Consider the following 144,179-nt stretch of genomic DNA (forward strand, 5'->3'; position numbering starts at 1 on the left):
GAAGACTGCTTAGGATAGAAATACCAACGTGGAGAAGAACGTGATCAACAAGAGGGACCTGAGTCTCCGGCGGCAATCTTTCAGAGGCTACAATGCATTGGCTGTGCAGCAGGTCTGATGGAGTGATAGTGGCTTCCCCTCATGAAGCCTGTCAGGCAAAGTCTTTTTAATTGCCTGCAATCAGGCTTGAAAATAACACATAGATTTTTAACCAGGAATCAACTCCTCTGCTGCCTGTGCTGTTGTGCCGCTCAGCCCTTGTTCGCCACCTCAACCACCAGCCTGTACAAAGCATTGGAACAGCCTGAAAAATTGCAATCCTCTCCTCTCTCAATTTGGAGAAATCCAATGTAAGACAGATGTTTGTCTGATCTAGCATTTTGTCCATAGGCTCTATTCCTCCATGGCAACACTGTCTGTTGGTGAAAATACAAGACCAGTGGTTGTAGATTTCTCAGTATCTGTTTAGGTGTTTTAAAACTAGATTGGAAGTTGCCCTCCTCAGCAGTAAATGGCCTGGTCTAATGTGTAACCAAGTGTCCCCTACCCAAGAAGATTCTGATTATTGCTGACCCTCAAGTTTCAGTATAATAACAATCACATCCTATAAGGAAACACCAAAATGAGACCATAAAGTCAACAGAGTCAAGAAAGAATGGTTCTCTAGAAAACATTTCATTTCTCCTCAATGAAATCCCACCAATAAAGCAAACCCTCAGTTACAGTCATTAAATTGCACTTGCATTATTTTTCTGAACTGGTGGAGAGCTCCAGAGGTCAAAGGCTTGCAATGATGCGCTACTTAATGAAGCCTTCTTTATGGCATTTCTCATGAGTAAATTTTTACAGAAAGTTGAGTCACCGTGAATTGAAGTGCTCTCACTGAGCGGTGGAATTGTATGGAAGTGGAATTGAGTGTGTGTATATCTATCTGCTTACCTATCTATCATCTCCTTATCATTTTCATCATCATCATCTATAGTGTGCTTAAAAAAGAAGTTAACTCAAAAATTTTAGTCAGCTCTTCTTAAACAAGTCCATGGCACTAATTTGTACATAGGAAGAATAGTAAGAAATTGTTTTATTGCCTTATTTGATAGGCAAAACCTGAACTTCAGATAGTTTACCTGTCTCATCAAACATCATTATTATTTTAATGATAGAACAAATCCAGCAGTGATAGAAACTACAAGTTTCGTCTCATTAACTTTTATAAATCCCTTCAAGATCCAAGTGTATTCAATCAAGGTTGAACAGACAATTCATACTTACCATCAGGGCTATTTCCTTTTGTTCAAATTTCTCACATCTTTAGGAGAAAATCATAGAATATTTCTAGTTTGGTGTTTCCATGTCTAACTAGACCCTGACCAACAAGATGACTGGCTTCAAAACAATGTATATTGAAGAGTCGTATTTCAAACAGGAGCAAACCCTGAGGAAACTGCTAGTGGTAATGAGAATTCTGGCAGAAGAGGATCCTGAAATGGGGAAGTTGGCAATGTCATGAAAAGGTCATGATTTGTTTACAGTTAAAAATCTTCCAGGGGAAACCTGTGTCCTCAGCAGGCAATTAGCTAAGGAACTGACTAACTTCTGGGGATCATCCAGGGAAAATGAATACACGTATTTCCCAAGTGTGAAGTTCTCCTTTCTTCCTTTAATATTATTTTGAGACCTTATATTTTCTTAATGAAATAGGAGCCATCGAACTTTCCCAACATAAAATAAATGAACAGATAAAAACAGCCTACTTCTTTTTATTTTTTTAATTGAGGTATAGTCAGTTTACAATGTCATGTCAATTTCTGGTGTACCGCACAATGTCATACATGGATATACATATATTCATTTTCATATTCTTTTTCAGTGTAAGCTACTACAAGATACTGGATATATTCCCCTGTGCTTTATAGTATAAACTAGTTTATCTATTTTATATATACCAGTCAGTATCTGCAAATCTCTAACTTCCAGTTTATCCCTTCCCACCTCCCTCCCCACTGGCAGCCACAAGTCTGTATTCTATGTCTGTGAGTCAAAAACAGCCTACTTCTGTTGGACCCTTCCTCCTTCATTCCAGTTACAAGAGAGAAGACCACCCTTATTCTCTTTAAAGCTAATCCTTCCTTCTATATGTTGGATTCCATGCACCATTAACTTGCTCTATGAGCATCCTCCCCTGATAGTGGAAAGTAACTTTAAAATTAAAGTGATCTGAAGAAGTATCTGGATTTACTGTTTTCTTTGCAATCTCACTTTTTTCTCTTAATATTTTTAAAAATTTATTTTTACCTGGAGTATAGTAATTACAGTATCATGTTAGTTTCAGGTATACAACAGAGTGATTCAGAGTTTTTATAGATTGTACTCCATTTAAAGTTACTATAAAATATTGTCTATATTCTTTGTGCTATACAAAATATACTTGTAGTTTATTTATTTTATACATAGTAGTTTGTAGCTCATAAAAACATAACCCTATCTTGCCACTCCCTCTTTCTGTCTCTCCACTGGTAGCCACTATTTAACCACTCACTCTGTATCTGTGACCCTCTTCCTCTTTTGTTATGTTCATTTTTATTTTTTAGACTCCACATATAAGTGATAACATACAGTATTTGTCTGAAATATTTCACAAGCATAATACGCTCCAGGTCCATCTGTGTTGTTGCAATTGGCAAAATTTCATTTTTTTCCTAAGGTTAAGTAGTATTCCATTGTATATATTGCCACATCCTTGTTGTCTATTCATCTGTTGATGGCACCTTGGATTACTTCTGTCTTAGCTACTGTAAATAGTCCTGCTGTAAACATTGGGGAACATGTATCTTTTCAAATGAGTTCTTCTTCCCAGATTATATGCAGGAGTGGAATTGCTGAATCATATGGTAGCTCCATTTTTAGTTTTTGTGGAAACTCCATACTGTTTCCATAATGGTTGCACCAACATTCCCACTAACAGTGTACTAGGGTTTCCCTTCTCCACATCCTTTCCAACTGTCTTTATTTGGAGACTTCTTGATGATAGCCATTTCGATAGGTATGAGGAGATACCTCATTGTATTTTTGATCTGCATTTCTCTAATAATCAGCAGTGTTGAGCATCTTTTCATGCATATGTTAACCATGTGTATGTCTCCTTTGTAAAAATTTCTATTCAGATATTCTGCCCATTTATTGATTGGGTTATCTAGGTCTTTTTTCTTTGATATCAAGTTGTATAAGCTGTTTATATATTTTGGATATTAACTTCTTGTTGATCACACCATTGCAAATTTTTTTCTCCCATTCCGTAAGTTCTCTTTTCATTTTGTTGATGGCTTCCTTTGCTGTGGAAAAGCTTTTAAGTTAAATTTAGCCCCATTTGTTTATTTTTGCTTTTATTTCATTTTCCTTAGGAGACAGATCCAGAAAAATACTGCTACAGTTTACATCAATGAGTGTTCTGGCTATGTTCTCTTCTAAGAGTTTTATGGTTTTCAGAGTTACATTTAGGTCTTCAAACCATTTTGCATTTCTTTTTGTTTACAGTGTGAGGGAATGTTCTAATTTCACTGCTTTACACATACCTGTCCAGTTCTCCCAGCACCACTTGTTCAAGAGACTGTCATTTCAACATTATATATTCTTGCCTAATTTGTCTTTTACTAATTGACCATAGGTGCATGGATTTATTTCTGAACTCTATTCTGTTCTTTGATCTGTGTGTCTGTTTTTGTGCCAGTACCATGCTGTTTTGATTATAGTAGCTTTGCCATACAGTCTGAAGTCTGGGGAGGTTGTACTTCCAACTTTCCTTTTTTCTTAAGATAGCTTTGCAATTCAGGGTCTTGTGTGGTTCTGTACAAATTTTAGGGTTATCTGTGAAAAATGTCATGGTTATTTTGATAGGAATTGTATTGAAACTGTAGATTGCTTTGGGTAGTAGGACCATTTTAACAATATTGATTCTTCCAATCCAAGAACATGGGATATCTTTCCATTTCTTTGTATCATCTTAAATTTCTTCATCAATGTTTCATAGTTTTCAGAGCATAGGTCTTTTACCTTCATATTACATTTTATTTTTAGATATTTTATTATTTTTGATGCAATATTAAATAGGATTGTCTTTAACTTTCTTTTTCTAATGTTTTTTCTGAAATTTTATTATTAGTGTATAGAAATGGAACAGATTTCTGAATGTTCATCTTGTGCCCTGCAAACTTGCTGACTTCATTTATTAGTTCTAACAGGTTTGTGGTGAAGGCTTTAGGGTTTTCTTTATAAAGTACTATGTCATCTGCAAAGAGTCACAATTTACCTCTTCCTTTCCAATTTGGACACCTTTTATTTATTTTTCTTTTTTGACTGCTATGGCTAGGACTTCCAACGCTATGTTAAATAGAATGGCAAGAATGGACATACTTGTCTTGTTCCTGAATTTATGGGAAGGCCTTCGGCTTTTAACCATTGAGTCTGATGCTGGCTGCGAGTTTGTCATAAATGGCCTTTGTTATGTTGAGATATGCTCCCTCTGTACACACTTAGATGAGAGGTTTTCTCATGGAGGATGTTGAAATTTGTCAAATGCTGTTTCTGCATCTATTGACATGATCATGTAATTTTTATCCTTTCTTTTGTTAATGTGATATACCACGCTGATTGATTAGCAAACCATTCTCATGACCCTGGAGTTTTAATGATTTCTTGAGGAAGGCCTGTATCACTATGAACTCCCTCTTAAAACTGTTCTATTGCATCCCATAGATTTGGGAAAGTTATGTTTCCATTTTCATTTCTTTTGCAGTATTTTCTGATATTCTCTTTGATTTCATCATTGACCCATTAGTTTTTTTTTTTAATAGCATGTTGTTTTGTCTCCATGCATTTGTATTTTTCCCATTTTTTTCTGTAGCTGATTTCTAGTTTCATAGCATTGTAGTCAGATAAAGTGCTTTCATAATTTCTATCCTTTAAATTTGCTGAGGATTGTTTTGTGATTGTATGTGATCTATCCTGGAGATTGTTCCCTTTGCATTTAAAAAGAATGTGTGAATACCACAAAAAGAGGCAGACTCACAGATACAGAGAAGAAATTAGTGTTTACCAATGGGGACAGGGAAGGGGGCAGGGCAATATAGGGATAGAGGGTGAAAATGGGTTATTATGGGGTTTTACGAAATCATGTTTGTGAAACTTTTGACAACTTAAAGCACTAAAGAATTTAATGAATATTTCATTCAATAAATATTAAAAAAAAAAAACTTAAAACAAGCACACACAGAAGACAAGTAACAAAATGGCAGAAAGACCATACTTATCAATACTCACTTTAAATGTAAATGGAGTAAATGTTCCAATTAAAAGACACAGGGCGGCTAAATGGATTTGAAAAGAATACAAGACCCATCTATATAGGCAGTCTATTGGAGACTCACTTCAAATCTAAAGACACACACAGATTGAAAGAGGAAGAACATAAAACATTTTTCCATGCAAATGCAAATGAAAAGAAAGCCTGGTTAGCAATGCTCATATCAGAAAAAGTAGACTTTAAAATAGACCGTAGCAAAAGACAAAGAAGGGCATTGCATAATGATAAAGAGTTCAAACTGAAAAAAAAAAAATCATAAATATTTATGTTGCCAACATAGGAGCACTTAAACACATAAAGTAATACTAACAAACATAAAGGGAGAAATTAACATTTTTGGACAATCATGTAAGGTTTACCAGCAGAATCTTCCATAGAAACTTCCTTAGTGCCCCCTTAATGTCTTTGTTCCACAGAGTATAGATAAGAGGGCTGAGCATGGGAATCACCACAGTGTAAAAGAGGGAGACAAACTTCCCCTGGTCCTTATATGTACTCTTGGCTGACTGAAGGTGCATGAACATTATGGTTCCATAGAAAATGATGACAACCATCACATGGGAGGAGCAGGTTCCAAACACTTTCTTTCTTCCAGTAGCTGACCTGATCTTCAAAACTGCCTGGGCAATGTAGCCATAAGAGACCAGGATCAAGGAGACAGGCACTATAAGGAAAAGGATACTGGCCACAAAGAGCTCAGCTTCATTGAAAGTTGTGTCCACACAAGCCAACTTAATAAGTACAGGAACCTCACAGATAAAATGATCCACTTGGTGATGCCCACAGAAAGGTAGCTGCAGGGGAAGTGTGGACTGGACCACGGTGGTGGCTACCCTGCTAAGCCATGACAAAGACGTCAGGGCCATGCAGAGATGGGGATGCATTAAGAGAGTGTAGTGAAGGGGGCGGCAGATGGCCACGTAGCGATCATAGGACATCACAGCCAGGAGGACACACTCAGTAGATCCAAGGGCAAGAGAAACGTAGAGCTGAACCACACAGCTGACATAGGTGATGGTTTTCATGGGATCCCACAAGTTTACCAGGAGCTGTGGAATAACGCTGCTGGTAAAGCAGAGGTCCAGGAAGGAGAGGTGAGAAAGAAATACATTGGTGTATGAAGCTTGGGTTCTAGATGAGATATCAGAATGATGGTGGTGTTCCCCAAAATGGTTAGTAAATACAAGATCAAGATGACCACAAATAGAACCTTCTGTAACTGAGGATAATCAGAAAACCCCAACAGGATAAAAGCTGTTACGTTGCCCTCGTTGGTACTCCTTGCCATCCCCACATGCAGAGTACGTTCCAGAAAGCCGAGTCACAGCTGAGAAAGATGATGTATTACATAAGGCCAAGTGAGTGACAATGTCATCTCCCCCAAAAGTATTATATGTTAAATGATTCGAAGCTATGTCGTTACATCTAGTGAACTCAATCTGTCTATTTTACTATTGTGTACATTCTAAATAAATGCAGTGCATGCTCCCTTAATGTCTTAGCTGTTTTCTGATGCTGTGCAAAGCACAGGAGAACAGACATTATTTTAAAAATCATCAAGCTATAGTAATCAAAGCAGTACGATACTGGCATAAAGAGACATCTAGATCAATGGAGCAGAATAGAGCGCCCAGAGATGAACACACACATACAGCCAGCTGATCTTGAAATAACAAAAAGCCCTGAGAAAACACAATGGGAGAAAGAAGTCTCCTCAATAAACAGTGTTGGGAAAACTGAATATCCACCTGGAAAAGAATAAAATCGGACCCCTAACTTACACCATACACACAAATCAACTAAAAACGGATTAAAGACTTCAATGTATAATCTGAAACTAAAAACTTTCAGAAAAAAATTGAAGGAAAAGCTTCCTGGCATTGGTCTTGGCAATGATTTCATGGATATAACACCAAACCACATGCAACGAAAGCAAACATCTGGGGAATGGGAGAAAATATATAAAATCATATATCCAATAAGGGGTTAATATCCAGAATACGTAAGGGATTTAAATAAGTCAACAACAACAACAACAACAAAAGAGATAACCCAGTTAAAAAGTGGGCAAAGGACTTGCGTAGACATTTCTCCAAACAAGACATACAAATGTCCAACAGGCTTATGAAAAAGTGCTCAACATCAGTAATCAACGGGGTAATACAAACAAAAACCACAATGAGGTATCACCTCATACCTGTTAGGATGACTTATCGAAAACCAAAAAATAACATATGTTGGAGAAGTTGTGGAGAGATTAGAACACTTATACAGCGTTGATGGGGATGTAAAAGTGTGCAGCCATTATAAAAAACAGAATAATAGTTCTATAGAACTATCATATGACCCAACAATTCCACTTTTGGGGAAACATCCGAAAGAACTGAAATCAGGATCTTGAAGTGATGTCTTCATTCCTGTGTTCACTGCAGCATTATTCACAATAGCCAACTTAAGTGTCCATCTAAGGATGAATAAATAAAGATGTGGTATATTATTCAATCTTAATTGATGAACTATTATTAGACTATTGATTAAAAAATTATTCAGCCTTAAAAAGGAAATGAATCCTGCAATGCACAACACCATGGATGTACCTTGAGGACATTACACTAAGTGAAATAGGCCAGACACAAAAAGGACAAAATCTTCTAAGAGGTATGTAAAATAGTTAAACATAGAAACAGAAAATAAAACAGCCAGGGGGCAGGAAGAGGGAGAAATAGGGAGTCGTTCAATGGTTCTAAAATTGCAGCTATACAAGGTGATTAAGTTTGAGCGAGCTGCTGTCCAGCATACTGCTTATAGTTAACAGATATTGTATTGTGAACTTAACATTTGTTAAAAGAGTGCATATCATGTTAACTTTTCTTAGCCACACATTCACACAAAAAGCAAACGAACACAAAGAAGCTTTTGGACCTGAGGAATAAATTTATTACCTAGATTGTGATGGCAGTTATCACGGCTGCATACATATGTCCAAACTCATTGCATTGCATACATTAAAGAAACTGTGCATTTTTATATATCGGTTATACCTCAATAAAGCTGTTAAAAAATAGGCACTATAATCTGTTGTAGGAAATAAATTATACCAACATTTCCATCCAACTACATTTTCCCCCTTTATGTTGATGTCCTTCTGGTCAGAGGAAGGGAGAAACTTAGTTAATTTTAGAGAAAAAAAACCCTGAGGTTTATTTAAGCAATTTTCAGTAACAGGGTTTCAGTAAAACCATTCATCACACCAAAAGAGTGGAAATTAGTTTTAAGTTTACATTTTTGAAATATGCCAGATGCAATTGGTATTCATTAAAAATCAACTCCTCAGAGCTTATATGACTCAAAAGCATATGCGTATTTAGTAAGTGTTTAAGGCAACACTTGGATCTGTTTCTTATGACCAATCTCATGCTCCAGTTAATTCTATACTCTTTCTTCTTCCTTCCCTCAGTGTTTGTGTGCTTTTTAAAAGTTTCTGCATGTTCCTTTTTTCCAGAGACCCAGGGTCATGCAGGCTCCTAAAGCAGTTTTTAGAAGTGAAGTGCGACCCATGCAATTTTAGATTTCTTTTTTCTGTAATCATTTGCATTTTCATCATCAGCTCAAAGTTCGGGTACAAAATGTGATTCCTGTTTTGGAAGCAAGTCATTAAGGGGTTGTTTTATTTCCAGTGAGGGCATTGTATCTGATTTATGAAACAATACTTCTCAGGATGCTAGTAAGCACGGCTTCGTTATTTTTTAAAAAACCAGCTATTCCTTTATCCCCACAATTACCAAAGAAACCTCCTTCAGAAAAATATTACTTTACTACTGTACAAACTACAAAAATCTTTGTTCTTAATTATATAGGAACCTTGCTAGGGGATTCATGTATTTTTGAATTTGACGAAGTAGTGTATGTGTCTATTCACAACAGCTTGTGATATTCATGAAGTCAGGAGTCATATAAGATATTATTTTGCAGCCTCTAGCCATTAGTGTATTCAGCACAAATTAGCGTCTCAAAAATTATTCAGCAGACCACTCATATTATATGCATCATATTACACCACTTTCATTTTCCCTGGAGAAACTAACACAGTCGCTAGTGAATTAGTAGATTGTAGGTATCTTATCAAATAAATGAGTGATCAGACCTTACCAACCTTCCCCAAAATTGGAAATGTCTCAAACGTGTATAATTCTGCCGTCTATTTGAATGTGGCTTTATCAAAAGCATTCATGTGAGGAGGAGGGCCTGTGGTAACCAGGAGTCATGGCCACACAGGGCTCTCTTCTTGATTTTGATGTACTTCACCTCAGTCTTGTAATTACAAAATGGAAACAATCTTCAATATCCTCATTATTAGTCTGTCCATTCCCCCCTATTCTTTCCCAGTAAGAAATATCACGTATTTTATGTTTATTATTCAAATAAATGTGTATCTTTTACTAAAGCAAATGTTTCCTTTTCAAAAAAAAAATTTAGTAAATACTATGCAGTATTAACTATTAGTAGTTCTGTCTTTGTCACTGCAGGTCAGTACCCTGCAAAATGTCCACCCGCCTCTTCACTGGTGAACTCCCAAATCACTGACTTTTTATTTGCATGGTAAACAATTGCTGTTTCAGTTTACCATCCATCCCCCTCATTCTGAACCTTGAAATCCTTCAGAGTAAACATGGATGAGTGAACTTACAGAGAAGAGCAGCAGTTCCAGGCACCTTCCAAAGGCGCACTGCAGAGTTCACAGTAATTAATTCCACTGATAGGTAACCACTGATCTTGGACCTACTTAGTAACAGCAAATTTTCTGAGCAAGCAAAACATCCTCATTGCTCATTAAGAATACCACACATTACTAAACATAGAAGGTTTGAAATAAGTTCTAAAAAAATATTTTTTAGGATATAAATATTGACATTGAATGCAGTATGCCTACTTCTCCCTTTAAAACTATTAGTTTAAGCACAAATATCAGAAAACTTGAAGTGAATACTATTCTAAACAAGAATAGTTCTAAAACTGTGGAATGCTTATAAGCAGACATTGCATATTCCTCATATCATGTGCTTGGTATGTTGAAATTTGACAAAATCACATGAACAGAGAGTGAAAGTCTCTTCTCTAAGCACCATTCTATACATGACTCATCTTGGAAAAACAGTGTAAAATGTAGCCAGCCATACAAACTAAAATATCCTGCTGGGGATGCAGTCCATATAGAAGATGTCTCCATAGCTGGGAAGATTAGCTAGTTTCATAAATGAGTGACAAGGCTAAATGCCAAGTTAAGCTGGGCATGGTCCAGAGCAGAGATATCTTTCACTAGGGGAAGAAATGAATAGAAAGACTATATGGGAGTGAATATTCCAAATGTCCTCTATACCTTCCCACCAAATGATTACAGGATGAACACAAATTTTAAATTACCAACTTTGAATTCTCCATCTTACATTCTAAAAACCCAACTAAAACAGCACCCACATGGAAAAAAGAGATAATAAAATACAAAATGACTCTATTATATTCGGGAAAAGACAAGCCTAGATCACTCTCTACATCAAAAGATGATGGATAGATAAGAAACATAAAGTACTGAACCTGGGGTTTATGCATTTCAAAATCTATAATAAAAAAAATCAAAGGCAAAGAAAAATAAGAAAAGGAAAGGTCTCAAAGAAACAAAGTTAGATGAAGAACATACACTTGAAGGAGAATTTCTCCAAGAAACAGCGTAAATATGTAGAAAGTAAAAAGTATTTCTCCACACTCTCAAAGAATTTAAGACAACCTGCAGCTACTAAAACAAATGATTTAAATCAACAGCAGATTTTAAAAGAGAGGATGGCTGAACTATGTGAAAAACATTAAGGAAATCTGTAATGGTTACTTTCTAAGTTATATTTAGAAAGTAAGTGAAAAAAAGGTGATTAAGGAATATGCTTGAGTAACTTGCATAGAAAGCAATCAAAAGGGAAAAAAATAGTTATTAAGAAAGACAAAGGACATGAAAAAATCAGAAACACAATATCCTAAAGTTCTCACAATAAATTTTCTTAACATCAAAAGCTCACAGTTTAACACTATGAAAGCTAATATTTAAGCTAAAGTAATCATTCTTACAGTTGCCTTATGAATATATATAACATAATCCACAATGAAGATATGTCACTGTTAGATTTTCAGACTCAAGTAAAATAAACACAGAAAAAGCAAACATGTTGGTAATACAAAGTTTATTTCATTGACCAGCTATTAAGCTTTAATGAAAACTTTGATTATGTATAGAATAGAAACCTTACGCATTATATCCTCTAACTTACTGCTGTAAAACTGCCATCAGTAAGTAGGAAATTAGGTGAAACAAGATGTCAAAATTTCAATTGGAGATTATTAAATGTATCATTTTTTTAATCCTAAGCATCAAAATATGAGAATTTTATAGTTAAATACTCTTTTTAAACAAGAAAAATAAGAAAAGAACAGGTAAGTAAGTTAGAAAAATACCAGAATATAAAACTTGAAAAAAGTAACATTTTACATAAATTAACAAAATTAATTCTGAATAGTAATAAAACATCCATTTAAAAACATAGAAAAGACTCTAATAGCATAATAAAGATAAAAATACAAAACTAACAAGTAGATAATTTTGGAAATATTTCAGAAACATCTTAATCAAGTTTACTTCACAAAGAAATTTTCAAAAAAACCCCAGCAAATTAACAAGTTATATTGTAAGTAATGTCTCCTTTATTACAAAACTGTAAAACATCTGTACTGCAAAATACCATCATTAAAGTTTTTAACTAAAGTAGAAATATATTTGTAAACAAAGACACATTTCTTCAAATACACAGACACATCATGGAAAGAATCAGGTTGTCTAGTTGGGATTCAATGACACATGCTAATAATTGTTCCTTCCACCAATACCTAACGAGTGTCTTCCAAGGTTCAACCAACCTTCCCTTCTAGATCCCTGACAAATGCTGACTGTGCTCCCTTGCAATTCTATTTCTTCTTTCTGTGCCCCCAGCACACTATGGTATATGGTCCACTGTACGAAGCTAGTTTTTGGATTTGGCAGCTGAAAAGATCTCCTGACATGGGCACTTTTGGTCCCTTTGTTTTGAGCCAATCCACCATGATGACATGGGACATCCCACTGGATAGGGTCCTCTACATCCTCGAAGGTAATGCTGTGTCCCTACAGCTACCTACCACCTTTAAAAACCATTGATTACCTGTACTACCCACCAAAAAATAAGGTACTCATAGTCGATGGTGTCTTGGCTTGTCACCCAGTCAGTGTTGTCACTTGCAGTCCAATCATCTATCCAAACAGCCATCTTCTGGGTGGTCTCATATTATACTGATTATTCGTGCCACCCTCAGAGAACAAGATGCATCTCCAGCCCGTCTATCTTAAAGTATGGAAAACTCCTGGGTGTTGTCATATCACACTGTGTCCAGCCTGACTGTAATAAAAAAAAACTTTGATGAAACCCCTCCCCCTGCTTTTGCTGAACATTCCCCTCAGCACCTCACACCCACCTGTTCATGGAATTCCAGCTCCAGTGTCACATCTCCAGTTTCCTCTCCTCAGCTGGCCCCATCAGGAACACCACCTGTATCAACAAATGTTGTAACTCTCATATTGTGCCTTCTTCTCTAACACTCACATTTTTTTCCCTCTTTGAAAATATCTGGCATCTATTATTTCACTGTGTGATTATAGGGCGGGAGTTCAAAGTGCTATCATAGTGTTGAGCCCATGAATTATTATTCTCCTTAAAATACCTTCTGGTATACTAATGTTGCTATACACCATTCAACTTTCTACTCTATTTTGGTAGATTCTTTTTTTTTTTTTTTCATTTGTAACATCCAATAACAAAACACAAAAATTAGTTTATTTTTAAATAAAGGAAACACAACTTTCTTACAGAAATAGAAAAGAAACAACTCTAGGCTAAAGGTCACAAATATTGTCAGCCAACTACCTGTACCTTTAAAAAACAACAAAAATTGCACTCAAAGAAAATTTTAAATTGAGCTCAAATGTCCTTTCAGAATAAGGAGATTACAGGATGTACCATGAGAGGAAGTAGCATGCCGTTATGAAAAACAAGCACTTTAATTGTCTATGGGGTCAATCAGCTCCAGAGCAGATCAGAAAACTGAGACTGCTATTAAATAAAGGGGTAGCAGAGTGGTAAGTGGAGAAGCGAGGCATATGCTAATCTTTTAGAAATGAATTTCTGGAAATTTATTTGTAGTCAAAAGTAAGACCAGTTGGTTGAGCAGATAATGTATATCTTGATATTATTCCCTTTTAAGTCAGTAAGATGGTCTCTAGACCTTGGCAAGATGTTTCAGAAATGTGTGTCACTGCAAAAATATTTGGGTCAGGGGACTGGTTTTTTTTTTCCATTTTGAAGAATATAGAAAGCTTGCATTAAACCCATTTGTTGCTGCCTTTGAACAGGGAAGATATTAAGCATCAAAAAGGAAAAAGAAAGAAAGAAGGAAGGAAGGAAGAAAAAAAGGAGCCAAGGCAATTTTATGAGAAAGAAAATTTTGTGGAATAATCAGAGACAACATGAAAAGATTAATTTGAAATCCAGTCTTCACAAGTCTGTTTCTTTAATTTCATAGTTTGCTCTATCTGCAATAAAACATACAATCTAGTCAGACGAGATGAGATGCTGGTCTAATGACAGCAGCTGGTGCCTCCTGTCAATGTACCTGTTTCAGGACAAGAACATGAATTCTAGCCTCCGGAATTACTTCCTTGTCCACACTATCTCCAGCAGCCTGTGTCTTGAGAATAAATAAATAAGTGTTCAGTTTATGCTCCCAGAAGCACAGGAGCTATTCAAGAAAAAGCAAATGGGAACCAAATGAGAGGTTCCAAGAAAAGGAAGTATTCAGGATGTTGTAAAGTCCGACTTCACACTGACTACCACCCAAACCAATGTCATTATGCCCAGAAAAATAATACCTTATCTTCTTCCCCTACCTGAAAGAGGATGCAACAATGTTGAAACTATCTTTGGAAGTTTGGTGCACAAATGAAGTTTGATCTTCAGTTATGACTAAAAAGTTATCACAATGGCTACAAAGCTGCTTCTCTGGAAGATGAATCTCTCTGCAACAGCTCTAAAACATGTTGCTCCTGGTCCATGCAGTTTGTGGTACAACATGAAAATATCCATTCTGAATAGTGGAAAAATTAAATGTTTTCTAAACCAGGTCCTGGGGCTTGCACAGTAATGTATCAGAAGAAAGTGAGCTACCCCCAGTGACCCCACTTCTTAAAAAAATTAACTTGAAAGAGAGAAACCTCATTGACTTACTTCCTCCATAACGAGATGGTTTATGCTAGGAAACAAACAACAGACTTTGTTAATGTGGCATCATCATGTCCCCAGAAGGGTACAAGAATTACATTTCCTCTATGGAAAACATGGGTCTCATTAAAATGTCCATAAGATCCCGGACCATGATCACGAAAAAATGCCTTGCAATCTTTCTTTCTCTTACTTTATGGATTTATGTAGTAAGATATCAGGAGCTTACCTTGGCACTTTCCAAAACATTTGCCAATTAAAATTCATCCTGATTACCCCTTTATAATTCTTGCATAAGGCAACAGAAAAATACTATCATTCAGTAATTACAGAGAATTCAGAGAAATTACAGTAATTCAGAAAAATAACCTCATGAGTAAATTTCTTGAATAATTGGCCCAGAATATCAAGGTGGCTGAAGACTGAGTTGCAATCGAACAACAAATATCAGGCATTGTTGTACTGCTCTGTTCTCACTATAGTAAAATGCCACTTTGAATTTTTGAGCAAATTAATCATGTTCTTATTTCTCTTTTCTACCCTTAGAGTACTTCACATGTTCTATAGAAGAAAAAAATTAATTCCTGCTTTATTGTCATTCAGAATTGGAGAGCCCCCATTTTTCCTTGATTATCTAAGTCTGATCCTGCTTACCAAAAATTTCCAGATTCCACATCCTGCATATTAAGTTGTTTTATACTGGTCTCAGCCTATCAACAGTTAACACTGTGACTGGACCAGAGATTATAGTAGTTACAATGCTTACAAAACACCCTTCAGTGGGGTGGGGAGGATATAGCTCAGTGATAGAGTGCATGCTTAGCATGCATGAGGTCCTGGGTTCAATTCCAAGTACCTCCATAAATAAACAAATTAAAAAAAAAAACCCTAATAGCTTCCCCCTCAAAAGAAATAAAAATAAGTAAAAATTAAAAACAAATTAAAACCTTCAGCAATCATCAGTAAACTTTGGGGAAAAAAAGCTTTATTACTGACAAGACCTGAAAATTACACAACACACCCGGGGCCACATGATGCGGTGGGGGGAGGGGACAGCAGTGGGCCTGAGGTTCTACTCTTGTTAGGCGCAAGGTTGGAGACCTAGGATTTCTTGGATTCACACTTTTTTTAATTGAGGTATAGTCAGCTTGTAAGTTGTGTCAATTTCTGATGTACAGCAGAATTCTTCAGTCATACATGAACATACATATATTCATTTTCACATTTCTTTTCTCCATAAGTTACAAGATACTGAATATATTTCCCTGTGCTATACAGTATACGCTTGTTTATCTATTTTATATACACCAGTCAGCATCTGCAAATCTCAAACTCCCAATTTATCCCTTCCCACACTCCTCCCCTCTGGCAACCACAAGTCTGTATTCTACGTTTGTGAGTCTGTTTCTGTTTTATATATGTTCATTTGCCATTTTTTTTTTTTTAGATTCCATGTATGAGTGACATCATATGGTATTTTTCTTTCTCTTTCTGGCTTACTTCACTTAGAATGACATTCTCCAGGGACATCCATGTTGCTGCAAATGGCATTATTTTATCATTTTTCCTGGCTAAGTAGTATTCCATTGTATAAATATACCACACCTTCTTTATCCAGTCATCTGTTGATGGACATTCAGGTTGTTTCCATGTCTTGGCTATTGTAAATAGTGCTGCTATGAACATTGGGGTGCAGGTGTCTTTTTGAATTAGGATTCCCTCTGGATATCTGTGGATTTTTGAAGGACAGCCATTCTGATTGGCGTGAGATGATACTTCATTGTAGTTTTGATTTGCGCTTCTCTGATAATTAGTGATACTGAACATTTTTTCATGTGCCTATTAGTCATTTATATGTCTTCATTGGAGAATTGCTTCTTGTTTAGGTCTTCTGTCCATTTTTGGATTGGGTTGTTTGTTCAGTTCACTCTTTGTTGGTGAATTTAAAACATTAGAGCCAGAATTTGAAGTGCCAGAAGATTTGGGGAAAAAAATCCAACCAGGAGCCCAAAATGTCAGTTACTGAAATGAACTAAAATCTCTAAAACAAAGGCGCCTCAGTGGGAGAAGGTGGCCTGATTCATTACCTTGTCAAGTGGCTGGCAACGTGTCTGTTGAAGAGAGCCATCTTTGAGGTGGATTCCCCATTGAAATGGATCCTCCACTTGAATCAAACCGCAAATCAGGCACTCACATTACAAAAGAGAAAAAGGAAAAACCTGTCAGTGCGTGTGCTCCATAAACTGATTTTCCTTTCCTACATATTTTTCTAGATTATTAAGCCCCAGTTTACTTGGAGTTCAGAGATGTTTGTGCTCTCCTCAGCATGAGGGAGAACATTCTATTTCCAACCATATCCTGCTATGTGTATATATATAAATCTTCTAATAATTTTTTTTTTAAATGTCCTCCCTGTCACTTAAAATATATCACTTGAAAACTATTTGGCTTCTGTTATAAGCTGTCAGCCCCTTTAAAACTCACTCATGGATTCTTTCCTTTCTTATACACATATTAACATATTTGTGATTTAGCAAGTAACAATATAAACTCTTTCCTCTTTCTTCAGGGTGGGGTGCTACTGCCTAGATGATGTTGTTTAGCAACCACATCAGTTTAATATCAAAAATCCAAATATAATAAAAACACATAACCATTAATATTATCACTTCTTGGAGACAGATTTGATTCTACAGTCAATATGCTGAAAGTGAGGGTTTTTCCCCCTAATGTCTTCTATTGTTTGCCAATAGATACCATCACAGAGGGAAAATCTCCCAATCGACTGAGTTGGACCATTAGCATACAAAAGTGTGGGTGCTGTTTTGTTCACATCTGCATCTTCAATGCCTCAGTAAGTTGTTAATAAACAAATGCATTTCATAAAGGAGATAAGACAAACATAAGATCCATGATGCACTAAAAATTGCATGTACCTAGCAACATCCAAAATGATAAAAGGTATAAGGGAAGACGTATTTAATTCACTTAAATAAATATCTTCTGTCTAGTAAGGAGATCATCTTAGAAGTGCACTGGTGGTAGAAAATTAAAATGGAAAGAAATGGTTAGACTAGAGAGATAGCTAAAAGGTAAAATCCACAGGATTGTGTCTAGGTTACGTACAGCAGGCGAAATAGGAGACAGGAGTTGGGATGATGTATGTTCCATTTTGTGATACTGGGAATAGCGGGGGGAAAAAAAACAAAATCGGGGAGCTTTTGATTTAGTTTGGATGTGGTGATTTGAGGTTGTTTTAATACACCCAGGTGGAGAAGTGAAATACATAGTTGAACATAGACTATGAAATATCCGTGTTGGAACAGAAATCTGGGAGTCATCTGTGTAAAGACTTTAAACTGTGATGACTCCAAAAACCTACTAAGGAAAGAAATGCAAAAAATCAGAAACTTGCAAGCAGGAGGGAAAACGCAGCAATAGAGGTGAGCTCAGTGTATAATGGGACTCACTCAGGGGAACTTCCCACAAGCTGAGGGGTCCTGGAATCCATGGCTAGTTGAAAGAATAATGCCACTGACATTTATGTTTTGCTCTTTCTTTTATGAGCAACAGGTCAAAATATCTCTATCTCTGCAAAAGAAAAATTACAATTATACCCATATAGCATATGGTTATGCCTATTAAATAAATTGATTTTATGAATAAACTTTATACACAATAAAACGTCTAGAATAATCTAATTTTAGTTTGGGTTGCTCAATATTATGCAGCCCAGTTTATAGATAACATACAGGTTATGCAAATTGTACAGGTCACACAGATGTTATGTGGTGGAATGGGTATTCAAACTCAGGTCCGTCCAACTGGAAAATTCAAACTCTGTTTACAATTTTTTCTACTAAAACTCACTTATAAAATTATGAACATGAGCAAATCATTTACTGAGTCATTATCCATTAATCAGTCTAAATAACTCTCTTCTAAATGTCTTTTAATAATCATGTCCCACTGAATCATAAAGTTATCCTCAGAATTTTTTTTCCTTTTTTAAAATATTTCGGAGGGAGGGAAGTAATTAGGCTTATTCATTTGTGTGTTTGTTTAATAGAGGTACTGGGGATTGAACCCAGGACCTCGGGCATGCTAGGCATGCACTTTACCACTGAGCTATACCCTCCCCCTCCTCAGAATTTTTTTCAGTGCTGCCTTCACTTCCTTATTTCTCAGAGTATAGATAAGGGGGTTAAGTATGGGGGTCACCACAGTGTAGAAGAGGGACACAGACTTACCCTGGTCCTTGGATCTCCTCTTGACTGGCTGCAGATACATGAAGATAATGGTTCCATAGAAGACGATCACAACCGTCAGGTGGGAGGAGCAGGTTCCAAATGCTTTACGTCGTCCAATGGCTGACTTTATCTTTAGAACTGCTTGGGTGATGTGCCCGTAGGATATCAGGATGAGTGACAAGGGCACCACCAGGAATAAGACGCTAGCCACAAAGAGCTCTGCCTGGTTGAAGGTGGTGTCCACACAAGCCAACTTGATGAGCACAGGAACCTCACAGAAGAAATGATCCACATGGCGATGCCCACAGAAGGGCAGCTGCAGGGTGAGAGTGGACTGTATGAGGGTGGTTGCCAGACCACTGAGCCACGCCATAGATGCCAGGATGTGACAGAGCCGAGGGTGCATGACAAAGGCGTAATGCAGAGGACGACAGACTGCGACATAGCGATCGTAGGACATCACAGCCAAAAGGACACACTCTGTGGATCCCAGGGCAAGGGAGACATAGAGCTGAACCACACAGCCTCCATACGTGATAGACTTATCTGGACCCCCCAGGTTGACTAGAAGCTGAGGAATAATACTGCTGGTGAAGCAAAGGTCCAGTAATGAGAGATGGGAGAGGAAAAAGTACATGGGATTGTGGAGTTTAGAGTCCAAGAGGGATACTAGGATGATGGCAGCATTGCCGAGGAGTGTCATGAGGTAAAGGGACATGATTACCCCAAAGAGAACCAGCTCCAACTGAGGTCAGTCAGAAAAACCTACCAGAATGAACCCAGAGAAGGTGCTGTCATTAGTCCATGGCATTACTCTTACTTTGATTACTCACTCCAGAGTGATTAAATCACATTAAACAGAAACTGCAAGGATTTTATGTCAACTCCCTGGCAGTTAAGATCTGGATGTTGAGAAGTAAGTTTGTAAACAGTTAAAGAGAAAAGGTCAAAGCAGAGAACACTGGTGTGCGATATCGTTGATTATCTCATGAAGTGGCATTCCTGGTCTCATTGATCACAGGTTTTCCATCTACCTTGGGGATGAAATAAAAGTTAAAATGCATTAACGCTGAGATTTTTCACACCTTTTCCTCAATATAATTTTTTATATAAAGGTAATGGAATTTCACAGGAAATACAGGAATTACAAACACCATAGTACATTCTCACAGTCTACCAAATGGATACATAAATAAGGCAGGAATGTGATAAAACATGTGCGAATATGCATCTTATGATCAGTGTAAGCGGTTCACTGTGAGGATGCAGAGTTGGGAGAGGAATCTGTAGAGGAGAAGGTTTGGACTGTATTCACCTTGCTCTTAAAGAGATGAGAAGGAGAGCAATCCAAGACCAAAGAATTTCTTGATAGTAAGAAACAAATATAGAAATGGAGAGTACATGGTAGGGTTTTATTTAAAAAAGGAAAAAGAAACTAAATTGGAAGCATGATTATTTCATATATTAACTACGCCACATAACAAGATACGATACTTACAAGGTAAATTTGAGTCACTTCTTTAAGGAACACAAACATCAGTAGATATCATTTGGATAGCATAGGCCTTGTAGGAGGGTTTTGGTTTTGTTTGAATTTTCCTTTTCAAGATAAATATGCCTGCACAGTATCGAATAACTTAAAACCAAAGAAACTCCAGTCCAGAAACTCTGTACACAGCCAATGTAAAGTGGACAATCACAATTAGAGACTGAATGTCATATCAATAGAATGCAAGAAATGCTGCAGAGGGCTCAGTGAAAACCATTAACATTTAACTCCCAACAGGATATTGAGACAACAAACAGGAAGAAGCTAAGATTACTGAAGTTTTACATATGATGAAATAAGGAGATTAAGTAGTTAAAAACCATGTGCATCCATTTAGTTCCAAGTCAGCTGAAGCCGGGAAGAATCAGACTGATCATTTCTACAATTGAGAACCATTGTTTCGACATTCTTCTTGTCTTTAAGACTTTAACCCAGAGTCCCACTCAATCTGTGACACATTAACACTAGCTACTCATTTGACACCATACACAATTTACAGTATCTAATGTCCCACGTGCATGTGCCAAAAAGAAGAGTTGCCCAGCTTAGATTTACGTTCCTTCCACTGCAGGAGACTGCATGGGTATCACTGCGCCCACCTAAGACTAACTGTACGATTAATACTGTCACATATAGTCCCTGAGTTAACGAGTTCCCTTGTGATGTGATTAACTCCAGGGATTCTGGGCAACAGGAGCCAGCGACAAAGGGCAAACAAATTAACACTGGAGGACAAAAATGAGGCCAGGGGAGGTCAAGCAGCTGGCCTGCTGGCCACAGAGCCAAGTGCAATGAAAATTAAAGTTCCACTAATGGGGACCTCTTCCAATTGAATTTTGTGATTTTCTTTCCACTTCTCCTGTCCTTTTCTCTTGACTTTATGTATATGGAGTGGTTGCGGGGGTAGGAAAGAGAGAAATTGTTATAATTACGCAAACACAAAAATACACTAAGTGAGAATAAAAATATTTTGCAACTTAGAGTAGAGGACACTGTTCAGCAGGTAGATGCCTGAATACCTGGAGGGACCCTCAACAGGAGGAAACCACATGTTCTCAATGAATCTTTTTTTCCTCAGTTATAGGGAGCACAGAGGATATGGGCCCAAGGGTAAAGAAACTGCTTTTCTGACAATGTTGCCATCCATCCCTAATATATGACACAAAGAAAGATTAAACAGAAAAACATCTACAACAAAAATGAAATAAAAATAGCTGATAAAAAATAATGATGCCAGTCCTACAGTTTATGGAACTAAGTTAAGAAAAAGACTTTCCTAGAATCAATAAATGATACCTCAAAATTCTCCTCCTGAAAACTACCATAGGCAATCTGGAAAAAAAAAATGCTCCTTGACTTTTTTATAGCTTTATATTGATGTAAATGATTACTAAATGGCAAAAACACTATAGAGTATAGCCCCCTGGATGTGTTCTAGAAATTTAAAATATATGCTGATATTTCAGTACAACGTTCCATATTAAGGATAAATGCTAATGATTTTTACAGACTAGTGAGAAAAGTCAGTAGGACACATGGAATATACTGCTTCTTCCATTTGGGAGAGCAAATGCAGAGACACTGAGGAAGGCAGACGATCCCCACCCCCATTATATAGTTTAGGACACACTGATCCAAAGAAATGGTGGTAGCAGTTTGCGGAAAAGGCTCCCAAGTAATTCAGCGTCTTTGAACCACATTGTAAACTGTATGTCACAAAACGTAGTAGTTAAAGCTCTTGGATAACTGACATCCAAAATAAACCCACTTTGACCACCTAACGATCTTGGAAACAGCTGACGGTAGCAATTAGAAACCTTACAGCACACACAAGTGGCATGCAGCCCTTTTGCAGATTCACAACAAACATTATCATATTATACAATGTGGGAAACTAGGGAGTGGGGGGAAAAATTCCTCTCGTACTTTGTGAAAACCACAACTCCCTGCTCTTCCTTTAATCCACGGGAGAAATATTTTAAGATGTGTTGGTTTATGGTGTGCATATTTAGAGCACCCGTTTACTGAAACACTCTGGTGTGAGTGGACCCGCACACCTCACGCCCGTGTTGCTCAAGGACCTACTGTCCCTACTGACAACCATGTGGAGGCCGCGCGGAGGGAGGGGACACAGGTTACCTTTGGCCTTTTGGTGCGGTCGCCCCTCAGGCTGCAGCTCGGAGGCCTCTCGTCCACGAAGAGGAAGACGAGGCTCCTGGCTCTGTGGCCTCCCCTGTGTGTCGCAGGTGAGGCCGCTGAAGAACTCCTCCTGCACCGGTCACCTCCGTGGGAGCCAGGGGCGGGAGCGGCCGGGCCACCAGAGCCAGGCAGTAGAGGTGGCCCCTCGTGGCAGCCACAGGAGCGGGGCCCATACTAACACCTCTAAGCCGTAAACCCCCAAAGCCGTAAAGCCCCCCAAGTCGTAAAGCCCCCCCCAAGTCGTAAAGCCCCCCAAGTCGTAAACTCCTCCAAGTCGTAAACCACCCCCAAGTCATAAACCCCTGCCGTAAACCCCACAGACGTAAACCCCACACACGTAAACCCGTGACCCAGACGTTCCCAAGATGCATTGAGGGCCTCAGACGCCAGTCCAGTCGCTGGAAGCTGCGGTCTGGAGCGGAGACCGAGGTGGCCAGGCCCAGCGCTGCTGGTGTCAGACCTGCCGCCTCCCTTCCCCCCGGGGCCTCTGACAGGACGTCGGCCCCTCAGGAGACGGTTCCCCCGAGGAGCCTCTGACACGACAGCCTCCACAGAGGGTGAGTCTGCAGTTCTCTGAGCTTCTCAGAGCTGCACGTGGTGGGGGCGCGGGCCTCGGGTGCGGGGTGTGCCGGCGACCCTCGGTCCTGGGGGTGAGGTCCCTCTCGACTGGGCTGGGGTTGCGGGGCGGGACCACCCGCCCTCTGGCCTGCAGGCCTCTGGGAGCCCTCGGCCTGGTCGCGCTTCTCCAAGGAACCAGGTGCACGGAGGTCGGAGGTCTGGTCCTCCTGCGGCACCGTCTGGACCGGAGCCCCGACGACCATGCGTGGTGTTCCTGGTTTTCTTGTGTTGCGGTTTCGGTCGTGAAGGTTGTGTGCAAATGTGTGTATCCCGCGTCTCGCCTGTATTTTTCCACTTAGGACATCTGCTTGAGGAGTTAGTCTTTGGTTTGAGATTGCGTCACATCTTCTGCTAGTTTTCTTATAATTTTATTTACCTCCTACCTTGTTTCTCAACTCAGAATTAATTTCACTTAAAGTATGAGTTATCCAAAGTTAATATTTTTTCCCGTTGGCTCTACAGCAGTAGTTACTGGATTACTGATCCTTTCTCGCTGATGTATCTGTTTGGGTCTCTGGGGACAGTGTGTTCAGTAAACTGTTGGGCTGGTTGTAATTCTGTGCTTTTTGGAAGAGGCACCACGCTGTTCCCCACAGTGGCCACAGTAGTTTACATTCCTGCCCCATCGTCAGGAACACATTATTTTACACTTTTCTCCGTAGACTTTTTAATATGTTTTTGTTGTTCTCGCTCTCTCAGTGAGTGTGAAGTGATGTATCATTGTGACTTTGAATTGCATTCCTCTAATGACCAGTTATACAGAGCATCTTTTCAGATGGCCATTTGTATAACTTTGGACTTCAATAAGTCCTTTTCCCGTATTTTAAGTGGGACATTTCTCTTTTCGTTCTTGAGGTGTAAACATTCTTTGTATATTTTGAAGACAAATCCCCTTTACATTTGCTATTTGTCTTTTCACTTTTCTGATCATGTTCTTTAAAGCACAGAGGTTTTCCGTTTTAAAGTCCAATTTATCTGTTTTTTCTTTTGTTGCTCATGTTTTGGTTTTCGTATCTAAGTCTTCATTGCCAAATACAAGGTCATGAAAATTTACTCTTAAGTTTCTTCCAAAGAAGGTCAGTCATGTTAGCCTTCATATTTAGGTTACTGATCCATTTTGAGGTAATTTTTGTATATGGTTGTTGTAGGCAGCCCACCGCCGTTCTTTTATGAGTGGATATCCTAGCGTCTGAGCGCTATTTATTAAAGAGACTATTTGAACCCATTGACTGGTTTTGCCATCCTTGTCAAAAATCAGTTGGCCATGGATGTATGAGTTTATTTTCGAATTCTCAACTCTGTTTCACTGGACTAGACTGTCTATTCTTAGGGCGAAACTATACCATTTTTGATTATCTTTCATTATTTTCCAGAATTCTGAAAGTGTTGATTATGATAATTTTTGCCAGGTGTTTGTTGCTTTTGTGGAGTTGCCAATTTCAGAGGTGGTTTATACTGCCGTCTTCATGGTTGACCAGTTTGTACATTTGCCAAATTGTTAGATATACATTATGGATTTCCAGTTTCATCATTTCATGTCTCTCTCTCATTTTCTTTTTCTGTCTCTCAAATAAAAGTTTGTCTGATTTTCAAGGTGTTACTCGGGCTTTTTTTTTTTTTTTCTTGATTGAAATGTTTTGTGATGTCTTTTATCATTCTTTTTAACTTGGAAATTAACTGCAATTAAAGACATCCTATCCTATTTGTAAAAAACTTTTAGTTTGCCTTATAATTATACATAGAAGTACAAATATCTTAGAAGTGTGCCTTCTGAAAAACTTTCACAATCTTTACACATTTATGGAAACAGCATCCAGCTCAAGGGAGTAATACTACCCAAACCTCAAATATCTGCTCACATATCCCTTCAAGTGTCTTCACTCATTAAGAGGAAACTTAATCTTGACTTCTAACAGTATAGATTCGTTTTGCCGGGGTTTTTTTTAATACTGTATATAAATTGTATAATCATTGTGTTTTGTGTGAGTTAACTTTGCTAAACTTTATGTTTGGATGTTTATCTCAAAGGTGTGTGTTTTTGTAGAACATTCATTTGTGTTCTGAATATTATTCTGTTACGTGAATATATCATGATTCTTCCACTATTGTATTGAAGGGCATTGTGGAGTTGACATTTTATAGATATGAGGATTAGTTCTGCTGGGAGCATGCTGATCTGTCTCATGGTGCATATATGTTTGGGTATGTATTTATTAGGTGTAATCTAGGAGTGTGATTGCTGTATATGAGTATAGGTATGTTCAGTTTTAGTAGGCACAAAGAGTTTTCCAGCAGTTTCCAGTTTATTCATATGCCCTGTAATACTTAGCATTTTAATCTTTTATAAATTTTAGCTGCTCTCGTAAGTGTTGGTATGTTTCACTGTGTTTTTCATTTGCATTCCTCTGACTATTAATCAAGTTGAGTGTCTTTCATGTGCTTTTTTGCTATTGGCACATATTTTTTCAACTGCCTTCACAGGTCTTTTGCCCACTGTACCACTGAATTTTCTGTGTTTCTCATAGTGATTTGTAGGAATTCTTTACATGTGGTGGATAGACTCTTACTGGTTGTATATATAATTACAAATGTCTTCTCACAACTTAGATTTTTATCATGTTTTTAATAAACAAGAGTTCTTAACTTTGAAATAGTCCAATTTATTATTTTCCTTTGTTAGTATTATTTTACCATTTTAGGAGATACTTGTCAAAACCAAGATCACTAACATAACATATTGTCCTACATTTTTGTTAAATCATTTTTTTTGACACTTAAATCTGCAATCCATTCATTTTTGTTATAAGGTAAGATGAGAATTGGGTTTTCTTTATAGTGTGAGGAAGGCGTTTAGCTTCTTCTTCTTCTGTTTTCTTTTCCTTTCTTTCTTTTTTTTTCTTTCTTTTTTTTTTTTAATCTCTATGGGTATCTGACTGTGGTGAGAAAATTCTGAGATGTCCTGTAAGTTTCCTGCCCTTGGTATTCAGTATAATCTCGCCCCCGAGAGTATGTAAAGAATGATTGTCATGATGGATTTTACTTTTGATTAGGTTATGTTATAGACAAAAGTAAAGTGATTTTTCCAATGTCGTTAAGGCCTCAAGTCAGCCGACTTTGATTTAATTAAAAGGGAGACTATTTTAACTGGATCTGATCTACTCAGATGAGTCCTTCAGAGGGACTTGGCCCTTTTTGAAGGGAGAGCTTCAAAGCATGAGAGAAGTTCTCCTGTTGGCTTTGAAGGAGCGAACTTCGATTTTGGAGAGGGACCCATATGTGAGGGAATAGCAGATGGTCTCTATCAGCTGAGGGCTTGAGCTCAGCAACCAAAAGAAAATGAATTCCAGCAACAACCAGGTATGTACAAGAGGACACAGAAACTTAAATGAGTCTCCAGCCCTGACAGCAAGCACCTCCTATGCAGCCTTTTGAGTTCCTGAGCAGAAGATCCAGTTCACCTATACCAGTACCCAGAGAAATGGTGGGTAGTAACTTTGGATTGTTTTAAGCCAGCACATATGTGATAATTTTTCATGGTACCATAGAACACTAATTAATGCCTGGTTAATACAAAACTACTTATTGAAAAATGTACCATTGTCCCCACTGCATTATGTGGCCACCTTGGCCATCAGCCACATACACTTCTGTCTATTTCACGATTCCCTATTGACTTTCATTGACTACGTAGTCAATGCTTGTGCTGATGCCACATTATCTTTTTATAATAAGTCTTGGTATCTGGTCGTGTTCAGTCTTTGAGGTTTGTTACTTTGCTTTCAGGTGCCCTTGGCAGTTCTGGGTCCTTTGAGTTTCTGTATGAATTCTAGAATAAGACTGGAATTTTTGAAAAATAAGTGCAGGGATTTTGATTGGGATTGCATTGAATCTACAGAGCTAGCTTTAATTCTGTGTTTTACTTACAGTTCCTTATTTAATGTAGTAAAAATTGATTCACGCTATGAGCAAGTAGTAAATATATTTCTTTTCCCTTTGTATTCCTGTCTTAATTTCACTACCAAATTTCAGTATATGAAAACCTTTTCCTTACTCTATCTTTATACTAGTATTTACTTATAATCTTTCTAATTTATCATTATTGATTAATACCATTCATTTCCTTGCTGTAAAAGATGATGAAATTGGTATGTTTACACCATCTTCCACTTTCCTTAGTTTTTTCCTCAAAACTTTTGTTTTATTTCTGCATTATTATGGCTTGTGACACAAATATTATGTTCTTTACCCATAAATATTTGTTTTTAGTTGGCCCTAAAATGAAATAAATTCCATGATATTGCCTTTTTTCTTTCTTGTTTTTTATTGAGTTATAGTCAGTTTACAATGTTGTGTCAATTTCTGGTGTACAGCACAATTTTTCAGTCATACATGAATATACAGATACTCATTTTCGTATTCTTTTTCACTGTGAGCTACTACAAGATCTTATATATATTTCCCTGTGCTATGCAGTATAAACTTGTTTATCTGTTTTATATCTACCTGTCAGTATCTGCAAATCTCAAACTCCCAGTCTGTCCCTTCCCAACCCCCTCCCTCCTCGCAACCACAAGTTTGTATTCTATGTCTGTGAGTCTGTTTCTGTTTTATATTTAAGTTCATTTGTTTTCTTTCTTTTTTTTTTTTTTCAGATTTCCCAAATGAGTGATATCATATGGTATTTTTCTTTTTCTTTCTGGCTTTCTTCACTTAGAATGACATTCTCCAGGGAGATCCATGTTGCTGCAAATGGCATTATGTTGCCATTTTTATGGTTGAATAGTATTCCATTATATAAATGTACATCTTTATCCAGTTATCTGTCGATGGACATTTAGCCTGTTTCCATGTCTTGGCTATTGTAAATAATGCTGCTATGAACATTGAAGTGAAGGTGTCTTTTTGAATTAGGGTTCCTTCTGGATATATGCCCAGGAGTGGGATTGCTAGGTCATATGGTAAGTCTATTCCTAGTCTTTTGAGGAATCTCCATACTGTTTTCCACAATGGCTGCGCTAAACTGCATTCCCACCAGCAGTGTGAGAGGGTTCCGTTTTCTCCACAGCCTCTCCAGCGTTTGTCATTTGTGGACTTTTGAATGATGGCCATTCTGACTGGTGTGAGGTGATACCTCATTGTAGTTTTGATTTTCACTTCTCTGATAATTAGTGATATTGAGCATTTTTTCATATGTCTATTGGCCATGTGTATGTCTTCATTGGAGAATTGCTTGTTTAGGTCTTCTGCCCATTTTTCAACTTGTTTGTTTGTTTTTTTCTTATTAAGTCATATGAGCTGTTTATATATTCTGGAAATCAAGCCTTTGTCGGTTTCATTTACAAAAATTTTCTCCCATTCCATAGGCTGTTGCTTTGTTTTGCTTGTGGTTTCCTTTGTTGTGCAAAAGCATGTAAGTTTAATTAGGTCCCATTTGTTTATTTTTGCTTTTATTTCTATTTCTTGGGTAGGCTGCCCTAGGAGAACATTTTTGAGATATATGTGAGATAATGTTTTGCTATATTTTCTTCTAGGAGGTTTATTGTGTCTTGCCTTAAGTTTAAGTCTTTAATTCATTTTAAGTTTATTTTTGTGTATGGTGTAAGGGAGTGTTCTAGCTTCATTGATTTACGTGCAGCTGTCCAGTTTTCCCAACACCATTTGCTGAAGAGATTGTCTTTATTCCATTGTATGCTCTTGCCTCCTTTGTTAAAGTTAATTGACCAAAAGTTTATGGGCTCATTTCTGGGCTCTCTATTCTGTTCCATTGATCCATATGTCTGTTTTTATGCCAATACCATGCTGTTTTGATCACTGTAGCTCTGTAGTATTGTCTAAAGTCTGGGAGGATTATTCATCCAGCCTTTTTCTTTTTCTTAAGTAATGCTTTGGCAATTCTAGGTCTTTTGTGATTCCATATAAATTTTATTACGATTTGTTCTAGTTCTGTGAAATATGTCCTGGATAGTTTGATAGGGATTGCTTTAAATCTGTAGATTTCCTTGGGCAGTGTGACCATTTTAACAATATTGATTCTTCCAATCCAGGAGCATGGAATATCTTTCCATTTTTAAAGTCTTTAATTTCCTTAATCAATGTTTTGTAATTCTCCATGTATAAGTCTTCACCTCCTTGATTAGATGTATTCCTAGTTGTTTTATTACTTTGGGTGCTATTTTAAAAGGAATTATTTCTTTACTTTCTTTTCCTGTTGATTCATCATTAGTGTAAAGAAATGAAACTGATTTTTGTACATTAATCTTGTATCCTGCTACCTTGCTGAATTGTTTTATTAGTTCTAGTAGTTTTTGTGTGGAGCTTTTAGGGTTTTCCATATATAGTATCATGTCATCTTCATATAGTGACAGTTTTACCTCTTCGTTTCCAATTTGGATCCATTTTATTTCTTTTTCTTGCCTGATAGTTGTGGCTAGGACTTCCAAGACTATGTTGAATAGGAGTGGTGAGAGTGGACAACCTTGTCTTGTCCTAGATTTTAGTGGGAAGGTTTTCAGGTTTTCATTGTTGAGTCCTGTGCTGGCTGTAGGTTTGTCATAAATAGCTTTTATTATGTTGAGATATGTTCCCTCTATACCCACTTTGGTAAAAAACTAATCATAAATGTTTTGTCACTTACGGCCTTTGTGTCCTAGTTGAGAAGCTGGCATATCATTTGGAATATCCTTGGGAATGAAAGTAAAATAGATGGATTACTTATGAATTTACCTAAATTTTAAAACCAGACACTATTCATCCTTCCTCATTTGAGATAACTAGTCATAGGTTAAATGAAGTAGTATGTTGTGAACAAAACTATAAAAGCATGTATACTTTCATTTTCTTAGTAATCTTCAAGCAGAATTCTGTGATTTACTATTGGAAAGAAAGACCCTAACCCTTATTCATTTATTCCTCTTTTTTGTCTTAATGACACTCCCAGTTTCTCCTTTCAGAAAGGCCAGTTATCAAAATGTATTAGTTTTTGAACTACTACCTCAAATTTATGGCAAGAATCTCTAATACATGGAAAAGACAAGATTGAAGTAAATATCAGGTTAGCAAATGGTCTAGTCACTCGTCTTAGATTTTAAGAGTTTATTTCATATATTAAACCTCAAAAATTGAAATAGATGATTAGGAGTATGAATGTTGGCTTTTGAAATGTGGAAAGCAGGATTGAAACTGGATATTCTAAGTTGTATATCTGTGGGTGTTTATTGTCTTAGGAAGGTTTTCCCACCACCTCCATGTCCTCAAACCTTACAAACAAGAGGATGCAGAATACTCTATCTCATTATGTCAATCTATATGGCTTTACCCAAACCACAGAAATGCCGTATTTCAGAGTTTCTCGATGCAAATATAGTAAAAGGACATAATTTCTAAGATTTGGCCAGAAATGAATGTTTCATGAACTGCTGAAAGCGAAGCTCCCCTGGAGGCCACTATGCTGTATCATCTTTGTTACTGGAAGACGGTGAGGAATGAAGGTTCTAGTGAGGAAGTACAAATTCATAATCATTCTCAGGGGTACAGGAAGAAGGCCTACTAACAGAAGTTGTCCTGAGACGGGCATATTCTGTTTCTGACCCTTCTCTTAATGGTCTCCCTCTTCCTGTGGTAGACAGAACGTTCTCATAACCGTCATCATTGGAGCTCAGAGAGGGTCTCCGATAGGGCAGGTGATTAATGACAGTGTAGCTCACTTCTTCAGAACCACTGCCATTCTCATTTTCCTGCCAAGAAAAAAAAGAAATCAAGGATCGAATCATCCATCAGGTTTTAACTCAGTGACCCACGCCTCCTTTCTGCTTGTCTGATGGTGATCTTACACCTCAAGTGTTCAAAGCCCTTTCTCCAAGCCTCTTAAAGACCTTATTTTAGCAACATGAACTGTGCTCCAAACTATTACGCATTCTGCTTTCATTTCACCTCAGGATAATAAAAGAGGAAAAAAAGTCACTGTTGTCTCCCTGAATACCTAGAGAAAAGCAGTCGTATATTTTAGGTCACACGTATTGAGATGCAATATATGCAGCAATCAGATCTCAATAAGTAAGTATTCAAGTTACATAGTGATACATTTTCATAGGATAAAATGCAATTAATAAAATTTACAGTTTAAATACATTGTCAGTTGCATAGACCCATGAAAGAAAATTTAAAACATGAATACTACATGTTAATTAAATCAGTATAATGCTTATGTATTAAAAATAATAGACATTTTAATATGTTTATTGATATTCACAATGTCTATAAATATAAACGCTAATTCCTGGACATACGGATTAAAGAGGAATGTGAAAAGATAAAAAGAATTGATGCTCTCACATTACAGCTGTGAATTTGATTTCATTTATTTTTGTTACAAGGTTTTTGAAAATGAAAATAATAGATTTCAGTAGACTTGGGACAAGAATAAGAATTTACAGATTACCTAAATCTGTTAAAATATTTCAATATTTTAATTTCCTTTTATGTCTGCATTAAAATGAACAAGAATATTATTTAAAATATGAAAAATTTGACAAATCCATTCAGAAGTCACAAGTAAAGGAAGAGCTACAACTAGGCTTATATGAAGTTGTATTTTGACATTTCTCAGACAAATGTAATAATTTTTCTATTACCTGATTAGAAGTGGATGGGACATCTTTACCTGGAGGATAAAAAATAAAAAGGATAAATTGGGAGTTCAAGATTTGCAGATACTAACTATAGATAAACAGTAAGTTTATATTGTATATCACAGGGAACTACATTTAATATCTTATAGTAACTTATGGTAAAAGAGAATATGAAAATTAATACATGTATGTTCCTATATGACTGAAGTACTGTGCTGTACACCAGAAATTGACACAACATTGTAAACTGAGTATACGTCAATAAAAATATATGTATACATATAAAAAAAGAAAGCAACCTAAGAGTTTTAGAACTTCACAGGCTGGTGGTAAGGAGATGGTGAAAGAATAAAATACAGTGATAAAACTTCATCTAAACATCAGACATGATTCCATATTATTACTACGTTCTCAAGGCTATATGACAAAATCAAGGAAGAACAAATGTTCTGAGGCAGTGTCAATACTGTTCCTATGTAAGCAACACACACCAAAGCTGGTGAATAAAAGTGGATTTTGGAACTGAGTAACACAACTTTGTCCAGAAACATGCTATGACAATAGAGTTTGGCGAATATTTTTTTAAAGAGTAATTATGGCTGTGATATTTAAAATATAAATTGTATAAAATTATCACAGGAAAAGCACATGATTTTTAAGATGAACAATTATTATAGAGATAAGTATTAAGTAGCAATCATTATAGAGAAAAGTACATTACAAAGAAAGTACTAAAGTAACAACAGTATCTCCAGTTAAATCCAGATTCAGGTTGATTATACCTATGAATACTGGAGCAACTTATACATGTGTTAATCTGAGATCCACTACTAGTATTTTAAAAAAGAAGTTATTAGAGAGGTCACAGAATACTAAATATATCAAAATCCCAATTTATTAAAGGAACATTGACTAATTCTTAAGTCTACAGCCTACTAAACTTGGTAGTGATTCTTAGCAAAATCTTAGAATATATTAAATAAACTAAACATACTTTGTATAACAAAGTTTGTTAGTAATTTCTAATAGCTCACTGTTCTTCACAAAAAAAAAATCATGTCCAATGCATTGATTTCAAATATTTGCAGCAACATGGATGTTCCTGGAGAATGTCATTCTAAGTGAAGTAAGCCAGAAAGAGAAAGAAAAATACCATATGAGATCGCTCATATGTGGAATCTAAAAATACAAAACAAAACAAACAAAACATAAATACAAGTCAGAAACAGACTCATAGACATAGAATACAAACTTGTGGTTGCCAAGGGGGTGGGGGGTGGGAAGGAACAGATTGGGATTTCAAAATGTAGAATAGATAAAACAAGATTATACTGTAACGCACAGGGAAATTTATACAAGATCTTATGTTAGCTCACAGAAAAAAAGTGTGACAATGACTATATGTATGTTCATGTATAACTGAAAAATTGTGATCTACACTGGAATTTGACACAACATTGTAAAATGATTATAACTCAATAAAAAATGTTTAAAAAATTTTAAAATATGAAATCCATATAATCACATATCTTTATAAATATAATCATACATAATTTAATTAACAAATGTTTTTAATTAATATCATCTTATAAACTGAGGGAATTATGTAGCCTGAATACAATTCAATTAAAGCATTAGAGGCAAGAATCTGGGGAACTAAGCATCAATATGAAGGGCATGAAGAAATCAAACGCTGTTGGGTGAAGTGGTTGCAGCTTTTGGTGCTGAAGGTGTTAAAAGAAGTATCATATTTATTCTCAGAGTAAAGATGTGAAACATGCCATCACTATGCTAAAGGTCAGCTGAATTAACATCCTTAGTAGATTTCCTATTTGAGGTTAAGGCATTGATTGGAAAAGAATATGAACCTTAGAATTAGAACAGGAATATCAGAAAATTTCTGATGACTGCAATTAACCTGAATTCCAAAACCAGCAAGTAAGACTATGTTGTTAGATGAAGGGCTGCCTCTCATCCTGAATAAATAGTGAGACTCTTCCTTCCTTGATTAAAAACCCTGCGGAAAGTCATCTTGCAGAGGAAAGCCAGCCAGTGTCCCTCAACAAAACACATCATTGTATTCAGACTGAAAATAAAAATCAGATCCAAGCATGCCCTTGAAATGGAAGAGATTAGAACAGAAAGAGAATATATGCCTTTTTATTCTTTAATATTTATTAACTACCTGCCCAAATCAAATAAACAACAGGGTGAATTCAACAACATGGTAGTTTATTGAATTGATTCCATGAGTCTTAAATTATGAAGGAAAACACACACGTTATGGGACTGAATGAGTATCTAGATATTGGTGCACGTACCAGAAGATCTGGACTCAGTATTTTAGCTCAGAGTTGAAGTTATTAACTAGAGCGGCTGCCTAGGAACTGACCTCAGTAATGACCCTTATAAAATAGCATTACTATTTCAGGTTGTAATTGTCTCCTATTAATGCTGTAATAAATTACCATAAACCTGATGGCTTAAAACAACACAGATTTATTATCTTACAGTTCTACAGATCAGAATTCTTAAAAGACACTCACTGGGCTAAAACCAAGGTATTGACATGGTTGCATTCCTTTCTGGAGGCTTTAGGGGAGACTCCATTTCTTTACCTTTTCCAGTTTCTATAGACTGCCCTTATTCCTTGGATCATGGACATCTGCATTGCTTCAAACCAACTATGGCTATTTGAGTTTTTCTCATGCTGCATCACTCTGACATTGTCTTTTCTGCTTCTCTCTTCTACCTTTTAAGAACCTTTGTGTTTATATTGTGTTAACCTGGATAATCCTGAATACTCTCCCCACCTCAAGATTTTTTTTTACTGTCATATAGTCAGTTACAGTGTGTCAGTTTCTGATGTACAGCATATGTTCCAGTCATGCATATACGTATATATATTCATTTTCATATCCTTTTTAATTAAAGCTTATTACAAGATATTGAATATAGTTCCCTGTGCTATACAGAAGAATTTTTTTGTCTATTTTTATATACAGTGGTTAACATTTGCAAATTTCAAACTCCTCAATTTTTCCCTTCCCACTCCCTTTCCCTCACTAACTATAAGATTGTTTACTATGTTTACGAGTTTGTTTCTGTTTTGTAGATGAGTTCATTTGTGTCCTCTTTCTCCTTTTTTTTTTTTTTTAAGTTCCACGTATAAGTGATATCATACGGTATTTTTCTTTTTCTTCCTAGCTTACTTCACTTAGAATAACATTCTCCAGGGACATCCATGTTGCTACAGATGGCATCATTTTATTCTTTTTTATGGCTGAGTAGTATTCTCTTCTATAAATATACCATAAATTCTTTATCCAGTCATCTGTTGATGGACATTTAGGTTGCTTCCATGTCTTGGCTACTGTATATAGTGCTGCTATGAACACTGGGGAGCATGTGTCTTAAAATTAGAGTTCCCTCCAGATATATGTCCCAGAGTGGGTTTGCTGGGTCATATGTTAAGTCCATTTTTAGTTTTTTGAGGCATCTCCATACTGTTTTCCATAATGGCTGTTTTCCACCAAACTGCGTTCCTACCAGCAGTGTAGGAGGATTCCCTTTTCTCCACAGCCTCTCCAGAATTTGTCATTTGTGGACTTTTGAATGATGGCCATTCTGAATGGTGTGAGGTGATACTTCATTGTAGTTTTGATTTGCATTTCTCTGCTAATTAGCAATATTGAATATCTTTTCATGTGCCTATTGGCCATTTTTATGTCTTCTTTGGAGAATTGCTTGTTTAGGTCTTCTGTCCATTTTTGAACTGGGTTGTTTGACTTTTTTTTATTAACTTGTGTGAGCTGTGTATATATTCTGGAAATTAAACCTTTGTCAGTCACATCATTTACAAGTATTTTCTCCCATTCCATAAGCTGTTTTTTGTTTTGCTTATGGTTTCCTTTGCTGTGCAAAAGCTTATAAATTTAATTAGGTCCCATTTGTTTATTTTTGCTTTTATTTCTATTGCCTGGGTAGACTGCCCTAGGAGATCATTGCTAAGATGTATGTCAGAAAATGCTTTGCTATGTTTTCTTCTAGTAGGTTTATAGTGTCTTGTCTTATATTTAAGTCTTTAAGACATTTTGAGTGTATTTTTGTGTATGATGTGAAGGAGTCTTCTAACTTCATTGATTTACATGCTGCTGTCTAGTTTTCCCAACACCATTTGCTGAAGAGACTGTCTTTTCTCCATTGTATATTCTTGGCTCCTTTGTCGAAGATTAATTGACCATAAGTCTCTGGGTTCATTTCTAGGCTCTCGATTCTCTTCCATTGATCCATGTCTGTTTTTGTGCCAATACCGTGCTGTTTGAATTCCTGTACCTCTGTAGTATTGTCTGAAGTCTGGGAGGGTTATTCCTCCAGCTTAATTCTTTTTCTTCAATATTGCTTTGGCAATTCTAGGTCTTTTGTGATTCCATGTAAATTTTAGGGTGATTTGTGAAATTGTCATTATATGGGGGTGACATGGTACTATACTCTAAAGGCTGTACACAAAAACTACTAGAGCTGAAAAAAGAACTTGGCAAGGTAGAGTACAAGATCAACATACAGAAATCAGTGGCACTTCTTTACACTAACAGTGAAATATCAGAAAAGGAAAGTAAAGAAATAATCCCTTTTAAAATTGTATCAAAAAAAAAAAAAACAAAAACTTAGGAATAAATCTGACCAAGGAAGTGAAATATTTATATGTGGAGAACTACAAAATGCTGACTAAGGAAATTAAAGATGACTTAAAGAAATGGAACGATGTCCCATGTTCTTGGATTGGAAGAATTAATATTGTTAAAATGGCCATACTACCCAAAGCAATCTATAGATTTAATGCAATCCCTATCAGATTACCCAGGACATTTTTCACAGAACTAGAACAAATCATCCAAAACTTTATATGGAATCACAGAAGACCCATAATTGTCATTGTGGTTTTGATTTGCATTTCCCTGATGTTTAGCAACATTGAGCATATTTTCATGTGCTTGTTGGCTATCTGTATGTCCTCTTTGGAAAAATATCTATTCAGTTCTTCTGCCCATTTTTAAATTGGGTTGTTTGTTTGTTTCTTTGATGTTGAATTGTATGAGCTGTTTATATAGTTTGAATATTAACCTCTTGTCAGCCATATGATTTGCAAACATCTTCTCCCATCCAGTAGGTTGTTTTTTGTTTTGTCAGTGGTTTCCTTTGCTGTGTAAAAGCTTTTAAGTTTAATTTGGTCCTATTTGTTTATTTTTGCTTTTATTTCCTTTGCTCTAAGAGATAGATTCAAAAAATACATTGCTGCGATTTATGTCAAAGAGTTTTTTGCCCACATTTTCCCCTAGAAGTTTTATAGTTTCTGGTCTTACATTTAGGTCTCTCATCCATTTTGAGTTTATTTTCGTATGTAGTATTAGAGAATGCTCTGATTTCATTTTTTTACATGAAGCTGCCCAGTTTTTCCAGCACCACTCATTGAAGAGACTATCTTTTCTCCTTTGTGCTTTCTTACCTCCTTTGTCATAGATTAATTGATCGTAAGTGTATAGGTTTATTTCTGGGATGTCTATTCTGTTCCATTGATCTGTGTCTGTTTTTATGTCAGTACTATGTGGTTTTGATTATTGTAGCTTATTGTCTGAAGTCAAGGTGCATGATTCCTCCTGCTCTGTTCTTCTCAAGATTGCTGTGGCTATTTGGGGTCTTTTGTGTTTCCATACAAATTTTTATTTGTTTTAGTTCTGTGAAAAATACCAAAATTAGTATTTGAATAGGGGTTGCTTTCAATCTGTAGATTGCCTTGGGTAGTATCATCATTTTAACATTATTTCTTCCAACCCAAGAACGCTGGTATATTTTTCCATCTGTTTGTGTCATGTTCAAATTCTTTAGTCAGTGTCTTTAAATTTGTGGTTCAAGAACTGATTAAGGGACCAAGGAGACTGCCCTGAAAGAATCTTCTTTATATTTTGGCCTTAGTAAAGGATGGCTAGGTCTTGGACAGTTTCTCAGATTTAATTCGGTGGCAACTTTGATTGCATTTACTGTTGGGATAAGGTCTGTTTACTTCACTAAAGCAACAGAATGACAGATATCTAGATACATTTGCTTTCATGTGGAGGGACACCAGTGCTGCTTCATTGGTGTGTCTCAGAGCTTCATCAGTTTCTGTCTCTCTGTCAAAATCTGAGTTGCACAAACATTGATCATTTCATATATCCACAGGACATACTAATGGTCTACTACATGGAGAACATAAGGCTGATAGGTCCTAGTGAACGGAAAGGAGCAGGTACCTCAGGCCACTTTAAACACATAGGTTGCCAAAGGAAAATGAAAGAATCTGCACCTTACGGAAGTTTGAGGGGGGTTAGTAGCCTGAATTATTTCAGGATAACCACATTGGATTCAACTTGCATCTCCTCTTCTTATAAATCAAAATAGCACAATATTTGATGAGCCTCTTAGAATTTCGGTAAGCTATATACCAGTTGGAATTAGGCCCAGAAAGAGAGCATCTCTTGTGATAAATGATTAATTAGTTACAAAATTTGATTCCATAAAATATTAATGAAATAAAGGAACTCTAGTAAAACTGATTAATCAAATAATAGAAAATCTGCATGTGCACACGTGCACACACACACACACACACACACACACACACAGAAACAATGTTAGAAGTCAGAGGGCATCACTATAGATCCTGCAAACATTAAATACATACAAAGATATGATGAACAATTTTAAGCTAAGGGCTTCTGAATTTTAATTGAAAAGGACAAATTTGATAAGAAATGTAACTTTCAAATCTGACAAGATGAATTAGAAAATGGAGATAGTCTATAACTGCAAAAGCATTTACATCTATATGTTAAAAAATTATTCACAATAAATATGACCTCCCCTAGATGATTTTTACAAGAAAGTTATACCAAAGAGTAGAAGAAGTAAAATCATTCATACACAAATTCCTCAAGAGAGTAGAAAGATTCTAAATCTGGGTCACCTAAGAAGCACTGGCATCTTAGATGTACCCAAGAAAGGGTAGCACTGGATCGTAGAGAAGTGGCCAGCAATTGAGAACCCAAACAGTGGAATGTGGTGTCAAAACAAATGGAGGAAGGAAGAATTTCAAGAGGGAGATGTTGAGCAACATTTGTAAGTGCTAGAAATAGAGAGATTTACAGCATCCCTAGTATGAGAAATATTCTGAAGCAATGACTTACTTTTCTTATCTTGACCTTGATTTTCTCTCTCAAGTGTAGTCATTTCCTGCCTACAAATGAAAGAGATAATAACATGAGACACTCCAGTTCTCAAAGCTAAAATTGCACTTGAAAGGAATGTTTCTTTGCTCTTAACCTAAGGTCATTGCTAGATTACATTTCAAAGGTTAAGTAAAATTAAAAGCCTGCTTACTTTGTCTCTTTCTGAAAAAGTATGAAATATAGTTAAGAACACCGTATTATATAATTGAAATGGCTAGAGTAAACCTTAAACGCTCTCACATAAAACAAGGCAAATATGTGAAGTGATGGATGTGTGAATTACTTCAGTCGAAAAATACTTTCCAAATGTGTACATATATCAAATCATCAAATACTCTAAATATCTTAAAATTTTATATGACAAGGTACTTCGGTAAAGCTGAAAAAAGAAAAACCACAAAAATCTAGGATAAGAATGATAAATGTGAAGAACAGACTCCATAATTTATGAAACTTTAGGAATTACTAAATTCTTAGACCATGCATATTGTATATTATCATAGTACAGAGAACATATGTGCAGTATGGTGAAATCAGGAATGATTCAATGAAGAGTATTAAAATGCAATTTGTTTCTCTGCTATTCTTCATGAGAGAGTACATATCTTCAAAGACAAATGAGAAGTCTTAGAAATTCTAACTGCCAACTTGCAGTGACAGACATTATGTGGGCTAATGATGAGAGAAATAGAGATTATTTCCATAGGGACACAATTCTTTACCAAACAAGAGAAGAGACAAAGGGGCTGGGGTTGCCAACACAGTCACCTTTTGTTTGCTTCCCGGACTGCTAAACTTGAGAGGAAATATGGAGATAACAAAGGATACAACCTGAAATGACCTGTCCACCGCAAAGAAGGTAATACACACAGAACAGAGATGTGCCCAGGGCAGAGGGAGAATACTTGGTGAGGAGGCAGTCTGAGATTCATACTAAAATCAAAGCCTGAATCTTAAGTTACTTCTCCTCTGCACCCTCCCCAAGCAAATGCCCAGGTGGACACATACATATCACTTTATCTCAAAAATGACCTGCATAACAAACATAACACAAAAATAGCAGAAACAGTGTATTAAAGGCAGATAAAGAGTGATTGCCTGTTATTAAATATTAAGAATAGTAAGACATGGAGAGGGAAAGTGGGCCAGCATAAATCAGGAAAACAACTGAAAGAAATGACAACATTTTAGAGAAATTAAAACAGCATTAAAAACATGGAAAAGTAAAATCAGTTCCTCTAAAAACAAAGCAGGAGCATGTAAAGCACACTGGAAAATTAAATGGTATAAAATGAGGAGGTCAGGTCGTTAATTATGAAAAAAGAAGGCCTAATATAAGCATAGTTGTTATTTCTGGAGGTGAGAACCAAACAAATAAAACAAAAGTGTTCAAATATATAAAAATAAAACTTAAAGACTTGGAGCTGAATATTGATTTTATAGGGAAAAATGCACAAATCATATGGAACATTGTTATGTAATGCCTTCTGAACTTCAAGAATAAATAATGAATCCCAGAACATCCGTGGGGAAAACACTGCAGATAAGAATCAGAAAGTTGGTTCTATAACATCACCAGATACTTGCTATCTCCTTTCCAACCACAAAATGTAAAGGAGAGTTGCAAAGAGTCACAGGGCAGGCATAGTCACTCTACTGTTTCTACTTTTTCCTTTGTGCAGAGAAAGCAGATACGAAACACGTAGGAAATTACTGATTCCTGCAAACATTGTTTCACATCACCAGCAAACACCTAGGCCTTCCTCTCAATCCCTCATCCTTTTATGCTTTGTAGCTGCAGGAGGGGCCATCTCAGAGGTAGAAACGCAGACCTTGAAATGAAATGATTAGGAAAGAGGTTGAGTGCAAAGATATGAAAAGCCCATGACCGATAAGCAAGTCAGGGTGTTTCTGTTCATCTAAGCCAAGGCAAGATACCGGTGTCCAGATATAGATTGTTTTTTTCACTGCTTCTTTTTTTTTTTTTTTTTTCCTTTTTTTCCATTGAGTGTCTTGTGAGGGTTGGGCAACAGATAGGCACTTACGAGTCAAACAGTGGTTAGTGCTTTGACAAACACATGGCCTGTAGAGGAAGATGGACTATAAAAAGCTAAATTAACAAATATAAAGTTACGAGGGAGGAGTAAATAGATGGAGCACAAGAGATTTTTAGGGCAATGAAAGTATTCTATATGCTACTATAGTGGTGGCTACATGTCATTATGCATTTGTCAAAACCCATAGAATGTACAACATCAAGAGTGAACCTTAATGTAAACTATGGACTTTGGTTGATAATAATGTGCCCATGTTGGTTCATCAGTTGTACCAAATATGCCACACTGATGAGGGATACTGAGGGTAGGGGAGTATATGTGTGTGGGTGGGGAGGGCTATGTGCCAACTCTATTTTCTGCTCAATTCTGCTGTGAACCTGAAACTGCTCAAAATAGTCTATTAATAAATAAATTATATGTATGTGTGTGTGTGTGTGTGTATATCTAAGGTCTAAGGTCTAAGATATATATATGCATGTATGTATGTAAAGTTACAAGTTAAGATAAAGGCATGGCAAATATAAGTGGGGGAGGTGGGGTGGGCAGTGCAGGAAATCCACCAGGTGTGGAAAAAGCATTACCGCATAGTCTAGTCAGGGAGATTTTTCAGAGAAATCACAAGAGCCAGCATCTCCAGTAGAGATGACATCAAGCCCAAGCAAGGAAAACAAAAACCATGAGCCCTAACAGAGCTGTATGTACCAGGGTCCTGAGGTGAAAATGATTGATGGCTTGAGGAGTGTGACTCCCTGGGGGATAATGGGTGAGCGTGCAGGGTGAGAAAGGAGATTGGAGAGGTACACAGGAGTCAATCCTCATTGAAGCCCCAGGTGAAGAATTTGGATTTTATTCTGGATGTAATAGAGAACCATTAAAGAGTCTTAAGGGAAAGTCATAATTAGACATATATTTCCCAAAGACTATTCTGGCTAAGCATAAAGAATATGGTAAAAGTGTGGTCATTGCAAATAGCCAACCAAAGCCAAACATCTTTTATTTCAGCTATACATTCATGCATTTGCTTTATATAGCTATTAAAAAACAAAATATGTACACCCACTAATACCCCATCTTTCGTGTTTAGATAGAGTCCCCATCCAACATTCTGCGAAGGTCTTAGAAGCAATCACCAAAGAATTGGATCATTGTGGTTCTAAGAGGTCTAAGATAAGGTGTTAGCTCTCTTGGGACAGAGATTCTGGAAGTTAATCTTTGGGAGAGGGAAATGCTCTGATATGCTGTGTTCTTACCGTTTACTTTTCACATCTGGGTTCTCCTTCCCGAGCTGCTTTTGATTGTCTTTCAGGCAACTATAGGAGAACACAAAGAAAGAGACTGTTACCGTCCCTCCAAATATTTTCATCTCCTTTTCTAGCTTTCCTTGCCATGAAAACCAAGCCTGCCTTTCCATTTTGTCAAACTTCTCTTTTCCTTTGAAATTGGCAGTCGTAGTTACAGAATGCAATTTGGAAATTGACCACAGGGGCCAGGCTGATGATGGGGCAAAATGTCTGTAGTGTGATCTTTGATCTCAACGTCTCATTTTTAATAATCAGGAAAGTTCCAAGGTTGTAACTGATCATAATTGGGAATGCAAGTTTCCTGAGTCACCAGAAGAGGTAGGAGGGGACAAAAAGGTAGAAGGACCTTAATAATGGGGAGGTGCAGACTCTCCATTGAGCCCAAGTAGCATCAGCAGCTTATGAACATCCATGTGTAGTAGTAGGACTATCGACCCTGGTCCTGAGCCAGACCAAGGTCCTCCAAACCCTGCTGTCTTGCCATCCATGTACATATAGGGCAATGTAATCTTCACCAGTATTCAAGAAAGTTTGGGGGGAGGGGATAGCTCAAGTGATAGAGCACTTGCTTAGCATGCGCAAGGTCCTGGTTTCAATCCCCAGTACCTCCTCCAAAAATAAAAGTAAATGAATAAACCTAATTACCTTCCCTCAACAAAATAAATAAAAAAGGAAAAATTTAAGAAAGAAAGAAAGGAATTTTTGTTGTACATACTACTCTTAGGGTTTTCCCAAAAATTAAAAATCATTCTTATGAGAATCAAACACAGACTGAATGATGAAGTTGTGACCAGAGTGACAACGTGATTACACTGTGGTTATGCAACAGTTAGCAATAGAGCCAGGCTCATAATTCAGTTAATCAAATCTTTCACTACACCTGTTGTACAACAAGCATAGCATTACTTTGGTCTTTTTCCGCTGTCATCAAATCCCCAACGTTGGTCTCTTGTCCTGTTTCTATATAGGGCTGCATATAAAATATCTCAGACTATGAGCTTCACACTTGTTTACTGGCTTTATTCAGAGAAGTCATTTCCTCAGTGTTGGTGTTTACAGTTAAAGAAACATTGTTAGATATTGACATATAGGACCACTAAGCAGGGAATAGAATTTGTTAAATACAAAGTAAATCAGATTTGCAGAGGAAGGGACCCTTTTCTTTTACAGAATATATTCTGTTATAGAGATTTCTGGATAATACTCAAAAGTGGTCAGATTTTGATACAATGATTATTAGTAGGATAGATTGTAAAATCAGGTAAAATTTAATTTCAGCATCGCCGTCTTCTGTTCTTTTTCTGCCTTCCTAGAGTCCAGTTTTCTCATGATTTCATTTTCCTAAATTGGTCAATGAAGAAAGAATCTACTAAAGTAATTGTCCTTGAGGTTATTAATGATTCACAGATTTAACCTTCCAAGGGATGTTTGTATTTTAAAGTTTAAAAAAAGTAGGAGCATAAACTTCTTAACTTAGTAGGAACCTAGTTAGAGTTTGATGTCATTAATATTACTGAACATAACTGGGCATTAAATTCTGCTGTACATGAAGTAAAAGATTTTTTTAAATCAAGCAGAATTCAGGTAACATCAGACATTGGTGATATACAAAGATTTGTTGACTGAATTAATAAATTATCAATATTCTATCATTAAAATAGCAGATACTAAGTTAAGCCTAGAAATGTATGTTTGCCAGAGTACTGAGATAATGGCTGATTTTTCCATATTTTAAGACCTACATGTAAGATCCATAACCAAAAAATTCCTAGAAGGGAATATAAGCAGAATACTCTTTGACATAAATTGTAGTAATATTTTTTGGATCAGTTTCCAAAGGCAAAAGCAATAAAAGCAAAAGCAAACAAAATGGACCTTATTAAACCTGAACATTTTGCACAGCAAAGGAAATCACTGACAAAATGGAAAGACAACCTACAGAATGGGAGAAAACATTTCCAAATGATGTGGCCGACCAGTGGTTAATACGCAAACTATATAAAAAGCTCATACAATTCAGTATCAAACAAACAACCCATCAAGAAATGGGCAGAAGTTCTGAATAGATTTTTTTCAAAGAAAACGTACAGAGGGCTAACAGACACATGAAAAGTTGCTTGACATCACTAATTAGTAGAGAAATGCCAATCAAAGCAGCAATAAAATATCACCTCACACCTGTCAGAATGGCTATCATCAAAAAAACTACAAATAACAAACGTTGGAGAGGATGTGGAGAAAAGGAAACCGTTATACACTGTTGGTGGAAACATAAATTGCTGCAGCCACCATGAAAACCAGTATGGAGATTCCTCAAAAAGCTGAAAATAGAACTACATATGATCCAGCAATCCCACTCCTAGGTATATATTTGGAAAAAAACAAAAACACAAACACTAATTCAAAAAGACACACATATTGCAGTGTTTATACAACATCGCTATTCACAATAGCCAAGAAATAGAAACAGCCTAAGTGCCCTCAACAGATGAAAGGATATAGAAGCTGTGAGACATACATATTTATACTATATCTACTCTGTCTATCTATCATCTAGATAAAATGGAATATTACTCAGTCATAAAAAAGGATGGATTTCTACCATTTGCAACAAGATGGATGGACCTAGAGAAAATTATGTTTAGTGAAATGTCAGACAGAGAAAGAGTCATACTGTTTATATCACTTATATATGAAATCTAAAAAATAATACAAATGAATATATAGACAAAACAGAAACCAATTCACATATACAGAAAACATTCTAGTGGTTACCAAAAGGGAGAGAAAAGGGGGAGGGACATGTTAAGGGTATGGGATTAAGAGAGATAAACTACTATGTATAAAACAGATAAGCAACAAGGAGATAGCACCGGAAATTATAGATACTTTCTTGTAATAACTTTGAATAGAGCATGATCTATAAAAATACTGACTCACTATCCTGTACACTTGAAACTAATATAATGTTGTAAATCAGCTATACTTCAATAAAAAGGAAATCAAAACAACAACAAAAAGCACATGACAATCAATAAGGTTTTATACCAAACAGGGTAGATCATCAGTACAAAGTCTATTAACATAATTTACCACCTTAGAATCTAAGAAAAAAAATTACACGATTTTCTCAATAGTTTCAAAAAATCCATTTGCTAATATTGAGCCCCATTAACAATAAAAGTCCTCATAAAATGTAAGTTGGAACTTCCTTATTTTGATAAAAGCAATCTATCAAAAACATACAGCAAGGTTAATAAAAACGAAAGAAGAAACAGGTAGGCTTTGCAAGAAATGAAAAGGAAGAGAAAAATCTTTAACTTTATAGTTGATGTGTTAACTATGTAGAAAACCCAGTAACATTAACAAACCTTTAAAATAAATGAGAAAGTCAGCAAGGCTGGTGGACACAAAATGACCTTACAAAATTCAGTAGCACTTCAACAATACCAGGCTAGAGAATAATGTACTTCATAGATTTGCTGTTTTAAATGGTATCTCGAAATCAACCTAACAAAAGAATGCAAGAAAAAAACAAAAATTACAACTCTATTAAAACACATTAAAGAGTTGAATAAATACAGTTACAAACAATTTTTGATTGGAATAGTGTATTTGCATTAACATCGCATTTTTTGCCCTCTAGGTAGTCAACGTTATCCCAATCAGAATTCAAAATGGCACTTCTGATAAAATTAACAAATTAAGTTTTTAATGAGTATGGGAGGGAAAAGTCCTCAAAGAGCTAAATCAATTTTGAAACGAAGAGTGATGAAGAGAGCAGGTTCTGGACACAGTTGATGGGCAATGTCAACATCTATTCTACCTTCTTTTCAGAGAAAGGAAAGCAATTACCATCTTCCTCTGACTCACTTGCCACCAATATTCAAGCTGCAAATTAGGTGCTGCCCAGAGTGAGAAGAGGCCTTTTTATGGCTCTTCCTCTGAAAATCAGGCTCACAGAGAGGAATTTTCTCCACATAAACATTCTGGTGTCCATTCTCCAGCCTCATAGACATTGTTGGTAGGGGGTGCAGAATTCTTAAGTGGACAGTCCTTCTAGAAGCCTCCTGGGCAGGAGGAGCTCCCCTCAGTCAGTTCTGTAGGGTGAGAGTATCTTTATAAGAGGCCCAGCCTCAAACCTACAACTTGAGTCATTCCAATGATTTTGTAAGAACCAAATTCTTTATATTAAAACCCATCTGACTGGGGGAAAAAAGCTGCTCTGTCTTGTATTTCTTATGTCAAACCTCTATGATGTCATTGAGGATAACATCACACCAGATACCAAGTCATACTACAAAGTCATAATAATAAAAACTGTGTGCTGCCAATAAAGATATAGGCCAATTTTTTTTAAATTGAGTACAAAGAAACAGAACCATCTATATGTAGAAACTTGAATATAATAAAGAAGGAACTACAGTTCAAAGAGAAAAGAGTGGCTCTACTAGTAGATGAAATCGCAAAATGTGGCTTAGTATGAGAGAGAGAAAAAAGCAAAATTCCTAATTTAAGCTATATACTAATAGGGATTGATGATGTAAATAACAAAGTCAATCAAAGAAATGTCAGAATAATAGCTTTGTCATATAAGAATGGGGAAAAACTTCTTCAGTTCCACTCCTAGGAAATTACTCAAAACACATATCCACAAAAGCATTTGTACGTGAGTATTTTTAGTAGCTTGATTCATTATAGCCAAAAATCAGAAGCAACTCAAATGCTATGAATGGAAGAATGTATAATCATAATCTTGTATCTTTGCACATAAATAAACTCTGGAACATTAAAGAATAAAAAAAGAATGAACTTTGGTACATGCAATGTGGATGAATCTCTTCATTAATGTTAAGTAAAAGATAAATGCAAGAGTATGTTCTTTTGTATGGGACCATTTACAAAATGGCAAACATGGGAATAGAAATCGGAACAGTGTTTGGAGGTGACTGACTGACAAGAGGCATGGAAACTTTCTGGGATAATGAAAAAATTATATATATTATATATATATATATATCATGATTGGGGTACCAGTTATATAGGTATCCACATTTGTAAAACTCAAGTCTTACACTTAACATTTGCTTGTTTCACTATATGCAAATTTTGCTTTAATATAGAAATCAATGAAAGGAAATTTAATTATTTTGAAAGCACCAAATCACGAACCATGAGGCAAAAAGATGACAAATTCTATAATATCAACATTTAGGATTTCCAGTAAATAAAAAATGTAACTAATATATAGATGCTCAGTAAGAACAGGTATTTGTAATAGCTAACAGAAATTCTTTGTGTGAGCCAACATTAGTCAGTCTCCTGAACCTCCTCCTAGTCCCATCTATGCACTTCCTTGTAAAATCCAGTTTTAACAAGAATCTTGCTATGAAACTTTTACTAGAAACCTCGCCCCTGATAGCTCAAATTCTTCATCCTCCACCATCCCCCAAGTAATATCTGATCATCCCGGCCTGTCTTCAGCAAGAATTCACTCACGTTGGTTTAGCCGAATCACCTTTATCCCTATTTCTTCTTAGCAATTTTTCACCCACTGACCACCCCCCCAACTCTGTTCCATAGTTATAAATCCCCACTTGCCCATGCCATTCTTGGGGTTGAGCCCCATCTCTCTCCTAGACTGTAAAATCAGGTCTTCTTTGCCATCTTTCACATGTGTCATTGAGTATTTTTTATTTTAACTTGGTTAACACTCAAGAGGTGAGTCTGCAGTATTCAAAAGGTGCTTGCTAATCCACAAGAATGCAAGAAACCAAATTAAAAAAAAAAAGATGAGTAAAGGATTTGAACAGTAAAGATTTGAAAGAAGCTTTGGTGCCTAACGAGCATATGAATAAATACAGAAAATCACCAACAAACAACCAGAAAAATGAAAATTAAAATAGCACTTGGATACAAATTTATATTAAAATGAATGAATGGCAAAATTAGGAAACATGCATATTCCAAGTGTAGGAATGGATGTGGAGATTCAGAAGCTATCCAGAAAGGGGGAGTAGAAGGTGCAGCCTCTTCTTAGAAAAGAAACAGGGTGTATTCCAGGTCACTCCTTCCAAAGGGATATAAGAGGTGTGTTCTCAATGTCCACAGAAAGACTTTGGTGTGAGGGTTGGCAGTGAATGAATGGTATGAAGTGAGTGCAGATAATGAACACGCAGAAGCAGCTACATAGCAGATGCACTTACTCTAACAATTATAGATCTCAAAGATATTGATGAGTAAAGAAAGTAAATAATAGACTCATCTGACATCATATTATCATTTGTATGTATTCAAATTTTAGATAAATAGATCCATTCTCCCTAAGGTTACAGGTGAAATATGCTAAAATTGATACTTATGGGAACAGGAGTGAGATTGAGAATCAGGGAGGAAGGAGAAAAAATAGTGAGAATGGTCTTCCATAGGTGAAAGTTGATAATAGGTTAAGAACTGCGGAGTATGCAATGGACCTTTAGGGCATTATGCTAAATAAAAAAATCAGACAGAGAAAGACAAATACTATATATGTGATCGCACTTCTATGTGGTATCTTAAAGTCACCAGCACATAGATACAGAGAAGAGATTGATGGTTGCCAGAAGTGAGGGGTGGCAGGGAGTGAGAGAAATATGTGAAGGTGGTCAAAAGGCACAAAATTCCAGTTATAAAATAAGTAAGTCTTGGGGATGTAACGTACAGCATGGTGGCTACAGTTAATAACACTTTATTATAGATTTGAAAGTTGCTAATAGAGAAGATCTTAAAAGTTCTCATCACACACAGAAAACTGCAACTGTGTGAGGTGATCAATGTTAACTAAACTTACTGTAGCAATTATTTTGCAGTATAAACAAATGTTAAATTATTAGGCTGTACGCCTGAAACCAATACACTGTTATATGTCAATTACATCTCAATAAAACTGGGGAAAATAATAACAAATAATAAAATAATAAAGAATATAATATATAATAAACATTACATATTATATAATATACATTATAAAATATATAAAACAAATATATCATAATAACATAATAAATTAAATAAATAAGAACTAGGGAGTATGGTTAATTTTAAAAATAGGCAAAAGAATCTCATGACAGGGGCTTAAACTAAGGACATCTTACACTTTCTACCACGCCTCAGTTTCTCTCTTTGTGGTGATTTCCTTATTCTTTTCTCCACTTTTAAAGCACCTACAACTTTATTAAAAATTGAATGAAAATGGCAATACAAAATACTTCTCAGTGGTCTCAAGGACGAGTTAGTTTTGAAAATCTCTAGCCCATTCTTTATTTTTTTTTTTGGAAAACATAACAGCATCACCAAAATTCATTACATTCTACCGTTGCTTAAATATTAGCTAATGAGAATAAAGAGGGGAAGTCTACGTGATCGCCTACATGAGGAAAATTCACCTGCTTCAGCCTTGGAACTTTGCCTCAGATGCTCCAGTCTCTAATGTCTGGCCAAGCACTTGGTGCATTTAAAATGTAATGGCAGAATTCATCTTCATTTGTAAACTAACTATACTTCAAGTAAAAAATAAATTAATTTTTAAAAAAGTAATGGCAGAATTGATGAGACGATGAATCAAGTTTGTCTTAAGGCCGATTTTCCTATATTTTGTTTACTGTCTCTGCTTTCTAAAGTCAGGGGCACACTAAAGCTTTATTCTCTGGGAAATATCCAAGGTTTTAATTTGATTATTTTAGTCCTGAGCAGGAATGCATGGCTTCTTTATGAACAGTTATAGAGATTCAGTTATGAAGATTTCTCCAAAAAACTTCTACAAGTTCTAAATCCATCTTGTCTGAGGAAATTAAGACTGTGTCTAATTCCACCAGAGGTAGTATAGATTTTCTGTTATTGAATCTTCCTTTAAACTATCACCTTTGAAATTCTGGGTCATAGAGAGATCATAAGATATTCAAGATGATCAAGAATAATAAAACTATCAATCTATAGTTCTGAAGTTTTTTTGTGCCATTATTAAGAAATTGTCCTATTATTTTTCATCAATTAGGGCCCGTTTGCATGATGTGTTCATAGGTACACACAAACTTCAGATAGATAGATGATGTAAAGGAGGAAAACTTATCCTCTGCTTTCTTTAGGTCTCTGGCTGGGCCTAAAATTAAATTGACATAAGACAGATTAACAGGAGAAAAGCATACAGATTTTATTTAATTTTTGCATATACATGGGAGCCTTCACAAGAGAATGAAGACCAGAAGAAACAAGCAGAACAGGAAGCTTTGATACCTTTTAGACAAAGAAACAAAACATCTGTGAAGAATTGACAAGGCAAAGGGGTTTGGGCTAAGGGAAATAAATGGTGACGATGTAACACGGTTTATTTATATAGCTTTCTTGGTCCTCAGTTCCTTGTCTCTGGTGATAAGAATTTCTCCCTTCCTCCTGGTACAGGAGAGCATGTTTCAAGTGAGCGATTTAGTTCATGCTTTCAGGGAAGAACGGAAAGGGTGAGGAGGTCAGAATAACTGTCCTGCTTCTGCTGTTTCCTCAAACTCCTTCAGCTTAAAATAGTCAATATACCAAGATGCTGCATTTGGAGGTAGGACATTGTGAACTCCATCACTGAGTAGATGGAGAGAAGATTCATACATTCTAAACGTAATGTGTGTGTCAGGTACAGATTTCCAGAAGAAGGAAACATTCCTGATTATCCATTTAATATTGAATCCTTTAGATGAGCAGCAGGCAGAAGGCTAACCCTGCATCCCCTCGGTCCCCTCAGAGAACCATCATCAGGCTTCACACCCTCCCATGTTCCAGAAGGCCTAGAGCACAGCCTGGATATACCTTCTTCTTGAAAAGAAGTCTTACATAAGTCCTCTCTCAAGTAAGCAGACAAGGCTTGCAAGCTTTGGCGTCTTGCTGATTTTGTGTCTAATGACTTAAACTGCCTCTGCTAACTGTGAGTCTGAAACCTTTGTGCTCTAAATTTCAAAACTTGTACAAATGGGGATAACAATGTCTCCTTCATTGTATTATTAGGAGGATTTAACCCAACCGTACAATATGTTTGGCACTCTTCAGCTGCTTGATAAATATCATTTCCTTTTCCCCTCAGTACCATTGGAGTAGAGTGGCTGAGAATAGATCTGGAAAACCCTTGGTGCAAGACTCATAGCTCTTTCATTGGGTGAATGACCACACAGAGGCACGGGGTCACGGTTGCGTCTGGAGAAAGTAAAGAACGTTATCATAGGAAAAGGAAAGGGAGTGGGTTGAGTCTGATTCTTATCATTTCTGTTTCCTCCATCTGGCAGATTTGATAGGGATTTGTTTGACAGCTGTAAGAGGAGGCTGGGACTCTCCAGTTCCATCTCACCTAAGATCTATCACTGCCTCTCTGTTTCTGTGTTTCCTCCATCTCCAAATATATACAGCATCTGCCAAGATTCTCTAATTACGGAAAGGTCCCCTGGAAACACCAGGAATAATCTTAAATTTCATTTGGGGGAATAATTTTATCCTTCTCTCACATCACATCTGTGATCTAAATGACTGCCAAGCGTTGGAAATGCAGTTACTTTCACCAAACGTCTTTTTTTCATTTTGGTTGTTCCTGCTGAATTTTAGCTCTTCACCATCTGTTGACTGGTGTATTTTAAGAGTTCCTTAACTTTGTCCATTTTTTCTCTTTCATTTCACCTTACACACTGAGGACATACAATTCTCTTTAAAATATAAGCCACATTACATCTTTCTCCAACTCATAAATTTTCACTACATTATCATTTCCCAAGTGCTTTTGAAGACTTTTTATATTTTGTTGTCTAATGAAATGTATTTTTTACACAAGAATGTTTCTTTTTTTTTAATTTTCGTGAGCTATGTTTTATTGTGTTTGGTTTTTTATTGAAGTATAGTCAGTTTGCAATGTTGTGTCAATTTCTGGTGTATAGCATAACGTTTCAGTCATAAATATACATACATATATTCTTACTACAAGATATTGAATATAATCCTACAGAGAAGAAACTTGCTGTTTATTTTATATATAGTAGTTAGTATCTGTAGAAGACTTTATCATCAAATGCTGAATCTCATTTTCAAGTCCCTCTCCAATTGGATCTGTTCATGAACAATTTGTTATAATTACCAGACAATTAATTAATTGTATTTCCTGAACCACTATATACTTCAAACTCATACATTTTCGCACACTGTCCCTGCACTTTAGAAAGTCTTTTCCAGTTTGGTCAACGTTCCTAACATTTGCAGCACAATCCAAACAGCAGTTCCTCAAACATGTCCTTCCTTCCTGTCTTTCCAGTTCAGAATTCCATTCATTCTTTCCTCTTGTTTCTACAGCACAGTATTTATGCTTCTACCTAGAACACATTAACGTCTGCCCTATCTTGAAAAGAGGCTGTTGTGATGTAGTGGAAATTACACATGACTTGACATCAGAAATCACACCCTGGTAATCATTTTGCAACATATACATGTATTAAATCATCATTCTATACACTCTTAAAAATTACACTTTATAGCAGAAGTCAACTTGAAAAGTTTTTATCCTTTCTCAGCTATATAATCTCTAATTTTTTAAAGTTACAGAACAGTGATTAAGTACAGTGCTTCTTGAAGTGGTTTAGCAATTTTTTCATCAGCATCAGAGGACTGTAATCTGTCCTCTGTGTTAATTTTTTCTTGAGGTCAAGAGTGCTGTCACGTATAGGCTTTCCATAAATACTGATTGACCTTGAGAAGAAGGAAGCATTTTTCATTGCAGAACATATTTGAATTAAACTCTTTAAGAACGGTTGTATCATTTTTCCCTCCATTGCCAAAGAAGACGTACAGATGGTACATGAAAAGGTCCTCAGCATCACTACTTATCAGGGAAGTGTATATCAAAGTCACATTGAGTTATCACCTCACACCTGTTAGAATGGCTGTTATCAAAAACATATATATATAAATAAATCTATACACACATACACACACACACGGCAGGTGTTGGTAATGGTGTGGAGAAATTGGAACCTTTGTGCATCGTTGGTAGGTAGCCAAATGGTGCAGGTACTATGGAAAATTGTATAAAGACTCTTCAAAAAATTAAAACATAATAACCATATGATCCAGTATATACCCTGCTTCTGGATATACATCAAGAAATCAAAATCAGGATCTCAAAGAGGTATCTTCACTCTTAAGTTTATTGTAGCGTCTTTCACAATAGCCAAAATATAGAAACAACACAAATGTGTACTCATAGATGAATGGATAAAGAAAACCTGGCATATGCATACAATTGAATATTATTCATCCATAAAAAAGAAAGTACTCTACCATTTACAACAACATGGGTGAAACTTGAGGCTATTATGCTTAGGTGAAATTAGCCAGTCACAGAAGGACAAATAATGCATAATTTCAATTTACATGTGGAATTGAAAATAGACAAACTCATAGGCACAGAAAGTAGAGTGGTTGCTGCGAAGGGCTGGGGAGAGGAGTAAATGGGGCGTTGTTCAATGGATATAAAGTTTGGCTATGCTACGTAAGTTTCAGAGATCTGTAGTAAACATAGCACCTATAGTCAATAATAAGGTACTGTGCACTTTAAAATATGTTAAGATACAATAAACCTCCTAGAAGAAAATGTAGGCAAGACATCATCTGACATACATCTCAAAAATGCTCTCCTAGGGCAGTCTACTCAAGCAATAGAAATAAAAGCAAGAATAAACAAATGGGACCTAATGAAACAGAAGCTTCTACACAGCAAAGGAAACCATAAGAAAAACAAAATGACAACCTACAGAATGGGAGAAAATTCTTGCAAGTGAAACTGACAAAGGCTCGATCTCCAGAAAATATAAGCAGCTCATATGACTTAATAAGAGAAAAACAAACAACCAAATTCAGTAATGAGCAAAAGACCTAAACAAGCAATTCTCCAAGGAAGACATACTAATTGTTCAATAGGCACATGAGAAAATGCTCAATATCACTAATTATCAGAGAAATTCAAATCAAAACTACAATGAGGTATCACCTCACACCAGTCAGAATGGCCATCATTCAAAAGTCCACAAATGATAAATGCTGGAGAGGCTGTGGAGAAAAGGGAACCCTCCTACACTGCTGGTGGGAATGCATTTTGGTGCAGCCACTGTGGAAAACAGTATGGGGATTCCTCAAAAGACTAGGAATAGACTTACCATGTGACCCAGTAATCCCGCTCCTGGGCATATATCCAGAAGGAACCCTACTTCAGGATGACACCTGCACCCCAATGTTCATAGCAGCACTATTTACAATAGCCAAGACATGGAAACAACCTAAATGTCCATCAACAGCTGACTGGATAAAGAAGTGGTATATGTACACAATGGAATACTATTCAGTCATAAAAACCAACAACATCATGCCATTTGCAGCAACATGGATGTTCCTGGAGAATGTCATTCTAAGTGAAGTAAGCCAGAAAGAGAAAGAAAAATACCATATGAGATCACTCATATGTGGAATTAAAAAAAAGAATAAAAAGTAAGTTCAAAACAGAAACAGACTCATAGACATAGAATAGAAACTTGTGGTTGCCAAGGAGCCGGGGGGTGGGAAGAGACAAAGTGGGATTTCAAAATGTAGAATAGATAAACAAGATTATAGTGTGTAGCACAGGGAAATATATACAAGATCTTATGGTAGCTCACAGAGAAAAAAATGTGACAATGAATATATACATGCTCATGTATAACTGAAAAATTGTGCTCTACACTGGAATTTGACACAACATTGTAAAATGGTTATAACTCAACAAAAAAAGTTAAGAAAAAAAACACAGAGAAGAAAATACAAGGAAATTGTATTTGAACTTATCAGAAATCTAAGAGAGCATGTTGAGTGTCATCTATTTGGGAAGGAACTTTACAACAGTACACATATGAATGGAGCACATCAATGTATTTGATTGTGAAGAACTGTGAAATTGACATGTTATCAAAGGTGAAGTGCAAAGAAATTGAGAAGATGTATTCCAAATTATTACATTTTTGGTATAATATCCTCAGTGTAAAGACATCTCATAAACACATAGATGGCAAGGGTAAAATGTGTAATAAATATGTGTAATGCCCTAAAATTACCACTGGGGTGTTTGCCAAATAGCAGTATTTTATTTCCATCCTTCCTTCTGTATTTATTAATTAGGTCCCTACTGAAGGGAGGACCTATGCCTTCCCCACCCTCTTTAATTTATTTAGATCACTATGGACTAAATATTTGCTTTTCTGTGGGTGTGAGCAATTTTTAAGAGTTAGGATGGACTCTTAAATTGCCTTCAGAAAGGCTGTGCAGAGTCACACTCCCTCAGATATTCCAAGAGTCTGCCGCCTTTCTACACTCACAGCAGTGTAATTATGTACAAATAAACAAATTCAGTGTAATTATGTACAAATAAACAAATTCATTTCTTTAATAAAAGATACCTAGCAATTGCTTATCTTTGCATTTTATGGCCACCAGAGTGAAGTCTCGTCCATTTCTTCACTGTTCATTCGTTTTTTTCTTCCATTACTTCACTGTTCATTCATTTTTCATCTTTCTTCACATTTCTTTACCCTTACACATTTTACCCTTGCCATCTATGTGTTTATGATATGAGATGTCTTTACACTGAGGATATTATACCAAAAATGTAATAATTTGGAATACATCTTCTCAATTTCTTTGCACTTTACCTTTGATAACAGATGTCAATTCAGTTCTTCACAATCAAATACATTGATGTGCTCCATTCATATGTGTGCTGTTGTAAAGTTCCTTCCCAAATAAAGAGATGACACTCAACATGCTCTCTTAGATTTCTGATAAGTTCAAATTTTTACATGTATTTCTTTAATTCTTCTGGAATATATTCCACTAGCTTCTCCAACATAAACTTTTTCTGTTTCAATATTTTCCTCCAAAGTTCAGGAATTTTTAAAGACAGAATTTAAATCATTGGGGAAATATATAATAAAACTTTTAGTAAAATGATGCCGACAGTCCATTTGGGGGAAAAAAAACTTCCTACCTCACATTATTTATAAAAACGATTCCACTTGGATATACATGTATTAGGAAAATACTTTTTATCAAGAAAATACGAACTCTACAAATCTAGCCATCTGGATAAATACATGACAGATCATCTATCTCTCTATCTCTGGACAGTTTCCTAGCATTAGATTAAAGTGAAATAAATATGATTAAGATATCCTTCATCATACTGACACATTTATATACCATTGCCTAAACGTTAGATTACAATTGACAGCATACACTATGAAAGTTTCTCTGAAGTTTTGGATTACATTTACTTGTTCTTACCGGGACTCAGCTATACTCCAAAGCAAAGTTTTTATATGAATAAAAAGGGGGCCTGTAAATTGAAATAAGTAACAGTATAAAATACATATCCATAAATATCCATAAATATTTACAATTACTAATATAAATATTAATTTATAGTACATGTAGACACAACAGACAATGAAACGGTAAACTGTAATGAAGACGGGGAAACATACAAAACCAAATCATCAAGGATTCGGGTCTTTTTTTTTTTTTCCAACACAAAGTACAAGTGCTGCAAGTGCTGCATGTCATCAGCTGTAAACATCTCAGCATAAGGCAGACCTGCGGGGGGGGGGGCCTGTGGGGCACGCCTCACCGGATGTGGTACGCCCTGAAGCACTTGGCATGCACGCCCTTCTGGCACTTCTCACAGCGGGTGTTGGTCTGCGAGTGGCAGAGGGCACAGCGGGTCCTCTTATCCTGGTGGATGATCCAGTGCCCAATCATGTCGAAGCGGCTCTCGGTTTCCAGCCTCCGGCTTCGCCTCCCCTGGGACGACGTGTCCGCGTTGCTCTCCAGGTACACACAGGCCACGTACCTCCGGAAGGCCAGGAGGTCCACCTGGGCATCTCGGCAGCATATCCGGTGCAGCTGCCACGCGTTGTTAAGAGCGGCGTCGATGACATAGCCAATGAAACTCGAGTACCACTTCATACCCCGGATCTTCACCTTATACTTGGCGATGTTCTGGTCCATCCGGCCGACACCCCCCACCTTCTCCTGGTACAGCCTCACCAGGGACGGCTGGTGGACCTGGGACTGCGTTCTGGCCGCCCCCGAGTGATGGCTGCTCAGCCCCACCGGCTCTATGCCCACCGCGTTGGAGCAGATGTTGACCACGCGGCTGTCATGCCAGCGGCAGACAATGATCTCCTCGCTCTCATCCACTTTGTAATCAAACGAACCCCTCTTCAACTTCTTCAGTTCCTTGGGATCTTTAAGGGGACATCGCTCGGTTCTGTACTCACGGACAGTTCCTGTCGCCTTCACTCCTTTCTTCCTCAAAATGGACATCAGTTTGACACTTGTAAAAACCTTGTCCAAAAATATGTGGTACGGCAGACAGCCACGTGCCTGAAGCGCATCTACAAATTTGACCACCATGCTGCCTCCCAGGTCCAGGCCCCTGCCGGGCTTCGTGAACAGCGTGCCCTGCGAGGGCTCGAACCACACCAGGTAGCCTCTGCTGGTCGTCCCACACCAGATCTTGTAGCCCAGGCGCACAGGCTTCCCTGCGGGCAGCTGCTTGGATCCCCGGTGTCCGAAGTACTCACACGTGGACTCGCCGAAGCTGTAGAACTCTTCCAAGGGTGCGTGCTTCTGGAAATTGCGGTTCATCCGGACGATGAGAGGCCTGACCTTGGCAAACCGGTCACTTTCATCCAGCCCGTTATTATCTGCAAAATGCAGGTATGAGAAGATCAGCTCAAACCGGTCCCTCCGGATTGCATCAGCCACGAGATGGTGATGGGAATCAGGAGACGTTTCCCAAAACATCCTTCTCCTTGGGTAGGAGATGTACCCGCTCAAGATCAAAATGCCCAGAACACACTTCAACTCCTGGGCCGTGAGACCCAGGCTGACATTTTTCTGACAAGCATAACGATTGGTTTCATCAACAATAAAATTAATTGTGCCTTCATCAAAAAACAATTCAAAGAGGCCCACAGGACTCAGCTCCTGGCTTCTGAGATCTTCCATATGAGGATCTGATGCTGTCCAGCTGCTGAAGTCCGGCCGGATGTCTCTTTTGGTCCAAATGCGCTGAGGCTCCACTCCTGCCCTCCGCTTCTTCCTGGCTGGCTGCAGGTCCTCCTCATCCTCGCTGGGGCCAGAGTCCTCGGGCACAACAAAGGCGTGCAGCACGCTGCCGGGCAGGTGGGTTCCTCGCCGGCCATCTTCATCGCCCGAGTCCTCATCAGTGAAGTCCCCTGCAGCGTTACTGGGTGGTGCGATGAAGATCTCCTCCCTGCCGTGGCCAGATTCGTCTTCCTCCAGGGCATTCAGAACCTCGAGCAACTTCATGGACTTGAGCTTTGAGCCAGCACCTCTCCCAGGAGTGAGGCTGCTGCAGTGACAGGAAACAGAATGAAGAGAGGCCACGCAGGAAAGCCGGTGCTTTAGCAGAAAACCCCGTTAAAGCACTGCTCACAGTGAAGACTCCTGCTGCAATGGCACCTCGGACCGGGCACTGCCAGGCACAGCGCCAGATAAGTGAATTTTCCAGACAAACACAGATTACCGCTTTAAGCGCAAAAGTATTTCAATGACAAGAGGCATTCTAAAGAGGTATTCCATAACCCCTTTCCTTCTTAAATAAAATGTTCCGTATAGAGGACACCCTCTGGTGATGAATCTGGGCCACTGTCATCACCTGCAACTGGAAACCTGGGCCACTGAAGTCCCCTGATGTCCCCTGACCCAGTGGCCCCAGATACTCTACTTTCAGACTTTTGCCGTATCTATGTCTTCCCTTTCTCTTATTCATTTGGCAAAGTTTCCTTACTTCCCAAATTCTCACACTCTCCCTGCTTGAACATTCAACCACCCAAATTCAGGAGCTAAACCAATTCCGACAGATTTTCACAAGGCTCTCTCAATATCTGACACACTACTGCATACTAACTGCAGTTCACAAGCCAAACAGATTTGGAAACATGGAAACCCCTGCCCTTCTACCTCTCCCTGACCATGTGGGAACCAATGAATGGCAAGAGATACTTGTATTTGAGGAGCGCCAACCATGAGCAGGTGCTGAGGGGCTGGCAATGGGCACACTCCACCCCCGACCTGCAGAGCACTTGTTTCCAGATGGAGGAGGCAGATGACAGATCAACAAACACACAGCTACACTACCTGGTAGTGATGAGGGCCATTCTGAAGAAGGGAGAGGGAGTGCAGCAAAGGAATAGGGCTGGGGGGTGCTACACAGGTGACGCGGGAAGGCTCACAGGTCAGGCGGCCTGGAGAGGTGAAGGAGTGAGCCTTGCAGACAGCTGGAGACAGCATGTCCCAGGAAGAGAGAAAGAAAGCACGTGCAAGGCCCTGCGGTTGAAGGGACGTGATGTCTGTGAACAGCGAGATCAGTGAGGCTGCAGACGCAGTGAGGGGAGGAGAGCAGAACAGAGGTGGTCGGGTCCAAAGTCAAGGCCCCAAAGGGCTCCAGGCGCCTTGATCAGGACCTTGAGTTCTGCTTAGCTATCACAGGAAACCCACGAGGAGGGGGAAGCATGGCAGTGAGGGGCAGATACATGACTCTAGCTATGAGAACAGACCAGACTTGGGGAAGTGGGCAATCCTGCTGCCCTATACCCTGGCCTCTGCATGAGCGAAGCCCCGCCCTGGATGAAGGATGCAGGCTTTTCCACGAAGGCTATTTCTCTGCAGACCTACCCTTAGACTCCGGAGTTTAGGCTGCGTTAAGAAATTCACTCACTCCAACCTTACTTCCAACCTTACTTCCAGGGCACTGAATCCGCCAGCCCCTATGCTGGAGGCTAGGGTGCAAGAGGTCTGCCCTCTGGGGAGGTGAGGTATGCCTCAAGCTCTCCACGGGCCGGCCAGGAAGGAAGACCAGACTTCAAAGGAGAGGAACCCTGAGAAGCCCTTCCTTCCCACGGACCTCGAACTGAGACACGTTCTCAAAGGGCATCAGTCATCTCCCCGCCTCGCACGGCCTCCCCTGGTTTGTAGTGGCAGATCCAGGCCTGCCAGGCACATAGTCTTTGCCGGTCTCGCTATCCGAGCTGCTGCTCACCAGGTCTCCGAACACTTTCTGCACATGGCTGTTCAAACCCTTGCAGTGGGAGAGCCCGCAGGAACTGAGGCAGCCCCAAGGACAACCACCTTCCACGATGACAGATGAACAAAGTAAATCACATTTTTAGATCCAGTGCGGAACCAGATCTACACAACCGTACCCGTACCACACCATACACACTCCTTTGTCTGTCTTTCCTCCAATCTTTCTCTTTCTTCTCCCTCCTTGGCGCTTCACAAATGCCAGCTGCTTAGGGAGACCAGCAGGACTAAGAGCTGAAAATGTCACAGACGGAGCCTTTCAAAAGCAAAGGCGTAAACACAGCTGACCCTTGAATAACATGAGTCTGAACTGCCTGAATCCACTTAAATGCGGATTTTTTTCAATAAATACATGCGAGAACGCTACATGATCTTCAGTTGGTTGGAACTCCTGGTGCAGAGGGCCCGACTCTAAAGTTATACCCAGATTTCCAACTGCACGGGGCTCAGCACCCTTAACCCCCATGTGCTCAAGAGTGAGCTGTCCTTGCAGAAAGCCGTTCGCCAGATACGACTCCTACCTTGAAGATGAAGCCATGATATACTGGGAACACGAGGCTGTCTTCACTCACAGGGTCTAAAAACCTGTAAGACAACAGAAGGCAGTTTTCAGAAATTATATCTTAATTAGCAAGGCAATGGGATCTATTCTACCATTTAAGGGGAAAAAACCGTCTCAGGTTCACTACCAACCAGAAGGAAATGGACAAGTACACACAGGAAGTGGTGTCCAGCTGGCCGGCTCTTCAGAGGGAAAAGAACGAGGCTCCCCATCTCACACTACACAACAAGACACACAGCAAAATACGTTCTGCGGCAGGGTTTCCCGTAGTCAGAAGAACTGGCATTTGGGGCTGGATGAAGTCTTGGTTGTAGGAGACCTGTCTTACGTATTACGTGATATTTAACAGGATCCCGGGCCTCCATCTACTAGATACACCACCACTCCCCTCACTGTGAAAAGCAAAAAGGTTTCTACAGTCTAGACATTGCCAGGTGCCCCCTGGTGGGGAAGGTGGGAGGAGAAATCTCTCCTGGTTGAAAACTGTCCTCCGTCAGTGCTGCCAACAGAACTTGCCAAAGCGACAGAAATGTTTTCTATCAGTGCTGTCCAGCATGGCAGCCATGAGCCACACGTGGGTGCTAGGCACTGGCTGGTATGACTGAAAAACTGAATTTTTAATTTAAAATTACATGAAATAGTTTTAATTTAAACAGTCATGTGTGGACAGTAGCTACTGTATTAGACAGTGAAGTCCTAGATGTATTCAGCACTAATCAGAAAAAAGCAAAACATTTAAACTTGTAAGTATATTAATGACTGTAGCATAGGATTACCTTTCTTATAAAAAACGCAGAAACTTACAGAATGGATAATTTTAACCACACCAAACTTGCAACACACCTGTGGTAGGCAGCATCTAAGATGGTCCCCAAAGATCCCTACCTGACAGCATTCACACCCTTATGTAATTTTCTGCCCTTGAGTGGGCTGGACCTTGTGACTTACTTCCAACAAATAGAATACGGCAAAAGTGATAGGATGTCTCTTCTGAGATTAGACTATAAATGAACCATCTATGCACACTGTCTCTCTTGCTCTCTCACTCACTGACTCCAAAGGAAGACAGCTACAATGTTTCTGAGCTAGCTGAGGAAACGGCCCACGGGGCAAGGAACTGAGGGAGGGCTCTGGCCAACAACCAGAGGGGACTAAGCCCTCAGTCCACTGACCCACAAGGAACTGTATCACGAGGAACACCCCCGCCCAGTCAAGCTTTCAGATGAGGCCACAGACCCTGCTGACAGTTTGCAACCTCATAGAAGACCCCAGGCCAACCGGAACTCAGCTAAGTCACACTTGGATTCCCAACTGGCAGAAACGAGATTAAAAAACGTTTGTCATTTTTAAGCTTCTAAGCTGTGGGTTAATTTGTGATGCAGTAATAAATGACTAATATAACATCTTACAACAAAGCACAGAAAACTAACGCCAAAGCTGCAGTCTGTCAGAAGTTACTCACGATGTATACAAGCAGCAAAGAACCAATATCCAGAACACATAAAAAAATCTCCCATAAAACAATGAGAAAAAGGTAACTCTAATAAGTGAGTTTGTTCATTAGCCAGCTTTCATCCTGAGCTCTCATGAACCCAGGTGATATTGAGGTGATTCTGAGGGCTGCGTGTAATCTAGAGACCAGAAACAGGACCACTTAAAGGGCTAATGGAGGACTGAATAGAGGCACTGCCAAAGCGCTGTACCCCGGGAATGCAGACGAATGATAAATAACCCCATTGTGCAGAAGTGGCCAGAAAAGTGAACATGCTTGATTTAAACTTAACACTTCATGAGTGAAGAATCTCCCAAGAATCTAACCATGAAGGTTTATAAGGCCAATTCACATCTCTCATTGATCCCAACAACCTCAAGTGAAAATTTTAACTGCAAATGACATTCACTGGTAGTGCCCCCTGCCAGGGGTGGGGGGAGGTAGAGATAAACAAAATCCCTCAGAAGGAATATATTCCAACAAAGACATCAAAGAACTCTACTGATAACAGTTCCAAAGGACATGAACTTGGTCGGGGGCGGGGGGGGGGGGGGGGGGGGGCGGCGGCGGCTGGGGAAAGAAAGGTCACAAAATAAACAAGGGAACAAATAAACAAGGGAACAAAGCACCATGAGTGGGAACCAGCAGAAGCAACGGACAGGAGAATCAGATCCACAGATCCAGATCCTGTAACCACGAGAAAGAGAACATAAAATACATGTATTTTATAAATTACAAGCAACAATATGAACAAAAAAACAATAAATTTGAAAAGAAAATCTTCAAGTACAGTTAAAGGGAACCAAAGAAAAATTTTAAAATAAAGAAAAAAATAAGAACCAAATAAAAGTTTAAAAAGAAAAAAAATAAAACGGAAAGACCCCCCCCAATTAATATAAAAAATACCAAAATACCAAATAGCCAATATAAGGCAAATTTTAAAAAGAACAAAACACCAAAACAACATCAACAAACCAAAATCAAATATAAATTTAAGAACACATAATAACAACTTAATGAGTCAAAAACAAGAGTGATGTCAACGAAATGAGAGGACTAGAAACTCTCACTCCCAACAGAAACACTGAAAAAACAACCAGAAGTTGTCTGAACCAACTTTGTAGGAGTTTTGAAAACAGTTAAAGGTGTGAAGCGGCTGGCCCTCTCTAGAGTCATAAAACCCCCACCCCTGGGCACTCTGTGTGCCTGGGGCCTATGGACACCTTAACCCGGACTCCCCACTGCTGGACCCTTCACATCCCTGCATTTCTGCAAGCTACAAAACAGCTTCTCTTGATGTGATGTGCGTTTACCCTAACAAAGCTAAACTGCTCCAAGAAATAATTCATCTCACAATAGCTTAGGTGGCCGGGCCTCACATCCTGCCCTTATCAGAGTTGTAAATCCTATTATTCAGAATAGCCCCTGACAGATCTTAAAACCAATCCGGCACCTGTGCACAAACCAATCATGCAGCCCCCTACTCCTGGTGTTCACAGCCCCCGCCCCCCAAATAAAAGACCCTGTGTGGCCACCCTCAACACTCGTGGTCACCCTCGGCGCTCACGCAGGCACCTCTTGCCTGTGTGGCCCACTGTTGCCTATAGCAACGTAACTTAAATTTTCCTAAAGTCTCCTTGGCCTCTGGTAGATTCTTTTACCAACCCGCATCACCAGCCAGTGGTCACGTTGTGCCCACAATGTAAGGTTTAAAGAAACCAAGTGAGACAGGAGGGAAGGGGGCAGGGCACAGCCACTCAAGGAATGACAGCAATTTAACACCAAAATGGTGGAAGATTCAAATCCCAGTTGGCCTTGAGGATTAAGAGGTTTGACTTCTAGGAGACCCTGAGCTTCATTATATGCTCATTGTAACAGTGTGATCAAATAACATGCCCGCAGGCGCCATGACAGCCCCAAGGCTAACTGCAAAAGGCCAAAGAATGGGCGGTGGCCCCATCCCTGGGAATCCCAGCCCCTTCCCCAGGGCAGTTGGAATGGTCCCACCTGTAGGCGTGTGAAGGTACTGAGCCCATAAAAACTGACATCACCATGCCTAGTGGCCCTTTTTTGAACCCTCCTCTTTGGAGATGAAGTGCGTGCCTACTTTTGCTTTAACCTGAGCACCCAATTCCCACACCCCGTTCCTTGCCTTACACTCAATGCAGTATGCATCTCTCTAAAGAAATCCACCTTTACTCAACGGTGGCTCTCACCTGAATTCTTTCCTGCGTGAAGCCAAGGACCCACACCTGGCGGGGCACGTCCCAGGGGCTCAACCGAGACCTGACACACAGGCCCTCCTCACGCCCCACATCCATTTTCCTGCATCAAAGGCAGATAATCAATAAAGACATTTTGGCCCTGCCTTGACTGGGCACCTAACTGTATCCCTGCCCACTGCTAAACGCAGCTGTGAACCTGCCTCACCAGGGAACCTAACAACAGCACACAGGAAGCTGGGTAGCCCACTCCATTGCCCCACTCACAGGGGCACTTGAGCAGAGAGCACAGCCCATGACTCTCTCTACCTGCATCACGAAACTAGCCACTCTATCTCACGAGCTATTTCATTGTGCAAACAAATGAGCTGTGCTGGTCTCAGCACCTATTCCGCTGCCTCATCCAGGCAGCAAAGCTAATTAATTCCTAGCACTGCCTACCGCTGAGGACACTACCCAGTCCCAGCCATCAAAGAGGACTTACCAGGAAACCCAGCCACCCCAGAACCCATGTCACAGCCTTGCTTGGGCAGGGAACCAGGCCAGTAGGCCTATCCAAGTGTTTTCAGCCAGGGTTGAGCCAAGTGACCCTCGCCCTTCTGTCACTTATTAACTTAATCTGCCTACCCACTGCCCCAGGCGTCCGCTGGTGTGGTTTCTCATTGTATTCTCTGCCTTCTGGCTTTTTATTTCTCGAAACTGAGGTAAACAGAGCAGACTTGTATGGGACCCCTAAATGTTGGGGGACCAGCAGGAGGTCCCTTTGCTCCACCTAACCTTTAGCAGGGCTGTATTAAAACCTTTGTTTTAATCCCATCAATGTCCATTTTATTCATCCCATTTCTTAGTAACTATCTAAAGATTTCTACCTGCTGAAGTAAGTCCTATTGACTCTTCCCTTCCTGTTTCCCTCTTTGTTTCACCCCTATCAGTATTTGCTTTATTCACTTTATTTCCTAATAATCATATAAAAACGTCCACCCCAAGTCCAGTCTCTTGCTTCTTTCCTCTGCCTTTCCTCATTCTCTTGTCCCAGGAAACAAGGGCAGGCAGGCGGAGAGCCAGGGAGCCAGGGGCCAATGGAAAACCCAAGCCAATATAGAACCAAGCAGGGATTCCATTGAAAAAAGGAGGAGAGTTCATGGCATTCTGCGTACTCACGCTTCTCGCCCAACTCAGTGCAGTCAGGTGCAACCGGGAGAAAACCCTGCATGTGGGGGCTCCTCCCTTGAGATGGAAACAAGTGAGCTATGTGCCCAACATCTGGTTTGCCTGGAGGCTGCGGGGAGGACAGACCTGTGTCTCTGCAGACCTGGGGCACTACCGGGCATGGCAGCAGAGTTTGGAAGACCCTGAAAACGTAGGCAGGTGTCACAGTACAGCAGCTCCAGAGTCTGCAATTCAGGAGGTAGATGCCAGGGAGAGCAAGAAATGACAAGCTCTTGAGAAGAAGGACAGACAGGCAGCGTATGGAAATGGAGACACTTAAAAGCACACACACGGGTCTAGAGAAGAGTCCTCACTACAAAAGGATGGAGAGGTCCCAAAGTTCCAGTGGGGTGACTGGTGAAGATATTCCTCTGAACAAACCTGGTCCATAAAGACCAGGTAAGGAGACTGTTTTTGGAAAAATCTCAACAACAGATCACAAAGCAGACAAAGAAACAAAGAAACATGGCCCAATCAAAGGAACAAAGTAAAACTCCAGAATGCACCCTAAAAGAAAAGCAGATTGCTGAATTTCTTAATGAAGAATTCAAAACAATTTCTTAAAAGTATTCGGTGAGCTAAAAGAGAAGACAAATAAGACAACTGAACAAAATCAGGAAATGCATAAACAAAATGAAAGTATCAACAGATAGAAACTGAAAAAAATTGTGGAACTGAAAAATACGATAAATGAGCCAAACTTACCCCGATTCTAGAGCCAGGGAAACACTAGAAGAAAACTAAAGACCAACAGCCTTGATGAATATGGATACAAAAAGCCTCAATAAAACACTAGCAAACTGAATTCAACAGCACATTAAAAAGATTATGCATCACAACAAAGTGGGATTTCTGGAATGCAAGAATAGTTCAATGTATAAACTTCAACCAATTAAAAGGTAGAAATCGACCATATGTTCATATTAATTGATGAAGAAAATGTATTTACCAAGATTCAACAGTCTTTCATGATAAAAAACACTTAATAACTAGGAAGAGAAGGAAACCATCTCAACATAACAAAGGCCATGCATGAAAAAAATCACAGCTAACGTCACATAAAATAGTGGAAGACTGAAAGCTTTTCCTCTAAACACAGGATGAAGACAAGGATGCCCACTCTGGCCATCCTATTCAACACAGTACTAGAAGTCCCAGCCAGAGCAATTATGCAAGAAAAAGAAATAAAAGGCATCCAAATTGAGAATGAAGGAATAGAATTACCTTGTTTGCAGATGACACGATCTTACATGTAAGGAATTCCTAAGGAGTTTTTTTTAATCTGTTAGAACAAATAAGCAAATTCAGCAAAGTTGGAGGAATCAAAATCAACACACTAAAATCAGCTGCATTTTCTATACATTACCAATGACCACTCTGAAATGGAAATTAGGTAAACAACTCCATCTACTACAGCATTAAAAAGAACAAAACATTCAGGAACAATCCTAACCAAGGAGGTGAAGAGTTGTACACTGACAGCTATAATAAACCATTGATGAAAACAACTTTTAAAGAACACCAAAAAAAATGGAAAGACATCTTATGCTCATAGACTGGAAGATTTAATATTGATAATATGTTAAAACTATCTAAAATGACCTACAGATTCAATGCAATCTCTATCAAAACCCCAATGGCATTTTTTGCAGAAATAGAAAAATCCATTCAAAAATTCATATGGAATATCAAGGAACCTCAAATGGCCAAAACAATTTTGAAAAAGAAGAACAAAGTTGGAAGACTTAAACTTCCTCATTTCAATACATATTACAAAGCTACCACAATCAAAAGAGTGTGGTACTGGCATAAATGCAGACATATGGATCAATGAATCAGAATACAGAGCCATAAATAAACTCTCATGTATTCAGTCAGGTAATCTTCAAAAACAGTGCTAAGAACACTTGATAGGGAAAGGATGGTCTCTAAAAAATGGTGTTGGAAAAACTGGATATCCATGTAAAAGGATAAAGTTGGAGCCTTATCTCATACCGTATACAAAAATTAACTCAAAATGTATCAAAGACCTAAACTTAAGAGGTAGAATTACAGAACTCTTAGGAGAAAACATAGGGGAAAAGATTCGTGACATTGAATCAGGCAATGATTTCTTGACTATGACACCAAAAGCAAATAGAGACAAATAGGACCACATCAAACTTAAAGGTTCATCAAAGGATTCAATCAACAAAGTAAAGAGGCAACAAATGGGATAGGAGAAAATATTTGCAAAACATGTATCTTAAAAGGAGTTAATATCAATAATGTATAAAGAACTCTTATATCTTCACAATAACAAAAAGTAACTCAATTTTAAAAAAGGACAAAAAATATGAACAGACATTTCTCCAAAGAAGATATATAAATGGCCATTATATGGATATGAAAAGATGCTCAACATCACAAATCATTAGAGAGATGCAAACCTTACCATAATGGGGTATCACCACATGCCCACTAGGATAACCACTATCATGAAAACAGAAAATAACAAATGCTGGTAAGGATGTGGAGAAACTGGAACCCTTGTGCACTGCTGATGGGAATGCATAATGGTGAAACCACTATGTCAAACAGTATGGTGGTTCCTCCAAAACTTAAACATAGAACTACCATAGGATCCAGCAATCCCACTTCTGGGCATTTAACCAAAAGAACTGAAAGCTGAGTCTCAAAGGGACACCCAGGTTCACAGCAGCACCATTCACAAAAGCCAAGAGATAAGAGCAACTCAAAATGTCCACCTACAGATAGATAAATGGATCAAGAGGTGGTGTATACCTACAACAGAACATTATTCGGCCTTAAAAGGAAGGAAATCTTGTCACATGTTACAACTTGAGGATGAAACTTGCAGCATATTACGCTAAGTGAAATAAACCAGTCACAAAAAGACAAATACTGTGCCATTCCACTTAAATGGATATTTAAAGTATTTAAATTCATAGAAACAGGAAGAAGAATGGTGGTTACCAGGGGTGGGTGGACAGGAAAATGGAAAGTTGACGTCTAATGGGTATAGCCTCAGTTTTGTTAATAAATACAGAAGTTCTGAAGATTGCACAACAATGTGAATTAACACCACTGAAATGTGCATTTAAAAGTGGTTAAGGTGGTAGATTTTATTTCATGTGTTTTTTACAATCAAAAACAACAAATAAGATTAAAACAAAGTCTTTTCAGAGGTAATGAGGTAACTTCACAGGAAAAAAGGTATGACTCATCAAAACTATAATAATTTTAAACTTTATGCATCTACTAATATAACTTCAAAATATAATAAAAATTAATATAATCATAGAAATTGACAAATGCATCATAATAGTAAGAGATTTCAACACAGTAACTGGTCAAGCAGATAAAATTACTGAGCCTTGAATAGCAGAGCTGACACGTTTGATCTATCCTAGGAAAAGAGAGACAGGGAGTGACCCTAGCAAGATAGTGGAACAAAAAGTCCCCAGTCTGCATCTCCCTACACAAACAATGATTTGGCTGGCAACCACAGACAAAAGTGCCTTTGTGGAAGTTTTGGGATCCAGGTAGGAGGTTACAAAAAACAAATGAACCCTCAGACCAAGGACAACTGCTTTGAAAAGGCAGGCTTGCAGCCTGGTGGCAAGCTCACATGGTTCTGCCAGCAAACTGAAAGCAGCCCCAACCTCCTATGAACTCAGCTCCAGGCCTCCCTGGCCATGGTCCTGCAACCAGTCCCATCTGACAAGGGACTCAGGAGAAGTCACACCATCCAAGCCTCTAGTAACAGGCCCACCAGCCTTGGACCAGACTTCAGATCCTGAAGCAACCCAGTGACCAGGCTCTAGCTCTGCTCTCGGTCCTGCTCACCCAGGGACCCAGCAACACCCATCCCATCTGGGCCCCTGGTAGCAGGTATGTTACCCTCACTGAGACCTGGTTTCAGTGCTGCTCCAGTGTGGTCTCCTCGGAGGCAGTCCTGTCTGCCTGGGGATCCAGCAGGAAGCACACCTACCTGTAAAAAGCATTAACCATAAATAAAGTAAGTTCTTCCCCGTTTAAACCAAGAACTTCTCTGTTCATCAGAATAAACTCATGAACTGGAGAAGTTACCTACAACAAATATAAAGGGTTAGTGTCTTGGAGATGAGAAGGGTCTAGTGCATATAAAGAAATCCCAGATACAAGTAAGAAAAGCACAAATAAAACAACTGGAAAACAGGCAAAATGATATCAGGAGGCATTTCTCAAAGGAAATAAAAAAGCAGACAGACGCGAAAAGATGCTCAATCTCATTGCTATTCAGGATACGAAAATTCCACAGTGAGACATCATTCCACATATACCAAGCTGGCAAAAATCTGAAAGGCAGCGATGATCAAGTGCTGAAAAGGACAATGCGTAATTCAAGAGGCCATGTACTGCTGAAAGGGTGTAAACAGCCCGTTAGTATCTACTGAAGTTCAACGTGCACAAACCCACCCAGCCAGCCAGCAGTCCACCCCAGGTATCGACCCTAGAGCAGGGTTTCTCTGTCTCAGCACTGGCATTTGGAGCCAGACAATTGTTTGGTGTGTGGGAGGGTGGGAGTCGGTGGGAAAGCTGTCCTGAGCATTCATTGCAGGGAGCTGAGCAGCACGCCAGGTCTCCACCCACCAGAGACAGTTGCACATCACCTCACAGGTCCGACAGCCAAAAGCATCTCCCTTTCTTCCCTTCCCGCAACTCAGCCTCCTCACCCTGCAGAACTCCTGCACGGTGCACCAGACAGGACAATGGTGCCCACTGCAGCACGATCTATTTACAGCAGCAAAGACCAGAAACAGCCCAAACAGCTCTCAACAGAAGGGATGCAGCAGACCACCACAGAAAAAGGGAACGAGGAACTTCAGCCACACACAACACTGAGTGAATCTCAAACAAAAGACAGTGAGCCAAAGCTTTCTCAAAATATTAGTAGTAACTATTACTTTGATTCCTCATGCTTTCTTCCCTTATAATTCAAATCCCCAGATAGTTCCTTGTAAAAATATATAATGAATTTTTCTCTTACAATTTACTTGATACTTCTCTTTATAGGTATAGTTTCGTCCTAATATTCCTGAGGTCATAGGACATAGGGCAGTACACAAGTCCTAAAAAGCATTGTAATAAGAATGTTTCTTGATGACTCGTAGATTCTAAGGCTTAAGTTTAGATTACTGGATAATACTCTGAACTCTATTTGGCAAAATATGGTCTTTAAAAAGTCTTAATCATACTGAAATCATACTGGAATAAGGTAAAATGTAACCTGGAATACATACATATAAGTCTGGAATATAAATAAAAGAAAACTTAACTTGGAAATTATTCTTGGAAAATAAAATATAGTTTTAAAGGAGTAAAAATTTAAAAAAAAAAGACACTGAGCCAAAAAAAAAAAAAAAGAAAGAAAGAAAGAAAGAAAACTTGCTACATGATTTCATTTTATAAGAACCAAAAAGTTAAAACAATCTGGAGACACGTACACACGTAAAACTACAAAGAACAGTAAGGACATGATTAAGAGGTACTTCAGGACAGTAGTTAATATGAAAAGACACATTGGGGCGGACACCCAAGGGATTTCTAAGGTTTTGGCAAGGCTCGATTTCTTAAACTGAATGGAATACTTGAAGTTCTTTCATGATTCTTTAAATCGTTCCTGCACATTTTATGTATTTTTGAATGCATATTTTGCACACTCATACATGCACACACAAATGTACACGTGCCCACACATAAGCAAATGCTATCACTGACACATGCAGTGCCCTTCAGGAAGACCGCTGTCTGCAGGGACGAGCGGCAGGCAGAAGGCATTCACCTGAGGGGGTCCCTGAGCACACGTTATCTTTTGTAACTAGAGGGAGAAACTTAGAATATAGTCATCTCCCAACTCAGCAGCCTGTGTCCATCATGAAGAATCTCTTTGTAGAATCCTTGTGAAATCAGGTACCTGAATTTTCTCAAAGCCCAGCCAGCCTGCATCCCAGCTTGCCAATGCCCTCTGACCACCCGCCCCGCCTCTCGTCCAGTCCATGTTGTATTTATGAGAAAAGCTCACTGCCCAACCAGACCACTGGCCCCAGGCATCCAGGAAACAAGTCCCCACAGGTATTCAATGTATCTATGCAGGATGCAACCACAGCCTGTACAGGGCTCCCGCCTCCCCTCCCGTCTGACCTCCCTTGGTGCTCCCACAGGCTGGCTGCAGGTGCCAGGGGCATGAGATGTGGGAGAAAGACTGTGGTCCTGCAACGCTCCAAACTCCCATTCACACATACGCAGTCTGATAAAAATGCGGACGATGGTTCTCTGGAGCTGCAAAGGTCGACCCCACAAGAAAAATTGTTTTCCCAGAGAATGTCTAAAATAACTGTTCCTGAAGCTGCAAGTAACCCTATCACTTTAGATTATTTACTATTAATTTACATCAAGTTTTTAAAAATACAAAAAAAAAAACCACACGCAAAACAAAAGCTTCCCCTCTACAAAACCAAATTTCTCTCAGATCTCAAAGTTAATAACAAAATACCTTTCTGTTCAAAAGTTCTACATTTATATCTAAAATGTGTGAGATATATACACATGAATCATGTAAGATGTCCTAAACCATGTAAGATAGTCAATTTTGAAATCCAGAAATACAAGGAAATGATTTAAAACCTTAACGAAAATGTTACCAAAATGTAGCCAATGCTTGGAAATTACCTTCAGTCATCTCATCCTTAACAAACATTGACTGGCACCTGCCAGACATGCATCCAGACCATGGCAGTGCGCCCTGATTTCAGCTGTTTCAAGAGAATAGGAACCAATAGGCGCAATAAAAGTTCACAATCTCTAATTGTTTCATAGACAATTACAGTCCACCTAAGGCGTACAAGCTAATTTTTGTGCATTGAAGGCAACCAAGAATTACTTGGGAGAAACCATGTTTAATGCCCCCTCAAATTAAGGCAAACACATGCCTGGACATAAAGGGAGCGTGTGATCGAGATTAGTATAGAAGCTCCTAACTTCCTGCAGAGAGACCTGTTTGCAAGAGTAGATGAATTAAAAATTAATTCTGTTTTTGAATCTCTTTCTACAGCAAGACTGAGAATTTGGAGAAAATACTTCCAGCTTTAACAACTCACTTTGGGACTTGCAGTTACTTTTGACTTTATGATATGACATGCTCTGACAAGGGGCCCGGCACCTCCACTGAAGAAAGTGGCCCCCCTCCCCCAGGCCGTGCAGATTCCGAAGTGTTCTCTTTATGGTCCAGGGGTCGGAGCAGATGGGGCTGGTCACAAGTGATCCGGTGCAGCTGCAGGCACTAAAGGGCTATGCCTGCAAGGATTCCCCCGCCCGAAAAGAAAAGCATGACTGCCTTTCTTTTTTACCTTCAAGACATAACTTTATGATTAAAGGAAAAGCCTCCATAAAGCCTATGTTTCTGAAGGGGTAACATCAAAAGAATTATGTATGTTTCCTAAAGAAAAAACAAAAAACCCTAGGTAGGACAAAGTTAAAAGAAGTGTGTAAAGGTGTTATCGCGCTATTTATCCTGAAAGAGACGCGCCGCCTCCAGACACGGGAAGCACAGCCCTACCACCTGCCTGTGTCCCCAGCCCCGCAGGGCCACGCCGCCCAGGAAGGACCGCAGCTCCGCGCCCGGTCCCCGGAGCCCCCGCCATGGGACCCAGGCCACACCCCGGGCGCGGCGGGTCACGCGAGCCACCAGGGCGGGGGATAGGCGCCGGCGGCGGCGGTGGTGGCGCCCGCCGCCCCGCTCGGCCCGAGCCCACCCCGCCCCCGGCCGCGACTCACCTCCCGTCGCTGTGGAAGGGGAGGCCCGGCTCGTCGCGGGTGGGCGCGGGGCGAGCACCTGGCGGCCCCTCGCGGCCCTGCGGCGGCCTCGCAGTCCGGGAAAGGGCTGGGGCACGCCCGCTCCTCCAGGCCTGCGTCCCCGCCCCGCTGCGGCTGAAGCCTCCGCGGTGCGGCTTCGCTCCGCCAGCCCCGCTCACTGCCCCCCGCGGGGACGCGCGCTACGGCGCGCGAGCGGGGACAAGCCTCCCCCAAGGCGCTCCGGCCGGGCCGCGGGCGGGGGGCGGGCGCGCGGCGCTGCGGGGAGGGCACACGAGGCTGCGGCGGGCGCCCCAGCCCGGGACCCGCCTCCTGGAGGCTGTGGCGGACTCTGCGTCCCCGGGGCGCCGCGGTACCGGGGGGGGTCCCCTCCGCAGAGGATACACCGGCCAGAGGGCGGCCTTGAGAATGGATAGGGTACAAGCGCCAGCACCCCGCCTCCCGGCACATCGCCCACCCTCCCCAACCCTGGGCAAAGCCCCTTCCTCAACTGTCAAGGTCGGCCGGCCGGGATTCCCAAGGAGACAAAGTGCATGTGCTCCCACCTCCCCCCACCCCGCCATCCGCAGAGAACACGCTACAGTGGTGGACACATTTCCGAACTGCTGGGGGCTGGGCACCCGGGCGCCCTCAGGCCCCAGAGAGTCAGGGCAGTGGGGTGGCCCTTACCTCATCCAAGTCAGCGATGGTCTCATTCAGGGGGCGCAGACACTGCATCCCCACGTTGCTGTCATCCAGCTGGATGTAGAAGTCATTGAACTTGGGGATGGAGGTGAGCATGACCCCCACCTGCGAGCAGGACTGGCAGTAGAGGACCTGGGAGTCAGAGGTCAAGTCAGCCACCAAGGCCAAAGCAGTAACCAGAGCAGCATTCAGGGCTGGTGCTGGGGACAGGCCCCACCGGGAGCCCCTGCCAGGGCGGCCAGGATGGGCTGGGAACCAGCGCCACACAAGGAGGGGGCTTGGAGCATCCAGGCTGCTGCTAGGGCATCCAGCTCACAGGTGAGAGCAGAGGCCCCTGTTGGGTGGGGGGAGGCACCCAGGAGGTACTGCACTGTTCTAGGAAAATGAACCTCTCTGGACACCCCCAGGCCCAGGATAAGAAATGAGCCCTGGAGCTACTTCAGGCCAGAGCTGGTCCAGCTAAGCCTTGGTGTTTGTGCCTTTAGGACCTTAAAACCCAGCCTGAGCCTCTTTATTTTTGAGTCAGCTTTTCTAAGCCTGCGCTGTGCTGCTGGGCTGGTTTTGGAGCTTTACCTCCAGGTCATGGCCCCAGATCTCACTGAGCACGGAGGAGGGAATGAACCACCAGCCCTGCAGCCAGGCGGGCAGGGCCAGGCCAGCCACACAAACTCAGCCAAGAGGGGGTGCCACCCAGGACAAGCCGGCCTTGAAACAGCGCTTTCCCCCTTGTGGTTTCCTGAAGCCTGATCTCCTGCCTTGTGGGGCTGGTGACTGTTACGCTTTCTTCCAGGATCAAAGGGGAGGACACAGTAGTTCTGGGCACCTGTCAAGCCCACGTCCCAGAAGCCTCTGATGGCCCAGCCTCTGCCCTCCCCTTGGGGATGGGCAGAGGGGGCCTCCCATTCTTGGTGCAGTTGAGGGCTTGGAAATGGCCACCCTCTGCGATGTTAGGCAGTGGGGAGGGTCCCTCTGGGTCGGACCTCCAGCTGCAGCCCTGCAGCACCCACCAGACCAGCTCAGCTTGGAGGAGCACCCTGCTGTGTCTCAGGGCCTGGGAAGCAGCTGCCATGAGGGCCACACGCTCACCGTGTTCCGGGGGCTGGACATGAGGAAGTGCTGGGTGACGTGGGCCGGCAGGAGGTTGAAGAGGACTCTCTTGTTGTCCAGTTTCACCCTCTCCACGTTGTCCCGCTCCTCTCTGCCTGGGAGGGCAGGATCCTCCATTAGCCACTCACCCACCCATCCAGCTTCCTTCACTCACTGGACAACCTGCCACCTGCCAAGATTCTCTCCTGGACCAGACTCTGAACCCTCTTCCCAACTGGGCCATGACTTTGCGCTGTCCCTCTTCATTTCCACATTGTCCAGTTTTAGCAAGAACCCTGCTGAGCCAGTTCACCCAGATACTCCATCCCTGACAACCCCAGGACTCCTCTAGTGCATTTTCAGGGAAAACAACACGGGTGGGCCACAGGAGTCATCACTCACCAAGGAGACTCATACAGGATGGGTTTCACCCTGCTCCTTAAAGCGGGCAGACAGGCGGCAGGTGAGGGCAAGAGGAGGAACCCAGGAGCCACAGGACCCGGCTCCGATGATCAGTGTACTCTGCAGACAAGAGGATGCGGCCATCACCCCTCTGGCAGAGCGCCTTTGGGGACAGGAGCTCGCTGCTGGTGAGAGAGCTAAACTCTGACTGCCAGACGCGGCCCATCAGCTGTGCCCTCTTCCCTCTTTCCTGCGGTCCTTCTCCCTGTCCCTGGCACCGGCCTCCGTCACCCCGACGGTGCCACTCACATGGCTGCTGGCGTCTAGCCAGGAGCCCCCACCCGACACCCCTCCTGAGGGACCCCCTTGCCGACCCCCAGGGAAGCAGAGGGGCTCCTCTTACCTGCGAGGCCAAGACGTAGTCCAGCCGCAGCCTGACGTCCAGCTGCCAGGCGTGCAGGGCCAGCGCGCATGAGGACAGCAGGATGGCCGTGATCAGCTGGAAGCTGCCCCCAGAGCCACTGCCGCCCTTTGGGGAAGAGTAAGAGGAAAATCCACGTCAGTGCCAAGAACACAGGACCCGTCCACAGAGGGCCCCTCAGGTGTGACACCCCCAGAGGCACCCGGGACCAACATGGGCCGAGAGCCACTTCTCTCGGGGAAACTCAAGGACCTGCTAGAACTGGCACCCAAGTGAAGAGAGCGAGAAGCCTGGCACTAACAAGCTTCTAGTCAGCAAATCAGAACACAGGGCATCATGCGCGGACATTTGTGACGCCCGCCCATGGGCTCTGGTGGGAGCAGCGTACCTACCCCTCCATCTTTGTGTACCCACTGAGGTCCAGGACCGGGATGTAGGATGTGGTGAGCACTGCCGAGCAGGATCATTTTGGATGAGGAGACCCACAGGAATATGGCCAGCAGGAGCGTGCCCACGAGGCCTCAGAGCAGGGCGTGTGGCACAGGCTCGCAGGGTGGTGCAAGTAGCAATGGGGCCCAGCCCTCAGACGACAGGACCACCAGGGACCCACTGGGAGGCTGGAGCTCCAGGCCCAGGGCAGGCAGCACACCTGGAGGGGGAAGAGGGGCCCCACTCAGAGCACACTGCACCCCCTTGTCCCCTGCCTTCTCCGGCCTCCTGCCCTTCCCACTCCCCGAGGGCCACCAGCTGGGCCTTGGACACTCCCGCCTGCTCACGGCCGTTCAAGGCTTCTCACTACCAGAAGTCGAGCCCCAGAACCTGGGCCGGGGGACACGAGACCCCTACCATCCTCCTAAACCCCTCAGCTCCATCCTGTTTCCCCCCCACTTCTCCTTCCTGTCTCTCTGCCCAGCTTCTGTCACCCGCACACCACGATGGGCCGGGTCTCCCGTTACCAGATCACATTTCCTCCGTTGGGTGATGTCCTCCTCGTCCTGGCTTCCTGGGGCACCCTATGCCCATCTCTGACCCCCCTTTTCCTCTCCATCCTAGGGACCAACCCTCAGTGCAGTTCCTGCAGGTGCCCCTCATCCCTGCACCTCAGGGTTCTCGCCACGCCCAGCCCCTGCAGACATGCTCACCACACATCCTGGGGCCACGGAGTAGATTAAGACCACTGTGAAAATGCACAAGACATTGCGGATCTGGATCGTCAGGCGCCCTGGAAAACACCAAGCAATAAAATACTACTGAAAACACAGCCTCTTTTACAAACTTGTTTGTGGCCACAATAGACAATCCATAATACAGAACCTCCAGAACCATCTGAATGCAGCTAGATCCTCACCCACAATTCATCCTCCACACACATTTCCTGGCTGTTTTCATATAATTAATCTTGCCAAATTGAAAAACTGAGAACTGACATCTTTACATTTAAAATACTAACACTTCCCACCATCTGCCCGGCCCTGTGACACTGACTGGCCCTGAAGTTCACTGAACAGATTAACTTGACATTTTCATAATATTGCATCCTTCTCTGTCAGAAAAGGTAAGAATTTCCCTTTATTTGTGTTTTCTTTTATATACTTTAAATTTTATCATTTTCTTCACACAGCCTGTATACTAATTGTTACTGAAGTATTAGAAATTTCATTTTAAGCCTATTTAATATACACTTTTGCAAAATTCAACAAATGACTTAATGGATGAAGTCAGAAAGTCTTCTTTGACTCACGTTTCTGAAATTAGAAATTAAAACAAAAACAGAGAGCACGGGACCTGAGAGAAAGCACGGACCAAAGTGCCCTGGCCGCGCATGCCGCTAGCCCTATAACCCCCCCGCCCTGTGAGGTCGGGGTCATTACGGTCCCTGCTCTACAGGTGAGGAACCGGGGCCCAGACACCACCAGCCAACCGCACTCCCTCTGCAGACCAGGACACAGAGCGGGTTGCTCAGCTCAGTGAGCTGAGACAGGTACACACACAGACCAAACGGCAGCACGACAACTAACTTGTCGTAACACCAAAAAGAGACAGCTGGCCAGATGTGAACGATGGAAAACACCCCTAGAACAGGACCCACAGTTATTCAAAGGCGGCCCAGTGGGGTGTTACCTGTTGGAACGTCTCAAAGCTCGCTTTCATTGTCTCAGACAGCGACTCTGCAGCCATGGCCCGGCTGGGAGTCCCGGACCCCACGGCAAGTGGCAGTTCACAGCCGGAGCTGAATTTCACCAAGGACCCCAACAATGGGACGACGCCACGAGGCAGGGAGACGCAGGACAAATATGGAGAGACAGCCTGTGCTCTGCAGGGAGAGAAGCCGTGGAGTGTGCTGTGACCGGGACACGACACAGGAGCACCGCAGCTGCACCAAACACTCGGTGGGAGGCAGGGTGGCCGCTGAGTGACAACCTCCCTGCTGTGCCTCAGCTCGGTGGCTGTGGAGTTTAAACATTCCAGGCAAACGTGACAACTGCACAACCCCGTCCTTCTCCACTCAGCCGGCCGCACTCCCGGCCTGTGCTCAGGGCTCCTGCCGTGTGTGTTAGGGGCCAGCAGGCGCAGCCCAGCTCCCTGGACCGCATGCTCCAATGCAGGGGGCGGGGCACTCAAAGGCTTCCAACCAGGCCACAAATCAGGAACCATGTGAATCACAGCCGCACAGACACACACATCTGAAAGAAACTTCCAGGAAACCCTGATGACAGAGTGATGTTTCATTCATTCCTATTCCATTCCTTTCATACACAGCTCACGAAAAAAAAAAAAATTTCACAGCCCCCCCCCCGAGTTGCAATTCGGAGTTCAAACGATACTGACAATCTATGCTAAATATACCTGTCCCTCACAGATACAGTGTGAGCACTGGGGCTGGGGTAGGACATGATGCAACACGAGGACGGAGACTGGACGGGAAGCAGATGAGAGATGGCAGGGCACCTGCAGGGACTGGCAGGAGCTCTGGGGTTTCTCTCCAGGGTCACTGCCCTCTACTGAGGCTCCCTCTCCCTCCCTAAAGAGGGAAACCCCAGAAGTTTTCTAACTTTCCAGTCACTGTCCATTCATCAGCCATGTCTAGTTTATCTCACCAGCAGGCAAACCCCCTCCCTGCCTTCCCCACACTCTGCAGGCGGCTCTCGGGGGCTGGGGGGACACCCTTCCTCCCTGAGGCCAGCCCTGCTGGGGCAGCAGGTGTAATAGAAAAGAACAAATCTGACTGCATATTAGATCTGTTCTTTTCCCTTTAACCCTGTGCTGTTTTCCAGGCTGTCTTACCAGCTCTGCAACTTTTGTGAAACAATGTTGCCTTCAGCCTAAAATTGACAGGAGAGCCTATTCTCAAGGAGCCTGAAATTCACAGGAGCACCTATTCTCAAGGCTCTCAGCCTTAAGGAGACGAACTCTTTTGCTCTCCTATAGACAACAAGCTGCAGAATAGAAAGTAACATTTGTTTTGTTATAGCTTTTACAGGGGCCCCATGACCTGACCCACAGCTCTAAAAACAAAGAATTCCTGCACCAAGAAGTTTGCACCAACCACCCACAACCCCTCTCCTTTTTAGTGTAAAAGGAGCTTAAATTCTCACTTGGAGAAGGTGGCTCTCCAGGACATTAGCCTGCCATCTTCTCGGTCAGCTGGCTTTCCCAATAAAGTCACTATTCTTTACCCCGACACCGCGTGTCCTGATTTCTTGGCCTGTCGTGCGACTAGGGGAATGAGTGTGGACTTGGAAACACAGGGAAGGCAGGCCAGGTCGGGACTCTCACCCTCCTGAAGGATCCCCTCTGCGTTTGCTCAGAATACCACCAAGGGGTTACTGGGACAGTGGACAGAAAAATGAGGCTGCCACACGACCATGAGCACTGGGCCTGGGTGGGAGAGCTGGGGGGTGCTGTTAGAAGCACACCCGGCCTCCTTCCAAGTCCCATCACACCCGCGTCCCCAGGAACCAGAGAGGCCTGGAGCCCCACACAGCAGAGCGCATCCAAACCTGCAGATGCCCAGTGACCGGTCCAGTGTGCACCCCTCTGGTGCCCTCCTCCCCACTCCTCCTCCCTCTGCCCCTCCGGCTCAGCCCTGGTCCCACCACATCCCCACCCAGGGCCAGCACTGCTGCAGGAACACCCTCGGCAGGCCGCCCAGCCTCAAGCCCTTAGGTCCGCACGCCTGGTTGCTCCAGCTCTGCCCCTTTCCAGCCCTCACCACCGACTCTCCAGCTGCCTGCTCTCCCGCCTTCCGCCCCTAGCCCTGCAGAGCGCCTCCTCTGGTCACGGCATCCTGGCCTCCAGGACCGACAGGGATCCCACCCCTTTGCTTCACCAGCTTCTCCTCTTGTTCTAAGAATGTTCAGTTGAGCCTGTGGTGTCCCAGGCCCTGCTCCTAGTACATGATGAGTATCAGCTCCAATTCCCATCCCTTTCACAGACGGAGACACGAAGGCCCTGGAGCTGGCAGCCCCTAGTGACGAGGGAGCCAGCAGGGTGGGCGAAGGTCCCAGGTGGTCCCAGAGCTGCCACACCGGACCTTGATGCCCTGGCTGTGGCCACTTCCATGAAACAGAGGAAAGCCCTCTGTTGACTCCCAGGCTTTCTCGGGGATACACAGCTGCAATGGGCCCCAACCCAGCTGCGTGCACAGCCGTGCCCTGTAGCACCTCCCTTCCTCAGTATGTGCTGGGCCTCTGCTGGGCAGCTCTGTCCCACCTGCCAGTCCCCATCCTCCCCAGCCGGATCCTGCCGTCCATGCCTGGCGCCACAGTCACCTCCTGTCACCTGGCCCCACAGTCACCTCCTGTCGCCTGGCCCCAGTCTTCTGCACAAGCCCCGTGAACTCAGAGCCCAGCTACCAAGTCCAGGGCCTGGGGAGGGCAGCATGTGAGCACACGGGTCGGCCCCTGAACAGGCACACGCCGCCTGCCGTCAGGACCATGCGCTCCGCCCCAGCTGCTTCCTGCCCAGCAGCTGGGAGCGGGACCCGCTGCAGGTGCTGGGTCAAAACCCCACACTGAGAAAAATGCTAGGGCCGAGGGAGGGCGAGGAGGGGAGAGTGGACATTCAGAAAGAAAGGGGCTGGTGGAGCCTGGGCTGCCTCCACCGGGAGAACCATGTGTCCACCAGGCACATGGGTTCCCAGCACTGGGGAAGAGCGTGACAGGACTTACAAACCAGTGTCTATTGGCCATGCTTTCATTTGGAAGTAGGCGAGTAGAGCCATCTTACCTGAAGTGGGAAACTGCAGCTGACCGAGCCAGAAGCCACCCCGTCTGTGAAATCAAAGAGCTGGACTGTGGCTGTTTATTTAAACAGCATTTTTTTTCTCAACTTCAATCAACAGGGTACCTATGAATAACAAAGAATTTAAATAAATAAATCTAGATTCAATCTTCCCAAGAAGTAGTTGCTTTCAACAACTGTACAAAGATAACACTGAGTCTGTCAGACATGACAAATGGGGGTCTAGTGGGGAAACGGGACGTTTGAAAAAGAAGGTTCAGGACATGTGGACGGTGTGCAGGACAAGGCCAGAGCTCCTCTCTCCCAGGAGCCCCGGGCAGCACGGGGCCACGAGCTCAACCCTGGTTCCTAAGCCAAGGAAGAGTCCTCGAGAGTGTGGAGGACCCCGTCTACAACATGAACACCCGACAGGGCACAGGACCCTCCTTTCGGGGAGAACAGCATCACCCCTTGTGCTCATTCATTCAGTCGCCATCCACACCCACCCGTCGGGGCGCGCTCCCAGAACTCCAGACAGCAACCCGCACAGGATGGGGCCTAAGGAGCTTGTGCCCCATGGACGACTCTTTTCACCTGCCAGGAAGGTGAGGGACAACCTGCCTCCACCTGTCCTGCCAAGAGGGCAGGCAGAGGCCACACACCTACCTGTCCAGGTGATAGGCAGGTGCAAGAGACATACACACTTGCACCTGGTCCAGGTGAAGAGCAGGCACAGGACACACACACACACACACACACACACACACACACACACACGTACCTGGACCAGGTGACGTGCAGGTACAGACACAGGACACCAGGAAGCAGACTTAGAACTCCAGGAGGAGCAGGACGGTCACACCCCTAGGACAGATGACACAGTCCCTGCAGGCTGGGCCAGGTCAGGTGTGCCCAGAGGATGCCAGGGGCCCCGCCCTTCCTCCCCTGCCCTACCCAGGTCCCGGGTCCCAGCCCCAGGGAAGCAACAATGGTGTCTGGGGAGCTGCCCATGCTGGTCCTCTTCTAGCAGAGGAGCCCCTCCTGTGTCCGCCCTCACTTCCCTGCCACCCCAGGGTCCCTCTAGCCCTGGGAGCGCCTGAGAGGCACTCTCCTCATGCAGGAAGGCCGAGCGCTGCACAGACCTGGCTGCCGCGCACTGCCCTCTTCCTGGGCCTCATCTAGAGGGGACTTTTCTAGAAAAAGTTGGATCCCCAGGTAGGGCCATCCAGGTGGCCAGTGTGTGCAGTGTCTGGGGGTGGGGGTGGCTGCCATGTGTTTTGAATTGACTCCACTCGGGAGGTTCATTAAGAAAGTGGTACAATCGTTTCTCGGCCTTTTGGCTGAGATCAAGTGTGAAGACAGTGGGACATGTGGAGAAAATGCAGATTTTTCTGGGGTTTTTCCTTATAAAGAACAAAAAATGCCAAACTCAATTTTGAGTTATAATGGTTAAATGTTATTAAAGTTATTGTATTTGTGTCCCTTTCCAGAGCCAACTTTTTCTTATTTTAATGTTTCTGAACATTTGTCGACAAGCACCTGGAAACCAGGGTGCCCGTTTGGTCTGTTTCCTCTCGCAGAGGCTGTCATGACGTGGTGCGTGTGCTACGGACGGAGAGGTCGCAAAACTGAGTACATTTAAAACTAACAGCTCAGAAGGAGCAGCCCTGCCCCGGCCATCAGGCTCGTGCGGCCACCTCCTCCAGGAAATGGGGCACTGGTGTGCAGCGCAGACTGCCCCCCGAGGCGGGGGCACCACGGGACTGTGACTGCGGGAGTCCAGCCTGAACGTGAAAAGCGAACGACGCTTGGCGACCTCTGATGGACGGACCCAGAATAACACTCACTGCGGGGTTATTAGCAGATGGGCAAGGCCGAACAAGGCGGCCGGAATCAGGGCCAGAGCGATGGCGCTGGTGAAATGCTTGCCCTGAAGCTGGTGGTACAAGACACAAACCCCGTCAGTGGCCCTGGTTTCCCAGACACACCAGGCTCTTCCCAAGGGCACGGGGATGCCCAGAACCACTGCGGTGTTGAGAAGGGCGGCACCCACGCTCACAGGATGTCCCAGGGCCTCAGGCTCCCGCCACCTCCGACCCCCCCAACCCCGGCACCCACCTCTCTTGCTCAGCCTGCTTATACTTCAGGGTGGAGACGTGCAGGTCTGCCATCTCCAGCTCCATCTGGCGGGCTTCCAGAAGGTGCCATCGTACCTGTTGACGCATGTCCCAGGGGTGGTGTAGACAACATTTGTAGAGAAAAATGAGCAGTTTCTGAGGTTTTCTGAAGTTGTTCTCAACACCTTCCGCTGCTGATCATGGGAAGAAAAGAAGGAATGCTGTCAAACTCTCCACTTATCAAAGAAAAGAACTCTTATGGTCCCTCCTTCTGGATCCTCGCCCACTGCAGGGTCTGGGGGGCCTGCTGTGGGGATCTGAGATGCAACTGTGGCTCCACCACCTGCTGGCGGTGAGATCCCAGGTGAGTTACCTCATCGTCAGTATTGGGGCCCTCGTGTCTGTAAGTGGGTCACAGCACCTGAGTGCTGGCACCGTGTGGAGGGTTTCTGGGCCCCACATGTGAGCAGTGGACGGTGCCCAGCCCACAGCAATGAACCTGGTTCTTTGAAAATATTCATAAAATCAATAAATCTCTAGCAAGCGTGACAAAGAAAAGGAGAGAAAGACACTAACAAGTTCAGGAAAGAAATGTGATTTTACCACCAATCCTGCAGACATGAAGAGGATGACAGATACCACGAACAACAGCACACATGGAAATCTGACAGCTCAGATCAGTGACCTACCCCTTGAAACACACAAACTACCACAACTCACCCAACAGGACAGATCATTAGAATAGCCCTATAATTGCTAACAAAATTTAATTCATAATTCTAAAATTCATGAAAAAGTAATCTCCAGGCTGAGATGATTTCAGCAGAGAATTCTACCAAACATTTAAACAAAAATTAACCAATGAAGTTAGAACACTCCCTTACACCATACACGAAATAAACTCAAAATGGATCAAAGACTTAAACATAAGACAAGATACAATAAACCTCCTAGAAGGAAATCTAAGCAAAGCATTATCTCACATACATCTCAAAAATCTTCTCCTAGGCCAGTCTACCCAAGCAATAGAAATAATAGCAAGAATAAACAAATGGGACCTAATGAAACTTAAAAGCTTCTGCACAGCAAAGGAAACCATAAGCAAAACAAAATGACAACCTACGGAATGGGAGGACATTTTTGCAAAAGATGAAACTGACCAAGGCTTGATCTCCAGAATATATAAGCAGCTCATATGACTTAAGAAAACAAAACAACCCAATCCAAAAATGGGCAGAAGACCTAAAGAAGCAATTCTCCAGTGAAGACTGCAAATGGCCAATAGGCACATGTAAAAATGCTCACTGTCACTAATTATCAGAGAAATGGAAATCAAAACTACAAAACACCAGTCAGAATGGCCGTCACTTCAAAGTTCATGAATGATAAATGCTAGGGGGTATGGAGAAAAGGGAACTCTCTTACACTGCTGGTGGGAATGTAGTTTGGTGTAGCCATTATGGAAAACAGAATGGAATTTCCTCAAAAAACTAAAAACAGACTTACCTTATGATCCAGCAATCCCACTTCTGGGTATATATTCAGAGGAAATTCCAAGGCAAAAAGGTACCTGCACCCCAGTATTCATAGCACCACTATATATAATAGCCAAAACGTGGAAGCAACCTAAATGAAAAAACAGGTGGCTGGATGAAGCTGATGTAGTATATTTATACAATGGAATACTACTCTGCCATTAAAAAGGTTAAAAGAATGCTATTTGCAGCAATAAGGATGGACCTAGAGATCGTCATTCTTAGTGAAGTGAGCCAGAAAGAGAAAAATACCAAATGATATGACTCATATGTGCAATCAAAAAAAAGATGACACTATGAATTCATCTACAAAACAAACAGGTTCGCAAAATTGGTTAACAATCTTATGGTTACCAGGGAAAGGGGGTGGGAAGGGCTAAATGTGGGAGTTTATTTAACATTTACAAATGTTAGCCACTAAATATACAATAAATTTTTTTTTAAGTTTCTTCTGTATAGCACAGAAATCTATGTTCAAAATCTGTTAATAACCTATACTGGAAAAGCTGCTACAGCCACCAACTGAGGAAGCAAGAGAAGAAAAAAGGAGAGTGAGTTACCCTGGGCTAGAGCCGGGTCCTCCTAAAGTCCTTTCCTGCTGCTAACGCTGCCCTCTGACCGCACTGCGCCCTCCTCCCAGTAGCAGGCTGACATGAACACATGCTTCCTGTGAACCTGGGGCAGCAGAGGCTGCCCCCACGACAGGCCCCGGGGAGATGGGAGCAAGTCCACCTGCCCCCTGCCGCCCTCTAACCGCACCGCACCTGCCTTCCGGAGCCAACTGACCTGGAAGTGTCCCATGAACTTGGGGCACTGGCGGGGGGAGAGGGGCGCTGCCCTGGCGAACTGGTTGATTTGTCCCCATCTTCCCCGCAGCATGGCCTGGAGGCAGCCTCTACTGTCCCAGGCACGTCCTCAGGTCAGCCTGCTCCCGGGAGGCGGGCCCGGTGTGGTCGCAGGCAGCAGAAGCAACCGCGGGTTTAGGGATCTGCCCATGCGAGTCTATGGATTTGCTTCAAACTCCCCTGCAGTCTGTCCTGGCCTTGGCCTCTGCTACCCCCCCCCCCCCCCCCCCGGTTCGTGGGACTCAGTTTACAGATCAGCCTGCTCCCCGGAGGCGGGAGCTGTGCTGTCAGGGGATGGAGGCGGCGATGGCGGGACTGGGGCTGCCCTGTGTGAGCGCGGGGATTTGCTACCACTTCCCGCTGTCGCTACCGCCATCCCTGCACACTCACCGCACCGCGCCCTCCTCTCAAAAGCAGACTGACCTGTAACCTGGGTCCTGCAAATCTGGGGCTTTAGAGACAGCCCCCAGGACAGGCCGTGGGGTAGATGGGAACAACTCGACAGCTCCCAGGAGAAGACCCCTCTCCCTGCTGCTGCCGCGGATACCGCCGGCCCCGCACCCTGGCAGCCTCGCACCCGCCTCCCGCAGGCAGGCCATGACCTGAGGGCCGGTGGGAAGTGCTCAAGGGCAGTCCGGCTCCCTCCCACCTCCCGGGGCTGCACCCGCTTACCCAAACCCGGGTACAAGCGGCAGCAAAGAAACGGGGTTCAGGGGCTACTAACCGGGGGAAGGCACCACGAACCATGGCGGCGGCCCCGCACCCGCCTCAGGGTCATAACGGGACGCGCGGCCTGGACCTCACCCCACGCCCCCCCTCCCTGTGCGCCTCCCCAGCTGCGCAGCCCAGACCTCACCCGGCTCCCCGACCTGCGCGCCCCCACCAGCGCCCCCTTACCTGCCCGGCGATGGCAGCGGAGGCGACGGCAAGCGGCGGCCCAGACCCCAAGCCGCGTTCCTCCTCGGGAGCAGGTCCAGGGGCGCCCGGCTACCGTCCAGCTTCCACACGCGCCGGGCGGGGTCCGGCATCTGCGTGTCCGCGCCTCCTCCCGCCCGCAGCGCGGACGCTCGGGGTGGGGCTCCCGCTGTCTGGTTCTCTGCGAGTGGGCCCAGCCGGGCTGGGCGGGGCCTGGCGGTAGGGCGGTAGAGCGCGCCCACCCCTCTGCCCACCCCACCGGGTCTCCATCACCAGCGACCCCACCCCGTCACCGGACTAGGTCCTGGCACTCAACCAGAACCAGCACCGGCCCTGGGCCAGGCCACACACCCCAGCCCCACTCCCCTTGCTTGCCCCGCCACCCCCAGTCTCAGACTGCACCCCCAAGACAGGGTTTCTTGTCACAAGGAAGTCCCCGCCCCCACACGCCACCCTGCTAGTACTCACCTGTGGCCCTCACACCCCAAGCACACTCCTCATGCCTCACCGCAGGACCCCCCACATCCTGATGCGTTCCCCTTCACCCCTCAGCCTGTCCTCCTTCAACGCGGGATCCCCCTCACTCAGAGTGCACCCCTACCTGGAGCTGACACCCTCACCCCTTACCCCGGCGGGTGGGGCGAGGAAGTCCGGGCTCTGGTCACCATGGTGACTGCCACCAGCGGGAATCTGACCTAGTGAGGCACAGCACAGTCTGAGGCTACAGGGCGCAGCGGGCCAGGCAGGAAGCAGTTCCAATTCCAGCTCAGGCACTCTAACCTCCACGCCCTGCGCCTCATCTGAGCCAGGGGGTCACGGTGGTCCCAGGCTGCCTGCCACTGGCCTGTGGGCCTTGGGTGGTTGATGGCCCGGATGGTGATCCGGACCCTGAGAGCGGAGACACAGGGGCCTGTGGGGGTGTGAGGGTGCTGCTGAGCCTGGGGATGGACAGCAGGCAGTGGGCTATGTGAGTCGGGCTATGTGTGTGGCCTGGGCTCAGCCCAGGTGGGTGCAGGGACTGCGTTCATTTGCCCCGGGGCAGAGGGGAAAAGGACAGAAGATTTGAAAGTGTCCTTGTTAGGAGCCCGAAGGCTGGAGAGCCAAGCAGGCAGCTGCGCTGGACAGGCCACCTTGGAACCCACCACGACGCTGGTCAGTCCCTTGAATTGGGGAGACTGTTGATGGGCCAATGAGAAGTCCCCTGTCCGCCTCTGCCCTGTTGCCTTTAGCCTGAAATATACAGGATAGCCTATTCTCAGGGCTCTGACCTTTAAGGATATGAACACTTTTGCACTCCTATAAAGATAACAAGTTGCAGAATAGGGAATAACCTTTGTTTTGTTGGAGGATTTACAGGGGCACCATAACCTGACCCACATGGACAGCTGCAAAGGATTCCGAAAACAAAGAATTCCTGCACCAAGAAGTTTGCATCAACCAACCACAGCCCCTCCCCTTTTTAGTAGAAAAGGAGCCTAAAGTCTGACTTGGGGAAGATGGTTCTCCAGGACATTAGTCGACCATGTTCTTGGTCTATAGCTGTCCACGTGGGTCAAGTCATGGTGCCCCTGTACAACCTCTAACAAAACAAGTTATTTTCTATTCTGCAACTTGTTGTTTTTATATCAGTGCAAAAGTGTTAATGTGCTTGAAGATCAGAGCCTTGAGGAACAGGCTCTCCTGTTTGTGAGACAGACAAGACTAAGCCTAGATAACAGGGCACGGGTTAAAGCCACAGGAAGAGATCTAGTATGGAGTCAGATTTGTTCTTTTCTATTACGTATCATCTATTTTTATGGTTTAAGTTTACAAGAATTAAGTTTAGCCTTTTCCCACTTTAAGCTGCGCAGTTCAGGAGCATTAAGTGCACTCGCAATGCTGTGGGATCAGCACCTGTCTGGGTTCAGACTCCTTCCTTCCTCAGAGTAAAACCTTGTATCCGAAGCACACCGCACGTCCTCCCTCCCCTAGCCTGTGACAAGCCCTCATCCCCTTGCTCTCTGTCTTTACCTATCCTGGAGGTTCCCTATCAATGACATCATATAAAAGGTCTGCCCACATCTCTTAAGTTAGGACAGGTAAATCTTTTTGTTTTTACGTGAATTAGCATTTTGTATTTTGAAAGGAAGCTCCACATGGATTAAAGATGAGATATACTAAATGAAGCCCTTTTAGTAACTGTGCATAATCTCGGGGTAGGCACTGTTGTTCTAAGCGTGAAACCAGAACCAAAGGGAGATGCTTAGCTCTTCCTGTGGCAAAATAAAACCAAACAAAACCAAAAAACAAAGACCAGAAAAGACAGCTCAAAAGACAAACCACAACCTGAAAAAGCATTCCTCTTGACGCAAGGTCAGAGAAAGGTTTCACACCCATGTGGTCTAAAAACCTCTCGAAACCCAGTGTTCTGAAAAGACACAGAACACACACAGGCAGTTCCAACAAGAAGCACTGCAGGTGGCCAGTGTGTGTTAGAGGTGATTGACCTCTCGGGTGAGGACACAGGCAGACAGACACACTGTGGGGGACAGCACTGGTCACCATCACACTGGCAGGTCTTTAGCCTGGTGACAACCAGCCCTGGTGACAACGTGAGGAGGCAGAGGCCCCAGCAGATCCCCTGGAGGGAAGAGCGAAAAGACACTCCTCTCTGGGGGAACAGTGAGCAGGACACATCAAAGGGCCACAGGTGCATCCCTTCCCCAGCAGTGCTGGTCCTTAGAGCTGATCCCCCCAAAGTGCTTGCACAGCTTTCAAAGATGTGTTTTCTTCAGTAACATGAATTCAAAATAATATGTCATCAAGGCATTTTCAGAAGTGCCTGCCCTGGGCCCTAAAAATACACACATATAAATACATACATATACACATAATCGTATGCACATACGCATACAGGAAAGAGACAGGCTGAAACATAGAGGCAGAGGGAGAGAGAGAGGCACTGAGAGACAGAGAGAGAAGGAACACTGGAGCATGGGAATGAGTGGAACTCACGCACATTGTCTCAAGTCAGTCTACATGTCAGAACCCGGTCCCAGTGTCCATCCGACCCTGCAGGGGAGAGTGTGGGGATCACACAAGGACGTGTGACCAGAGGGCAAAAAAGGAGGGAGCCACTGTGGGGCAGCCCACCCCAGAGGCCGAGATGGGGCACTGGGCCTGAATCTGACCTGACAGAATGACCTAGGAGGTCTCATGCCAGAACAGACGATGTCAGAGTTGTGTTTAATTGCAACCCGCCGACAGGGAGCTGGGAAGCAGGCGGCAAGGAGGGTGACTTTCCCCAGAGCCCAGGGAAGGCCCCGGCCTGTGTGGGGTGTGTCCTGCTCCCCACCAGCCCTCTGTGGGGCCCTTCCTTTGCTGAGTCTGTGCACGAGCTCCCTGTGATGCCAGCCCGCAGAGGTGACAGGTGCAGTAGGTGTTTGTGGTTCTAGAGACAGGATGGCTTTCCTAGGAAGCAGGGTCCAGAATGATCCCCACTGGGCCGATGGGGGATTGGGGAGACCCTGAGAGGTAGGTGGCTTGTCCAGCGTGACAGCACTGCTGGTGGAGGAGCCGGGTCTGAACCCAGCTGTGTCCTCACAGCTGTGGCCCTGGCTGCATCCAGGCCTCCCTAGGGCTATAGGAGGGGCCGAGTTGGTGTCACTGTGTGGACATGGCATGGGGTGGGAAGTGAGCCATCGGCAGCCCAGAGAGGCCCCTGGGGAGCTTTGTGTAAGGAGGAAGCTTGGGGAAGGGAACCCCAGGAAGTGACCTCACTTCCCTGGCAACAGAGCCCAACAGAACTTGGAATCCAGGTCACCAGGCCTGTAGAGAAGAACCCTTCTCAACTGACTTGGCTGGTGAACTCAGCTCAACTCAGACATGTCTTGTTGCATCCCAAGATCCCGAGGTCGCGGCCCCTGGAAAGCCCACAGCAACGGCCTTCGCCAACAGTGCCGACAGTGGGTCAGGTCTCACCCCAGGCACCTCTGGCCTTTTGGCCAGAGGGACCGAAAGGTAACACAGGGAGGCCCACGGCAGGCCCGCCCAGGCCAGGCCACCACTCAGATCCCACCCGGGTAGCCCCACGGCCCCTTCCTGACTGGTGGAGGTGGGGCAGTCATGTTGGGGGGGGTCCTGCCTCAAGCAAGAGCAGGCTGAGGAAGGGTGGGAGGCCTGGGGGGCCGATCACGTCCACAACCTGGGTCCAAGCGGGCTGGCTGGGATGTGGAGAACCAGGGCAGGGCCCTGCTGCCCGAGGTGGCGCCCATGCCCTCTGGGTGTGTCTCTTGCCTCCCGGGTGACTGCTGTCCAAGGTCCCAGTATGATCTGGCAGCAGAGGGTCGAGTGGGGCAGAAGCAGGCGTGGTCCTGGCCAGGCAGGGCTCTGAGACCTCCGGGCCGGGCCGGCTGCCGGTCACTGTCATTGCAGAGCCGGACACCACAGGATCCGGGGGACCAGGACACCCATGACACCTGCCCAAGCGAGAGGATGGTGTGCCACACTTTGGAAGGCCAGCGCAGGCTCCAGAAGAGTCTGGGTATGAAGGGCTCCTCACCACCACGGCCTCCTGCCTACACACCGCCCAGGTCTCTCCCCAGGATCCTGCCTGGGGCTGAGGGGCAGCTCAGCACCCCCAGCTCTGACCTGGAGCACCGTGCCCACCTCCCGGGGAGTCAGGTAGAGGACCAGGAGCCCCCCGAAGCAGAGCCCAAAGGTGAGAAGGGCAGGGCTGGTGTGCGTGTGTAGGTGAGGGAGGGCGAAGGGCTGGGCCACACAGGGAGGCGTCCCCAAAGGCTGCTGTTGGGACCAGAGCAAAGACTGGCCTCAGACCACCTGTCTGGAAGACTTCAGTCACAGAACACATCCTGTGGGCACTCGCTGGGTGGGAGCTGTCTGCAAAGCTATGGAAATATTTCTCTCCTTGAAAAGGCACATGGAAAGGGAGGCATGTGGGTACCTTTTTCCTTTCTCACAGCCTGACCACAACCACTAGACTTAAAGCTCTCTCCACACCAACAGCTACAGGTCCAGAGCAGGCGGGGACAGGGGAACATGCCAAAGAACAAAAACAGGACCACAAGGATCCAGCAGGAGACCGCGAGCTCCCTCCTGCTGCTCCTGCTCTTGAAGATCCTGCAGCTCCTGCTAATCTTGCAACTCCTGAAGATCTTGCTGCTCCACCTGCATTTGAAGAGCCGGGCGCTCCTGCTGCTCTTGCCGGACCTGAAGGGCCTGCCACTCCTGCTGATCTAGCCGCTCCTCAAGGGCCTGCCGCTCCTCAAGGGCCTGCCACTACTGAAGAGCCTGCCGCTACTGAAGAGCCTGCTGCTACTGAAGAGCCTGCCGCTCCTGCTGATCTAGCCGCTCCTGAAGAGCCTGCCTCTCTGGCTGATCTGGCCGCTCTTGAAGACCCTGTCGCTCCTGAAGAGCCGGCCGCTCCTGCTGATCTAGCCGCTCCTGAAGAGCCTGCCTCTCTGGCTGATCTGGCCGCTCTTGAAGACCCTGTCGCTCCTGAAGAGCCTGCCGCTCCTGCTGATCTAGTCACTACTGAAGAGCCTGCCGCTCCTGCTGATATTGCCGCTCCTGTCAAAGGCCCTGCCGCTCTTCTGCTGATCTAAGCCGCTCCTGAACAGCCCTGCCCCCCCCGCCCTTTTTCCCTGAAGAGCCTGTCCGCAACCTGAAGAGCCCGCCGCTCCTGCTGATCTACCCACGCCTGAAGAGCCTGGTGCTCTACTGATCTAAGCCACAAACTGAAGAGCCTGCCGCTCCTCTGATCTAGCCACGCCTGAAGAGCCTGATGCCCTGACTGAATCTAGCCACACCTGAATGAGCCTGCCTCTCCTGCTGATCATTGCCGATGCCTGAAGAGCGTGCCTTCCTGCTGATCTAGGCAGCTCCTGCTGATCTAGCTGCTGCTGAAGAGCCCTGCCTCGTCTGGCCTGATCTAGCCGCTCTGAAGCAGCCTGCCGCTCCTGAAAGAGCCTGCCGCACCTGAAAGAGCCGGCCGCACCTGAAGAAGCCTGCCGCTCCTGCTGATCTAAGCCGCTCCTGAACAGCCTGCAGCTCCTGAAGAGCCTTTCGCTCCTGCTGATCTAGCCGCTCCTGAAGAGCGTGCCACTCCTGCTGATCTAGCCACACCTGAAGGGCCTGATGCTCCTACTGATCTAGTCACTCCTGAAGAGCCTGCCGCTCCTGCTGATCTAGCCGCTGCTGAAGAGCCTGCCGCTCCTGCTGATCATGTCGATCCTGAAGAGCCTACCGCTCCTGCTGATCTAGCCATTCCTGAAGAGCCTGATGCTCCTACTGATCTAGCCACACCTGAAGAGCCTGCCGCTCCTGCTGATCATGCCGATCCTGAAGAGCCTGCCGCTCCTGCTGATCTAGCCGCTCCTGAACAGCCTGCCGCACCTGAAGAGCCTGCCGCTCCTGCTGATCTAGCCACTCCTGAAGAGCCTGCCGCTCCTGCTGATCTAGCCACTACTGAAGAGCCTGCCGCTCCTGCTGATATTGCCGCTCCTGAAGAGCCTGCCGCTTCTGCTGATCTAGCCGCTCCTGAACAGCCTGCCGCTCCTGAAGAGCCTGCCGCACCTGAAGAGCCTGATGCTCCTACTGATCTAGCTACACCTGAAGAGCCTGCCGCTCCTGCTGATCTAGCCACTCCTGAAGAGCCTGCCGCTCCTGCTGATCTAGCCACTACTGAAGAGCCTGCCGCTCCTGCTGATATTGCCGCTCCTGAAGAGCCTGCCGCTTCTGCTGATCTAGCCGCTCCTGAACAGCCTGCCGCTCCTGAAGAGCCTGCCACACCTGAAGAGCCTGCCTCTCTGGCTGATCTAGCCGCTCCTGAACAGCCTGCCGCTCCTGAAGAGCCTGCCGCACCTGCTGATCTACCCACTCCTGAAGAGCCTGGTGCTCCTACTGATCTAGCCACACCTGAAGAGCCTGCCGCTCCTGCTGATCTAGCCACTCCTGAAGAGCCTGATGCTCCTACTGATCTAGCCACACCTGAAGAGCCTGCCGCTCCTGCTGATCATGCCGATCCTGAAGAGCGTGCCATTCCTGCTGATCTAGCTGCTCCTGCTGATCTAGCCGCTGCTGAAGAGCCTGCCACTCTGCCTGATCTAGCCGCTCCTGAACAGCCTGCCGCTCCTGAACAGCCTGCCGCACCTGAAGAGCCTGCCGCACCTGAAGAGCCTGCCGCTCCTGCTGATCATGCCGATCCTGAAGAGCCTACCGCTCCTGCTGATCTAGCCACTCCTGAAGAGCCTGATGCTCCTACTGATCTAGCCACACCTGAAGAGCCTGCCGCTCCTGCTGATCATGCCGATCCTGAAGAGCCTGCCGCTCCTGCTGATCTAGCCGCTCCTGAAGAGCCTGCCGCTCCTGAAGAGCCTGCCGCACCTGAAGAGCATGATGCTCCTACTGATCTAGCCACACCTGAAGAGCCTGCCGCTCCTGCTGATCTAGCCACTCCTGAAGAGCCTGCCGCTCCTGCTCATCTAGCCACTACTGAAGAGCCTGCCGCTCCTGCTGATATTGCCGCTCCTGAACAGCCTGCCGCTCCTGAAGAGCCTGCCACACCTGAAGAGCCTGCCTCTCTGGCTGATCTAGCCGCTCCTGAACAGCCTGCCGCTCCTGAAGAGCCTGCCGCACCTGAAGAGCCTGCCGCTCCTGCTGATCTACCCACTCCTGAAGAGCCTGGTGCTCCTACTGATCTAGCCACACCTGAAGAGCCTGCCGCTCCTGCTGATCTAGCCACTCCTGAAGAGCCTGATGCTCCTACTGATCTAGCCACACCTGAAGAGCCTGCCGCTCCTGCTGATCATGCCGATCCTGAAGAGCGTGCCATTCCTGCTGATCTAGCTGCTCCTGCTGATCTAGCCGCTGCTGAAGAGCCTGCCACTCTGCCTGATCTAGCCGCTCCTGAACAGCCTGCCGCTCCTGAAGAGCCTGCCGCACCTGAAGAGCCTGCCGCACCTGAAGAGCCTGCCGCTCCTGCTGATCATGCCGATCCTGAAGAGCCTACCGCTCCTGCTGATCTAGCCACTCCTGAAGAGCCTGATGCTCCTACTGATCTAGCCACACCTGAAGAGCCTGCCGCTCCTGCTGATCATGCCGATCCTGAAGAGCCTACCGCTCCTGCTGATCTAGCCAATCCTGAAGAGCCAGCCGCTCCCGCTGATCTAGCCGCTACTGAACAGCCTGCAGCTCCTGAAGAGCCTTTCGCTCCTGCTGATCTAGCCGCTCCTGAAGAGCGTGCCACTCCTGCTGATCTAGCCACACCTGAAGGGCCTGATGCTCCTACTGATCTAGTCACTCCTGAAGAGCCTGCCGCTCCTGCTGATCATGCCGATCCTGAAGAGCCTACCGCTCCTGCTGATCTAGCCACTCCTGAAGAGCCTGATGCTCCTACTGATCTAGCCACACCTGAAGAGCCTGCCGCTCCTGCTGATCATGCCGATCCTGAAGAGCCTACCGCTCCTGCTGATCTAGCCAATCCTGAAGAGCCAGCCGCTCCCGCTGATCTAACCGCTCGTGAAGAGCCTGCCGCTCCTGCTGATCTAGCCGCTCCTGAACAGCCTGCAGCTCCTGAAGAGCCTTTCGCTCCTGCTGATCTAGCCGCTCCTGAAGAGCGTGCCACTCCTGCTGATCTAGCCACACCTGAAGGGCCTGATGCTCCTACTGATCTAGTCACTCCTGAAGAGCCTGCCGCTCCTGCTGATCTAGCCGCTGCTGAAGAGCCTGCCACTCCTGCTGATCTAGCCGCTCCTGCTAATCTAGCCGCTCCTGAAGAGCCTGCCTCTCTGGCTGATCTGGCCGCTCTTGAAGACCCTGTCACTCCTGAAGAGCCTGCCGCTCCTGCTGATCTAGCCGCTCCTGAACAGCCTGCAGCTCCTGAAGAGCCTTTCGCTCCTGCTGATCTAGCCGCTGCTGAAGAGCGTGCCATTCCTGCTGATCTAGCTGCTCCTGCTGATCTAGCCGCTGCTGAAGAGCCTGCCTCTCTGGCTGATCTAGCCGCTCCTGAAGAGCCTGCCGCACCTGAAGAGCCTGCCGCACCTGAAGAGCCTGCCGCTCCTGCTGATCATGCCGATCCTGAACAGCCTGCAGCTCCTGAAGAGCCTTTCGCTCCTGCTGATCTAGCCGCTCCTGAAGAGCGTGCCATTCCTGCTGATCTAGCTGCTCCTGCTGATCTAGCCGCTGCTGAAGAGCCTGCCTCTCTGGCTGATCTAGCCGCTCCTGAAGAGCCTGCCGCACCTGAAGAGCCTGCCGCTCCTGCTGATCATGTCGATCCTGAAGAGCCTACCGCTCCTGCTGATCTAGCCACTCCTGAAGAGCCTGCCGCACCTGAAGAGCCTGCCGCTCCTGCTGATCTAGCCGCTCCTGAACAGCCTGCCGCACCTGAAGAGCCTGCCGCTCCTGCTGATCTAGCCGCTCCTGCTGATCTAGCCGCTCCTGAAGAGCCAGCCACTCCTGCTGATCTAGCTGCTCCTGAACAGCCTGCCGCTACGGAAGAGCCTGCCGCTCCGGAAGAGCCTGCCGCACCTGAAGAGCCTGCCGCTCCTGCTGATCTAGCCACTCCTGAAGAGCCTGATGCTCCTACTGATCTAGCCACACCTGAAGAGCCTGCCGCTCCTGCTGATCTAGCCACTCCTGAAGAGCCTGATGCTCCTACTGATCTAGCCACACCTGAAGAGCCTGCCGCTCCTGCTGATCTAGCCACACCTGAAGAGTCTGATGCTCCTGCTGATCTAGCCACTCCTGAACAGCCTGCAGCTCCTGAAGAGCCTTTCGCTCCTGCTGATCTAGCCGCTCCTGAAGAGCGTGCCATTCCTGCTGATCTAGCTGCTCCTGCTGATCTAGCCGCTGCTGAAGAGCCTGCCTCTCTGGCTGATCTAGCCGCTCCTGAAGAGCCTGCCGCACCTGAAGAGCCTGCCGCACCTGAAGAGCCTGCCGCTCCTGAAGAGCCTGGTGCTCCTACTAATCTAGCCACACCTGAAGAGCCTGCCGCTCCTGCTGATCTAGCCACTCCTGAAGAACCTGATGCTCCTACTGATCTAGCCACTCCTGAAGAGCCTGCCGCTCCTGCTGATCTAGCCGCTCCTGAAGAGCCAGCCACTCCTGCTGATCTAGCTGCTCCTGCTGATCTAGCCGCTGCTGAAGAGCCTGCCACTCCTGCTGATCTAGCTGCTCCTGAAGAGCCTGCCGCTCCGGAAGAGCCTGCCGCACCTGAAGAGCCTGCCGCACCTGAAGAGCCTGCCGCTCCTGCTGATCTAGCCACTCCTGAAGAGCCTGATGCTCCTACTGATCTAGCCACACCTGAAGAGCCTGCCGCTCCTGCTGATCATGCCGATCCTGAAGAGCCTACCGCTCCTGCTGATCTAGCCGCTCCTGAACAGCCTGCCGCTCCTACTGATCTAGCCGCTCCTGAAGAGCCTGCCGCTCCTGCTGATCTAGCTGCTCCTGCTGATCTAGCCGCTGCTGAAGAGCCTGCCGCTCCTGCTGATCTAGCTGCTCCTGAAGAGCCTGATGCTCCTACTGATCTAGCCACACCTGAAGAGCCTGCCGCTCCTACTGATCTAGCCACACCTGAAGAGCCTGCCGCTCCTGCTGATCTAGCCGCTCCTGAACAGCCTGCCGCACTTGAAGAGCCTGGCGCTCCTGCTGATCTAGCCGCTCCTGAAGAGCCTGATGCTCCTACTGATCTAGCCACACCTGAAGAGCCTGATGCTCCTACTGATCTAGCCACTCCTGAAGAGCGTGCCATTCCTGCTGATCTAGCTGCTCCTGCTGATCTAGCCGCTGCTGAAGAGCCTGCCTCTCTGGCTGATCTAGCCGCTCCTGAACAGCCTGCCGCTCCTGAAGAGCCTGCCGCACCTGAAGAGCCTGCCGCACCTGCTGATCATGCCGATCCTGAAGAGCCTACCGCTCCTGCTGATCTAGCCACTCCTGAAGAGCCTGATGCTCCTACTGATCTAGCCACACCTGAAGAGCCTGCCGCTCCTGCTGATCATGCCGATCCTGAAGAGCCTACCGCTCCTGCTGATCTAGCCACTCCTGAGGAGCCTGATGCTCCTACTGATCTAGCCACACCTGAAGAGCCTGCCGCTCCTGCTGATCATGCCGATCCTGAAGAGCCTACCGCTCCTGCTGATCTAGCCAATCCTGAAGAGCCAGCCGCTCCCGCTGATCTAACCGCTCGTGAAGAGCCTGCCGCTCCTGCTGATCTAGCCGCTCCTGAACAGCCTTCCGCTACTGCTGATGTAGCCGCTCCTGAAGAGCCTGCCTCTCTGGCTGATCTTGCCACTCCTGCTGATCTAGCTGCTCCTGCTGATCCTGCCGCTGCTGAAGAGCCTGCCGCTCCTGCTAATCTAGGCACACCTGAAGAGCCTGCCGCAGCTGAAGAGCCTGCCGCTCCTGCTGATCTAGCCACTCCTGAAGAGCCTGATGCTCCTACTGATCTAGCCACACCTGAAGAGCCTGCCGCTCCTGCTGATCATGCCGATCCTGAAGAGCCTACCGCTCCTGCTGATCTAGCCACTCCTGAAGAGCCTGATGCTCCTACTGATCTAGCCACACCTGAAGAGCCTGCCGCTCCTGCTGATCTAGCCGCTCCTGAACAGCCTGCCGCACCTGAAGAGCCTGCCGCTCCTGCTGATCTAGCCGCTCCTGAACAGCCTGCCGCACCTGAAGAGCCTGCCGCTCCTGCTGATCTAGCCACACCTGAAGAGCCTGCCGCTCCTGAAGAGCCTGCCGCACCTGAAGAGCCTGCCGCTCCTGCTGATCTAGCCGCTCCTGAACAGCCTGCCGCTCCTGAAGAGCGTGCCACTCCTGCTGATCTAGCCACACCTGAAGGGCCTGATGCTCCTACTGATCTAGCCACTCCTGAAAAGCCTGCCGCTCCTGCTGATCTAGCTGCTCCTGCTGATCTAGCCGCTGCTGAAGAGCCTGCCACTCCTGCTGATCTAGCTGCTCCTGAAGAGCCTGATGCTCCTACTGATCTAGCCACACCTGAAGAGCCTGCCGCACCTGAAGAGCGTGCCACTCCTGCTGATCTAGCCACACCTGAAGGGCCTGATGCTCCTACTGATCTAGCCACTCCTGAAGAGCGTGCCATTCCTGCTGATCTAGCTGCTCCTGCTGATCTAGCCGCTGCTGAAGAGCCTGCCTCTCTGGCTGATCTAGCCGCTCCTGAAGAGCCTGCCGCACCTGAAGAGCCTGCCGCACCTGCTGATCATGCCGATCCTGAAGAGCCTACCGCTCCTGCTGATCTAGCCACTCCTGAAGAGCCTGATGCTCCTACTGATCTAGCCACACCTGAAGAGCCTGCCGCACCTGCTGATCATGCCGATCCTGAAGAGCCTACCGCTCCTGCTGATCTAGCCACTCCTGAAGAGCCTGATGCTCCTACTGATCTAGCCACACCTGAAGAGCCTGCCGCTCCTGCTGATCATGCCGATCCTGAAGAGCCTAGCGCTCCTGCTGATCTAGCCAATCCTGAAGAGCCAGCCGCTCCCGCTGATCTAACCGCTCGTGAAGAGCCTGCCGCTCCTGCTAATCTAGCCGCTCCTGAAGAGCCTGCCTCTCTGGCTGATCTTGCCACTCCTGCTGATCTAGCCGCTCCTGAAGAGCCTGCCGCTCCTGCTGATGTAGCCGCTTCTGAAGAGCCTGCCGCTCCTGCTGATCTAGCCGCTCCTGAACAGCCTGCCGCTCCTGAACAGCCTGCCGCTCCTGAACAGCCTGCCGCACCTGAAGAGCCTGTCGCACTTGAAGAGCCTGCCGCTCCTGCTGATCTAGCTGCTCCTGAACAGCCTGCCGCACCTGCTGATGTAGCCACTCCTGAAGAGCCTGCCGCTCCTGCTGATCTAGCCGCTCCTGAAGAGCCTGCCGCTCCTGCTGATCTTGCCGCTCCTGAAGAGCCTGCCGCTCCTGCACCTGCACCTGCACCACTGGGCTGTGACCCAGTCCAGGCATCATCACCCCCTAGGGCAGAGCCCCCTCTGCCCCCACCTACACCTTCTCCAAAATCCCACCGTGAATCCCATCCCCCACCCGAAGTACACTTCCTTACCCCTGAAGTTGTTTCTGGTTTTTTTTTCTTTAGTGTAGTTTTTTTGTTTCCCATCTTTTATATCATCCTTTATTTTTCCATTTTTCATTTCCTTTAATAAAATACAGATTTTTTCCCTTTTAAATTGTGCAATTCAGAAAAATTAAGTGCATTCACATGCTGTGCGACCATCACTACCATCTAGTTTTACGTTATGTCTTTCTTCAAAATAAAACCCTGGATCCAAAGCGCGCACTCCCCTTCCTTCCTCCCCCACCCCCTGACAACCCCGAGTCCTCTTCCTCTCTAGGCGTCTTTACCTCTCATGGGTGTTCCCTATGAGTGAAACCATAGGAAAGGTGGCGTTTTGTGCCTGCCCACATCGTTTAAGCGGAGGCTGGTGAATTCTTTTGTTTTCACTTGAAATAGCATGTTCCACTTTTCATTTTACCTCCCCCCAGGAACTTCCTAAGAACATACCCCAAACAGGCTTGCACACACGTCTCTGTCTTAGGATCTGCTTCTAGGGGAGCTCAGCCTGAGACAATCTCCACAGAGCTTATCACAGCACTCACGTATTAACGCTGGCTTTTTGACTTCTTCTCTATATATTATCTCATCGATGAAGTCACAAGTGATTTTAGGGAAGGAACTACACTTACTGCATCATAGTTTTCCTCACCAACTCCTGACCAGCACAGAGTTTTATGTAGGAGGCGGTGTGAATCAACTTTCAGTTCCAAAGTTTCCTTTATGTTGCAAGTTTTCATTTCTACCAGCTGGAGTTTAGGAAACGGGACACTCATGAGTTTACTGAAATGCATGTAAAATATGTAAATGCCATGCATATAAGGTATGTCACTGGAGCCCAAGCTCTGGTTTGGCTGACATCATTTTTGTACACATCCACCAACGGGGGGCGTCAGCTGGGAGAAGGCAGCCTATGCTGTTGGGAGTTAATGACTGAACATAAGGTGCAGGCTTATCCTTTTGAAGTGGAAGCTTGAAGGGTATCTGGCTGTTATTTATAGCAGTTCACAATGTCATAGAGTCAGAGGGACCTCGGGACCATCTGGTGTCTAACCTTCTATCCAGTTGGTAATTTGCAAAGAGGTCAATATAGTCTTAACATTTCAAGTAAGAACGTGAAAACACCTTGCTAAACCAAGTGAAGAAATAACCAAGTGGACAAGGGTCTCCCATCACAGTCTCTGCCCGTTTTCCTGGATCCTCTGTGTGTTAAGATCTTTATGCTTTGGAGCAGGGCGACCTGGGCCCCACCTCCATCATCGGTAGTTAGTATTTGAAAAGTCACTCCTCTTCCAACCTCAGCTTCCATATCTGTCAAACAGGGAAACAGTAAAGGCATCAACTTCATAAAGGAGTTGTGAGGGTTAGAGTACATGAGGGAATTACTGAGTACTGTGCCCAGCATGGTGTCGGCACCTTCAAGCCCCACTGCCGTCATCATCACATCAGGGCCTCACAGCATCCGCATGACAAGTGGGGTGCGATTCCATCTCTTCCCAGGTTCACAGGACGCATGTCTCCTGGTTAGCTTGCTCCTGCGAGGCTTGTGTGGTGAAGTCAGGGGTCTAGGGTGGGCAGCGATGAAGGCGGGTGTAGGGGGCCTGCCCCGGATGCTCTGCTCTGGTCATCTTTCTCCCATCTCCCCCGCAGCCTGGCCTGGAGACTGCCAACACAATTCTTCAACTTCCTGCTTATGAAAATGCTAATGACGACTGCAAAAAGGCCATTGGTCCCTTTAAAGGGAAGGCTCCAATGACTGAATATGTAAGATTGTGCCAGGGAGTGGGAACTGAAAGTGTTAAGGCCAATATGATGGCACAAGCCATGGCAGGATTGAAATTAGGGAAAAAAATTCAAGGCAAATGTTTTAACTGTGGAAAAATTGGTCATACAAAAAAGGAATGCAGAAATACAAAACAGAAGGCTGCACCAGGAAATTTTATGAGAAGTAAAAAGGAAAAATCTTCTGGACTCTGTCCAAGATGTGAAAAAGGAAATCATTGGGCTAATCAATGTAGGTCCGTGTTGCATAAGGATGGGACAATGCATCAGGAAAACTTCAAAAGCAGCTCACTCCCAGCCCCATGACAAAAGGGAGCATTCCCTGTACAGGCCAGCGTGAACAAAGATTACAGCACAATGCCATGGAATTATCCCCAGCAACCGCAGGGAGTGCCTCCGTCGATATCCCCTGTTTAAATTCATTTATTCTTATGCCAGGAGAGGAACCATCCTTAATAGAAACAGAAACTGACCACTTGAACAAACCAATCGCTAGAAATGAAGTCGAATTAGCAATTAAAAAAAACCTCCCTACAAATAAAAGTCCAGGACTGGACGGCTTCACCGGGGAAATTCCACCAAACATAAAAAGAACTCCTCACACCAGTCCTCCTCAAACTCTTCCAGAAGACTGAAAAGGGGGGAACACTCCTAAACTCGTTCTATGAAGCCACCATCACCCTGACACCAAAACCAGGCAAAGACACCACCAAAAAAGAGAATTACGGGCCAATATCACTGATGAACATAGACGCAAAAATTCTTACCACAGTATTAGCAAATAGAATCCAACAGCATATAAAAAAGATTATACATCATGACCAAGTGGGGTTCATCCCAGGGACACAAGGGTGGTTCAACATATGCAAGTCAACGAACACAATACATCACATCAACGAGAGGGACAAAAACCACATGATCATCTCAATGGATGCAGAAAAAGCTTTTGATAAAATTCAACACCTATTTATGATAAAAACTCTCACCAAAGTGGGTATAGAGGGAACATATCTCAACATAATAAAAGCTATATATAACAAACCTACAGCCAGCATAGTACTCAACGGTGAAAAACCTAAAAGAGTCTCACTAAAATCTGGGACAAAACAAGGCTGTCCACTCTCACCACTCCTATTCCACACAGTCTTGGAAGTCCTAGCCACAGCAATCAGGCAAGACAGAGAAATAAAATGGATCTAAACTGGAAAAGAAGAGGTAAAAGTGTCACTATATGCAGATGACATAATACTATGTATAGAAAACCCTAAAAGGTCCACAGAAAAACTCCTAGAACTAATTGAAGAATTCAGCAGGATAGCAGGTTACAAGATTAATGTACAAATATCAGTTGCATTTCTTTACACTAACAATGAATCAACAGGAAAAGAAAGTAAAGAAACAAACCCCTTTAAAACAGCGCCCAAAGTAATAAAATACCTAGGAGTAAATCTAACCAAGGAGGTCAGTTATACATGGAGAAATATAAAAAACATTGATTAAGGAAATTAAGGAGACTTAAAACAAATGGAAAGATATTGCAAGCCCCTGGATTGGAAGAATTAATATTGTTAAAATGGTCACACTGCCCAAGGCAATCTACAGATTTAGTGCAATCCCTATCAAATTACCCAGGACATATTTCACAGAACTAGAACAAATCATAATAAAATTTATATGGAACCACAAAACACCTAGATTTGCCAAAGCATTACTAAAGAAAAAGAAAGTGGCTGGAGGAATAACCCACCCAGACTTCAGACAATACTACAGAGCTACAGTCATCAAGACAGCATGGTATTGGTACAAAAACAGACATACAGACCAATGGAACAGAATAGAGAGCCCAGACATGAACCTACAACCTTTTGGTCAACTAATCTTCGACAAAGGATGCAAGAACATACAATGGAATAAAGACAGTCTCTTCAGCAAATGGTGCTGGGAAAACTGGACAGCAGCATGTAAATCAATGAAGTTAGAATACTCCCTCACACCATACACAAACATAAACTCAGAGTCCCTTTGACCCTGGGCCTTGACTGGGAGCTGAATGAAGGCTCGTCTGTGAGGCCCGTTGATGTTCCGGGGCTGGGGCACGGCACATTGGTGGCGAGACAGCTTGTCATGCCAGGCCACAGAGGTAACAGCTGTTTTCAAGGTTTGGCCAGACTTCATATACTCCATTCCTTCCATCCCATGTTATATGGAATGCACAAGATTTAATTTAATTGCCATTTAATTACTTCAGTCCCTTTCTTAAAGGAAGAAGACACTGGACCATATTCCAGGGGAACCAGTAGTCTGAGCATTTACTCAGTGATTTTCTTTGCAGACTTAGTAGCTGTAAGGAGCTCACCTGTGTTTTCGCCGTGTTGATTGGTTTCAGTGCAGCTTTGGCAGGGTGACCGCGGGGCTCAACAGGCTGCGGAGACTGAGTGCTGTTCTTAAGGCCATCATTTGGTGAAGCTTTTCCCAAATAAAATTCAACAGGAACCAGCCTTTATTTGGACTGCACGCTCAGTGGAACGCTCAGCTTCTGCAGGCGTGCCAGCCGCTCCAGCTCACAGACTGAATCTCTGCGCGCCTCTTACTACCGTGAGCGCCGTGCACAGACTCAGGAGTGCAGGTTGTCTCGCTCTGGCCACTGTTCCGCTCTGGGCTGGGGAAGAGGCAGCTGACTCCTGCTCTAGGGAAAGATCGCTGATGGAAGCGTAGGACACACGGGGTCAGTCACACAGAGGGCCCCTGATGGAAGTGCTGTCGTGAGGCCATGTGGCCCTGTGCTGTCCACACACGTGGCTTCCGGGCACTTAAAAAGCAGCTGGTCCGAGTCAAGATGTCCCTTAAGTATAACATTCATACTAGTCATAAATAATAATAATAATGATGATAATAATAATAATAATAATTGTTTATATTGACTTCATGTTAAAATGATAACACTTAGGGTTGATTGGTTTAAATAAAGTATATTATTAAAATTAATCACACTTTTCACTTTTTAAAATGTGAGTATCAGAAAATTTAAAATTACAGGGGTGGCCCTCCTTACACGGCACACCTTGCCATAGCTGCCCGGGGCTCTAAGAGCTGGCCCAGGTTCTGGGGCGTGGCCTCCCTTGGGTGTGTAAATAGACTGCCCATCCCTAGTGAGAGCCCTTTTGCCAATTTTTAAGGGTCTTGTGCAGTTTCTGTCAGTGTCTCAGTGATGTGACCTCTGCGTCCTCATCATGACATCTGCTGTCCATGCAGTGGTCACGTCAGGGCCGCACCGGGAGCTGGACCCCGGGAGCTCGGGCAAGTTGCCCACCCCTCTTGGTGCTATTGTGTTGTATTACATTACATTACGCTGTAATGAGATGTACTCAGATTATCTTGTCATCAAGGTTACCCACGTGTAAGGTTAGTCACCAGTGAACCGGATCCATCTGCATTTATTTTAGGCAAACAATGAAAAGTCAGCAAGGAAACATTTACTAAAGAAAATCAATCACCTGGAAACTAGAATTTTTTAAAACCTGAAGCAAAGTTGACTTACAGGTTGTGTTAGTTTCATGTATACGGCAAAGTGACTCAGTTATATGTACATATATATATATATATATATCTATTCTTTTTCAGATTCTTTTCCATTATTGGTTATTACAAGAGACTGAATACAGTTCCCTGTGCTATGCCGCAGGCCCTTGGTGGTTATGTATTTTGTATATAGCAGTGAGCATCTGGTAATCCCACATTCCTAATTTAGGAGTTTGGTTCCATAATTAGTTTTTTTCATACAAGGCATCCTGAACATTGTTTTGTAAAAGAAAAGCTTTTGACAGTTTATCTTATTTCCTGAAAGGGCAGCAGGACCAGAAGAGACACCACCCTCTAAGGAGTCCCTGCCACTAACTCGATCAATTCCACAGGGCAGCCCCCCAAGTGATGGATAAGGAGAAGAGGAGGCCCAGAGCGCTCAGAGCTAACTCACAGAGAGAGGTCACCAGCAGGGTCCCACCCCCTGCTTTCTAGAGGCCTGTTAGAGACCACAAGGTCCCCAACTGTAAACAATCACCATTTGTACATGTGCTGATGGCAGGAGACAAGTTTTCAGCAAGACAGCCATGTGTTCCCTTTAGGCAGATTGTCAGCTGTCTTGTTCTGTTCCAGTAATAACTGTGCACATAGAAAACTCGGAAACAGAATTTAGAGGAGAAAATAAAAGTCCTGCAACATCCAATTCCGAATTAGTGCCTGTCAGATAAGCAGTGCTGATAACGTGGCTCAGCCTTTCTCATCCCAACGTCCACACGCTCTCAGAGAAGAGCAAAACTGGGGATTAAAGCATATGTATACGTGGTTCTGTTTCCTGGGTTCCCATCCCCCAGTTATCCTATAGAAGGGTAGCAGTTTTGGGACCCTGAGATGTGCCCTAACTATTCTGTTAATCTTCAAACTCTTTCACAAACACCTGGCCATGTGTGCTGCTTCCTGCTGCTGCAGCCAATGAGCTCAGATTTTACCCCCAAACCAAACCACAGAAAGACAGCTATGAAAATCAGCATTGAAAGCAAACAAGTGTGCAGCAACATGGATGGACCTGGAGATCATCATTTTAAGTGAAGCCAGAAAGAGAAAGTAAAACACCGTGTGATACCACTCATATGTGGAATCTGAAAAAAGAAAAAAGAGGACACTAACGAACTCATCTGCAAAACAGAAAGACTTGCAGACTTAGTAAACAATCTTATGTTACTGATGGTGGGGAAAAAGGGTGTCAGAAGGGATAAATTTGGAAGTTCAAGATTTGCAGGTATTAACTATATACAAAAATAGATATAAAACAAATTTCTTCTGTATAGCACAGGGAATTATATTCAATATCTTCTAATAACCTTTAATGAAAAGGAATATAAAAATGAATGTATGTATGTATATGCATGATTGAGACGCTATGCTGTACACCAGAAACTGACACATTATAACTGACTATATGTCAATTAAAAAAGCAATGTAAAATTACTGTAAAACAAAAAAAGTTTAGTAAGCATACACACGTACAAGTTAAAAAAAAAAACACTACCAAAAAACAATACCAAAACTTTCAGGTTGGGTTTAGACGGCAGAATTTGAAAACCAAAATGAAGCCACCCTTCCCCAGAAAGCTGGAAGCAGCATTCATCCAATGCAGAGATGCAGAGCAAGATCAACATTTTTGGTTACTGAACGAATTCCTGGTGCCAGCCAGGGCCACCACCACCCTGGGGCCTCACCAAAGGCGCAGAGTCCCTGGCAGCTGGGGGATGGCTAACCCACTTGTCTAATTCGTGACAATTTGAAGGCCGCACCTACCCTTAGCATCTCCATCTATATTAGTGGGAGCCCACCTGGATGCCAAACATACTTTACCACCACCTTCCTTGGAGACACCAAACTAACCACCAAGGAGAGGTCAGTGTCTGGAGTCTGGGTATGATGAGATGGAGTGCGAGGAGCCAGGCATCTTCCATTTTCCAGAGTCCACCCAGGTGGACCTACTGGAAGACATTACCCCTATTTCCAAAAAGACCAAAGCGTCAATGCAGAATTCCAGGCCGTAGCTGAGAAGAGACAGCACTCAGCTGATCTGCAGGCTGGAAGCAGCCATCCACTCATAAGCCAAAGTCTGCTCTAAGATCAACTGACAACGATTCATAATGCCTTTTCTAGGTGCCCAGCGCTGCGCTTCTCACCAGGGGAGTAAGTACACGGTGTAGAGACCCAGACTGGGGTGTCAGAAGGGAGGAGACACCAAGGATGTGTGTCAGTGGGGCAGCGAGGCCCAGCCCTCACCCACCTCCTGAGAGCTGGAAGGTCCGTCTACCATGGGGGCCGGTCCCCTGGGGCTCGGGGGGCCTGTGAGAGTCCCAGACACCTCAGAAGGGCTGTGCTTGTGTTCAGAGATGGACAACAGGGGAATTTAAGGGTCTGGGCAGGTAAGGATCTCATCGATTCCAGACATCTCTTTTCCAAAGTTTTTTTTTTTTAAGTATATTTCATCACTATTTTTATTTATTTATTTTGTAGGGGGAGGTAATTAGATTTATTTATTTATTTATTTAACTGGAGGTACTGGGGACTGAGCCCAGGACCTCGTGCATGGTAAGCACCCGCTCTACCACTGTGCTACACCCTCCAGCTTCATATTCTGTCCCACAAGAGAAAAATATAATTCTGGAACCACAGGAGTTTGAAGCTGGAGGGGCAGGACTTGTTATCTCTTCTCAGCTCAAAGGAATTGTCAGGGCAACACTTGGACACTTGTTGGCTTCTGGAAGGACTGTGATCCTGTGTTAGACACTTCAATGCTGATTTTTATAGCTCTCTTTCTGTGGTTTGGTTTGGGGGTAAAATCTGAGCTCATTGGCTGCAGCAGCAGGAAGCAGCACACATGGCCAGGTGGCCCATCTGGAGTGACACTGCCAGCGGGCAGGCACTTCACCGCTATTAGAGACCCCTGTCTGCGTGGCTCTGCCCTTGCGATGCCACCCCTTGGCCAGGCCACTTTCATGCAGCCACTCAGTCACCTTCCAGATGCCCTCCCGCCCCCTGTTGGTGCAGGCGGGCCGATCACCCGTCTCCACTTTGCATTTTCCACTTGACAGTAAATATGTCCTGGAGACCACAGCACATGAGTAAGTGGTGACGTTCCTCAGCCTTTTGGTAGCGGCATAGGCTCCCACAGACACCACGCTCCTCCCTGTGTTTGCAGGGTGCGCCTCACCGTCCGATGCTTTCCTTTCCTGAATGCCCCCCCCACACACACACCTCCTAGGGCAGGAGGCCCGGGAGCAGGTCCTGTGCGTGCTGGCCCAGAGGGCGCTGGTCACATGTATTCTGCGCACAGGACTCGGGCACAGGAGACCAGGAGCTGGGGGGTCAGCATCCCTCTGGAGGGTTCTGGTGGAGCTGGACTGGCTGGCTGGCTGCTGCGCTGGGTGTCTGTTAGGTGACAATGGGACCCTCACCTGATGGGGACAGAAAGCCTTCTCTCCCTCCTCTTGGTCTTAGCTTTGTTGTCACCTTGCGGAGCTCCTCAAGGGAAACTCTCCGCAGTCAGTATAGGTTTCAGCTCTCTGATGCCCACTTCTCTGTTTAATAATCTGCTTTGTAACGGTTTCAGGGTGGGTGGAGAGTAGGAGGCGCGGGAACTCATGCTTGTCTTCTGCCCTGAGGTGACGGCACCGCAGTCGGGGGAGCCCTCCCCTGTTTGTGGGCCCCGGACTTGGGAAGGGCGCCCTGTGCTTGACCACCTTTGGGTGCACGGTGGGGCTCTGGGAGTTCTGTCACCCCTGTGACGCTGGAAGTAAACTTTCTCTCCGCAGTGCGTTCTCCTGGAGGGTGGCTGGACCGTGTGTGGTGCAGGGTGTCATCAGCTCTGAAGGAGCTGGTGACCCAGCAGCACGTTCAGGGCCACTGCTCAGAACTTTGGGGCTCTGGGGACACTGGTGCCATCCCTTCCTCCAGCCTCCTGCCCTGTTTGCACAGGAAGTGCCTTCTTTCTGCCTGTGCAGGGAGGGCTGTCAGACCGTAAAAGCTGGAAAGCAAAGGCCACGTTCAAGGCTGGGTTTGCGTGTGTCCGCATTGAAATTAGTCAAAAGTAGGTAAACTGAAAATTCAGTTCTTCAGCCACATTCCAAGGACTTGGTCACCACCTCTGGCTGGCAGTACCTCGGAGGAAAGCAGACCAAGAACATTTCCACCAGCCCTGACTCCGTTTACTTTACAGTAAATGACAAAGATGTGCCTTGTTTTCAGCACTGATTTGCTTGTACATGTCATGCAAATGTCCCCCAGCTCAAGTATGGAGGAGGCATGTTCTCCGCTCAGCCCTTCCATCAGCAGCAATCTTCCCTAGTGTGTCCTGGCGTCATTCAGTTTGCACACCTTTGACAGCAACGTGCGTTGTACTGCACTGCTTTTTTTTTTCCCGTATCTTTTCAACCTGGGACCCCCCAGCTAGCTTCTCTGAGAGCAAGCCGTGCATCTGATTCACACTGCGCTCCTGTTCTCTCACTCTGGTGTCCATTTTAACACCTATTATTACAGAGACATACTGTCTTTGAATGTTTAACAGAACGGATTGCTTAAACAATCAGAAAGCCAAAATTGAGGATTTTTCTTCCTGGAATACACTAATCAGGGATGTTTTATGCAACAAGCCGTGGGATCAGCAGGTTCCTGGCGAGGCTCGGCCACTCCCAGGCCTCTGTGCTGAGACCTGAGTGGCTGACTCAGTTACTTCAATGCTTTGAAATATCTTCTGAAAAAAATTAACTTGCTTTAGTATTAGGTGATTTTTATCTCAAAAGTCATTAGTTATCTCAGTGAAACAAAATAAGCACAAACTGCTCAAGCCACATGGGAACTTAGAGATGATGCCACTTTCCAAGAACAAGGAGGCATCTGGGGGAAACCTGAGCGCGGGCTGGGCTGGTGGGGCTGGCGCCAGGACACCAGTCTCCCTTACGCATCAGACACAGACTCCAGACTTCACCATAAGTGCTGCACAAAGACCACCAGGGCCTGACCTGAGAGCAGAAAAACTGCTTCAAGCCAGGTCCAGCCATGGGCAAAGCTCTCTCCTTGTCTCTAGGCCCCAAACACCCCACTGATGACACAGGAAAATGGCAGCTTTACCCAGAGATGGACCCAGAAGCTTATATAACCGGGTGGAAGCCCCTTCAGAAAAAACACAAAATACCCTAAGTCCTCAACACAACAGGAAGTATAAGAGAGAGAAAGCTGAAACGGGGAGAGACAGCAATCTCCACTGACTACACTTTAAAAAACTTAACTTCACAAATTTACAAAATTATATGGTGTGCAGCTTAGACTCACGGGGCCTTGGAAGGATCAAGCGGATGGGGGCCACGCAGCCCCCAGGGGTCTGTCGGTCATCAGGGGTCACATCCTAGTGCCCACATGGGGCCTGTCTGTAGTCAGTGAGTCAGTGCAGTGGTGCATCCTGGTGACCACACGGAGGGGTCTGCTGGTGCTCAGCCTCAATCCCACGTCCTAGTGACCACATGGAGTCTGCTGGTCAAGCGTGGTGCCATATCCCAGGACCAGAACTTCACTGCTTCAAAAGATGGTCTTAAATTAATGACCCTGTACAGAGACTTCAATGCCCCAGAAGTTTACCATCACACAGAGATGCGAGTGCCTTCTGGTTACCCAGGTCTGTCCTGGGTGCTAGAGGTGGGGTAGGAGAAGACAGACTTGGGTCCGATTCTGGAGCACACGTCCCAGGGCAGAAAGCCAAGCAGCAAACCCGAGGGCGGCGGCACCAGAGGGCACATGCGAGGCGAGATGCCTGCAAGGTCCATGAGCGGGTGACCAGAGTCCTCCTAAACCAGGTGAAGGCCCCTCAGAAGGTACAGTTGGCAAACGGCGAAAACAAAAATCAGCACAAAAAAACTCTTAAAACATGTTATGCACAGCCCTTGCTCTCATATGATGAGAACACTGTGGCCTTCCTCCCGAAACTCATTGCCCCAGTGGATCATGAGGCAACACGAGACAAAGTCCAACTGGGGGAGGGTCTACAAAAACCTGACCACCACACCTAAAGCTCTTCCAGATCATCAAAACAAGGAGCGTCAGACAAACTGCCACAGTCAAGAAGAGTCCAAGGAGACGAGACGCCGAAATGTCACGTGGGATCCTGGATGGGATTCGGGAACAGTAAAACATACGGAAATGTGGATAAAATACGGACTTCAGTGAATAGAGACGTATCAGAGCAGGTGCACTAGTTGTGACAGTGAACGACATGAACGCAAGGTGACGTTTACATTAGGGGAAACTAGGTGTGGGAGACGGGGGAACTGTCTGTACTTTCCTCTTTTTCTCAAGTCTGAAACTACTGTAAAATTTAAAAGATTATTTTAAAGCTGCTCTGCAGAAAAACAGCAATCTGTAACTTCCCTACGATGAAATCTGTCCACCTGAGCCATTTCCAGCTCTTGAAGCCCAGGGGACTTCCTCCTCCCCCAGCTGCTGGCTGGGCCACCCCAGGCCCTCACCTGTCCACACTATACGTTACTACACAGCTCTCTGGAAAGTTCTTCTAGACACTGACTCCTGGCAAACACTGGTCCCCTGTTACTAGACCGCCACCTTCTGGCCACACATTTTACCAAAATAGCTCATCAAGGAGGGGAATGTATTTATGAGATTTCAAAGTCATGGTTTCCACCTCCACTGCTTCTGTAGTTTCCAACATAGAACAGTAAAAACAGAGGTGCCAACAGACACAACGAGAGAGGCCACAGTGGGAAGGAAGCTCTCTTCACCGGGCTGACAAGACTGTGAAGTTCCAAGCAAAATTAGACTTCAACAAAATTCAATATTTTCATACTTCAAAGAACACAAGCAAGAAAGTGAAATGACAATCCACAGAAAGGGAGAAAATATTCGCAAATCAGGTATATGATAGAGACTTGTATCCAGAATACATGACGAACTCTTACAACTCCGTAATAACAATTTAACCTTTAACCATAAAAAATGGTCAAAGGATTTGGAAATAAAAACACATATGAACAAAAAACACAGGAGAAGATGCTCATTATCATTAGGAAGTGAAAATGACTGCCACAGTGAGATGCCACTTCACGCCCGCTGGGATGGTTATAATAAGAAAGACAGGCTATAACAAGCACTGGCGAACATGCGGAGAAAACGGAGCCCTCACACATCATGGCAGGAATGCAAAGTGGTGCAGCTACTTTAGAAAACAATCTCTCAGTTTCTCAGCATGTTAAACAGAGACCCAGCAATCTCCCTCTCAAGGAAAATGAAAATATATGTCCATACAAACATCTGTACATGAGTGTCCACAGGAGCACTCCTCATGGTAACCGCAAAGTAAAAACAACGTGTCCATCAAAACCGGTCAGTGGGCGAACAGCATGTGACAGACCCATACAGCAGAGTTCTTGTTCAGAAATATACAGGAATGTACTTTATCCTCCAACAGGGATGAACCTCACAAACAACAACGCTAGGTGAAAGAAGCCAGGCACACATTAATTCTCCAGAAAAGACAAACCTAAACAATACAGACAGAGAGGAGATGGGTGGTGACCTGGGCTAGGGTGAGAACAGAGAGTGACGGCAGACGGGCTTGAAGCAACCTTAGGGGGTGATGGAAAGGTCCTAAAATTGGATTATAATGATGTTTGTCCAACTGTAAATTTACTAAAAATTACCAACTGTGCACATAAAGCAAGTGAATTTTTTGGTACGTAAACTAGAAAGCTGTTCTAAAAAATCTACACAGACACATTAGAGTGAAAAAGAGGACAACAGAAAAACATCTTCAAAATGCTGAGCTCAATTTGGTTCAATTGTGAAGTGTGAAATTATCATTCAGAGTGTAAAATAAAGGTATTTTCCAACATATAAAGATTGAGACAATACTACTTACTCGTAGATCCCAATGAAAACACAATCAGATCAATTATTTCCCCAGCAAACTCCTGTGATCAAATCTGGGTCACCAGCTTGTCTTCATTTCATTTAAAAAGAGCCACGTGTGACCTGTGTGCTTAACAGGTTCCATTTTTGGAGTCAAACTCCATCTTGTGCTGATAAAGCAGGAACTAAACTTAACTCTTGAACTGGGCTAAGGCGGATGGCGAAACACACAACTGCTGCGTTCACATTTTTAAGATAAAATCGGGACACCCTAACAATAGATTTCCTGGTAACCTATGCAAAGTGCTCAGAACCCCAATGAAATGTAAACTGTGACTGTATCTTCCAACCATAATTTTAGACAAAAAACTGAGGTGATGGTTCTAAACTTTCCTCTTCCTGATAATGAAAATCTCTGACTTTTACTCCTCAGTGGGACAAAGTTTAGGTTGCTACCTGAATCTGTGCTCCCTGAATTGCAATTCCAAGACACCAAATAGGGGTGTAAGGGCTTCTACTGGCAAAGACTCATCAGAATTGAGGGGCTCTATTTTCCCAGTTTCATCAGGATCTTCCTACATTTCCACATTCCAATTTTCAGGATCCCATTTCTTCCCTATCGATGCCCGTGGTGTAACAGCACACACCATGTGAAGTTGGGATTTCAATTTACATTATAACTCAGCCACTGACAGGCTGACGCTCTGGATCCGGTTTTCAGAAATCTCAGAGCTGTTGCTATGGGAGCTAAGGTTTTCTTTCAGGGCACGTACAGAAATGTTCAAGTCCTCATGGGGCACCCTGAACTCATGCTTTCCTTCCTACACGTTGTCCAGTGGAGTCAGGGTAGCCAGCCAATCTCATTACACTCATTAGTTTGACAGAAGTGTTATCAGGTATCAAATACATGGTCACGCAGTGCCCTGCCTCTCTGAAATATCTGGCTATGATCAGCCCGGGACGGGATGCTATGTATCACCACTGCCACACCACCGGTGCCCTCCACACCGCCGGGGCAGAGAGTTACTAGTTTTCTTTGTCTCTAATCAGACCAGAGATTCCAAAACCTGTAGGATTCAGAACTCCCTCTTTACTCTCACTACCAGAATCTGTATCAGTCAGGGTTCTCCAGAGAGACAAAGCCACCAGGATACACATACACAAGCACACACATAAACATGGAGAAAGAGAAATCAAAAGGGAAGGGGACAGAAAGGGAGACAGAGAAGGAAGAAGGGAGGAAGGGGCAGAGAAACAGAAAGAGAGGAAGAGGAGGACCACATTTTGCAAGGACTCCCGAAGGCACTATGACTGCTTAAATCTTGAACTGTCATGGGAAGAGCACCAGACATTCTCAGACCACACAGCACGGGTCTCAAACACTGACCACAAATAGCCCTTTTCAGCAGAACCAAAAACTTCACAGTCCAGGCTTTCCCATACAAGACCATCCACAACATCCTAAGACAAGGCTACCCATAACATCCCGAGAGAGCAGCAAATAGGGCATTCCAGAAGCAGTGACAGGCTGCTATTCAAATAGAACATCTGGAGAACAGAAAGTAATTCTTGGAAATTTAAAAATATGGTAACAGAAATAGAAGGTGTCGACTGGAAAAAAAAAAGTACAACCTAAAAGTTGAGAACTATATTTTATTAGGTGGACTTTCTGAGGACTTCAGGCCCCGGAGGCAGCCTCTCAGATAGCTCTGAGGGACTGCTCTGAAGAAGGGAGTGGGGAGCCAGGATAAACGGGATTCTGCAACAAGGACCAGGCAGTCGGAACATCAAAAGACTACTGGTAATTAAAGAAAGCCAGGTTATCCCAAGTTAATGGACTTGGTGCTTCCCCATTTATGGGAAGATGCAAGAGTCTGGGCTCACTGAAATCAGTCCTCCGATGTGCACCTCCTCCACCACGGGCCGCGATCCTGATCTTCCCCGTCCCGAGCCCCCTCAGGGGGCGCCATCGGGGCGGCTGCAGGGGCTGAGGGCCTGGCAGGGGGCATGGCTGCCCCCATCCTGCGTTCCCCGAGGCTCTCCTTCGGGGGCTGCGGCACTGGCTGATGCAGCATCCTGTGTTTGCTGACACGGCAGGCGACATTTTTCATTCACCAAGGGTAGGAACATAAAATTCAAGAAGTCAGAGTAGAACAAAAGGCCAAGGAGAAAGGAAAATGAGAACAGTATTAGAAGGTCAGTCCAAGAAGTCAGATAACAACAAAAAAAGAGGCGTTCTGAAAGGAACACACTTTAAAAACCGAGGGAAAAAGATCATCAGAGAAATAACTGAGGCAATTTCCCAGCTCCGACGGACAAACTGAGGGCTACCACAGCAGACTGCAAAGGCCTCGCACCGAGGAGCGTCCCGCACCACGAGAACACCGCTCTGGGCACACCGGCCCGCCGCGCTCTGGCTAAGTCACCCCGAGGCTGCGGAGTGTGGGGCCCTGCGTGCACCCTCCCTCTTCATGTTGTCATATTTTAACTCTATATTTTTCCTGTAAAACACTTTAAAAACATCTTATAAATGGCAATCTGCTGTATACATCTCTTTGCAACTTGATGTTGGTTTTTTTTTAGCACTGCTTTGGGATTTATCCAAGTTGATGTGCATAGATCTAACACGTAATAGTTAACATAAAAGAATGAGTCTATTTTGTGACTAAAACACAGCTTATCCTCCTTAGCTTATCCCATCCTCCTTCAGAAGCAAGTGACTGCAATTGTTCTTTACTGTCCACAGTCCTTTAATGAATGTTCACATCCACACACGCTGTGCACAAGTGCCAGTGTGTCTCTAGGACACACACCGGAAAGGGAAAGGGCACGGTCGTGGGGTGTGTGCACCTCTGGCTTCACTAGTTTTGACAACTGCTCTAAGTGGTTGAACTAATTTATATTATTGACAGAAACATCAGAGTTCTCATCACCCCAATTCTTAACCAACAGCTGGTGCTGCTCAACTGATACTTCCCCTCATCACGAGGGATGCTGAAATCCTTTTTGCAGTTCATTGGTCTTTGGGGATTTCTCATTTGTGAGGCACTGTGGCAGAGATGAATGGTCCCCAGCATCCACTCTCCTCTTCTTTGTTTCCTAATGGGACACGTGAGTAATCTCTCACAACGACCCAGCTTCTCTGTTCCTAGGTGTAGCTATGTGATTCAGTCCTGCCAGCAGGATATGAGCAGAAGTGATATGTGCAACTCTGGGGTCATCTTCTTAAAGATAAGACTGCGTGCCCTGGCCTCCCTCTCTGTTCCCCCTTCCCTGGGAGTGAGGGCCACCAGCAACTTTTGCTACAGTGATGCTGCCATGTGATAAGATGGGAGATTCTCTAGCTAACGCATAGCCTTAGGTGATGACCTGAAGCAGAGCTTTCCATCTGCCTGGGACACCTTCTTTCCTTTGGACCCTTATATGGAGGGAAATAAACTTCTCGCTTATTTCAGTATTTTTGGATCTGTTATAGCAGCTCATTAGCCTAAATGCCAGTCAACAGCCTTTATAAAGTTTTCTGTTGAGTTCTCTTTTTCTCATTTTGTCTTTAACTAGCTAGATATTAACCCTTTGTTGGGATACGGGCAGGTATCACAAATATTTTCTCCCAACCTCAGGTTCATCATTTTGCTTTCTCTTTTGTCAAAAGATACAAATCACCTGATCGTTCTCCTAAAGAATTACACCAACTGCCGCACCTCACGAGCAGTGGGACAAAATGCTGATTCACTGTCCTCAGGTGGTTCTGTGTATTCTTTTAATCTTTGTTAGTTTGACACTTGAAACCTAGATGTTCATTATCTTAATGTGCATCTCTTTGATTTCCAGTGCATATGAACAGTCTTCTAAAATCCTAGTCTCTATATTCTGATACGTATTGAAGATATATTAAACATCCCTGACGTACTTTACACACCTCATAGTCAGTGCAGTGCTTCTCAAAGTGTGGTCTTTGGACCCTGCAAGGGAGCCTGGGGGGTCAAAATTGCTTCCTCCAGCGCCACAACACCATTTGGCTCGCTAGCTCTCATTCTCTCATGAGTGCAGAGCGGAGTTTCCAGAGGCCACACGACCTGTGACATTAAGCAGACTGACCGCAGAAGCAGGCAAGAGAATGCAGCCGTCTTCTCCTAAGCCTCACCTTAAAGAGACGAGCAAAAAACTCACACGGTGCCACTCTTCTCACTGACCATGCTTTGCTTTATGAAAGTTACTTTTCATTAAAAAATGTTACCTATGTTACTACATCATTGGTTTATCATTGTACTTTCAAAATGAATAATTATTTAATTTCTTAGTTTAAAAAAGTATACGGTACAGAACCACACAGATCCTGGGCCCTAGACTAGGCTTTGCCCTGTGAGGCCCTCGGGGGGACCTACTTTCAGATCAGCTCCTAGAACTGGAATTTCTGAGTCAAATACTTTGAGGCTTTGGATACATACTGCTGAACTTCCTTCTTTCTCAGTATTCATTCCTACCAACTTTTCTCAGGTGAATTTAAAATTTCAGCTTGGGGCAGCACAGAGTGGAAGAGGAAGACGGCGGAGCAGAAAGACCCTGAGCTCACCTCCCCTCGCACAAGCACATCAGAATCAGAACTATCTGCAGAACAGCCATCAGTGAAAAGACTGGAACCCACCAGAAAAAAATCTTCTGCAACTAAAGACATAAAGAAGGCATCACAACAAGATGGGTAGGAAGGGAGAAATCGTGATATAACCAAATCCCATACTGCCCCGGGTGGGCGACCCCCAAACTAGAGGAAAATTACAAGGCGGATGCGAGCTTCGAGCCCCACATAGGTTCCCCAGCTCGGGGGCCCAGCACTAGGAAGACGAGCCCTCAGACCGTTTGGCTTTGAAGGCCAGTAGGACGTTCCTGCGGGAGCCCCTCATGGCTGGGGGAGACAGAGACTCCCACTTACAGGGCGCACACAAAACCTCACACCCGCCAGGACCCAGGGCAAAAGCAGTAACCTGATAGAAGCGTGGGTCAGATCTACCTGCTGGTCCTGGAGAGTGTCTCCTGGAGACGTGGGAGACTGGCCGTGGCTCACCCTGGGGGCACAGACACTGGTGGCAGACATACTGGGGAACATTCAACCCCAGGAGCACTCCTGGCGGCTGACATAGCGGATCATTAGTGCCAAGATCTGGCACCAACCAACAGCCTGCAGGCTCCAGTACCGGGACACCTCAGGCAAAACAACTCCCCAGGCGGGAACACAGCCCCACCCATCAGCAGACAGGCTGCCTTGGACTTCTAAGGCCCACAGCTGCCTCTAGACACACCCCTAAGCATGGCCCTGCCCACCTGAGGGCGAAGACACAGTTCTACCTACCAAAGGGGAGTACCAGCCCTCCCGCCAGGAAGCCTGCTCAAGTCTCTAGAACAGTGTCACGCCACAGGGAGCAGACACTAGAAGCAAGAAAACTACAATCCCGCAACAAAGGCCAGACCCTGCCCTGGGACCAGCTGGGCTCCGGCCCTGCCCACTAGCAAGACAGCGCAATCTTCAAGACACCCCGTCCCCCAAACGAACTGTGTCAGGAACCAGACCCCCTCCCCCAACCAACAGTGTGAAATGAGTTCCAGGATCCCTGGGCCCTGCAGCCAGAATCCAGCAACCAGCTCTGCCTGCCAGTAGTCCAACCAACACTAAGCCCAGGACGTGGCTTCAGCTGCCAGTGGGCAGGCAACAGCCTCAGATTCCTCAGGACCCTGACTCTGCCCACCCGTGCGCCATCACTAGCCCCAGGACCCCCAGGGTTCTGCAGCCAGCCACCACACACACGGGCCCTGCTAAACAGCAGCCAGCACCATCCGCACAAAGGCGGGGCCCACAACCAACCAGACGAGAGGCCAACCAAGCCTACCAGACAACCTATAGAGTCAGCGTGCCGTAACAGAAGGACACATGCAGCCCCCTTAGGGGAAGCCCTAGAGCATGTATCTTGGGTGGTGAGAGGGGAGTGCACTGCTGGATGCATAGGACGTCTCCTACAGAGGGCCACATCTCCAAGGTCGAGAAATGTAACTAACCTGCCACATACACAAAAATACAAATAGTAACATAGACAAAATGAGGCAGCAGGGGACTATGTTCCAGACAACGGAACAAGATAAAACCCAAGAAGAAAAACTGAGTGAAGCAGAGATAGGCAATCTATCTGAGAAGTTGAGAGTAATGATTGCAAAGATGATCAAAGAACTCAGGAAAAGAATGGATGCACAGAGCGAGAAGTTTTACATCTTTAACAAGGAGTTAGAAAATATAAACACAACCAAACAGAGACGAAGAATAATGCAAATGAAAACTACACTAGAAGGAATCAGTAGTGGACTAAATAACACAAAAGAATGGATCAGGGAGCTAGAAGACAGAGTAGTGGAAATCACTACCTCAGAACAAAGAATGAAAAGAAATGAGGACAGTTTAAGAGACCTCTGGGATGACATCACACTAATACTTGCATTATAGGGGTCCCAGAAGTAGACGAAGACAGGAAAGGGCCTGAAAAAACATTCAAAGAGATAATAGCTGAAAACTTCCCTAAACCTGGGAAAGGAAACAGGTACCCAAGTCCAGGAAGTGCAAAGAGTCCTCACAGGATTAACCCAAAGGAGAACAAACGAAGGCACATAATCAAAACTGCAAAAATTAGAAATAAAGAGAGAATACTAAAAGCAGTAAGGGAAAAGCAACCAGTAACATGCAAGGGACTCCCACAAGGCTATCAGCTGACTTCTCAGCAGAAACTCTGCAGGCCCGAAGGGAGTGGCGCAACATACAGAAAGTGATGAAGGGGTAAAACCTGTACCCAAGAACACTCCCACAGCACGGCACTCATTCAGATTTCATGGAAAATCAAAAGCTTCACACACAAGCAAAAGCGAAAAGAATTCAGCACCATGAAGCCAGCTTTACAAAGCAAGAGAGAAAAGGCCACAACTATAAACAAGAAAATTACAAAATGAAACAGCTCACCAGTAAAGGCAGGCACACAGTAGAGGCAGGTAAACATCCACACAAAAAGACGTAGGGTGGTTAAAACACAGGAGTAGTAACATCACCTGTATCCACAATAAGCAGTTAAGGGATACGCAAAACAATTAGATGTAAAACAATAACCACGGCTGGCTCCTTCTCAGCTGGATCTTCTGCTGCTCACACTCCTCCTCCTGCTCCCCACCTGTGCCCCTTGTCAGCCCACCACGGTATGGCTTCAAATAAAATATAAAGGCAGTAATCATCAGGGGAGGAGAGTATACATGCAGGGTACTTAAAACACATTTGAAATTAAGAGAGCAGCAACTTAAAACAATCACGTACATGGAGAGACTGCTAAGCAATGCCTTACGGTAACTGCAAACCACAAATCTGTAATAGATATACACACACACAAAAATCCAAAATAACACTAAAGGATAGTTGTCAAATCACAAGATGACAAAAGAATAAAGGAGGGGAAAAAGACCTACAAAAATATCCAAAACAATTCACAAAATGGCAATAAGAACAGACACATCAATAATTACCTTAAATGTACACAAGCTACATCACCAAAGGACACAGACCAGCTGAATGGATACAAAACTAAGACCTGTATGTACACTGTCTACAGGAGACTCACTTCACGTCTAGAGACATGCACAGACTGAAAGAGGTGATAGAAAAAGGTATATTCCACGCAAATGGAAATCAAAAGAAGGCTGGAGTAGCAATACTTGTATCAGACAAAACAGACTTTAAAATGCTGTTCCAAAAGACAAAGGACACTACATAATGATCAAGGGATCAATCCAAGAAGATAGAACAATTGTAAATAAATATGCACCTAACACAGGACACCTCAATATATAAGACAAATATTAACAAACATAAAAGGGGAAATTGACAGTAAAACAGCAGCTTTAACAGCCCACTTACATCAATGGGCAGATCATCCAGATAGAAAATCAATAAGGAAACACAGCCCTTAAATAACACATTAGACCAAGTAGACTTAATTGATATTTACAGAGCATTCCATCAGAGAGCAGCAGAATACCTACTCTTCTCAAGTGCACGTGCAACATTCTCCAGGATATACCACATACTAGTAGAGGCTACAAAATGAGCCTCTGTAAATTTAAGAAAATTGAAATCATATCAAACATCTTTTTGGACGACAGCGCTATGAGACTAGAAATCAATTACAAGGAAAAAAAGGCAGAAAACACAAATACGTGGAGGTTACACAATGTGCTACTTAACAACCAAGGATCACTGAAGAAATCAGAGGAAATCAAAAAACACCTAGAGACCAATAAAAAAGAAACCATGGTGATCCAGACCTGTGAGGTGCAGGAAAAGCAGTTCCAAGAGGGAAGTTTGTAGTGGTACAAGCTTACCTCAGTAAACAAACAAACAGAATCTCAAGTAAACCACCTAATCTTACACCTAAAGCAAAAAGAACAAACAAAACTCCAAGTCAGCAAAAGAAAGAAATTATAAAGATCAGAGCAGGAATAAATGAAATGGAGACTAAAAAAGCAATAGAACAAATTCTCTGACAGCTACAATCTCCCATGACTGAACCGGGAAGAAACAGAAAATATAAATAGACCAATCACCAGCACTGAAACTGAATCAGTAATTTAAGACCTCCCAAAAAACAGAAGTCCAGGACCAGACGGCTTCCCAAGGGAACTCTACCAAACATGTGGGGAAGAGTTAACATCTATTCTTCTGAAACTATTTCCAAAAATGCAGAGGAAGGAACACTTCTGAACTCATTCTATGAGCCACCATCACCTGATACCAAAACCAGGCAAGCACATACACACACACACACACACACACACACACACACACACACAAATTACAGGCCAGTATCACTGAACATAGATGCAACAATCCTCAACAAAATACTAGCAAACCAATTCCAACAATGCACTAAAGGGCCATACAGCATGGTCAAGTAGGATTTACCCCAGGGATGCAAGGATTTTTCAATATCCACAAATCACTCAATGTGAATTCACAAATTGAAGACTAAAAGCCATATTATCATCTCAATAGATGCAGAAAAAGCTTTTGATAAAATTCAACATCCATTTATGATAAAAACTCAGCAGAAATTGGGCACAGAGGGAACACAACTCAACATAACAAAGGCCGTATGTGACAAACCCTCAGCTAACATCATACTTAGTAGCCAAAAGCTGAAAGCACTCCCCCTAAGATCAGGAACAAGACAGGGAGGCCCACTCTCACTCTTCTTCTTTAAAGCAGTTTTGGATGTCCTAGCCACAGCAATCAGAGAACAGAAACAAATGAAAAGAATCCAAAGAGGGAAGAAAGAATTAAAACCACCTGTTTCCAGATGACGATACTATACACAGAAAATCCTAATGATGCCAACAGAAAACCACTAGAGCTCATCAGTGAGTTCTGTAAAGTTGGAGGATACAAAATCAACATACAGAAGTCTGCTGCATTTCTACGCACTAACAAATATCAGAAAAAGAAATTGAGGAAACAATCCCATTTACCATCACATCAAAAAGAATACAACACCTAGGAACAAGCCTGCCTAAGGAGGTAAAAGACCTGCACTTCAAAACCTGTAAGATGTGATGAAAGAAACTGAAGATGACACAGGTAGGAAGATACACCATGTCCTTAGATTGGAAGAATTAATATTGTAAAAATGACCATAAAATTCAAGGCATTCTACAAATTCAATACAATTCCTATCAAATTACCAATGGCATTTTTCACAGAACTAGAACAAAAATTTTTATATCCAAAATTTATGCTTTGATCTATACTCCTCTTAGGAAAAACAAACTGCAAAATCATTTAAGTTAGGATTCGGTCATACTTTGTACATTGTACAAAGCATAGCTCTTTGAATAATTGCTATATAAATGAAATTAATGGATTCAATTTGTGCTAATAGCAATACAACATATACAGATTATTTTCATAGCAGCATTTAGTTTAATTTAAGAGATTGCCCCCATCTGCTTATCCTGAAGTTAATGAATTTGGAGAAGCTTGGGAGGGTAACTTTGGGGAACAAGGACATTGAGGTAAGAAGGCTTCCTGAAAAAAATTGATTACCTGTTAACTGGGAAGCCTAATTTTAAAGTTAAAATAGCAAATGTCTAGGGAACAAAAATGAAAATAGTCAAACTATTTGACCAAGTCGATACTGGCACTTGATTTTATATTACTTTCCAGGTATAGCCTAAAAATGAGGGGAGAAAAAAAATTAACTTCCTCTGAAACACCAACCCAGGGGAAGAAGGAAGTATTTAGGGGTCCAACAAACTCAGTACAAGGGGTTGTGAGCGCATCACACTCACTGAAATAGGGGGATGAAATGCTAACACTCCAGGAAATACCTTTCCTCTACTTGCTCCCTAGGAAAGGGAGTCTTTGATATTAATCCCCAACCCCATCCCAGTGTTCCTGTCACATACTACTTTGGAAGGAATTTTAAAATGTTTCGCGTTGTTACGAAACTATGATTAAGCCCTTGTGGATTTCCTAGTAAGGCTTAATTTATGCTGTTGAATTGCCTGAGTCCTAAGGGCGCCTCCTATTCCCTAGAGATGAAAGAAATGTCTTACAGGGAAACGGGTCTCAAGAGATTTTTTTGTGAAGAATGTAGAAAAAGGGAAATAGTATAAGCAATTATTTCACTTCAGACCAATCACTAAAATGATTCAAATTTACAGATGAGAGGAGAAATAATCCTTCCTAAGCATTAATTGGTTAATTACAAAAGGCTGATTGAACACTTACCTGAAGTCACAGAATAATTGGACTAACATTTCCATTGTATTTAAATTCGAATTCTCTTGTATTTAAGAATGCTACATTGCATTTACAGGGGGAATACAAAAGTACAAACTCTTTAAATTAGCAAGCCTTAACCCTGACCCAATAGTCAACAATTCGTTCAGTGCTTGGCATACGAAAATTCATGAGGGAGAGTTGCTTTCTTGAACATTTGCACACACGATTACCTAATCCTTGGGACCAATTCCAAAGAAGATTTCCAAAATAAGCAAATTATGTTCTATAAACTTGGTTCATACTGCAAAATAATAAAGACAATACAATCATATTCTGAATAGAACAATGGTGAGAGGAGACAGATTTTTATTTGGGTCTTGAGGAAGGCAAAAGAAATTGACCAGAGAGGGTCACTGAATAGGAAAGAGAAGGTGGTGCTTATAATAAGAAAAAATATTAATTACCAAGCAATATAAACAAACTTAATTTTCTGCCTTTCACAAGCAAACAATGCAGCATTTCTGTTATGTATTTAACTAACAGTTGTGCAACATTTTTTCTGTCTTAAGCACTATTGTAAGCTATTTTTTCACTCCCTAATCAACAGAACTCATTATATCTTCATCCAGTGGTAGAACAGAAAAGAACCAGACTTCACATCTCTGTAGATTTGGATTCAATTCACACTCTACCATTCATAAGCCCTTTGACTATGGACAAATTAGGTTTCCTATTATGTTCAGTTCCCATCTTTTAATCTCCGGTTCCAACTTCCTTTGGGATTCAGAACTTCATTATATCTAAGGATCAGATAGGTCTTCTATTTCCAGCCCCCTCATTCACAAATTCCTTTGGAGAATGTAGTATCATTTATTTAAACGAAATCTCAATGAGAATAAATGAATAGAATTCTTAAATTACCAGGTAAGGGAAAATGTCCAAAAAATTCGAAAGAAGTATTTCAGAGAAATATTATCAGAGAAAGTGCAGTATGGTAACGAAAAAAAGTCACTCCTATGACTTGTGTTAACAATAAGGAAAAACTTGGTCAGACTGTTACATCCACTTTTTAGAAAATTCTGCGAATAGTCTGCTCAAAAAGTCAGTGGCTTGGAAATTCAAAGAAATACTCCACTGAAAAAGTCCTTTTCTCACCCAAAAGAATGAAGCAATGAGACAGAATCTCCACATACTGATTTTCAAAAGCTAGGAGAAAGTCCACACAAGGTCCAGACTCTCTCAATGGTAGGACTCACATGAGCTGTTATCTCTTTGATCCACTGAACCAGCAGTATCATGCGACAGACAGAGTAAAGAACGTCTTTATGATGGGAAAAAGCAACAGCAGACAGCCAGGAGTCTCGTTTCTGCTCCTCACTCTAACAGGAATGAGCTGTGTGAACCTGGCATCTCTCAACCTTCCTGTACCTCTACGTCATTCATAAAGTGTTGGATTCCATAATCTCCCAAAGTCTCTGAAGATCTAGAACTGGTAAAGGAGAGCCATTGTGGAGAACAGTCTGGCTGCTGATGTTGCCTGAGCAAATCTATCCATCCTGTTAAAGAGAACTGACTCCATCTACTGGTACTAAAATAGAAGTCTCATAGGGACACAGTCATGTTATCAATCGATAACCCTGATTTTTACCTCCCAGTCCAACTCTCAATGACTGTGATCTGGATACATGTCATTGCCTGATTCATTCTGTTATTTACTAAACCACATAGACGCATAAAAGGAGCTCAGGGCATGTAACAAATAATGGTTCCACATTCACACGCCTGCTTCACATGGAGCAAAATATAATTTAAAAAAAATACCAAGCAAACTTACATGCCTGCTCTTTCTAGCCTATACATCCTGTTCAACAAGGCTGAACTAACACCCAGCCTCAAAATCTGAAGGGAAGGTTCTGGTTCTGGGTAAGATGAAGTAAGCATACTCTGCCCTGTATTTTCCTTTAAATGCACCTATAAAATCTGTGTATAAAGCCCAGAGGAGCTGTCAGGAAACTATAAAATATAAATAGTTGATGACAACCAGAATACAGAGCAACAAAAAAACAGGTGATGAGCTTACCGTGTTTTCTGTTTGCTTTTTATTGAAATATAGTCACTTTACAATGTTGTATACAGTGTACAGCATGGTTCATTGTACATATACATACATATATTCCTTTTCATACTCTTTTTCACTGTAGGTTACTATCAGATATTGAATATAGTTCCCATACAGCATGAACTTGTTGCTTATCTATTTATATATAGTAGTTAGTATCTGAAAAATCTCAAACTCCCAATTTATCCCTTCCCACCCCCTTTCTCCCTGGTAACCATAGTTTGTTTTCTATGTATATGAGTCTGTTTCTGTTTTGTAAATAAGTTCATTTGGGTTTTTTTTTCTTTAAATTGCACAGATAAGTGATACCATATGGTATTTTCATTTCTCCTTCTGTCTTACTTCAGTTAGAATGACAGTCTCCAGGTCCACCCATGTTGCTGCAAATGGCATTATTTACTCTTTTTTATAGCTGAGTAGTAGTCCTGTGTGTGTGTGTGTGTGTGTGTGTGTGTGTATTGCCACAACTTCTTTAACCAGTCACCTGTCGATGGACATTTAGACTGTTTCCATGTCTTGCTATTTTAAATAGTGCAGCTGTGAACATTGGGGTGCATGTATCTTTTTGAATTAGAGTTCCCTCCTGATATATGCCCAGGAGTGGGATTGCTGGATCACATGATAAATCTATTTTTAGTTTTTTGAGGAATCTCCATACTGTTTTCCAGAGTGGCTGCACCAAACTACATTCCCACCAGCACTGTAAGAGAGTTCCCTTTTTCTCCACACCCTCTCCAGCATTTATTTGTAGACTCTTTGATAATGGCCATTCTGACCATTGTGAGATGATACATCATTCTGGTTTTGATTTGCATTTCTCTAATTAGCACATCACTAAACGAGCATCTTTTCATGTGCCTGTTGTCCATTTGGATATCTTCTTTGGGGAAATGTCTGTTTACATCTAATGCCTATTTTTCAATTGGGTTGTTTTATTGATATTGAGCTGTATGAGCTGTTTGTGTATTTTGGATATTAATACCTTGTCACTTGCATCATCTGCATGTATTTTCTACCATTCTGTAGGTAATCTTTTAATTTTGCTGTGGTTTCCATTGCTGTGCAAAAGATTTTAAGTTTAAATGCTTTTTTGTTTGGTTGGTTTCTTTTTTTACTTTTGTTTTCATTACTCTAGGAGACGAGTCCAAAAAATATTGTTGCAATTTATGTCAAAGATTGTTCTGCCTATTTTTTTCCTCTAGGAGTTCTATAGTATCCAGTCTTACATTTAGGTCTTTAATCCAGTTTGAGTTTATTTTTGAATATGGTTTGAGAAAATGGTCTAATTTCATTTTTTTACACGTAGCTGCCCAGTTTTCCCAGCACCACTTATCAAAGAGATGGTTTTCTCTATTGCACATTCTTGCCCCCTTTGTCAAAGACTGATTGACCATAAGTGCATGGGTTTATTTTGGGACTTTCTGTCCTGTTTCCATTGATCTGTGTGTCTGTTTTGTAACAGTTCCATACTGTTTTGATTACTGTAGCTTGGTTGTATAATCTGAAGTCAGGGAGTATGATTCCTCCAGCTCCGTTCTTTCCCAAGATTGTTGTGGGTACTCAATATCCAAATATTTATTGATCAGTGCAATAGCTTACATTTCTTTTGGCCACCTCTTATTAGAGGACAACTTAATCAAGATGTTTAGGTGTTTCTTCTTGACTTTTGTTTTGTTTTAGTATCTGTGGACAAACCCATCTACCTTCTACACTCCTCTAATTTCCATTCATTATACCTCCAGATTTCTCCTTCTAAAACTGGAACCAGGACATTGTTAAATGTAGAAAAGAAAGATAAATGGCTGGCTGTTCTTGGTCTGCCAACATAATAGGATGAACAAGAGGTCAGCTGCTGGCTTTTGTGACCCGTTAACTTACCTGAAGCTTTTCTTCAAGATCTTGGTGAAGACAAAGGCAACCTCTGGGCTGTGGGCCTTGAGCATGTGCCATACCTCGGTAATTGTTTGTCTTTTTGGAGAAATGCCCTGGCTCCCCATGTCTACCACTTGTCACCTTAGTACAAGGAGATGACTCTGGGAAGGGAACTTCATCAATCTGGGGACAATCTCTCAACCCAGACCTACCCATTATCTCTTCTGAGAATTTGACGCAGGTCAGTATAAATGGATGATATTGCTGCGGTAATGACGAATTGTTTCCGAAAAAGACTTGTCTTGTGGACAGATGTACGTCATTTGAGATCATGGGCTCCCAGAAAAGTGTCCAAGAATACCGATGCTTTTGTAAGTTTTAGCATAATCTAATGAATCTTATCTTCTAAAAATTATTTCATTATTTTTTCCCAACGTATTTTCTGACTTTCACCAAAATATTTCTGTATTTTAAAATACAAGTATTTCAGGGAACGCTCTTTAAAACCCTGTGATATAATTGTTAAAGTTCCCTTATAAGATGAAACCAATTCTCATGTTTATACACAGGTCTTGGGGTGTGTGGGTCTATGTTTCAGATCCTATGATAAAGGGCATCAATTCCTCTTGCAGTCTTACAGATCTAACTAATAAGCCATCACTATAATGGGTAATCAGGGAGGTCTATTGTTAGGCAAAAGTGTTTTTCAAGTGTGTAATAAACTTTCTAGATTTCTACACATTTTTCTCAATATTTAGTAGTCTCTGTGAGAACATGAATTCAAATAAAAGCTTGAGTCTTTTGAACAACCAGTGCAAACTAATACAGTATTCACATTAATATAGTATTCAGAGAGCCCTGACAAAGAGCAAATCTGGTTATTATTAACCCTGTTCTGTGGTGGAGGAAATGTGGGTACAAAGAACTAAAATTCATTCAAGGAACCATCCTCAGGCAGATGTGATCGCTAAGATATGGTAACTTGCCTTGGGTGACTTAGACTGTCACTTCCATTTCCAGTGCCCAATTTATTACAACAAATGTCGGACAATTCTGGGGCTCCTCAGGCTGCCATGACTGGCTTCCTTGGGAAGCATCTGTCATCTGGGAAATGTGCAGATTATCTTTCTTCCAAATTTGGTACCTTTCCTGAGCTCACAAAGGTCTTTTTCCCTCATTTAGTTCTCCTACCCCATTTTACTTTCCTTTTTTTCCCAGCTTTATTGAGAAATCATTGACTTGCATCACTGTAAAAGTTGAAGGTATACAGCAGGATGGTTTGATTTACAGAGATCGTGAAATGATTACCACAAAAAGTTCAGCTAACATCCATCTTCTCGTATAGATACAATTAAAATAAAAGAAAGAAGAAAAGAAAAAAGGGAAAAAAATCTTTGTGATGAGAACCCTTAGGATTTATCCTCTTAACCACTTTCCTATATGTCATAGAGCAGTGTTAGCTGTAGTCATCATGTTGAAAATTACATCCCTAATACTTACCTATTTTGTAACTTTAAGTTTGTACCTTTTGACCACATTCCTCCAATTTCCTCTCTCACTGCTCTCCACTTCTGATGACCGCAAGTCTGATCTTTTTTTCTATGATCGGTTTACTTTTATTATTTATTTATTTATTTAAAAAATTTAAATATATTTTTATTGAAGTATAGTGAGTTTACAATGTTGTGTCAATTTTTGGTGTACAGCACAATGCTTCAGTCATATAGGAACATACATATATTCATTTTCATATTCTTTTTCACCCTAAGTTACTACAAGATATTGAATATAGTTCCCTGTGCTATACAGTATAAACTAGTTGTTTATTTTATATATAGTAGTTAGCATCTGCAAATCTCGAAAACCCAATTTATCCTTTCCCATCCCCTTACCCCCGGTAACCATAAGTTTGTTTTCTTTGTCTGTGAGTCTGTTTTGTAGATGAGTTCATTTGTGTCCTTTTTTTTTCTTTTACTTTTCTTTTTTTTTTTTTTTTTTAAGGTTTCACATATGAGTGATATCATATGGTATTTTTCTTTCTCTTTCTGGCTTACTTCACTTAGAATGATGATCTCCAGGTCCATTCATGCTGCTGCAAATGGCATTATTTTTTCTGGCTGAATAGTATTCCATTATATAAATATACCACAACTTCTTTATTCAGGCATCTGTTGATGGACATTTAGGTTGCTTCCAAGTCTTGGCTATTGTAAACAGTGCTGCTGTGAACAATGGGGCACATGTATCTTTTTCAATTAGAGCTCCCTCTGGATATATGCTCAGGAGTGGGATTGCTGAATCATATGATAAATCTATTGAGTATTTTTGGCTTCCTTGTTAATTATTAGTTGACCTTATATGCTTGGGGTTGTTTCTAGGCTTGGGATTCTGTTCCATTAGTCTTTTTGTCTGTTTTTAAGCCAGTACCACACTGCTTTGATGACTATAGCTTTATTGTATAGCTTGAAATCAGAAAGTGTGATACCTCCTGCTTTGTTATTTTTTTCTCAGAATTTCTTTGGCATTTGGGTTCTTTTGTGATTTCATTTAAATTTTAGGAGCTTTTGTTTTAAACTTCTGTAAAAAAAAATGCCATTGGAATCTTGGTGATGATTGTACTGAATCTATAGATGACTTTTTGTAGTATTGATATTTTAACAATATTAACCCTTCCAGTCCATGCACACAACATACTTTTCTATTTATTTGTTTTCTTCTGTTTCTTTGACAAATTTCTTACCATTTTTAACATAAAGATCTTTTACCTCCTCAGTTAAATTTATTTCTAAGTACTTTATTGTTTTTGATGTTATGATAAATGGGATCAATTTTTAAATTATTTTCAGAGTGATAGAAATACTACTGGTTTTTGTATGTTAATTTTGCATTCTGCAAATTTACTGAATTTATTGATAAGATCTATTGGGTTAGCCTATATAGTCAGGCTATGAAGCAGCTAGCTCGAGTTTAGTGGCTGCATTATACAAAAAAAAAGAAAGAAAAGAAAAGAAAAAGAAATTCTCAGAGGGTAAGCTCCTAAAACCTGCGAGTGGCCTAACTTGGAGTCCAGGGGACAGGGTCACACAAAGGGCAGAATCAGTTAGCCTAACTAGTCAGGTTAAGAGAATAAGAGCAAGCAAGATGGAGGAAGATTCACATGTTTTATATATGTATGTATATATGTTTATATATATTACATTAATATATATCATGTATTTATATATATACATGTCATATATATATATATGTCATCTGCAAATAGAGACAATTTTATTCCTTTTTTCCCCCCAATTCTGAAACTTTTTCTTTCTTTTTCTTGCCTGACTGCTCTAGCTAGGACTTTCAATACTATATTGAATAGAAGTGGCAATAGTGGGCACCCTGGTCTTCTTCCTGATCTTAGAAGAAAATCTTTCACCACTGAGTATAATGTTAGCTGAGGGCTTTTCATATATGGGGTTTATCATGTTGAGATATGTTCCTTCTATGCCAAATTTGTTAATAGTTTTTATCATGAATAGATGTTAAATGTTAACAACTTTTTCTGTATCTATTGAGATAATCATACGATATATTTCTTTCCTGCTATTAATGTGATGTACCACTTTAATTGATTTGCATATGTTGAATCATCCTTGCATCCCAGGGATAAGTCACACTGGATCTTGGTGAATGACCCATTTAATGTGCTGCTGAATTTGGTTTACTAGTATTTTTGTTGAAAGTGTGTGTGTGTGTTCATTAGAAATGTTGACCTGCAGTCTTCTCTTGTAGTGCTCTCCTCTGGTTTTGGTATAAGAATAATGTGAATAAAATGAGTTGGGAGTGTTCCCTCCTCTTAGATACTCCCACCCCTTTTTCTACACCACCACCACTATTTAAAAATGCCACCATTTGACTGTCACAGGACAAGAATATGTGAACTATGAGCCAGAGATAAGCTAAGGGCCACTAGACAAGGCAGCCAGATAGAAACAGTAAATAATGAGGACATGTGAAGTGGGCAAAGTTCCTCTAAACCTTTGCCAAGGTAATTATACAAATGGAATCTTCCTCCTGGGTGAAGCTTGTGGAACAGACCCACTTGCACTGTAGCAGGTTTATAAATAACCCTAAAAATATTGATTATGAAAAAGAGTAAGAACAATATGAGGACTCAGTACCTTGCTGAGGTCATCTTAGGTCCAACAAGTTTTTGTGTTCACGGACCTGATTTTCAGTTAACCCAGCAGTGATTAGACTCAGGAAGCATACTTCTACAAACCAAATCTCCATGCAGTTGGTTGATAAGACAATACTATTTATTAGTTGAGGACTGAATGGGCCCCAAGGAGGGCTAAAATAATGTCATTTAGGGTACAGCATTTATGCCATTAGATGGAAAGCAAGGATGGCAGAACAGGATGTTAGATGACCCAAGGTGCATTAGGTAAGTTTGCCACCTACAATAAGAACTGTCATGCCAATGAAGTGGGACTACTTCTTTTTTGCCTATTTCTAAAAATGCACATGGGGATTCTTAAGCTCCCACTCTCCCTTTTCTAAATTCCATACAAACAACTAGTGTGACCCTGTTGAGATCACAGATTTTGGCTTAGTACCTTTACAATACCAGGTGTTGGGGCTGGGACAGAACAGTTAGTAAATACATAGAATAAATATTGAATGACTTAATAAAAGCATAAAACTGAAATGTTCTCACCAAAAGAAAAAAGATAAAATACATAAGGCGATAGGTGTTATAACTAACTATATGGAGGGAATTTTTTCATTATATACCTATATATATGTATACTTACCATGATGTATACTTTAAATATCTTATAGTTCTGTATGTCAATTATTTCCCAATAAAGCTGAAATTATTTACACACATATATAATAAAACAAATTTGGAAGAAGAAAGTAGGGAAAAAGGTACATACATGAGGTTGGTAACTATTATTGTCTGCGAGTGGATGGGATTATGGAATTTATATTCTTTAATTGTCTTTGCTTTCTTGTTTTTCTGTAACAAACATGCACATGTTCTTATGATAAGGATGGTTAAATAATTAACAAACTAACTGAATAAAAAGCCCTTGTCTTCAGGGCATCCCTCTTGAGCCAAAAATAAGAAAGAAAAATAAAATGGCTGTTCTTTTATGTGTGGTGATTACAAATCACACGTTAAGTTTCATTACAAAGCGGTTTTTTTTTAAATGTAGTTAAAGATTCTCGTACTGGAAAAAAAATGCCGTGTGTCCATGTTACAACTTCTGAGCTTGCAGTTGGTGTTGACCCAGCTTAGCTCTAGGTATGTATTTTCACTATGATCTGTAGATACGCTGCACTCATAATAGACTATTCCTTAAGTGTTTCACTACAATTTTCAAGTTCATATATGAAAACTCTGGTTCTAGTTGTTCTTTGCATGTGCCTTCATATCAGGCAATAACTCTTTTCTGAGTCTATAACCCCTTCTGATTGGACCACAATTGGACATGCCCCACATATGGACAGAACAACTGTGGGAAACCACAGGGATGGTTTTACAGACACTCCATTTATATCATATACCAGTTTTTCCAGCAGCTGGGTATTGTGAACCCGATATATGCTGATGGTAGGAAATTACATCCATATAGCTAAGGTTTAATTGTTGATATTGAGGAAATACATTTTTTTTCCTGTTAATATTTGAGTCCTAAGCAAGTTCTGTGTTCTCAGACCAAATATCTGACTGGTATCTATTTGATAATGTAAACTCTCACTGAAATGCAGGTCAGAAAACAAACCTACTGCAAAAATAACCCTGCAGAATGATCCTGATTATTCCTTTTAATTGATCTCTGTGCATGGTATTGTGTTGAGCTGCAATGCACATACACACAAAAAAATCCCTCACTTTTCTGCTCATTTTGTGAATGCACCTGGCACGGAAAAAAAATCCTTTTGCCTTTGCACAAACAAAGCTCCTTTTGGTCTCTTGGGTAATGTCTTTGTCATCATGGTTGGATCAAATCACGAACAATTAGCGGCAAGTGAATTTGGAGTTCTCTTGTCTCAACCCTCCACCCTGCCTTGCTTTCCTGACGATGTATCAGTTTTGTGACTATCCTTTAAATGGATACTATAAGTCCCATCTATACTTGTAGCTCACAGATGGTGCAGGGTCCGCACATAGTAAGTCACAAATACATTTTTCACTTGAAGTTACAGTGATGGAAATTTGAGAGCTGACCATATTCATTGGAGCTATTGCTCCACAAATTTAAGGAGGAATGTGTATCAGCAAAGAAACAGGCTCAATGTTAATGGAATCTGGCACGTTTGCTATTTTTTTTTAAGTATGTTTTCTTCCCTCCCAATTAATTTATGATTATATCAATAATTTTTAATTATTACTTTAAAGGATTATCCAGTTAACTTACTTGATCAGATTAGAGGCTACTGAAGCAAACGTTATAGCTTCCATTGCTTTATAACCAAATATCTTTACTTAACACCTTGCCCTGCAATTCCAGGCAATCAGCAGGCAACATGGCCCAGTGAAATAGTGTGGCTGGTAAAATAAAAAGCATTCTCACTGTTGGGATAAAACAAGGTGCACCCTTTCTGTATGAATAATAGGACACGTGTTAATATCTCTAAATAGGTATTATCAAGCTGAGGGTGATGGAGAGAAGCAACGAAAGCTCTGGAGATTTCATTTTGCTTGGATTCTCTGACCGGCCAAAGCTGGAGATGGTCCTGTTTTTTGTCAACATGCTTTTTTACTTTCTGGCTGTCACGGGCAACTCCACCATCATCTTTCTCTCCCTGTTGGACGCTCGACTGCATACGCCTATGTATTTCTTCCTCAGCAACCTGTCTCTCCTGGATCTCTGCTACACGACCAGCAGCATTCCCCGGATGTTGGTCAACCTCTGGGGTCCACACAAAACCATTACCTACGTAGGTTGTGTCATCCAACTCTTTGCCTTCCTGTTTGTGGGGGGCATTGAGTGCATTCTTCTCTCTGTCATGGCCTATGACCGCTTTGTGGCTGTCTGCAAGGCGCTTCACTACCTGACCATCATGCAGCCACAGCTGTGCTTGTAGCTGGCAGCCTTTGCCTGGCTCAGTGGGATTGCTAACTCCATCCTGATGTCCCCACTGACAATGTCCCTGGGGCGGTGCGGTCACCGTCGCATCAACCACTTTGTGTGTGAGATGCCGGCTATCATCCGCATCTCCTGCGTCGACACCGGCCATGTTGAAGGCCTGGCTTTCTTCCTGGCCATTCCCATTGTGCTTGTGCCTCTCACCACAATACTCGTCTCCTACGGTTTCATTGCAAGTGCAGTGCTACGGATCCAGTCTGCAGCCGGGAGGCAAAAGGCCTTCAACACCTGCTCCTCCCACCTGGTGGTGGTGTCCCTTTTCTACAGCACCATCATCTACATGTATATGCAGCCTGGGAACATGGCAAGCCAGGACCAGGGCAAGTTTCTCACCCTTTTCTACTGCCTAGTGACCCCCACTCTGAATCCCTTCATCTATACACTGAGAAACAAAGACGTGAAGGGGGCCACGAGGAAGGTTCTTGGAAAAGACCCATGCAGCCTGTTGGATGCTGGAGGGCACTGATGTAGGCAGTCAGTACTCATCCTGAGGTTCTTATCATCCATGGAAATTGCTCCGTTTCCAGGCAGTAACAATGCACAATGGCATGTAAAATGCTGAAATGTTATAAAATGGTCTTCTCTCCTTCAGGGATCTGACTCAGTAATTTGTATCTTTGTTTGCAAGTGCACAAACCCTCTGTGTTCTTCAAAGTGGTAGAGTTAATCACAAAAGATAATGTGCTGGTGGAGAGATGCAGCTTCCTCTTTGCTCAGTGGGGTTTTTACAGGGAGATAATAATTTCTTTGCAGCTAAGGCACTCTGATTCCAGAGATTTGCAACATTTGTAACATCAATTTCAGGTCAGATACACAGGAAAGGAGGCATCAAGGCAGAACAGTGTGCGTGTTGAGGGTGGGTGGGGGGTGTAACCAGTATTTTGGGGGCACATTTATTCCATTCCCTCTTCCTTTTAGTTCTGAATTTTCCAGATCCTGCCACAGAGATGATTTTCTTACTTCTTCAGGCCGTTCCCTGCCTTCTGTCTTATGCAAATAATTTGTAGTGACTTCAGTCAGAACAATGTTCTGCTGTGTGCATGTGAATGTGTATGTGTGTCAAATGTATTCCTCAGAGTGAACCATGGACACAGAGGTTTGAAGGTCACTGTCTTAAAGAGTCTGTATTGGAAAAGCTCCCAAGTAGGCAGTATGCCCGCACAGGGGGAAAACTGGGGATATAATTTTTAATAATTCAGTAACAGGGGGTCATAGGAGAATAGTGGTGTGGTAGCACATGGACAGGAGGAGTGTGGGAAAGAAGGGAACCACAACTGCTAACTATGGGAGAGTTTTCCAGGATACATGACGATGGTGATGATGATGACAATGCTGAAAATGAAGCTAATTATGATGAAAATAGAATTGTATTTTATCAACTCATGTATTTTCCTTTAGATATTCTGAAGTAGCTATGATTCAAGATTTAGTGGAAAGTCATAGCTTACTTCACATTACTTTTTTTCTTAAAATTTACAATAGAAGGGGAAAATAAGATTCTTTGATTAAGTTTTTTTTAAATAATAAAGTTAATAAAATGTCAACTGTTTCCAGGAACTAGTCAGTCTCCATGATGGTCAACTTTAGGTGTCAACTTGGCTAGGTCACAGTAGCTACTAGGTATTTGGCCAAACAGCAGTCTGGATGTTGCTCTAACGGTATTTGTAGATGAGATTAACATTTAAATCAATATGAGAGGTGATTAGGTAGTGTTACTGACCCTGGCTGACTAACGAGGGAAAGTAAAGTGCCAGGCTGATGAAAGGCAGGACACTCCTCTTATCCCACAGCTGGCTTCTTAATTACAAGGACACAGTCCTACAACAGGACAATTTCTGTCCCACAACTGTTGCATTAGTTCTAAGGACATACCCCAGTATCTCTTTCTTTGTTCTCTTCTCCCACCCCTGAAGTTTGTTTTAGGACTGAGCTCCATGGGAGAAAGTAGCCAATAGAGGACGGTTCGCACTACAGGAATGAAGGAAACAATGGCAGAGCCTTCCAGTAAAAGCTCCCACAGCCCAGTAAGTGCCCAGAGCTGTCTCAACAGGCTACCTGGCTGATGGCTCCCACTCGACTGTTTCCTCTTCCTCGCTCTCTGAGCAATAAAAGCAGTTCTCTTTTCACTTTGTCCCTCTACCTCTATGTGGTGGACAAGGACCCACACATCTGGGGAGGTTTGCCACCCACTTGGTGGGCTTGCACACAAGTTTGGTGGGCTTTTCAACTTGGGGTTCCTTTATCCGCTGACAAATAGACTTCGAGTAAAGCAGACTGCTCTCCATAAAGTGTATGGGCCTCATCCAGTAAGCTGAAGGTCTTAAGGGGAAGACTGAGGTCACCGTAGGAAGAGGAAGAGGGAATTCTGCCACCAAACTGCCTTCAGACTCCAGCTGCCACTATGGGGTCCACCCTGATCCCAGCCCTGCCTCTGAATGCACACACTTGCTGTTAATGTCCAATCAGCCCAGCTGCACATCAGTATTGTGTTTGAATGTCCCACAGGAACTGAGTTTACAAAGTACCAGCAGCATAAATCTGCCAACGCTGTCTGGGACGTGGCTCAGATTTCAGCCCCACTTCCACCTGGGGGAAACCCACCAGGGATTGTGCGCTTTGAGAGCAAGCTGAGAGGGAGACTGCTATGGCGGGCTCCCATACCTCCCTCCGAAAGCATGCATGAATAATGGTGCTTTTATGGCAGGGCCGTGCCCTGTGAGCTTGCTGAGAGGGAGGCTGCTCTGATGGGGTCCTACCCCTGCTTCCACATAAACCAAATCCGGCCTCCTTCACACACACTCCCAGCCTGGGTCCTCACCACACTCTAGCCTCATCTGGCTGCCTTCACACAGCTAACTCCAGTTCTCTCCCTGGGTCCATCCTTTGAAGCCTGAGCTCCAGCATCCAGGCCCAGCTTGCACCAGCAGGCTCGCGTCTTGGGCTGGGGACAGCACATATCCTCTGTGCCAGTATCTTTCTGTTCTGTTTGCCATAAAGCAGCTGCTGTGTTTTCCTCTGAGCCTCTGAAGCTCCTACTCTGACCCAGCTGATCTCCCGCTAGTGAAGGGGCTTCCCAGAGTGGGGGCACTTTTTCAATGCTCTCTCCCCAGGGCATAGATCCTGTTCCAACTATTTTCTTTCTCTCTTTTTTTTTTTCCTACCTGGTTCCACGAAGATTTTCCTTGTGGCTTTATTTGTATAAGATCTTCTACCAGAGTTTATTAGGTATTCTATGAGAATTGTTCCACATGTATATGTATATGTAACCATAGTCTCATCACCTCTCACCACTTACGCTGCTACTCCCCTGGCCCTTACTGTTATTATTTACTGCCTGAACAACTGACTTTACATTCTGACTTGTCTTCCTGCTTCCCTGTTAACTTCCCTTCAAAGCATACTCAACACAGCAGCCTGAAGATTACATTAAGAGATAATATGAGAATACAAAAATGAATATATGTATATTCATGTATGACTGAAGCATTGTGCTGCACACCAGAAATTGACACAACATTGTAAGCTGACTATACTTCAATTAAAAAAAAAAGAATTACCCTGTGTACACAGCATTAGACTACAAGCTTGTAAGTGTACTAGCTGAGGAATACTTGCTGTAAGAAGTTTTAATCCAAGAAAGAAAAGCAAAACAGATTACAATTTACACACAAAGGTACAAGCATGTATCGTATTTCTACATACTAAAGCCTCAAACAGAATTCTATTTTTATTGTACATAAATATAACCATGCAACAAAGTTATAAAAATAAATTAGTTATACTGAGATACAAAAGTCCTCTGTATTTTAAAGGGATAAGGAAAAAATAAAGCACGGAATGCCAAAAAAAAAAAAAAAAAGAGAGAGAGAGAGAGACGATATGGTCACACTGCTTTACTGCTCACTACCCCCATTATTGTGGAACAAGGCTTTCCCTCCAAAACAGCCACATGCTCACCTTCTCACCTCCATCAGGTTGGTCTTCAAAAGTCATCTTTCATTGTGTTATTTAATACTGAAAACCCACCCAGCTCCCTTCTCCCCCTTCCCTGTTTTATTTTTATTTATAGTACTTATCACCATAGAATAAACACGCTATTCTAATTTATTATGTCCATTACCTGTCCCTTTCCATTACAGTATAAATTCCATGGAGCCATGGCTTCCTGTTATTTTGCTTATTGCATTTAGACACTAACCTAGTGTCTAATACACAGAAGTCCTTTAATCAATAGCCACTGAATGAGCAAACTGTGAGACAGGTTGTTAGGCTGGTATGTGGTCATGGGAGGCAGAACTAAAGAAATGGAAAGGTATAGTTGATTCTCACTCACTCACAGGGCAATCTCACAGCAGTATTGTCAAGAAAGAACTCTTGGAACTGTCAGAGTCACAGGTGACTCCAGTGATCTCTTCATCTTACACATGGGAAGTAAAACAAACCATGAGCCAGTAGGTGTGAAGCCAGAAGCCCCCAAAGAAGCAAATCAATAATCTCAATCTGCTTCCATTGTCCCTGAACATTTCTGGAGCCCTTATTTACAGAAACATGAATTTTTTCTTCCCTTGCTTTTAAAAGGAAGAATAAATTCATTAAAATTAGAGCCCATTCAGATGTGAGGAACAGAGCAGCTGTAAATTCAACTGTCAACCCTTTTAAAGTCCCAGAGAGTGAAACTTACTCATCTCTATAACTGGAATTTGATGAAGCAAAATAAACTTGAAGACACGTACATTCACAGTGTTTTAAAATACATGGAGAGTTTCCCAGTGCATTTTATAGAAACGGAGCTCAGAGAGCCTCAGGCATTTGCCAAAATTCACACATAGAAGTTATAATGGTGTGGACTTTACTGAGTTAGAATGCAGAGAAAATCCCCTGCTTTGCGTAGAGAAGACTTGAGCAGCACTGAAACTCTGAGAAAGCACCCAGGAGATGGATTCTGACCCCCTCCAAATTCAGGAAGCATGGAGAGCTGTCAGAACACGGGTGGTTTCATAGTGTGGATGTGGGAGAGGAGAAGTGAGTGAGGATAGTTATGTGTAACTGAGTCATGGCACAATAAAGTAATCACCCTGTACAGACAGTCACCTCAGACAAACTGATGAGGACATCAAAAAGTAGAACAGTAAACCAAAAACTGCATTGTCCCCCTGGGTGTTAAGTATCTCCTCTGGAGATATGAAAATTTTGTTGACCCACATATGAAGAAAATGTTTGAATGTCACCAAGAGATGGGGACCAAGAGATCAGTCGTGGTCATGAAGTAATAGTTTGGTAGAATTTCTGAGGACATAGAGATCTTTGTGACAATCAGTGGCTTACTCAAAGGCCAAGAGTTCCTCAGAGCTCCCTGGAGCACACTCAAGACAACAAGATTCTTAGTACAAAAGTAACATTCCTGGTAAAGGAAGAGTTTTGTTCATTCAGTGATTCACCAAAATTGTTATAGTTAAAAAAAAATCACTCTTGAAAATGTGGCCCCCATCCCAAGTCCTGTGACATTATGACAAAGAAAGGTAGCATGGTGACAGTTACGGGGATGAGTTCAAATTCTGTGAGTCAATTATGCAGTCACAAACTCTACCCATGAATGCGGGCAACTTGCTAAAATACCAAAGACTACAAGAAGAGCGAATTAGATTATTGAAATGGATCAGTGTTCATCAATCTTAATTGAAATTGCCAGAAACTCTGTGTTCTGTTTTATCTTAAATACCATGAAAAACAAATAGACCCAAGAATGTCACTTACTGATGGTGAGACAGCAGCATCTTCTTTCTGCATTCAGGTGCAAATATTATACAATGGGCTGTATTTTATTTCAAGAATCGATAAGATCCACAAATTCAGGGCATGTGACATTAAAAAGCAGGAAAGCAGCCAACGGATTTAGAAGCCATATAGAAATACTGGTAATCTCCAAGCCAGTAGTGGCAAGTGTGCTAGATTGTCTTCAAATGCATGTGTAAGGATCGAGTCTTAAGTTTTAAAATCAGAATAGGTTTAAATTAGAAAGAAGCACTTTTTTTCCCCTAAGAAAACTGTCAGCAAAAATAGTGAGGATGATTCATAGTGTTTTCAGAATGAGAAATATATGCCAACCCCAAAGGACCAAGTGTGTCATAAAACCCTTAAAATCACAAGACATTCATTTTATCCCCTGGAGCAATCAGGAGAGAGACAGAGGGTAATGATGTCAGGAAGATGAAATTGGAAGGAAAGAAGCTTCGGGGATTTTTTTCCCCATTGAGTGATTACAATTTTATTATAAATTTACTGTATACACAGAATTGATTCTTTTCATGAAAAATGTTATTTTAGGTTTTTATACTGCCAAACATTGATTGCAGAACATAAGAATCAGTTATGTCTACACAAAATTTATCATGTAGTGGAGGAGAGAGTCTGAAATATTTGCCTATTACCATAATTTTGGTACAGGTTTTAAAGATTTTTTTGAAATCCAATTATTCTATTATTGGTGTACAATACAATGATGAACTAATATTCTTCTTGCTAGATCAAGTTTATATTTACTATGGTAAAACACATATAACACATACATTTACCACTGTAACCACTTTAAAGTGTACAAATCAATGGAATTAAGTGCAATCACAAAATAGTGCAACCATCATTAGTATCTGGTTCTAAAACTTTTATTTATCACCCCCAACATGCTCCCTTTAAGCAATCACTTTACATTTGCTTTCCCTTCTCCAGTCTTTGGCAACAACTAAATCTACTTTGTCTCTACGGATTTGACTATTTTGGATATTCCATACAAATAAAAACATACAGTATGCTGTCTTTTATGTTTGACGTCTTTCACTTAGCATAATGTTTTCAAGGTTCTTGGATACTGTAGCATGTATTAGTATTTTATTTACTTTTATAGCTGAGTAATATTCCATTGTGTGACTTTACCGCATTATGGTTCTCTATTCATCTGTTGATTTAAAAAACAAATTCATTTTGAACTGTTTCCCTCTGTACTCTTTGATTTGTATAGTAAAAAGAGCCTCGAGAGACTATTGTTAGTAAGAATTTGACCTGTGAAATTAGTCAGGACTGGGTTTGTGTATTACACTGGCACTAATTAGTTCGGACTGTTAGTCAAGCCTCTAAGTTTACTTGTTTTCAGTTTTTTGATATGTATTTCAAAGGGTTTTCAGAGCATTATTCTAATTTGTAAGGTAAGATCTGTGCCTGTCATAGTTACTAATACATTCCCCACTGTCCCATATATTTGCCTGATACCTCGCATGTTGACAACACCTAATACATATTCTTCTTCTCCATCATCATCATCATCATCATCATCATCATCATCATCATCATCATCATCATCATTATATGAATGAACGATTCTGGAGGTAGTCTGTTAATCAGAGTATAAAATGATCTTTTTTTTCTTAGCTTTATTGAGATATAATTGACATATAACCTTGTGTAAGTTTTAAGATGTTCCAACATGTGTTTTCTCTCCAAAGCACCAAATGATTCTCTTACATCAGCTGGATGTCAATCCAACTGATTTTGACACTATATAATGCAAATTAATGCTGACTGACCTGCAAGGAGCTATTATGAACCCCACTTTAAAGATGAGGCAACTGAGGCTTTGCGTGGGTAAGTGACTTGCTGAAGGCTATGTGGTTATTAAGTAGTAGAGCAAGGAGTGCACATGGGTTTGCACCTTAAATAATATGTTTCCCATCCCCTCACTCCCTTAGTTATCTAATGCAGTCTAATGGATTCAAATACTAACTATATCGTGAAGATTCTCCAAATTATACCCCTGCCCAGCACACCCACACCCAACTTCAGACTCATACAGTTCATTGTCTATGTTGTATCTTCATTTGGAAGATGGAATGGACTAAACTGCATTCCTCCAAAATTTATATGTTGATGCTCTTAACCCTACTGTGACTATGTTTGGAGATGGCGCCTTTAAGGAATGATTAAGTTTATCTGAGTGAGGTTGTAAGAGTACTACCCTAATCCCATAGGACTCGTGTCCTTATAAGAAGTTGAAAAACACGAATCTGCTTCTCCTTCCTCTCTCTCTCTCTCCCCCCCTCTCCTTCTCCCACCCCAAGCATGCACAGAGGAAAGGCATGTGAACACACAGTAACAGGAAGGCTATCTATAAGTCAGGAAGAGAGACCTTGCCGGAAACCAACCTTGATGACACGCTGATCTAGGATTTCCAACTTCCAGTACTGTGAGAAAATAAATTTCTGTTGTTCAAGCCACCCAATGTGTGATTTTCTTTCCGCAGGCTAGTACCAATTTCAAATTTAACGCTTCAGAAAATGAGCCCTGTTCCCTAGCAGATCTGCTCTAGCTTCACCCTCCCCATCCCAGTTGACAATAACTCTGTTCTACTAGGTTCTCAAGTCAGAAATCGCACAGTCAACTTTCACCATTCACTTTTTCACTCCCTACCCTCACTCAGCACATATAATCTCTCTGAAAATCCTACTGGCTCTATCTTTAAAATATTCAGATTACAATTACTTCTCACAACTTGTCTCCCCGTGTCAACCATAATCATTGTATTAAAATGTAAGTCACACTGTATGTATCTTACTCGAAAGCATTCACTCCCATTCACCTGA

General features: G+C 43.1%; 5 protein-coding genes and 1 long non-coding RNA gene across 9 annotated transcripts; 1 reads left to right on the forward strand and 5 right to left on the reverse strand.

Moving 5' to 3' along the window:
* Positions 1-5,703: 5,703 nt before the first annotated feature.
* Positions 5,704-6,680, reverse strand: LOC102508668 (olfactory receptor 2G2; the record flags this gene model as incomplete). Its single annotated transcript, XM_006178018.2, is given in 2 exon segments — positions 5,704-6,458; positions 6,461-6,680. Coding segments are annotated over 2 exon segments (975 nt in total), but the record flags the coding sequence as incomplete, so codon positions are not given.
* A 4,891-nt stretch (positions 6,681-11,571) lies between these two features.
* Positions 11,572-18,166, reverse strand: LOC106728821. Its single transcript, XR_001365085.2, has 3 exons — positions 16,794-18,166; positions 12,908-12,981; positions 11,572-12,831 (listed from the first exon to the last, which is right to left on the reverse strand). It is a non-coding gene; the product is annotated as an uncharacterized LOC106728821 (long non-coding RNA).
* A 167-nt stretch (positions 18,167-18,333) lies between these two features.
* Positions 18,334-22,606, reverse strand: LOC102521129 (olfactory receptor 2G2-like). Its single transcript, XM_032477252.1, has one exon. The coding sequence runs from the start codon at positions 19,672-19,674 to the stop codon at positions 18,835-18,837; it is 840 nt and encodes a 279-aa protein (XP_032333143.1). The 5' UTR covers positions 19,675-22,606; the 3' UTR covers positions 18,334-18,834.
* Positions 22,607-30,382: 7,776 nt separating this feature from the next.
* Positions 30,383-74,201, reverse strand: GCSAML (germinal center associated signaling and motility like). Of its 4 annotated transcripts, XM_032477256.1 has the most exons (7): positions 70,162-70,232; positions 61,283-61,346; positions 45,944-46,082; positions 42,522-42,581; positions 39,173-39,222; positions 31,953-31,981; positions 30,383-31,055 (listed from the first exon to the last, which is right to left on the reverse strand). In XM_032477256.1, exons 5-7 carry the CDS (start codon positions 39,213-39,215, stop codon positions 30,813-30,815), a joined length of 315 nt encoding a protein of 104 aa, XP_032333147.1. In that variant the 5' UTR covers positions 39,216-39,222; positions 42,522-42,581; positions 45,944-46,082; positions 61,283-61,346; positions 70,162-70,232; the 3' UTR covers positions 30,383-30,812. The 4 variants fall into 4 exon arrangements, with proteins under 4 accessions (XP_032333147.1, XP_032333146.1, XP_032333145.1 ...); XM_032477255.1 differs by lacking the exons at positions 45,944-46,082; positions 70,162-70,232 and adding an exon at positions 74,065-74,201; XM_032477254.1 differs by lacking the exon at positions 45,944-46,082 and having other exon boundaries at positions 70,150-70,242.
* PGBD2 (piggyBac transposable element derived 2) lies at positions 55,302-70,239 on the reverse strand. Its single transcript, XM_014563178.2, has 3 exons — positions 70,162-70,239; positions 61,283-61,346; positions 55,302-59,028 (listed from the first exon to the last, which is right to left on the reverse strand). The coding sequence occupies exons 2-3, from the start codon at positions 61,297-61,299 to the stop codon at positions 57,273-57,275; spliced, it is 1,773 nt and encodes a 590-aa protein (XP_014418664.1). The 5' UTR covers positions 61,300-61,346; positions 70,162-70,239; the 3' UTR covers positions 55,302-57,272.
* Positions 74,202-135,061: 60,860 nt separating the features above from the next.
* LOC102508425 (putative olfactory receptor 2W6) lies at positions 135,062-136,144 on the forward strand. Its single transcript, XM_014553532.2, is given in 1 exon segment — positions 135,062-136,144. A coding segment is annotated over 1 exon segment (954 nt). The 3' UTR covers positions 136,016-136,144.
* Positions 136,145-144,179: the final 8,035 nt, after the last annotated feature.

Source organism: Camelus ferus, chromosome 3 (assembly GCF_009834535.1).
Source record: "Camelus ferus isolate YT-003-E chromosome 3, BCGSAC_Cfer_1.0, whole genome shotgun sequence".
NCBI lineage: Eukaryota > Metazoa > Chordata > Mammalia > Artiodactyla > Camelidae > Camelus > Camelus ferus.

Coding starts and splice junctions, on each gene's coding strand:
- LOC102521129 (XM_032477252.1), bottom strand. CDS start 19,674: ATGTCCCTTTACCTCATGACACTCCTCGGCAATGCTGCCATCATCCTA.
- GCSAML (XM_032477255.1), bottom strand. Junction 31,982..39,172: donor TCAAGGTCAAGATAAGAAAA/GTAAGTCATTGC, acceptor TTTATCCTCCAG/GTAAAGATGTCCCATCCACT. Junction 31,056..31,952: donor TCCCATCCACTTCTAATCAG/GTAATAGAAAAA, acceptor TTTTCTTGGCAG/GAAAATGAGAATGGCAGTGG.